This window comes from Desmodus rotundus, chromosome 4 (genome assembly GCF_022682495.2).
Source record: "Desmodus rotundus isolate HL8 chromosome 4, HLdesRot8A.1, whole genome shotgun sequence".
Lineage (NCBI taxonomy): Eukaryota > Metazoa > Chordata > Mammalia > Chiroptera > Phyllostomidae > Desmodus > Desmodus rotundus.
The window spans coordinates 48,627,384-48,770,823 of record NC_071390.1 but is presented as its reverse complement, the minus strand read 5'-3'; the positions used below and the strand labels follow the sequence as shown (position 1 = coordinate 48,770,823).

At 49.7% G+C, this 143,440-nt stretch overlaps 2 protein-coding genes across 2 annotated transcripts; one reads left to right on the top strand and one right to left on the bottom strand.

Annotated features, from left to right (window-relative positions):
* The first annotated feature begins 26,440 nt into the window (after window positions 1–26,440).
* On the top strand, window positions 26,441–27,349 carry NEUROG3 (neurogenin 3). Its single transcript, XM_024561137.3, has 2 exons — window positions 26,441–26,540; window positions 26,710–27,349. The coding sequence occupies exon 2, from the start codon at window positions 26,711–26,713 to the stop codon at window positions 27,347–27,349; it is 639 nt and encodes a 212-aa protein (XP_024416905.2). The 5' UTR covers window positions 26,441–26,540; window position 26,710.
* Window positions 27,350–68,204: 40,855 nt separating this feature from the next.
* Window positions 68,205–116,307, bottom strand: TSPAN15 (tetraspanin 15). Its single transcript, XM_024561218.4, has 8 exons — window positions 116,073–116,307; window positions 90,429–90,614; window positions 89,172–89,246; window positions 77,489–77,584; window positions 74,861–74,977; window positions 71,171–71,218; window positions 69,637–69,753; window positions 68,205–69,037 (listed from the first exon to the last, which is right to left on the bottom strand). Exons 1-8 carry the CDS (start codon window positions 116,166–116,168, stop codon window positions 68,882–68,884), a joined length of 891 nt encoding a protein of 296 aa, XP_024416986.1. The 5' UTR covers window positions 116,169–116,307; the 3' UTR covers window positions 68,205–68,881.
* Window positions 116,308–143,440: the final 27,133 nt, after the last annotated feature.

The window sequence follows — 143,440 nt, the reverse complement described above, 5'->3', positions numbered from 1 at the left end:
TCTCCCCGGCAGGAGCAGCGCCGTGTCAGTGCGGAAGGTGTGCGTGGAAGGAGTCTAGTCATCTCACAGTCTGCCGTAAGTGAATCTACCACAATCTACCTGCTATGACCTCAGTAAATTCAAGCAGATGTGGCGGCTTATTTTAATGCAACTTTGTATTTTAAGATAACCGTAGAGCCTCACGCTGCTGTAAGAAACAATGCAAAGGGGTCTCTTAGGCTCGTTATTCAGTTTCCTCCGATGGCGGCACTGGCAGAGCTCTAGTGCAGACTGGTGGATGCCAGGACACCGGCACTGACGCAGTCAAGACGCCGGACCTTTCCATCAGCACCGGGACTTCGCGTGTTGCCCTCTTACTCCTCATCCTTACTCCTTGGCAACCACTAATCTGTTTGCCATTTCCATAATTTTTTCCCATAATTTTGTCATTTCAAGAATGTTACGTATGGAATCACACATTTTGTCATCTTTTGGGACTGGCTTTTTTCACTCCTGATATTTATCTGGAGATTCAGCCAGGTTGCTGTATCTAACAATAGTCCATTCCTCTTCACTGCTGAGTGGTATTTCATGGTGTGGCTATACCACCGTTTGCGTAACCACTCACCATGGAAGGACAGTTGGGTTGTTTCCAGTTTTTGTTTATGAGAAATAAAGCTACTTGCAATATTGTGATTTAAAATAATAAATAGGTATTGGGTCTTTATACCCTTTTCTCACACAGCTCCTAAAACCCTTGGGGTTTCTTAAGTGATAAGAGAGTTAGAGGTGTCTTTTGTTATTTACAACAAGCCCCCTTTAACCAAATCCAAGTTTGTGTTAAGGGGTGACTTTTGGAAAGCCCCTGAGGATGAGGACTAGTTGCCAGGGGAACAAACTATGAGATTATAGGGTGGAACTTTTCACCGTTTTAGCTGAATCCCACGCATTTTGATACATTTTCACTTGCATCCAGTTCTAAATATTTTTATTTCCTTCCTCTTTAACTCAAGCATTGTTTAGAAGGTGTTGCTAGTTGCCAAGTGTTCAGAGATTTTCCGATGGATCTGTGTTGTTCAGACCTTGCTGATGTTCTGTCTAGTATTCTCGCTGCTGCTGAGAGTGGAGCATGAAATCCCATCTCTGAGCATGGGTGTGTCCTTTCTCCGCTCTGCTCTATCCGTTCTTCCTGTTTCCGAGGTTCTGTTGTCTGCTGCGCACACAGTCAGGACCATCACACCTTCCTGGGAGACTGATGCTTTTATCACCAAGTGGTGTGTATCTTTGTTGTAATTGTCATTACTCTAAAGTCTATTTTATTTGATATTAATATATCTAATCATGCTTTTTAAAACTATGTTTGTGTGGTGTATCTCTTTCCATCAGTTTACTTTTAACCTACTTATGTTATTTAATGGTATTTTTTGTAAGCAGCGTGTTGTTGGGTAGTGCATTTATTGTCTGTTCTCCCGTCTGCCTTTAATTAGTATATTTAGATCCTTTACATTTAAGGTAATTGGTGATAGGTTACTCTACCATTTCTTTTTTTTTTTCTGTTTGTTTCTTTGACCTCTTGGTTCTTTCTTTTTAAAATTTTTGTTATATGTATTTGAAAGGTATTTTTGAGCCTCAACTCTGTGCTAAGTAATTCAGGCTAAAAAACCACACGTGTGATGCAATACCAAACAGTTGCTTGGACGAACTGTTTTCCTGTCGATCGGTGCTGTTCAGGCCCTTGCTGACTTTCCGTCCAGCGCTTCTAGCTGCCGCTGAGAGTGAAGCAGTCCTTCTATCAGGCAGGCAGCCAGAACTTCACAAAGGCAGCTCTGTTTCTCTTTTCTTGCCTTCCTTGCAAATTTCTAGGATTCCAACTTTACTTATTTATAGTGTTTTTGTATCATTTTGTATGTTTTTCTTAGTGGTTTCTCTAGAATTACAACATACAGAGTAGGTCAAAAGTAGGCTTACAGATGTTCCTATGAAAAATAATGCAATAATTATTAAACAGCAATACAAGAATAAACTCTGTGTTTTGCACACTTATAACTGTAAATCTACTTTTGCCACACCCTTTACACATGTGACTTACCACAGTCCACTGGTATTAATCAACGTTCTCTCACTGCAAGTGTGCAAACCTTACTTCCAATTAGGTATCTTTGCCTTCCCCACTTAAATATTATTCTCTTAAATATCAGGTGGTGTTATAATTTTTGTTTTATCATTATAATATGAATTCATAAAACTCATGAGAAGGATAATCCATATTTCTGTTGTTTCTCCTTGTTTTCTGTTTCTCCCTTCTTTCCAAATCCCTCAAGAGACTCTTTTATCACTTTTTCCTTTTGAAGAATTTTCTTTATATCCACCCTTTAAGGATAGGCCTGCTAATGACAAATTATTCTGGGGAGTGTTTGGGGTCTCCCCTTCCTTCCTGACGGTAGACGCCGTATTCACGTTCTTCCTTTCAGCGCTGAACGGTGTGTGGCACGCCCTCCGGCCTCCAGCTTTCAGACAGGAGCTCTGCTCTCATGGAACTGATGTCCCTCCACAGGTTAATGTGTTATTTCTCTGGCTACTTTCAAGACTTTTTTCTTTGTCTTTAGTTTTGAGAAGTTGAATTATGATGTGTCTGGGCATAGATTTGTTTAGGTTTATCCTATTCGGAGTTAGCCCAACTGCTTGGGCCTGTGTGTCAATATCTTTAACCAAATTTGAGGGGGTTTTCAGCCATTGTTTCTCGGAACCCTGTTTCAGCCTCACTCTCCTTCCTTCTCTGGGGCTGCAGTCATCCAAGTGCTCGATCTATTGTTATAATCCCACAGGCTCAGGTCGGGTAAGCGCTGCGGAGATGTCCTCAAGTTCACGGGTTCTACCGTCTGTCTTCCTTGTCTACTAATAAACCTACCAGTGGTTTTAAAAATAGTTTTGTTATTGTATTTTCTAAGTTTTATGATTTCTATTTGTTTCGTCTTCTTTGCTGAGATCTTTCTAATTTCTTTCGAGAGAATTTATAATTCCTTGTTGAATCGTTTTTATGATGGTTACTTTAAAATCCTTGTCAGGTGATTCCAACATCTGATTCACCTTCATGTTGTCATCGGTAGGGTTTTTTCTCATTCCGGTTATTATATTTTTCATTTTTGGTATGGTTTGTGATTTTTAATTGTATCCTCGATTTTTAGACTATTATTTTAGGAGACTTTGGGTCCTATTTAAATTCTTATTTTAACTTGCATTCACCCGGGTTAGATTTAGCATTCAGGTCATGGTCTATTTGGGGTGGGGGTGTTTCTACTAAAAATCTGATTTTCAGAAAAACTCAGGTGAAAGGACATTCTACTAAACGTCTGACCAGTACTCTTCAAAATTGTCAAAGTCTTCAAAAAAAGGGAGGTTTGAGAAACTGTCCCAGATCAGAGGAGCACAAGCAGACCTAATGGTTAAATAGAATATGACATTCTGAATGGTATACGGTGACAGAAAACACGCATTAGAAAGAAAGGAGTAAAATCTGAATAAACTGTGGAGTTTAGTTAATAATAATAAACTAATACTAATTGTGACAGATACACCGCGGTAAAACACAGTGTTAACAGTAGGAGAAGCTGGGGACAGGGTACATAGGGGCTCTTTGCACTGTCTTGGTACTTTTCTCTAATTCTAAAACTATTATAAATTTAAGAGTTTATTTTTAAAAATCAAATAGAAATCTTGGGACTAAAAATACAAGAGCTGGAATGAATATTTTATTTGAGGGGCTTAACAGTAGATTGAAGATGGCAGCAGAAAGATTCAGGGAAATTAGTCAATCTGATGATCAGAGGGAGAAAAACATATTGAAGGAAATAAAACAAAACTTGCGAGACAATAACAAGTTGTCCAACATTCATATAATTACAGCCCCAAGGGGAGAAGAGAGTAAAATTGAGGCAGAAAAAATTATCCAAAGAAATAACAACCTAAAATTTGTCTAAATTTGACGTGCATTCGCTCATGGATCCAAGAATCTCAGCCAACTGCAAGTATGATAAATACAAAGCAAAACATGCCTGGGCACATCACACTGTTGACAATCAAAAATAAAGAGAAAATCCTAAAACCAACCAGAGAAGACACATTACATATATAGAAACAGTTATATGAATTCCACATGAATTTTCATCAGAAAACAATGGATACAAACAAAAAACAGAATGACACTATTAAAGTACTTAAAAATAAAAATAAATTGTCGATCCAAAATTCTATACCCACCAAAAACATCCTTCAAGTTGAATGCCAAGTAAAGACCTTATCAGATAAATAAAATTTGAGATAATAATTGTAGACCTGAGCTATACGAAATGCTAAATGAGGTTCTTCAAGCTGATGGAAAATGATAACCAATGAGAACTCAGATCTACAAGAAGAAATAAAAAACAGCAAAGATGGCAAATAACTAGGTAAATATAAAGAGCTGTGTAATTTTGCAATTTCCTCAAGAGAATAGACTGTTTAAAACAAAAATAATAACAAAGAAAGGGGACATGATAATAATGTAAGATGGGTTTATAACCCATGTGGAAGTACGCACAGAAAAAAGAATGGAAGGGACAGGTAAATAGCATTATATTGATGGAAGAAAATAAAAATAATCAAAAGATATAGAATTAAGAATCCAATAGAGAAAATGAGATGAAATACTAAAAAAAATCCATTAACACAAACGAAGGCATAAAAGGATCAATGGAGGAACAAAAGATTGAAAGAACAAATGAAAAACAAGTAGCAAGATGGTAAACTTACATCGAACCCCATCAATAATTGCACCAGCGGTAAATGCGTTACACACTCCAATTAAAAGGCAAAGATTGTCAGAGAGACTGGGTTAAAAAACAAACCCCAACTATATGTTGTCTACAAGAGAGATAGTGAAACTATAAAAACACAAATAAGTGGAAAGTAAATTGGTGGGAAAAGGTACCCAAAGCAAACACCAAACGTAGGACACCTGGTGTGACTACATTAAAGTCAGACGACGTAGATCTCAAGACAGAGCTATTACAGGAGATTGAGTGTTATTTCATAAAGTTAAAAAGGGCAAGTAATAAATAGTATAAGTTCTTAAAATGTATGAACGTAATAACAGAATTTCAGCATTTATGAAGCCAAACTGACAGGACAAAAGAAATAGACAAATCCACAATTACAACTGGAGACTTTAACACTCCTCGCTCAGTAATTTATAAAGTAATTTAAAAAAGGTAAGGATATAGAAGATTAATAACATTATCAACCAATTTGACCTAATTGATATTTGTAGAATGCTACACCCAACAATCACAAATAGAAATTAATTTCAGTGCATATTTTAGACCGTAAGTTTTAATATCTTTTAAAAAGTTGAAAATTTATAGAGTACACAGGAATTAAATTATAAACCAATACACAATAAGATATCTAGGGGAAAAACAAATAATTGGGAATTAAGTAACATACTTCTATATAACCCATGGGTCAAAGAAAAAATCGTAAGAGAAATAAGAAAATATTTTGAACTAAGTGAAAATGAAAACAACACATATCAGAATCTGTGGGATGCAAATAAAGAAATCAGTGTTTAGAAGAAAACAGACCACTTTAAATTCCTTTATCATAAAATAATCAGTTACTTAGGTTTTTACCTTAAGAAACTAGAAGCAGAATAGAAGAAATTCAACCTAAGTAAATAGGAAGATAATAATCAAGAACAAATTCAATGAAACGGAAAGAGAAAAATGAATAAAGACAAACGTTTATTCTTTGCAAAGATTACTGAAATTGATAAGGCCCCACTAGACTTATCGAGAAGAAAGAAAGAGTATACATTACCAGCATCAGGAATGAAACGGGTGAAATCACCAGAGATCTTATAGACTTTAAAAGAGTAATGAAGAAATGCAATGAACAAATTTTAAGGATAAAATTATATCAATTTTAAACACTTTCAGAAAATAGAAGAGGATGGACAATTTGTATATCATTCTGGGTCCAATCAGGAGGCAGAAACTACACAGGATGTTAAACAGTAATTCAAAGTGTAATATAAAGAAGTATTATCAGGAGGTTGGGGAAAAGGGAAAGCGTCTACTTAGCATTAGAATGAGCCCTAAAGGACATAGGAGTAGCAAATGTAAGAAACAGCCACTACCCCTGATGCAGAGAGATCTGATCAGACCCTGAGGAGAAGTAGGGGTGGTTTGCCAGGCAACGGGTAAACAATCTAGGGCAGGATTGGCTGAGAAGCTGGATGCCTCCAGAGCCATGGAATTATGGGCAAGAAGATTTGAAATAAAAGACGGGCTCTCCGACCCGTGGGCTTGGGCTCTCTCTGGGTCTCTGGCTCTTCTTCCTTGAGGATGCCTGGAGGAATGTGCTGCAGCTGCCTGAGTCTCCCAAGGGATGGTGTTTTGGGTGGGGAGGAATTCCGGGGCAGCCTAAGATCTGGCTGGCCTGGCAGAGGGTCGCAGGTTTATTCTTCTTTGTGTGTTCTAGAGGGGCAATGTCTGAGGCAGAGGCCTGCCATTCTTCCAAAACTGTGTAGCTCTTGTATCTTCTGTTGTTTTACTTTGTAAACTAACCCTATAGAAATAAGATAAAACTAACAGGGGGAATGCTAGAACTCAGGTGTTAAAAGAGTTTAGCCTTAATAGATAGACTTAATTGACTAATGCATGTGGAAAGCTGTTATTCCAAACTTGTGAAGCTTTTGAATAAAGACCCCTTTATTACCAAACCCTTGCCTCTGGAGTTTTGCCTACAGGGTGGTGGTGGGCAGCAGGACCCCAAGTGCTGTTCCATAACATCCTCAGGGGCCATCCTGGAGGAAGCACAAAGACCCCTCCCTGGGCTGAGGTCCAGACCTTCCTGAAGAGGACTGGCATGGCTCACTGGATGATTGGACGTCCCGAGGTGCGTGAGGAAACCAGCTGGTATGACCAGAGGGAAGTCACCCACAGTGAGGTGCTGTGCCTCAGAACTTGCTACAAAGTTGCTGCGTGGGTTGCTGTGGTGGCCATTCACGGGAGGGTGCTTCAGCAGCAGCATTCCATGGCAAAGCCACCAAGGAGGCACCCAGGAAAGCTGCTGGCTGCCCTGTCCTGCAGGAAGAGGAGGCCGGAGGAGCCACCATGCCGAACCAGCTCAGCGCTGGAGAAAGCTCACTCTGCAGGAAGAGAAAGTCCAGTATTCCTGGACTTTCTCCAGTGTCCCTGCAGCACCCTCTGCTGACAAAGCTTGACACGGTGCCGGCTGGCAAAGGAGAAATACTTGTATGACCATCTCCTTTATCGCAGAGCAGGCAAAGGAATATGGGTTTGGAGCTGAGAGGCAATAAATCTGGTAACTGGCATAGCCTCCCAATTCATTTTTAGGTGGCCAGAAAAACTCTGATAACAAATCCTGACAAAGATTACACAAGAAAATTACAGACCAATATCCTTTGTGAACTTAGACATAAAAGTCCTTAACAAAATGTTAGCAAATCAATGACAGCAATGTATAAAAAGGATAACGATGCCATATGCCACCTAACGATGGGGATAGGTTCTGAGAAATGCGTCGCTAGGCAATTTTGTCCTTGTGTGCACATCATATACTGCACTGAACCACTGATGGAATGGCCCGTATCGCACCTGTGCTACGTGGGGTGACGTACCGCTCGAGGCTTTGAGCCTGTACTGCATGATACTGTACAAACAATAAAAGATTAAATCAAGCACAAGAGAAAATGAGAAGAGGTAAACACGTGATGTATGAAGCTGTGGCAGGCATAACATGACGTACGGTTTTACAGCAAACTTTTTTATAAATAGAAAGAGTGCATTCTAAAATAGTGATAAAAAGCATAGTACAGTAAATACATGAGCCAGTAATACAGCCGCTTATTGTCATTATAAGTATTACGTATGTGCTCTTTGCGTGTGCTGTGCTTTTATACAACTGGCAGGGCAGCAGGCTGTTTACCCCAGTGTTGCCGCCAACACGAGCGGTGCACTGCTTTATGACTTTATGGTGGCTGGGGAGCCACTAAGCAACAGGGATTCTCATTATAACCCTACGGGACCACCTCGTATGTGGTGTGTCACTGACCAAAATGTCTTACGCAATGTAGGACTGTCCATCATGACCAAGTGGACTTTATCCCAGCAACACGAAGTTGATTTAACATTTTGTTTTATTTCTTTTTAATCCTCACCCAGGGATACATTCATTGATTTTAGCGAGACAGGAAGGGAGGGAGGGGGAGAGAGAGAAGCAGCTATGTGAAAGAGAAACATCCATCACTTACCTCCCGCACATGCCCCCACCGGGGATTGAACCCGCAACCTTTTTTGTGTATGGGACAATCCTCCAGCCAACTGAGCCACCCAGCCAAGGTAGGTTGAATATTTTTAAAAATATATTCACCACATTAAAGAATAAAGGAAGAAAATTATGCAATCATCTCAATAGATGCATGAAAAGTCTTTGACAAAATTCAATACAAACTCATAATTAAAACTCTAAGTGAATTAGAAATAGAAGGGAATTTTTTCAACCTGATAAAGGACACTGATGAAAAAACGACCTGATGACATCATGCATGTGGTGAAAGACTAGATCCATGGAAGGTAAATTAAAAAAAAAATTAACTGGTAAATTTGCTGCTTGAGTTGCCACCTTAGATAGATAGGAAAAGTGAGAAATAGCCTGGTTTCCCCTCTTTCCATCCTTAAATCGCTCATCAGTGTCTCCCATTGGCTAATCCCATGCAGGAGCCAGTTCTCCTGAGAGCCTGGAAAACACAGCCCATGGGAGTCATCTCCCTGAAAGTCAGAGCTCAGCCAGAGAAAGGCAAGGAAGGGACCTGAGGGAAAACAGGGACTACCCCGGGGATGTTGCAGCCTCCTGGGAAATTGCCGTGTCTCTTGGCAGAGGAGACAGGATCTTGGCCCAGCACTGCCAGGGCAAATTCGTGGGAGTCCAGGGGTATCCATCTCAACTCTGGAGGGCCTCACGCTGAGAGTCTGGATTCTCTTGCTCATCCTATAATCCCTCTTCACACAGCCACCTGTTGAGTCCCTAAGTCTGAGGTCTGGGTTCCCAGGCCAGTCTTCCTTCTGCTATACCATAATGGGGTACTACTGCCTTTCCACAAAGTCATTCTGAAGACTGGGATCCTGTCCTGCCCCTCTACCCCAGGTTCCACTCTCAACTCCAGTCTCTGCCAGCACCGCCCCCCACACACTTGATAACCTAGCCCCACCCCAACCTACCCATCCACTTCTTTCCCGACATTAAGATCACCCCACCACTCACTGTACTATGGGAGTTTATCTGAACCCTGGGTCCCACCAGGCCCATCTGGACTTTCTGGCCAAGTCCTGTAAAACTCCATATGTTGCCAGCAGAATTTATGATTCGAGCTGTCTTCCCAGCCTGGAGACAAATATCTCTGCCCACTCCGTTCTCACACATTCTGTTCACACCTCTACTACGGCAGTGCCCACTGCCTCTGGTAAAGCACTTTGGTGGTGGTAACGCTAGCTTGACCTGACTTCGGGGGAACTCCTCCTTCCCTATTCTGAGCCCATGTGGTTCAGGTGAAATAAAGTCCTAATTTCCCCTACCCACCTTCATACACACTGTTCCAAGGATGGAGCATGTGGCCCCGGATAAGCCAGCCAGAGCATCTCATTCCCTTTGCCCTAATGATGCGTTCGGAGATGGCACACACCCCAGTCAGACAAATCAGAGCTAACAAGACTCACTTGTAAAACTAATTTGAGCTGTTAGGGCAGCAAATACATCTGGCAAGACTTATCCTGGGAGAGAAGAAAATGTTTCTTTATTGGGACACAGTCTTGCCCCAACAGCGCCTCAAAGCACATCTTTGACTCAGTTAGACCCATTTATCTAAACATTTTCCCCAGAACTTGCCCCACAACCGGAAGGGCCTGTGGGGCCCACAGAGGGCAAGTCTATGTGGCATAGGTTTATTTCTCTGGCTACCCCACTCCTGCTTCTCCAGCGATGCCAGGCCTGGGGAGAGCTTGAGACCACAGCTAACTGGTGGCTCCCACCCATATCATCCTTGCCTAGGGGGCAGGTCACTGCATTTCCATTTCTCAGCCCCTTCTATACTGTGCTGTGCTGGGACTAACTGTGCAGACCACATATCTGCCTTGCCTGCTGACTTCCTGTTAGGTTTTCATCACAGGAGACACACAGGGAGGCAGGAATAGGCGGGAAGGCACTTGCTCCTCCCTGTTCGCCAACGTTTCCTGTCTGCATCATCCCAGCAATTGCCAAAACAGTAGGAACTGACTCCAGGCAAGAAGTTTCCATCTTCCTTTGGGAATCTCAGCACCAATCCCATCACCCCCAACCCCTTAGTGATATCAGCACCAGCCAACGCCCTTCCGCAGAGCACTGAGCTCTGGTGTCACGGAACCTGTGTTTCAAACTTGTAGGTTTTCATAACCCAACCCTTCCTTTTGTTCCCCAAGTCATAGAGGTAATGGCTGCTTCCTGTAGTTTGTAGTCTGTGTCCCTTGGTATAATCTTTTTGCTTTTCACCTTCAGATATTTTTTTGTTTCCAATACCTGCTTGACTGATTCCCTATATAAATTCCTTCAATTGAAGTAACTACAGTACTTTGTGCTCTGACCGGATCTTGACTGACTCACTTGTTAAAAGAGTGGTCAGTAAACTTTTTGGTAAAGGGCCAATTAGTAAATATTTTAGGCACTGTAGGTCATAAACTCTGTAGCAACTAAATAAATGAGCGTTTTTGAATAAAACTTTTTTTTTTTTTTTACATAAACAGATGGCAGGCTGTCGTTGGCTGGCCTCTGGGTTAAACCAAGACTTCAAAGGAGTCATTGACTCCTTTATTATGATAGGTCCGAGTAGGAAGACAACCTGGCCAAGCAGAAGGCTGGGTGTTATTAGATCCAGCCTCCAACTTTGGGCTTGTCTCAGTCTTGTCTTGAACTTTGGGGGGGTCTTTGTTTATAAGATAAGGTGGCTGAGTTATTACGAGATAATCCTTATGATCCCTTTCAATTCTAAAAGTTCAGTGGATCCATTATTATCTCCAGATCACTAAATCTGCACATCAATGTCTCAAGTCAAGGAAGCAGACTCTGAGGTGAAGATCAGCACATGTGTTCCGTTATAAGGGGCGGAGCCTTAGGTATTCAACGTGAGGGCAGGGCTACTCACGTTCCTGCGTTTTGGTGCTGTATGTGGGGGAGAGGTCCAAGAGGGAACAGTGCTGCTTGCTCTGCTCTCAGCCAGCTTTCAGTCACTTCCCCTACCTCCTACCAGCAAATTGGGCCTTTCTGGTGCTGATTCCTGGGTGGGTGGATTTGTGTACATTCTACAACCATGTGGGTCTCTCCAACAAACTCTCCTGTGAGGCTGGGAGTTTCTCCTGCCACTGCAACCCCCAGATTTTTATAGCCAGAGATTTTGAGGCTTTTCTTTTCCGATGCTGGTACCCTGGGTTGTGCGGTCTGTCTGGCTCCCCAGTTGTTCCTCCCATTTATCAGCTTTCAAATGTAGGACTGCCAGCTGCCACCTCACCTACCCAGTCCTCCTCCAGCCACCTTGTCATACATCTTCTCCACCTCAGCTGCCCATCTCCGCCCCTCCTACCAGTCTAGATAAATGTTTCTTCTTTAACTCCTTGGTTGTCAGACTCCCATACAGTTCAATTTTCTGGCAGTTCTGGTTGTTTTTTGTTTTTAAACTTGTTGTTGTCCTTCTTTTGGTTGTTCAAGGAGGCAAAGTAGATCTACCTGTGCCTCCATCTTGGCTGGAAGTATTTTGTCTTTTCTTATGGCTCACTAGTATTCCATTGTGTATATGTACCACATCTTTTTTTTTATCCAATCCTGTAACACATTTGCTTCTTTGTATAATTTCTGAGAGTAACTTCCCCAGAAGTCTGGGTGGTTTTAATTGTCTGGGTAAGAACTCAGACAATAAAGGCATCAGCTAGAAGAAAACAATACCTGCTGGTGCAACTGATCTTGGGCCATGACTGGTCCTCAGAATCTCCCTCCTTTTACCTAGAGTGCCTTCCCCCAGAGACAGCATCTCGGCTGCTCTCAGTGGTTTACTTGATGGCATGGCCTGACCCTCATCGCTGAGAGGTCTGAGCCCTACGCAGGCTGTGGCTGCTATATTAGTCCCTTTACAACCAAATTTTGTCAAGAGAGATCCAAGTGCACCCAAGTAGATCACCCAGGTAGCAAACCAATTACTCCTGGCTCCACTGTGAAACAACCATTCTATGTCCAGTCTAGGGATTGAGATCAATTCCTCCTGCCAAGATGGTGACTCATCTTCCTGCTTCCAGGAGACTGATATGCAGCCTTAACTTGTCATTCAGTTGCACTCTTGCTCATGTCCTGACAGAGAATTATCCCTTTGGGTTTGTAGGGTCCCTATACCCAAAGTGGTGAGGACAGAACACTAAATTCCTCGAGAGGATCATTGAGAACAATAGAAAGTAGAGCTACTCCTGCTTCCGCTCTCTTGAGTGGAATATGTGTTCCAATGTTGTGAGTACACGACACCACACACAGGGTTGATTTAGAACGCATGCTGTGCACTGTCCCACTCTTGCTAACTCAGCACTGCCTTCTGCAGAACATTCCAAGGCTCTGTTAGGCCAGCAGTTTCTCAAAGACGCTACCTATGAAATGACCAGTGGTTCCTGTAATCCTTAGTCCACTCCCTCACCTCCTTTGCTATGACATGAGCCCCTCAGTCTTATGCAATGCATAGTGGGTATCCTAAGACAGGAAATTCATGTTGGAGCTGGAATGCCAGACAGGCCTCTGGAGAAGTAGAAACAGCTTCTCCCCCGCCCACCCCAAAAACACAGCTTTGGGAAAAACTGCATATTTTAACATTTCAGGATCATCACTTTCTGCTTTCTCCTAGTCTTTCCCCATGATCACTTTATCCTTTTTCTCCAGCCTTTCTTTAATGTCCTCGCAGCATAGACTGGATATAAATATGGACCCACAGAAAGGAACTAAAAAAAAAAAAAAGCTCAGGGCCCTGACCAGGTGGCTTAGCTGGTTGGAGAGTCATCTGTACACACACACACAAAAGTTGCAGGTTGGATTCCCAGTGAGGACACATGCCTGGGTTGCAGGTTCAACCCCCAGTCATGTCCCGTATGAGAGGGAACTGATGGATGTTTGTTTCCCACATCAGTGTTTCTCTCTCTAAAATCAATAAAAAACATATCCTCAGGTGAGGATTAAAACAAACAAACAGGATCAGGGATGAATTCCATAGTATGTCCCTGCCCTGCACCCTTGAGTTCTCACCACCCACCTCAGGTGGGTAGTAATCTAAGTCTCATAGGTTTGCAGAGCCCTCTGCTGTTGGTAGAACACATTCACACACAATGCTTTCCTATACCTGTATTAAACATTCAACTCTCCCCCAACGTGTTTCAAAAATGGTGTCTTACTCCAGGCAGAATTAAGAGATCTTTCCCTTGACCTTATGGATGGCACACCCTCCTGGTAGTCCTCCTCCCTCACTGGCCACTCACTCTCAGTCTCCTTAGTTCCTCCTCCTCTCACCTCCCTTTAAAAGTTAGAGTTCTGCATCATTTCTCATCTTTTTGGCTAAGATCAAGTGTAAAAGTTGGAGTTCCTGAGACTCATTCCTAGGCCCTTCTCATTCCATGCTCTTTCCCTAAATTATATCATCTATACCCAAACACTGGCTACACTCACATGACCCACAAATGTACATCTCCAGCACAGACTTCCACCAAGACCTGTGTGGCTGACAGTCCATTCAACATCTCTGTTTGGACATCTTCAAGGCATCAAACATGGCATGTCTCCCAGTGAGCTCCATCTCACTGAAAGGCAACACCATCATTTCTTCAGAGCTTGTTTGGAGGTTCTATCCGGGGAGCGCAACTATTTGTATACCTTTGACTAAAGACCAGCCTTCTCCTCTAGTTGGGAAGGTCATCCTCTTAGACATAGCACACAGATTCAGCAGAGATGCACATGGACTGGTGAGGGAGGAAGGGGACAACTGCCTAGCCAGCCAGATCAGCCAAATCAACCCTAGTGATCAATGGGGTGACAGATGTTGCAGCCAGATCACCTTCACATCCATCACCATCATTTCTGTTACGCCTTGTCTAACGCCCCATTCTCTATCTATCGCCAGACCCTGCCCGCTCTATCTCTTAGCTAAATCCACCCATTTCTTGCCATGCCCTGTTCCCAGTCAAGCCCAGTCTTCTCTCACCTGAATGGGGCTTCACTAGGCTTGACTTGGTTTCTCCTCTATTTATGCCAATCTGCTTTTCACATACACACTTATCTTTTCATAAATGTATGTTATAAATAGGTGAGTCCCTAGTTCAAAACCACTCAGTGGCTTCCTATTGCTCTCAGGGTAAATACACACAAAGCTCTAAAGGGCCCACTCCTACCAAATGGAGCCTGCCAGCCCTCTAGTTTCATTTCAAACCTCTCTCCCTCATTCTCAAGGCTTCCTCCCCAGGACTCTTTGACTGTATCAAATGTGTCATATTCCTACCCACTTCAGATTTTCTCTCTCTAGAACACCTTCCCTAACCCAATCTTGCATTGCTCCCTAAAGAATGTCACTCATAGCTCTCACCAGGGTTCTTCATCATCTATTCATAGGATTACTTTGTTATTATCTGTCTTCCCAAGTAGACTGGTTGTCAGCCCCTTAAGGAACCATATTGTTTTGCTCCCTATACCTCCCTATCGCTAACCCGGTGGCTAGCACACAGTAACCCTCAACACAGCACTGCCCTTGCTGTGAGCTGGGTGCTATCCCAAATGCTAGAGACCAACTAACTCACTTAATCCAAGAACAACCCTAGAAGTGAGTCCCATCACTGCCTCCATTTTATAGACAAAATAACTAAGGCCAAAAAAATTAAGTACTTTTTCCAACATCACAAAGAAAGTAAGGTCCATGCATAGCCTGGATTCAAACCTACCTGGCTGACTCCAGAGTCTTCCCTTGATCACTCTCTACACTGTCTCTTCATAGATGCACAGACAATAATTCCCACCTAATAGAGGAGCAGCCTCCAGGTCCACTGAGCTGGAGTGAGAAGCCAGAACCCAAGACTCTTTCCACCAGCCTTGGTTCCTCCATCTTTGCCTGCAGCAACCTCGTCAATGTAAGCGTATCATTGGATGGCCTGCCCCCAACTCTGGCTTCATATCAAAGGTGCTGTTGCATTTGCTAAATTTACAGACTCCTGGGCCACCAGAGGGCCTGTTCTGGAACAGAAAGCCCAGAGGATTTTGTGATTCCTGCTTTAGATGCCTGTATCACCACTACGCTCTGTGCTCTTAAGGCAAGGACTGGGTTTATCCCAGTGCCTGGTCCTCTTCAGACCTCATTAAGTGTGTGCTAAATGACGGAGAGGGCTTCGCTTTGTTTTGTCACAATTTCTTTAGAAGAGAAAAAAATTCTCAAAAAATCCCACAAAACCCCAGAGAGACTACATGACTTGCCCAAAATTGTTCAACAATCTTCATAAAGCTAATTCTTAATATTTGGGGAAGGGGGTTATGGACCCCTTAAATGACCTAATAAAACTCAGAATCTCCTCAGAGAGATGCATCTATACTTTCTGGGTTTCACAATCCTGGAGAGTCCTAGGCTGGGGTGAAGGTTGGTGGTGGACCTACAATGAGGATCGCTACTGTAGTCCAAGGAAGAAAAGTTCTTATTTTCCAATGATTGAGTGTGGCAAAGACTGTCGGTAACAGGTTTCCAATTTATAGCTGAGCATATGGTCACCTAAACTTCACACTACATTTCTCAGCCTCCCTTGCAGCTAAACGAAGCCATGTGATTAAGTGCTAGCCAATGGCAACACGAGCAGAAATAATATATACATCTTCCAGGTTGTGCCCTTCAAGGGAAGGATGCGCCTCTCCTTCTCCATTTCTATCATCCCCACAGACTTGGCTCCATCGCCGGCAACAGAGTTTATAGCAGCCGTATGGGTCTGATCAGACTCTCATTTATTCTAAGTCTTTCCAAACTCTTGCTGGCTGCCTAGATGCCTGAGTCTCATATAACCTCCACCTGCATAAGCCCATCGAGCTGATCTTTATTGGAGACCCACCATTTACAATGTCCTTGCTAAATTCTCAACATGACATAGCACCTGTTATCAAGGAGCTCATCCTCTATTGAGGGAAACACAGAACAAAGGACCACCATGTACCAGGCAGAGAATGACAGCTAACAAAAGAAAGCAACCCAGAGCAAGGGCTCGGGGACTCGATCATGGGATAGTGGGAAGTAACTCGCGTTCTGATACTTGCTGTGTGACCTTGGACAAGAAACATTTTCCTTCTGAGCCTCAGTTCCCAAAAATTTGTCAATTAAGTGTTGGGGACCACATGTTAGTGAAGGTCTTCCTCAGCCCAAACCCTCTGGTTATTTGTATTTCTCACACTTAGCACATCATGCATTTGTGCTGTTGGGCCATAATTCCTCAGATGGGAACTAGTGTTAATTCCAATTCACTCAGGTTAAGAATTGTAGTAATAAATTCCACTCAATCTTGAAGGGCTTCTGTCACAAGTGACTTTCCAAGTGTATTCTATACAACAGAATAGTCATCCTAACTATTCATGGCAATGAAGTCATGGGAAGAGAGAGGTCTCCTGGGGTCAACCAGTTCACCCCCTACCTCTAAGCAGGCTGAACGACTATCTATACCAGGCCAGAGAATGGGGAGTCTCTACAGAGAAGACTGTATCTTATCTGAAGAGGCCACTCACCATGTTTATCTGTTAGAAAAGGTGGGGTCACCAATAGACTAAATCCCTGCTTTTCCAATTCAAGCCATGTCCCCTGGGTCTAATCTCTGTGACTGTGGGGAACAGCTGGCCACCACCCTCTCATAATGACCCTTCATAAACATTTATGGAACAGAGGTAAGGTGTGCCCAAATGACCTGGGCCATCTTGGTGTCTGGGCAATTGCATTGACAGGAATTTGATTTGCAGTTTCCTGTGCAGACTTGGCCCTCTGTGTAAAAGTGCTCTCTTCTACACTTGCATCTGTACAATGTACCCCACCCACCAAGTAAGGTAGCATGCCAGGGAGCCTCCAAGCTTGCTATGGTTTCTGGTGGACAGGGGTGAATGAGCCCTAGGCACACACCACCATCTGGCCTCATTGATTAGCCCACACCTCCTTCTTTGTAGTTGTTCAGCAAAAGCCTAACTGGGCTGTTTTTACAACAGCTCACAAGTGGGGCCCAGAGCATAACAGCAAGCCGGGATGAATGAGGCAGAGATGGGGTCAGACCACCTAGATTCTTATTCCCACTCAATGATACAAATTGGGTGCCCCTAGGTGAGTTACATCATCTCTCTAAAGCCTTGGTTTCTTTATACGTAAAACGGGGGTACTGACCTCTGACCATGCTACCTCATCAGTTTAAGGAGAAATAATAATGAGTGAGAAACTGCCCATCAAATATGAGTCCCTGTCATAACTGTTGATGATACTGTTATGGTGGTTGCTTAAAATAGCAGGTTTCAAAGTGGGTTGCCTGGAGGGTGGAGCGCAAGAAGAATCAGATATTGGAACTTCTATTTATTATTATTTCCTGGGTGTAAATTTCTTTGAAGATATGTTTAATAAGGTATATATCAAGTAGTTTTCAAAAAGGATTGAGCACTCACTACATGCAGATCACTTTACAAGAGTTAGATCATTTAAGGCCCGTGAGGTGGGTACTTTATTATTATCCCCATTTTATTGGTAATAAAATGGAAATGCTGCAGAGAAGTTACACAGCTACTAGGTACAGAAGTCCAAATTGGAACTCAGACTGTCTGACTCAAAATCCCATTCTCTTTTCCACTACTTATGCTGCCTGCTACAGAAACACATCTATTTATAATAAATCACATTTTGCATTTGCTTATATTGTACATAATATATGAAGCGTAATGAATAGCTAACACATTTTGAAGGTGTGCTTAAAATAGTTGTTTGATAGTGCCACATAATCTAAACAATTGGGACCACGTGTTTTAAGGTCTAAGAGAAAATACAAAGTTTAGTGCCCTCACAGTGGGGCTGGGGCTGGGGCTGGAGTGAGGCCAGTGTGGAAGCCTTGGGAATGATATTCAAGAAGAAACTCACTTTCAAGGTTGTGTGAGCCTGGACCTAACCCCACATCATTGACAGGGAGCTAGTGGAAGCTCACGGAAGCCATGGGACAAGAAAGACAAGAGAAAGTCTCCATTATTTTTTGCTCCCAAACTTCAACTCCTAGGCCCCCAAAACCCTGGCTGAGACCTGCCTACCTCTAAGGGGTGCCAGAGGGTGACAGGATGAAAATCTGAAGTGTGGGCAGTGGGTATAGGGCAGGAGGGGGACAAAACAGAGATTTCCTGCCAGCTAGCTGGAGCCAAGGGAAGTGGAGTTCCAGTCTTGGTTCTGTGAGCTTGGACATCAGACTGCTCACATGTAAAATGGGAATAAGAAAAAATCCCAAGTTCTCTCCCCAAAGCTTCCATCCCCAGTCTCTCTTCAGGCTTCTCCAGCCCACTCTACCCTCACATTTGCCAGAGTCCTGGTTCCAGCCAAGATGGAAGCGTAGGTAGAAACCCTTCGCTTCCTTGTACAACCAGAAGGAGGATAACAACCAATCTAAAATCAATAAAAAACCAGAAGCACCAGAAAATCAAACTGCATGGAACTCCAACAACCAAGGAATCAAAGAAAAAATCAACCAGAACAACCAGACCAGCAGCGCTGCAGCACAGCAAAGAGGGTTGCCCCACCCCTTACAGCTTACCACATACACCAAGACAAAGAAATGTGGCCCAAATGAAAGAACAGAGCAAAACTTCAGACAGAGAGCTAGGTGATGGGGAGAGAGCCAACCTATATGATGGAGAATTTAAAGCTCTGGTAATCAAAATGCTCACACAACTAATTTAGCTTGTTTGAAAAATAAAAAAAACAAATGAAAAATACCCAAAATGAAATAAAACAAAATATTCAAGGAACCAACGGTGACAGGAAGGACACCAGGACTCAAAGCAATGATTTGGAACAAAAGGAAAAAATAAACATCCAACTGGAACAGAATGAAGAAACAAGAATTCAAAAAAGTGAAGAGAAACTTAGAAACCTCTGGGATAACCTGAAACATTCCATTATCCAAATTATAGGGGTGTAACCCTGGCTGGTGTTGCTCAATGGATTGAGCTCCAGCCTGAGAACCAAATTATAGGAGTGCCAGAAGGAGAAGAGGAAGAGCAAGAAATGGAAAACTTATTTGAACAAATAATGAAGGAAAACTTCCCCAATCTGGCAAAGGAAATAGGCTTCCAGGAAGTCCAGGAAGCCCAGAGAGTCCCAAAGAAGTTGAACCCAAGGAGGAACACACCAAGGCACATCATCATTAAGTTACCCAAGATTAAAGTTAAGGAGAGAATCTTAAAAGCAGCAAGAGAAAAGGAGACAGTTACCTACAAAGGAGTTCATTCCCATAAGACTGTCAGCTGATTTCTCAAAAGAAAACTTGTAGGCAAGAAGGAGCTGGAGAGAAGTATTCAAAGTCATGAAAGGCAAGGACCTACATCCAAGGTTACTCTATCCAGGGAAGCTATCATTTAGAATGGAAGGGCAGATAAAGTGCTTCTCAGATAAGGTCAAGTTAAAGGAGTTCATCATCACCAAGCCCTTATTATGTGAAATGACCTAAAGGGACTTATCTAAGAAAAAGAAGATAAAAAACTATGAACAGTAAAATGACAACAAACTCACAACTACCAACAAATGAACCTAAAAGAAAAGAAAAACAATGAAAATAAAAACTAAGCAAACAACCGGAATAGGAACAGAATCAGAGAAATGGACATCACATGGAGGGATTTCAGTGGGGAGGGGGAAGGGAGGAGTAAGGGAGAAAGGTACAGGGAAGAAGAAGCATAGTTAGTAGGCATAAAACAGACGGAGAGAGATAAAAAATGGTATAGGAAACAGAGGACTCAAAGAACTTATATGTACATCCCATGGACATGAACTAAGTGGCGGGGGGGGGGATGCTGGAGGGTTGGGGGACAGGGCAGAGGTGGGATAAAGGAGGAAAAATTGGGAAAGCTGTAATAGCATACTCAATAAAAAATACTTTTAAAAAATCCCTTACTGGCTCCCCCACAGGTTGTATGAGGGGGTGACCTGCCTCCTTTAAGGTTCTATGTAGATAGCAGTGTTGTTAAACACTGTGGGAAAGTGCATAGCATTCGATTTCACTGCTTCTCCATGGAGTTCATCTAGAATTAATTCTTGACTCTCCCCAACTTCTATCCAGCCCCCTTCCTGACTTCCCAATCTGATAACTGGAGAGGGGGGGATGAACATATCATCAGTGGTGACTTAAAGAAGTGAGGTGCTAGATTCCTCCTGCCCTTACCATCAACTCATAGCAGTTTCTGACATCCTTTGCTTCTTACTGCTGTTACCTAGAGAGAATCCCCAAGGGCCTGGGGGGTGGGTGGGAAGAAGGCATCAGGACTGGAGAACACGGCAACTACCAGGCTCCCCTGCCAGAAAAGCTCTAACTTATCCCAAAGGAGAAAGCCCCTGCCTGCGCCAGTGGATCTCAGAAATATCAGGACCACATTCAGTCAAACGTACATAGAAAATAAGGCCATTTAATTTATGTAAGGTTGAGGGAGGCTATCTTTTGGAATGAACAGAGCTCTTCCAAGCTCACAGTTAGGGTGGGAGGGATATATTTTTCTCCAGAAACAGGCCTGGAGAGAGGAAGGGGCCCCAGAGCTGTGCACCCACCGCCCAGCTTCCCAGCTCCAAGCCAGCGAGGGAAGAAATGAAAATCTGAAAGCCTGGTATCAGTAGGCATGCCTGACCTGTCAGTGAGCATCAGAGTAGCCCAAAGGCTGCCTGTGTGCCAAGAGTTGAAAGATGGAGGCGACAGAGGTGGCTTCTTAAACCCCTCAGTGCCTGTCTTTCCCTCCACTACCCCTGGCCCTGCCCCTCAACTGCTGGCGAAACTCAGATCTGGGAAATAGGTGAGGGAGGGGAGGGGTTGCACTCTGTCTCCTTCACTTACAGCCTAAGGCCCGTTGGTGTCCACGACTTTCAAATTTTGCATAACTTTAAAAGAAAATTACAAAGTATTTCCACCATAGCTTTCTCCTTTAATAGATGGGAAGCAGAGAGAGGTCCGGGTGAAATAATTTGCTCAAGGTGGCACAGTGAGAGTGGCAGAGCCAGGCCCATTATCCCCCATCCAATTGCTCTTCCCATCACATGCTGTTAGCCAAGCCCAGATCCAGGAACTTGCACCCGATCTGCCAAGGAGAGACGTGGGCAGGAGAAGTGTGCTAAACGGACTCCTCCAGGTAAGGGCCTACCCCTAGTGCGCCTCAGGTGGACGCCCACTTCTGGGAATCCCAGGAGGATCCAGGCGCCTTTGTCACTGAGGCGTTCAGAAGCCCAGAGGTCAAGCAAGAGCCAGATGTCAGGCAGTGCCCAATCAGCTGGTCCAGAGCTTGTGTCCCTCTCTGCTGCTCCCAGGGGCCCCTTTCCTATCACCCTCGGATCCGCGCTCTGCGTCCCCAGCCATGCGCTCTCCTGGCTCCCAGAGACGCGATGTGCGCCACACGCCAAAAGGGCAGCCGCGAAATTGGGGGTGTCCGGAGGTAGCCCCCCAGCCCCTGTTTGTTTCCCCAGCCCTGAGTGGGGGCCGAGTGGAGCACATGGACCCGTTGCGCTCTGCATCTGTGTCACCAGTCGCATTTTCTGTGGGCGCCTGCGTGAGTGTATGCGTGTGTTTGAGGCCGGGCGCCGAAAACAAACGTGCATCTGTTAAATTTGACAATAAAGTCCTACAGCAAAGCTGCCAAGACTGGGAGGCGGGTGGGGGCGGGAAAAAAAGAGCGGGTGGGAGAAAGCTGGAGTCTCAAAAGGCGACGCCAAAGTGCCTGGCCCAGGTATTATGTGGGGAGAAGGTGAGGAGAGCAGCTGCTCTTTCTCGCGGGGCGTGTATGGGAGCAAGGGTGCCTGCGCCCCTGTGAAGAGTACACACCGATCTGCTCAACATATGTCACCACAAATCACTGTATCTCTCCCCCCTCCTACCCCACCCCCACTTCCTCCTGACCGAGGGCAGAGCAGAGAGAGGCGCTGAGAAGAGGCGCTGCTTCAACAGGTGTCTTGGTGCGCAATGCACCTTTTCACTCATTCACTGTCTCCGGAGGCAGCAGGGACAATGTGGATACTTTGTTTCCAGGCACTGTGCTCCAGCTTCGGATTCGAGGTGGGGGAGGCGGTCCTGGACAGGGAGGGGGATCTGGAAATAAAGACCTCAGGCTCTCCTAAGGTCCCGGGGACTCTCCTCCCTTTGTTCAAGGACTCCCTGGGCCGTAGCTTCCTTGTGCGCCCTTGGGGGTAGCATATGGCGCCCTCTCACCTACCCAAGAAAAAGAACCAGCCTCCCACTCGAGAGCGCACAAGGTCCCTGAGCCCCGGGAGGGGGAGTCTCTGAGGAAAAGGCGTCTTTCTCAAAGCGAATGAGGATCCTGCCTTATCTCTCCTCACCCCACCTCCGCCTGTCCCCTCAGCTGGCACAGGAGCAGCCGTTAGGTGGGGAGCAGTGCGCCAAGCAGCTCCAACCCGCGGAAGCGCCCCAGCTCCCGGCAGATGAAATATGGAGCTGGTGAGCCCCTGGAGACCATATGTTTTCAATAAAAGAAGACAAATAGGATCGAGATAGGCCTTGCAGCCAACCTGTTATAAATGGGTGGCAATTGGGCCAATGTACACGGCCCCCGGGGGGAGGCCTGCTTGGTGCCAAATCCATGTGTCAGCTTCTGGGACAGGTGTGCCCAAGGGCCAGGGGCCAGGTCTCCCCGCTCTGGGTTTATCACGGCAAAGGTAATATTGTGCTAACTATGAGTAAACAGTCATTGTGAAAACCAGTGAGAGTTTATCAGAGGCGAATTCGTTGGGGGGTGGCTTAACGATGAAGTCGCCCGCCTTGGGAGCAGGTGACGGCTGGCTGCGGGGCTCCCGCGGTAGATGTTTTCCAAAGCACTCCACTTCACAATCTCTTGTAATTATTTATCAAGCGAAATCTATTTATTATTATTTTAGCAAACACTGGAGACAGGTGGGGCTTTCTTTCCGTCGTCTCCTTTTGTTTGAAGGGCTGTTTGAAGTGGCCAGTCTCGGCTAGGGCAGCTCGCTCGCCAGATTTTTGTCCTCCCCTCTTTCAGTGCAGAGTCGCAGGCGAGAGAAAGACGCCCCCTCCTCGGGCAATCCATTAGCTATTCAGCCTCCTGCGGCCCCCTCCCTCCCGCTCCTTTCTCAAGGAGCCCCCAGACACTGCTAAGATTCCCCCCGCAGACAGGAAAGCAGAAGGTCGGACCGCAGCCTTCCTTCTTCTCCAATTCGCCTGCGGTCTCCAGGCGTCAGGCTGTCGCCTGTCGCCTTCTGGGCCCCCTCAGCCTCCAGACAAGCCTGGGCCTCAAAGAGTCTATGGGCACGTTGGTCCTGGAGGCATTAGAGGTGGTGGCTGGAAGGGGTCTTCAGGAATAAACTCTGCTCCCCCCGCTAGAAGAGCTGATGGACAAACACCGCCAGCGCGCACTGAGTTGTCACAGCCCGCGCCTCAGCCAGCAAAAGCACAGGAATTCACTTTGGAGAGGGGTCTGTACGTCCCCAACAGCGGAAAGGGTGGACGTAAATCCTCGTTGCCTAATCCCCTAGGACCCCTCAACCTCCATCCCAGCCCTACTGGCCAGAAGAAGGAACGCGGAGAGTTTTTGCGTGCGCAAGGTGACCGTTGCCCTCCGGCGCTGCGCGCTCCTCGCCCTGTTTTTTGCGCAAAGCCGGAGTAGCGGTTGGCGGCTTGCAAACCTTGGAGAGCCCTGAGTCGAAGGGCGTCTGGGGAAGCTAAATAGGAATTCCAAGCCACTCCTAGAATTCTCTCCCAATCAAGAAGATTCCCAAGAATCCCCCAAATCTTCCCTGGTGCAGGAAGCTCGCCCCACGGCTCTCTCCAGTACCTACTAGCCACTTGAGGCAAGCTGGAGCCAAGGCGAGTCCCACATTCGCTTTTCATCTGAGAGCTTCTGCTAAGTGAGAGTCCTGATTTCGGGCCTCCAGGGGCTCACAGGGGTGCTTTGATCCCTCATGGCCAGGGCTCCCTCCACAGAGCCAGGCTGGGCCCGGGAGAGTTCCGGGAGCAATGCTTTGCGTTTCCTCTGTCTGTAATTTGTAGGACAGAAATCAAGCAAGCCTGGGCTATGGGTCAGGAAAGTAAAGAAATGAAACGTAGGGGGGACACTGGCTCCCCTTGGCACTGGGTGATGCGTCCAGTGCCCCCTTTCTACTCTGACGCTGCCATTCGTCACAAACCCCAGACTTCTACTTTCTACGTTTTGGGGTGTCTGGTTTTGCCCTGAAAGGATATTTTCCCCCAGTTAAGGAGCGGCAGCAGGCGTAAAGGAGAATCCAGGGCTAGGAGACTTGGGACCTGAGTTCTAGGTGGTTCCATAGAACTTGCTCTGTGACCTTAGTTGAGTCACTACTTTCTGGGCCTTGATTTTTCCATCTGAAAAAGGGGTCTCAGGTTTCATTCTTATAAACTAGAAGACAATTTGGAACAAGCTCTGACCTAAGGGGAAACAGCAGCAAAATGTGGGGCCCAGGAGTCTCCATGGGGTCCCTTTGTGGTCCTGAGCCCGACCCTTAGCTTCGGTTCCCACACAGCAAGGGAAGGAAAGGGCCTGGGTTCCAGAGAACAGCGCCCCCAGCCCCACACAGCCCTAGAGTCCGCTCGCCCGGGCTCCCAAGGATGCCCACCCTCTCTCCGCCTTGGAGGTAATTCCAAGCGGCCTGGGTGGGTGTCAGAAGCGTTACTCGGGCAGAGACACAAACGACCTCTTTCCCTGCCCCCCTCCCCCGCCCCCGCAGTGTCCTAACCGGGTCCAGCGCCCCTCGCCAGCTTCCGGGCGGCTCAGGGTGTCTGGAGATGCTGGAAAGTAAAGGCTTCGCCGCCCGCAGAGCCGTAGCCCGGGGCCCGGCCTCCCCGGCCTCCGACCCCCGCCCCTGGCCCGGCCCGGCCAGGAGACAGCAGCGGAAGCTGCGACCCGTCACCCTGAGTGACCGGAAGCAGAAGGCCGCGGGGCGTCCGAGGCGGGGACGGGAGGGAGGGGGCGCGGTGCGCTCGGACCCACTTTGGCAAGACTTCCAGGGGGCGACGACGTGGGCCCGGGGGCGTCCGCGCCCGGCCCGCGCCCGGAGCCGCGGCAGGAGGCCGGGGGTCGGACGGGGACGCTGCGGGCAGAAGGACGTGGCCCGCCTCTCTGCAGGCCAGCACACCACCGGCGGCGTGTGCAGGACACAGGGGCTTGCCGCGAACTGCTGGCCCCTCCCAGCCCTTCTCACCTGAACTCCCGCGCTGCAGGCCCTGTCCGCGACTGGCCGTTGTGGGTTGTCCCCCGGGGGTCCCACCGTAGCCACCCTTCGCCTCTGGGACACCACTGCGATGTCTCAGACTTCGGATGGGAGGTGAGCAGAGAGGACCCGAGTGCCTCCGTCCGAGGAGTTCGGGGCGCGGTAAGGGAGCAGCTTCACCCCCAGGCAAAAGTCTCTAAGCGGCAGGGGCATCGCTCTCGGCCGTCGCCCCGTCCCCCCGCCCAGAATGAAGAGGGTCAGGGAAACATTGCCCCGTGTGTGTTTCCCCCAGCCCGACCCACGGAGCGGGAGAGCAGGGTGGCGTCTGGGATTGGTGGCTGCTTTTCCAAGCTGGCGGTCAGGACGCCCGCGCCTCGTTCCACGTCTTGCTGTGTGTGACCAGGGACAAGCCGCCTCCCTCTCGGAACCTACTTGCCCTCTGCGTAACACCCGAGACCGAGCTACCCAAAAGGCTTCCCGGCCCCCTCCAGGGCACCAGGAGAGGCTCTGGACGAGGGCCCAGGAAACGGAGAATACTGGGAAAGCGGTCCGGGACGGCAGACGCGAGCCAGACGAGGCTCTTCTCGCCGGGCGAGGTTCTTTGAGGAGCTGAGAGTTGCTGGGACAGAGCCCGCGGGGAGGAGGCAAAGGGAGCAGCACTCCCCTCCCCCTTGGCCCGGAATCCAGCTGTGCCCCGCGGGGGAGGAGCGGGCTCGCGTGGCGCGGCCCCCCGGGGCGCGACGCTGATAGGCCGGCAGCGCGGGCCGCCGCGGGGCAGGCACGCTCCCGGCCCCCGCGGAGCAGATAAAGCGTGCGGACGCGCACACGACCGGCAGCTCAGGAAATCCGCCCGCTCTGGCAGGCGCGCCAAGAGCCAGCAACAGGGGCCCGGGACCCCTTCGCGCTTCTCTTCTGTGCCACGGTGGGAACTCCCCGGCAGCGGCGCAAGAATCTCAGCTGAACTTGGCGACGCAAAGGCCAGATCTGCTCCCAGCGGCGCTCAAAGCCCACCGCGCTCCACCCTTCTGCGAGCGAGAACAAGGTAACTCCTGGAAGCCGCGGAGCGGCATTCGAGGGGGAAGGGTTAGGGTTCTCTGATCCGGTGGGGGTGGCTGCTTTTTCCTTTTTATTTTTTCTCACCTGGGCCCGGGATGGAGAACTGCGTCCGCGTGAACGACCCACGTTTGCCCGTACCTCTTACCCCGCCGCAGGATGGCGCCTCATCCCTCGGGTACGCCAGCTGTCCAAGTGACCCACGAGACAGAGCAGCCCTTCCCGGTCGCCTCGAACGAGGAAATGACCTGCATCGCGTCCGCTCCTCCGAGCCCCACTCGCGTGCTAGGGGGCTGCGTCGAGGCGGAAGGGAGCGGCTGCCGTGGTGCTGCCAGGAAGCCCCGGGCGCGGCGTGGGGGACGCAGCCGGCCCAAGAGCGAGTTGGCTCTGAGCAAGCAGCGACGGAGCCGACGCAAGAAGGCCAACGACCGCGAGCGCAATCGGATGCACAACCTCAACTCCGCTCTGGACGCGCTGCGGGGCGTCTTGCCCACCTTCCCAGATGATGCGAAGCTCACCAAGATCGAGACGCTGCGCTTCGCCCACAACTACATCTGGGCGCTGACGCAGACGCTGCGCATAGCGGACCACAGCCTCTACGGGCTGGAGCCGCCCTGCGGGGAGATGGGCAGCCCGGACGGCCGCTCCCCGGGAGACTGGGGTTCCCTCTCCTCCCCAGTCTCCCAGGCGGGCAGCCTGAGTCCTGCCGCCTCGCTGGAGGAGCGCCCTGGGCTGCAGGCTCCTGCCTCCCCTGCCTACCTGCGCCCCGGCGCCCTGGCATTTTCAGACTTTCTCTGATGGCCCATCGGCTGCTGGGCGGTGCGTGCTGGAAGAGGGGCAGGTGGCTGTCCAGAATGTGGCGCCGGCGGCCCTCACACAGACTTGCTCCTTCTGTCTCTCGTTCTCTGACCCCTGGTGGGCCCAGGTGCCAGTAGGGGTGGCTGGCCAGTTCAACCCCCCGTCCTCTGGGCCGCGCCAACTGCTACATCCTGCCGTTGACCACGCAAGTTTCAGGCTCCTTCCTGCAGCCACCCCAAAATCTAGTGCAAAAAAGACAAGCGTGGTAGCACTACACAGCGGAAGATGCTCACCGTCTCCTGCCACCCTACCCTCGCTCATTTTGTCTCTCTCTTACCACCCGTCCCACAGCGTGATTTAATCCAACACTTGGTCTCTGAGCGTTTGCCCCCGTCACCAGCGCGTCTCTCCAAAGACGTGGCAGAACTCCTACTCTAGTCCCTATCTGCTCCGGGGTTCGGGACCGCTCCACTCTGCCTTAATCCACGAAGGTGATTTTTGCCTCCTCTTGCACTTTTCTGAGCCACTGCAGGGCCGGGACTGAAACTCTCCCCACCCGGCCCGGGAGTGCCTTCCCGCGCTTCCCCCACCTCCACCTCCCTGCGACCTGGAGAGCCCGTGTCTTTAAAAAAAAAATCGGTTTGTAAATTATGTGATATCTTTTGAAATGAATTTTGCTACGGTAAATTATATGGCCCCTCCCCCTGTTTTACACTTTGTATTTATTGATGAGACTTCGACGAAGGAATAGTCTACATTTTGTACATAAGATTATTTAGGGACTGGTGAATGAGATTTTAAGCCAATAAAAAAAAAAGGAACCTCCAGATGTCAGAGCGAGGTGTCTGGATTGCGCAGAGGGGAGGGCAGCAGCCTCTGCAGCCGCAGTGGGGGAAGCGCCTCTGTCCAAAGAGAGGAACGAGAGTTTCTGGGTCTGGGGCCCGTCCTCTGGCCTGGGCTAAGAGACTGTGATGCTGGGTTGGAAGCGGGCAGACTGAGTTTGGGAAGGCAAGTCAGCTGTACACACTCGGAAAACAAGAACGGGGAGGCTTTGGTCCAGACCCCTTGTTTCATTTATGGGGTAGCAACTTCTTATTCCAAACAGTGGTCTAGAAAAATGACAAGCCTCCAGTTAGGGCTCCTCACTGCCTTTGATGGCCCTCTTCCCAACGCCACTGGCTTGAATTTAAGTGCCTATGGGGAAAAGAGAGAGAGTAATAAATAACACCACCGCAGAATCAGAGCCCTCAGAAACGCCACTGGCGGGCTGGGCATCCCACTAATTTCCCCACACTGCTTCAAGTCCCAGCGCATCTTCTGGGTGCATTTTGCACACCCAGCCTGGGGGGCGGTGCAGTGACTCTTGGACCTGAGCAGCAGGGAGTAGAGAAGGTGGAGGGTCCCACAGGAGTGTCTGGCACCCCCACACGTCCAGCAGCCTTGGTTGAAAACTTATCGAGAAATTGTTCAAGGCTTCCAGCTGCTCTCTCTTGATTACTCCAAGGGTAGGATAGGATTGGTGCGGGGTAGTGACTGAAATCTGTCCCCAGGCCGCTGCTGGAACATCGCTGCTTGGCTCTCAGCATCCCCAGAACCTCCGGAAGTAGATATGAGCTCTAAGAATCCGCCGAGTCCGTCTGGCAAATGGCAACAGGAAAATGGAGGGCTCTACCGTATGAGTTGAACCCGAGACCTCCTTGGATTGGCCCTGAGCGCCCGGGGAACAAACGGCCCGCGTTGACAGGGCGCAGCGCGGTCAGAGGCCTGGGGACGGTAGGTCGCTTTCCAGCGCGGTAGAGCGCGCAAAGGTGGCGACTTTGCAAGGGTTATTGGCTCTTGCGTTCTGTGTCTTTTATGCCTTCTCCGTTTAAAACTGAACTTTTCCTCTCTCCTCTACTCCTAGGTCCCTAGCTCGCAGAAGATATGTCCTGGTTATCAGGGATTGGATTTTGGGGCGCGAGAGGGGACAGCAAACAAACTAATGAAAAGTGTTTCACTTAGTGGCTTTATCTGGGAGGCGAAGATTAATGGGTTATTGGTGACCTCTGCAGCAGCCAACTTTCCACCTGGGGCACCCCCGAGGTGGTGGTGGAGGGCAACAGGTGTCTGCAGCTCCAGTTGTACAGACCAAGCCAGTGCCTGCTACTTGCTGGGGTTGGAGGGGAGGATTGCAGATGGATGGAAAAAGCAGGAAGGTCCATCTCTGTCCTCCAGGGACAGTAGCAAGTATATTGACAAAATAATTCGAGGCCAGAAAATATTGGTGCTGGGTGGAGGTGCAAGCCACAGCTGTGGTGGGACTGTTACCGGGGCTGGATTGGGAGGTGGGCCAGGGAAAGTGGCATTTGGGCCAGGACTACGGGTGTGGAGAGGAAGTCCTCAAGCAGGAAGATCACTTTTCCTGTGAAAGGTTGTGGGAAGTAGTGTTCAAATAGGCGCACGTACCCCCGGTACAGATTAACCCCTGAAGCTGGAAGAGTGTTGGCCCTGTGTTCCAGCTGGAGGCACCCACGCCCCCATTCCCCTCCTATTTTTGAGGGTGCTCATTAAGGACCTATTAGTCACCCAGTGCACATGGATTGGTCCTCCCACCAAAGAATTTAAAAGAAAATTCCTATTTAACCAAGTCCACTGCTGGCCTGATACCTTGGGTTGGGGGCGGATTTGACCCCGGAGATGTCAGCTCTACTCTCCAAGTCGGGCCGAAGGAAGGTTTAGGGTTTGGTTGAATCGCTGCAAAGTTTAGGACTCCTATGCCCAGGAAGATCTCCATCAGTCGCGTCGATGTGGGAAACTTCCTCCATAGGCTTCCTAAGAGCACTTCTGTGAGTGGCTCACAGAAATGGCCTAGCATCACTACCACCCGACCCCACGCCCTGCCTCACGGCATTTGTCATTTAGCCGCTTTTAAAACGCCAGGCTGTTCGTGTCTCCGCCACGCCAGCATTTGTATGGCTGCGGAGCCTCCTGTGGTCCGAGGTGGTGGCCCCACCTCCCTGAAACCTGGACTGGGTCCCTAGCAGGGACAGAAAGACGCTCGGGTGGAATGATTGTTCCCCCTCTTCTGCCTTTGTCTGAGCCCAAGCCTGGCTTCCCGAAAAACAGCACATGAATCTTGCGCCAACCCCCTCACCCCATCCCACCCACAACAGCGCCCACCATGCGCTCACACAAGCAGGTAGATTTATGGTGCCCTTCCCCCATCCCATCCCACCCCCAAGCCAGCCTTCGTCGGAGCACAAAGCGTCCTGGAGCCATTGGAATGCTAATGTCTGGGAGCCTGGCCGCTGGGCTGGAACAAAGGCAGGCGCGTCCCTGGCGCACGCGACCCCACAGGCTCACTCTGCCCCGCCTCTCTTCTACAGGCCTTTCTGCCAGGCTTTGTGACCTTGGACAAGTCTCTGAACCTCAGCTAATTCAGTTGAGAACTTCCCTAATGCCCTTTCACTGGATTTCTGGGCACCTAAGCAAACGTTGTGCTTGCAGGGTTCAGAGTTACAGACCCCGCCCCCTTCCCCCACCCCGCCTTTGACCCGAAGAGATGGAAGAGACTCTTTTGGATTTGGCACTGGAGACAGTTAGGGGGAGGATGAGCAACTCGGCTGAGAATGTGGCACAGAATAAGCACTAGGTATATTATAATTACATTTTTACACACATGTAATTAATATCCTGCACTCTGTTCCTCTCCCCACCCATTTAAAAAGACACAATGCTCAAGAAAAGTAGTGGGGGGAGGGGAACACTGGCTAACCTTACGCATCAGCTGCGCTTTCAAAGGGGCAAGAGCAGACTGTGGGAGACCTGAGGCTGGACACTGCTTATCTCAGGTACCCTCTTCCAGCAAGGAAGGGTGGTCACACCCATAGAAACAGAGGCTGCAAGTCTTAGAAGTAGGCGACTTCCAAGGCCCTCAGTCACTCAGTGAGTTATTGAAACAAGCTAGGACTGTGACCCTGTCTCTAAACTAACACCTTAGAGTTCTCTGTGCTGAGTGGGTCTGTAGTTTGTGCTGTGGCGCAAGGCATGTCCTTGAGTTCTTGTAAAGCCAAGTACTTGTTCTTTGGCCGAGCTCCCCGCCCCCCATCCCCGACCCTTGGCGAGGTTCCAGGTTCCCATCTGTCCCCGCTGCTTCTGTGATGCAAGGGCCAAGGCAGGCGGAGAGGGTGCCCGCTTGGATAACCCGTCTGGCACCAAGGCCCTGAAAGACTGCGGCGCGCCCCTGACCATGGTGCTGAAATAACCGCGTTGGTTCGGAGCAAGCGACGAGCCTGAGAAGGAAATGTTCCCAGTATCGAAAAACACCTGTCAAGCCCCTCTAATCACGTTCTTAGGCCAGAGTCCCTGGAGAGCTCCCTGTGGACATGTAGACCAAGAATACTGTCAGGTGTCCTTGGTGTGGTGGAGAAAGCATGCGCTCTTGGTACTACCGTGTGACCCCAGCACGGCCTTTTCTCTCTGGTTTGTAATTAAACTCTGCCTAATGCCATTTCCCTTACCTGTGAAGTTGAGACAATAACTAATAAGCACTTAATTAGGCTGATTAAGTGTGCTTGATTTTAGTGCAGGTTAAGCTGCCATAAATGGTCATTATTATTATCAGCATCTTCATTTGTCTCAAAGTCTTCTCACTCTCCAAGATTTCCTTTTGGGGAGGGGGAAGGGGTACTTCTTTAGGAATTTGAATTTCTTATGCACCCTGTGCAGTTCAAGCTATCACAAAGGCCAAGGACCACCAACTACTTCCTGGAAACCCTCCCTAATTTAGACCTACCCTTCCTGAGTTCCAGATGTCCTTTGGGCACCCCAAATGAGACATGTCCAAAGTGGAATTCCTCTCCCCTAACCCCAAACTAATGACTCCTGTTCCTGACCTCATTAATCAGCATCACCTAGTCATCCTTATTAGAAACTTGGGGTTCTTCTTGACTTTCCTCTCTCACTAATCAAGTCAAATTAGCCCCTAAGTCCTGCCGATGTGTCCTCCTTATTTCTTAAAGCTCACCTCTCCTTTACCTTCTTATCACCACTGTCCTAGTTCAGGCTCTTATTCCTCTCATGGAGAGATCACCTGGCTGATCTCCTCTAATCTTGACACTGTTTACTGTACCCTCCATGGTGAAGGCAGAGTACCCATCTCATATGCAAACATGTCATTGTCCCTCTACTGTTTAAAATCTTCAAGTGGTTTCCAATCATTGCTAAGACAAAATCCATGTTCCAGTAGGGAAGGATGGTTAATGTGAGCTCTGAAGTGATATGAATCTGGGTTTAATTCCCAGCTGGTTCACCATCAGTACAATCATGAACAAGTTTCATAACCTTTATGTCAATTTATTCATCTGTAAAGTGGAGATAGTATTGCCATTTCAGGCTTAGGTTGGAGTAAAGCCAGGCTGCTGTAACAGCCTCACCAATAATTCAATTTATGGTGAACATTCCAGATGAGTGGGTAGCTCTGCTCCATGACATCACTCAGGGTCATCATCATCCACATGGTTGAGGCAGCATTGCCATGGGCCCCAGCCAGGGGGAATGGGAAATGGAGGAGCCTCACCCACAGTCTTAAAGCTTAGACTCAGAAGTAGCCTATTTCACTTCTGCTCCCATTGCACAGGAACAACATGATCACATGGTCTCACCTAACAGGGAAAGGGGCTGTGTGCCTAAAAAGAAGTGAAGAATGGATTCTGCTGGGCAATGAGATGTCTCCACCAAAGGATTGCTGTCAGCATTAAATTGGATTACACATGAATCACTTAATGAATCACTTATGTTTACGACCAGCATCCTGCTGTACAATGCCTTGCTTACCTTGACATTTACCCCCCCCAAAATACTGACCTGTTTGAAGTTTTCCTCTTACACACAGCCAGGTACCCCTTCCATGCTTTTTTTCCAAACTGTTCTCTCTATCCAAATCCTCTTTCCCTTTTCCCCTCACTTAATCTCCAATACAACCCTGGCCAGTTTTTTCAGTTGGTTGGAGCATCATCAATTTCTGGTCAGGAAATATACCTGGGTTGCAGGTTCAATCCCCAGTCAGTACGCACTGTGTGTGTGGAGGGGGGCAGCCAATCATGAAGGACATTGCAATTATTTGTTTAGAAAATCCTATTCATCCCCAGGTTGGCTACCAGATAAATGCTAATGAATATTTGTTGAGTGAATGAATGAATGATAGGGAAAGAAACTCATTAATCTGCTTCATATCCTCCTCAGCACAAAAATAACCTGTTCTTGGCCCCCTATGGGTCTATTTTAGAAAATGCCCCATCTGACTAGGTGAGACTGGATTATAACAACAGTGTCACTATTTCTGAGATGACTAGTAACAATACCAGTAGTCAGGTATGAGTGATCCCTCCTGAGATAGTATATTACACTGGCATCTACCTCAACTCCAGCACTTCCTAATTCTATCATTTTGAAGAAATTACCCTCTCCAAGCCTGTTTCTCCATCAATAGAAATGGTGAAAACCATACCTACCTTCTAGGGTTTTATGAGGATTCAGATGAGGTGACAGATATGTTCATATACTTCATGCACCTGGCAGTGAATTGAAGCAGAATTCATTATAGTACCTACTCCATTTCCATTTTATTCCTACAGATGATGAGCAAAGAAAGTCTGGGCCAGGGCTCACCTTCCCACATTAACCAGGGAAGCATGACAGGGCTTGCCCAAGGCCCAAGCTTACAGATTGTGGAGACAAACTGAGGCTCCTGCTACCCTAAGATCATCGCCAGCTACTAACACCTCTGTTACACTAGTTATAAATTGATGCATAACAAACTACAAAAACTCAACTGCTGGCCAAGATGGAGATGTAGGTAGATACACGTTGCCTCCTCACACAACCAAAAGAAGGACAACAACAAATATAAAAACAAAAAATAACCAGAACTGTAGAAAATTGAACTGTATGGAAGTCTGACAACCAAGGAATTAAAGAAGAAACATTCATTCAGACTGGCAGGAGGAGTAGAGACGGGCAGCCAGGGCAGAGAGGACGCATGGCAAGGCAGAGGCTGGAGGACCGGGTGGGCCAGGTGGCAGCTGGTAGATCTGAATGGGTAAGTTGGCAGCTGGCAGCAACCCAGGGTTCCAGCATGGGGAAATAAAGCCTCAGGACCACTGGCTGTAAAAACCAGTGAGGGTTACGGTGATGGGAGAAATTCCCAGCCTCATGGGAGAGTTCATTGGAGAGACCCACAGGGTCCTAGAATGGACACAAACCCACCCACCTGAGAATCAGCACCAGAAGGTCCCAATTTGATTGTGGATAGCAAGGAAAGTGACTGAAAGCTGGCTGAGAGCTGAGCAAGTGTCATTGTTCCCTCTCTGACCCCTCCCCCACATGCAGCACCACAAGGCAGTGACTGAGTTGCTCCACCCAGGTAAATATCTAAGGCTCTGCCCCTTACAATTTAACAGTGTGTGTGTACATACACACACACACACACACATACATACATATGTATACACAGACATATATGTACATATACATATATATATATATATATCTCCCAAATGAAAGAACAGATCAAAGCTCCCAAAATAGAACTAAGCAATGAAGAGAGAGCCAACCTATCAGATGCAGAGTTCAAAGCACTGGTAATCAGGATGCTCACAGAAATGGTTCAGTATGGTCACAAAACAGAAGAAAAAGTGACGACTATGCAAAGTGAAATAAAGAAAAATGCACAGGAAACCAACAATGAAGGGGAGGAAACCAGGACTCAAATCAACGATTTGGAGCAGAAGGAAGAAATAAACATTCAACTGGAACAGAATGAAGAAACAAGAATTCAAAAAAATGAGGAGAGGCTTAGAAACCTCCGGAACAACTTTAAATGTTCCAACATCTGAATCATAGGGGTACCAGGAGGAGAATAGGAAGAGCAAGAAATTGAAAACTTATTTGAACAAATAATGAAAACTTCCCTAATCTGGAAAAGGATATAGACTTCCAGGAAGTCCAGGAAGCTCAGAGAGTCCCAAAGAAGTTGGACACAAGGAGGAACACATTAAGGCACATCATAATTACATTACCCAAGATTAAAGAGAAGGAGAGAATCTTAAAAGCAGTAAGAGAAAAGAAGAGAGTTACCTACAAAGGAGTGCCCATAAGACTGTCAGCTGATTTCTCAAAAGAAACCTTGTGGGCAAGAAGGGGCTGGAAGGAAGTATTCCAAGTCATGAAAGGCAAGGACCTACATCCAAGATGACTCTATCCAGCAAAGCTATCATTTAGAATGGAAGGGCAGATAAAGTGCTTCCCAGATAAGGTCAAGATAAAGCAGTTCATCATCACCAAGCCCTTATTATATGACATGTTAAAGGGCCTTATTTAAGAAAAAGAAGATGATCAAAACTATGAACAGTAAAATGACAACAAACTCCCTAGTATCAACAACTGAACCTAAAAACAAACAAACAAACAAACAAAAACTAAGCAAAGAATTAGAATAGGAGCAGAATCACAGAAATGGAGATCACATGGAGGGTTATAAGTAGGGAGGGGAAGTATGGGGAGAAAGGTTCAGGGAATAAGAAACATAAATGGTAGATAAAAAATAGACAGGGGGAGGTTAAGAATAGTATGGGGAATGGAGAAGCCAAAGAACTATCTATACGATGCATGGACATGAACTAAGGTGGGAGAATGCTGTTGGGAGGGGGGAATGTAGGGTGGAGGGGAGTAAAACGGGGGGAAATGGGACAACTGTAATAGCATAATCAATAAAATATATTTTTTAAAATTTAAAAAACAAAAAGAGAGCACTGAAAAAAGACTACAAAACAACTTAACTAAACAAGAAGCATTCATTATGTGAGTGTTCTGTGGGTCTGGAATCCAGGTGTGGCTTAGCAGGGTGCCTCTGGCTCTCAGTGTCTCAGGGCTACAGTCAGGAGTCATCCAGGATTGTGGTCTCACCCGACAGCTTGACTGGGCTGGACCCACTGCCAACCTCACTCAGGTGCCTACTTGCAGGACTCGATTCCTCAAAGGCCATTGGACTGAGGGCATCAGTTCCTCAGTGATTGGGGGCCAGAAGACTTCCTCAGCTCCCAGCCTTGTGGGCCTCTACATAGAGCAGCTCACAACAGAGCAACTGGCTTCCTTCAGTGCAAACAAACAAAAGGTGGGAAGACACCCAAGACAGGAGACTCTAATTAGTTTGTAATCTAATTTCAAAAGTGACATCCTATCACCTCTGCCACATTGTATTTACTAGAAAAAAAATGACTAAATCCAGCCCACAGCCAAGGGAGGGGACTACACAAGGGCATGAATCCCAGGAGGCAGCAGAGATCACTGAAGGCCGTCTGAGGAGCTGCCCATCAGATCAGCCGCAGCAGAACCGTTGCTGCCTGCTGTCCACACCCCAGAGACGAACAGGCACACATGTGCACACACGCACACACACACACCTCCCCAGGGTCAACTTTACCAGGGTTCAAAAGAAGAAAGCCCAGGTGCTTGGACCCCTGGGGCTAAAGCAGATGTTTCTCTGCCCCCGTTGTTGGGTTGACTTCCAAGGAGGGGCCCGCTCAGTGAGCTCTGAGCCACCCCAGCTGATCGCTGACATCCATTTACTGCTTTCACAGGCCTCCCTGCCCCCACCCCCGAGGCAGAGATTTAGGATGTCTGGGGTCTGTTCACCAGCACCCACTGAAGGAAAATTTACTGCCTCTAGAGAACCAGGCCTGACTTGGGGTCTTGAATGCATCTTTTTCCCCTTTGCCTCTGCTTTATTAGGTTAATCATTGCTTGAATCGGTTGCCATGGTTTGGGCAAACCCATGGCGACTCTATAATGAAGCCTGAAAGACTAGGACCCCATTTATCATCCCCAGTGTTTGGGAGGCCCAGAGCCTCATTTGCCTCCCCCTGAGTCTGGGCACCACCCTTCTGCCTGGGGCCCCCTGGCTCCTTTTGAACAAGGAATTAACAGGTGGCGACTTGGAAGAGGAGACCCACACAGGTGGAGTGAGCCGTGCACTGCGCTCCCCCATACTTGTATTTCGTGTTCCAGGAGCCCAGACAAATACCAAACACACAGGCATCTCTGCCAGACTTTCTCTTTGGGGGGAGTGGAGGTAAGACACAATCTTCTGTCAGAAAGGGTCTGTGACTGTCTTAGAAACAGGGACACTTGGGTCTCAGCAGGTCCAGGTACCACCACCACACCCTTTATTCCCTGGGCCTATATTGGGCAGTATTGTAATCCTACAATGAGTTGGAAATAGATGAGGAAAGGCTCAGTAGGAAAACTGAGACATACAAAGGTTTAGCAACATGTTCAAGGTCACCCAGTGATGGCATAGACAGGGTAAAACCCAGAATCAGTAAAGTTTTTATGGAAATTTTCAAAAATAGAGTAGCATAATGAATTCTCATGTACCCACCACCCAGATTCAACAATTACCAACTCAGAGCTGACTCTATTCCCCTACGTACACACACGGCCCCCTGCACCACCTCCATGGATTATTCTGAAGCAAGTCCTAGACACCGCACCATTTCAACTATAAACCCTTCTTCAGCATCCTTTCGCTCAGCATAGATTGCAAACAGGATGTCGAAGCTGAAAGCATTGACTCTGAAGGTGCACACTCTGGGTTCAAATCCAAGTTCTGCCCCTTCCCCGCTGTGTGACCTAATATCAATGAACCTCAGTTTCCTCAATGTTACAGTTGACAGATATAGAGATGCAATGACATCTCTCTCATGGGGTAATCGATAGGACTAAACGAGCACAAGGCAGAGGATCAACACCTGTGCCAGGCACAGAATAAATGGAAGCTTTTTATTGTTTCCATTGTTGTTACCACTGAACCACCAGCAGCGACTACAGTCTGGCACGAGGTGAGCTCTTGGCTTCCAGCATCCGGATCTCTTGGTGCAGTCTCCTGGCATGGAGGCAAGTGCCTTGTCACTACTCTGTACCTGGCACTGGACCGCGAGAGCACAGATCTCAACAGTGAGCCAGGCTCCGGGTGCTGCCTGCCCTCAGCGTCGGCTGGCTGCTCACAGCCCTGCTCAGCTCTGCACCACGAACTCCCTGACCAGCGAGATCACACCTTCCTTCTCTTCTTACATCTTTAGGCCTTCTGACCTCTCTGTCCTGTGTCCCATTTGTGAGCAGGTGTCAATATGCCGCCCGGCATTTGTATGTGTTGCATGCGTGCGCACATGCTTCTGTGTGTGTGCGAGTGTGTGTGCTGTCCCTGCGTGTGAACTAGCATAGCCTCGTGCCTGTGTTCTCAGCCTGTGAGGGAGACCCCAGAAGGTGATTAAGACCTGCTCTCTTGCGGTTCATGGTTGACTGACAGAGACCAGAGGAAAACTGGTCAAACAGCGGCTTGGAGGCACGAGCAGAGCACTGAGACCTCCTGGAGGAGGTGGGGAGGAAACTGAGCTCTGCCAAACACTTGCGGGTGAGAACAGAAGAGAGAGGCAGGCAGGGCGCTCCTCGGGGGTTGAGGGCATGGAAAGGGAAGCAGCCCATCTGGGTTCATTGTACAGGGGAGAACTGGGTCTCGACAGCTGAACAACCCAGGGAGGGTTTATTTCAGGAAATCACCCCCATCCTGTCTCAGAGTTCTGAGAGGTTCTCCTGGGCTAAAAGGGCATATTCTCCCCCCAAACTTCCCCTTTTCTAACAAGTAATTTTTACTGAGAATTCATTGTGTCTAAGAACAGTCCTAGCATTTTCTGTTACTTAGTCTATGAGGGCCGAATTATCATTCCCATTTGCGAATGATCAAAATGAGGGTGAGAGCAACTCACCTTGCATGCTGCAAGTTACCCAGTTACGGGTGAAGTGGGACCAGACCCGGGCATCTTAACCTGGCGCCCGTCCTCTTAGAAACTGCTGCATTGCATGACGCACATGCTTTCTTCCCCCTTGTCTTAAGCTTTGGTTTTGGACGTTTTCAGATACGGACAAAGTAGAGAGAATAGAATACTGTGTCCTCCTGCACCATCGCTCAGCTTCCACAACCTTCAATGCACAGCCAACCTTGTTTCGCCTGTTCCCCCCAACCCCATCCACCTCGGTCCTGCACACACACTTTCGTCTTTTCCTGTGGAATATTTTAAAAGACGTCCAGCTATCTATCATTGCAGTGTCCATTCCTCAGTGACAGGACATTTTTAAAAACACAACCACCAAGCCATTTTTATACCTAATGAAATGAACAGTTGTGTAGCATGATCTAGGATCTATTCACGTTCGAATGCTTCCAGTCATCTTTCACAAAATGCACAAACGAACAAGCAAAGGACCTCCCCTCGGAGATTCTCTTCTTTCCCAGCCTGAGCAGGTGAACCAGGCAGCCGGCTGGAGGCCAGGACCAAGGCCAAGACCAAGATTAGGCTAGCCCTGCCTCCGTGGCTGGGTGGGACTGGCCATAGGCAAGTCAATCTCCTCCCCTCCCTTCCCCACCAGTCGCATCCTAAAGTCTGGTGACCAACCACTCTGGTTTGTCCAGACCTTTCCCAGTTTTAGCTCTGCAAGTCCCCAGATGGTTAGTCACTCTATAAGGAGCCAGAAACTTGGTAGTGCCCACCCCATCCCTCCCTCAGTCTCCTAGCTCCAGCATGGCATCATCCCCTGAGAGCAGGGGGAGACCACGGATGAATTTCAAAGGCACTCAAAATAACAAATAATTTACTGAAACTTTTGAGGGGCCCCCAGCATGCCTGGCTCCAGCAAGGAGAGGGTTTGAAGCCCCCCAGCCTCCCGCAGAGAATCAGGATCTTTTCACACCCAGGCGGGCGGACGAATTCAGCAGTCTCCTCCCTCCCTCTTTTTCCCCTCTCCAGATCTAACGACAATCCAAAGAGCTCCTGATAGGGTTTTAAAAGATGCTCTTCATTCACCGTCCACGAAGCATGAAAATCCAGCTCGTTTGTCTCCATTCTTTGCCGTAAAGGCCTGGCCTGCCTCAAGCCTGAAGCCTCAAACTTGTCACTCACTTTTCACTTCCTTTTGTTGGATTTGCCTTTATTTCATTCTTCTGTCTCCTCCGGGCACCCTCCTCTCCCCCTTCTCACTGCATCCCTGTCCTTCCCCTGCGCCCGCCCCCAGCAGTCCCCAGTTCCTCTGTCCGCACACAAAAAGCAACAGACCAGTCTGGGAATTTCTTTACAGTCCCTGTGCACCCCGCCCCGCCCCACCCCTTCTTCTCACTCATTGCTTTTAAAAAGTGGGAGTAAAAAGCCAATAGCAGCTAAAAAAGGACTTGGGGTCTAGGAACAGAATTGCTCGTGCCCTGGCTGGAAATGGCTTCAGGGAGCCCTGAGTCCTGACCTTGGGCTTTACAGCTATGGAAACTGAAGCCCAGAGAGGGGAAGAGACTGGTTCAAGGTCACACAGAGTTAGTGGCAGAGCAGGGTCCAGAGGCGAGTGTCCCAGCTCCTCAGGCCAGACTTCCCCACACAGAACTGATGGCTGCTCCTCCACCCCCACGGCACTGAATCTGTTCTCCTTTTACGACCATTAGAGGTCTGGGCCTGGAGTCAGAGCTCGGAGACGGGAGACATGTCCAGTTCGTTGCTCTGTCTCTTGACACATGGTAAGCGTGTGGTGGTGGTGGTGGTGTTTTCAATGAAATTTAAACGCAGGAACACAGGGACAAGACTGCCCCCTACCCTTTGGGCCTCTTATCAGCTGCCTTCTGGGCTGTGGCTTTGTTGCCAAGCCCAGGGTGTTCCCCAGGTCCAGGGGAGAGGGAAGGGAGGGTAAGAAAGGGGTGTGTGTTTAGCAATCAGACCCTTACCAGCCATTTCTCCTTCTTAGAGCAATTGACATAGGGGTGGGGAGGAAAGGTGTTTTTACCCTTCCTGAGGGGCAGGGCAAATAGATCGAAATCCTCAAGGGGTCAGGGGGCATCTCCTCTGGGGCAACATGAAACAAGAGGGAGTAGAGAAGCAGGAGGGTTTATGAGGGTCCTGGTTCCCCAGTACTCAGTGACACTGCGTGCCAAGCCCTCTGTGAGTGATGGGAAAAGAGAGGCAGGTGCTGGTTGTGGAGCCGCATGGGTCTCAGAAGGAGGGGAGGTCAGGTTAAAAAGCGCATCTCCAATGGAGCATGGCCTCTCTGCTGTGACCTGCCCAAGCCTCCTCCTTAAGGCTCTGCTTCTGCAAATGGCACCACTAGCCACCCAACTGCCCAAGCTGAAACCCTGGGTGCCATCCTCACCTCGGCCTGTGGATTCTTCCTCTGCAATGTTGGTGGAACCCACCTTGGCTTCTCCCACCCGCCCCCATCAGTCTTGGACTGCACGGTTGCCCCAGACACACAGAGGTCCTTTGGTGGGGTGGTAAGAATGGCTTCTCTGACAGGGAACATTTGCACTGAAGGCTTGGCAAGGCAAGCGCGGATCTGAAGGGTGTGATACAAGTGAGGCTAAGATGTTAGTGAGCAAGGAGCAGAGTGGGATTTGAGCTCCAACCTCTCAACTCAAAGGCCAATGATCCTTCCTCTTTCTTCTCCATTTTCCCACTGGTCCATGGTGCGGAAGGTAAGGAAATTGAATCAGCTCATCACACTGTGCCCTGAACTGCGTTGGGCACTCTGGGAATTCAGAGTAGACCCAGGGCTCAAGCACCTAGTCTGTGCAGGAAATTAGCTTTTACATTAGCTGTATAAAAAAATTAGCTGTATAAAAACATTGATCAGCAACTGCAGTTTATTTTGTTAAACATTAAGGTGGTACTTCTAAATTTATCATTGTTTTAGATGAGAATCTCTATAGTGGCTTGAATAGTGTCCCTACCCTCCAACAAAGATATAGCCATCAGGAACCTATATAGTGACCTTATTTGGAAGAAGGATCTTCACAGATGTAAGTTAAAGAACTGAAGATGAGATCATTCTGGGTTAGGTGGACACCAAATCCAATGAGAAGTCCTGAGAAGAGAAGAGAAGAGAAGAGAAGAGAAGAGAAGAGAAGAGAAGAGAAGAGAGGGGAAGGGAGGGGAAGGGAGGGGAGGGATGGGGAGGGATGGGGAGGGATGGGGAAGGGAGAGAGGAGAAGAAACACATACTGAGACACAGAGAAGGCAGACATCGGAGCTATGCAACCCCAAGCCAGGGAACGCCAGGAGCCACCAGCAGCTGGAGGAGGCAAGGGAGGGTTCTCCCCTAAAGTCTTCAGAGGGAGTGCAGCCCTACTGACACCTTGATTTCAGATCTCTGGCCTCCAGAATGATGAGGGAATAAATTTCTGTTTTAAATCACCCAGTTTGTGATGATTTGTTACAGCAGCCCCAGCCACTAATACACGTTCTTAAAAATATTGCATCTTTCTGTACCTCCTTACACAGAGTGCATGCAAACATCAAGCATGTGGCGAATAGGGAAATCGCAGCAAATGTTGGGGCCCACGGCCGCCTGTCTTGACAACTGGGGAGCCACCACAAGGGTCAGCGGGGGTCCAGCTCTGTGCGGTGCTGGAGCTGCTGAGATGTGCTCACCGCCCCTTCACATGGCCCCCACAGCATGCGGTGGGGGCTGAGCTCTTTTCTCTGCTATCCTGGCCTCTAGGCTGCCTGGCTCTGGCAGCTGGCCACCCGCTGTCCAGTTCACTGCCCCTGTCACCTATGGCCTGGGAGCCAGTTATCCAAGCTCAGTGGGATTACATGCAAAAGAACAATAGGTGGCATCTAAGTGAGCACCCGTGAGCCTTTCCTCTGAACAGCCTGTGTGAGCTTTGGGTCTCGAGCTTGATGCCGTCAGGATGATGCCAGAGGACGTGAAGAAGGGAGGCTCACTCAGTGGGGCGTGGGGAGAGACCCCAGGGTCCCAGTTGGGGGCTCTCAGAAGGACAGATAGCAGGGTGAATGCAAACCTGCCGCATTGGGCACAGCATCCAGCCTCAGGGCTTGTCAGAGGAACGGGTTCCTAGAATGCCTGAGGCGGCCCAAGCCAGGTTAGGGGAGGAGTCCCAGGAGGCTGCGGGAGGAAGTGAAGGTCTGTAGGAGGCAAGAACCTCCATACCTCAAGGGCAATGACAGACAACGAAATGAGTGTGGGGGTCGAGCCCGAAGACTTGGTTTGAATATCAGGTCCATCACTGTTAACAACTGGTAAATATCCATGTATATAAATATATATTTTTTAATATCAGCTCAGTCACTGTTAACAATTGGTAAATATCATTTTATATATAGATAGGATAAGCATATCCTTATATATATATATATATATATATATATATAACATGAAACTTAAACTCTACTTTTGTCATACTATGCTTATTTCACCTAATGTATTGCAATTATCTTTCAGTCTCAATGAAATGTACGTCTACTTTGTTATTTGTACTGCTATGCTAATTGCTTCCATTTTTCTCATTTATAAAAATGCTAGATCTGCCCTGGCCAAGGTGGCTTGGTTAGTTGGAGCAACATCCATCCCATTAACTAAAAGTTCGCAGGTTTGATTCCCTAGGTTTCCAGTTTGGTCCCCAGTCAGGGCTTGTACGAGGGGCAACGGTCAATGTTTTTCTCTCACACTGATGTTTCTCTCCCTTTCTCCCTGCCCCTCTGCTCTAAAAGCAATGAAAAAAAAATGTCCTTGGGTGAGGACAAAAAAAAATAAAAAAGCTAACTCTGATATGCTATGCTCTTGGGCTTATGGGAGTTTAACTAAGAAAGCTTGTGGTACCTCAGATGTGAGTTGGGGGAGATGCCGGTGTGTGGTTCATGGACATGTATGGATTGGGTGTTATTAGCTGTCTCACCTAGGGGACTAATGCATCCAGGAACAGCGCGGGCCAGGGGGGTGGAGACATGGTGGCAGAACAGAGCAGCCTTCCTGCAGCTCCTCATCCATCAGTGCCAACAAACCAGGCCCCCTGCGAGGGCTCCAGCCCCAGCTGCTGAGCAACGGCAGGTATGGAGCAGGAGCCCCTCCCTGGGTCCTTGGCACCCTCCTCTTGGGTCAACAACAGACAGAGTGGGCTCTGTCAGCCAGGTCGGGACAGTGAAGATTAATGGAGCAGGTGCAGGCTGGGTGGGACAATCACCTGGCCTGACAAGGTCTCTCCTGGAGATTGAATGCCCAGCTCAAGCCAAGAACCAAACCTAGTGCCATTCGCCCTGACTGGGACTCCACTGGGGGCGAGCTGGAGCTGGCTCCACTGCCCACACCGTCCCTAGTCTCAGCGGGCCTCACCTGGCCTCATTGGATCTCCGATGGAAGGTGGGGGGGGGGGGTACCTGGAGCCCAATCTGTGGCACTCAACTTTAAAATAAATGTTTTCCTTGTTCCTTCAGTATCCTAAGTAACTCACTGCAGAAAAGTGTAGATTAGCAAAAATCATAAATCATCCATTGATCTCACTCCCTGAGATAACACGGTTAACATTTGGTAGATATTGTATCTCTGCGTGTCTCTGCATCTATCATACACGCAAACACACACACACACATGAAGAGAGAAAGAAATCACTCTCTAAAATTTGCTTCATAATTCTATTTTTACACTTAAGATATTATGAACATCTTTTGGTGCCAACAAAATACGGTAGATCTACTTCATCATTTTAATTTCTATATACATTGTGTGTATTCTGGTACAGTATCATAATATACTTAACCAAACATTCTCTGTTGGATATTTGAGTTATGTCCAGTTTTTGCCCTTATAAGTAACACTAAGATGAACATTTTAATACATATTTTTATTACATCTTTAGGGAAATGTCCTTGAAGTATTTTTTTTACTCCTCACCTGGGGATATGTTTTCATTGATTTTAGGAAAGGGAAAGAAAGAGAGAGAGAAACATCAATGTGAAAGAGGATATCAATCGGTTGCCTCTCGCACTCACCCCAACCAAGGATTGAACCCACAAATCAGGTATGTGCCCTGACCGGAAATCAAACCTGAAACCTTATGGCGAATGGGACAATGCTCCAGCCAGCTGAACTACCCTAGAAGTGTTAGGTAAGAGGGTATGTGCTTTTTTAAAAAAAATTTTTTTTAGAGAGAAGGGAAAGGAGGGAGAAAGAGAGAGAGAAACATCAATGTGTGAGATACACCAATTGGTTGCCTCTTGCACGCCCCCAACTGGGGACCTGGCCTGCAACCCAAGCATGTGCCCTGACTGGGAATCAAACTGGCGACCATTTGGTTCGGGCTCATAGGCCAGCACGAAATCCACTGAGCCACACCAGCCAGGGCAAGGTATGTGCTTTTTAAGGCTTTGGTACATATTGCTAAAGAGTTATATTTGTGTTTTCTGGAGGCTGTGGACTGTCCATCCTGCACTCGCCAGGGGGAGGGAGAAAGGAAGGAGGGCAGCGTGTGGACAGAGGTTGGAGGATTGAGGCCAATCTAGCAAGGATCCCACCCACCAAGGGTTTGTCATCCAGCCTTCCACTCAGAGAGAAAAGATGCTGAACAGACAGGGAAGGAACCCCATGGGCCTGGGAGGTGAGTACCTGGGAGCAGCATGGAAATCAGGGTGGGGGAGGAAAAAATCACCGGGGCGAAGTCAATGAAGACTTCCCAGAGCGGCTGATATCCCATTGGCCGAAAAGGTGGGAAGGATGGACCTGTTCAGCATGAGTATTCCAGGTGGGGCCAGTGATCAGGAAAGAATTGCCCTACCTTTTGGGGGGGGTGGGGCGTGGAGGGTGAGGGGGGCGGGGAGATGGAGGCAGCCAGAGCCTCCCCTACCAAGCTAGCTGAGTTTTCAGGAAGACCAACCCTTGCCCACCACCACACCTAAACTGACTACAGAGACTGCCTCTTCCTGGAGCATCACGACCCTGAGCACCTCGCTGACCCGCTCAGCCTGTCAGCTCTCCCACCTCCAGATGGGGGTGGTAATCACACCACAACGGCTGTGGGGACCGGGCGAAGCTCGGAGTGGGCTTTGGTGATTGTGAGTAGTCTAAGGCATTAATCATTACAAAGTAGAAGTTACTTTATGGTTTCCTGTCCGAAAAGCTAAAATATATTGTTTCCATGCTCTCACTTCTAGGATATAGGACACTGAGGCCCAGAAGCTTAGTGGAGAACTCCCAGGACCAGCTCCCTGGGGCCCAGGGGGAGGGAAAGAAAATGGACAGTTACTGAGTCGACCAAGTGCTGCCACTCCACACCCCTCCCGTCACTGCGCCCTCACCCTGAGAGGTAGGAGTTGTTGTTTGCTCCACTGGAGATGAATAAAATGAGGCCCAGAGTGTTCAGTAATTTACCTTAGTGGACGCAGCCGGTGGGTGGGCAGCCAGGATTCAACCCCAGCGCTGTCTGACCCCATAGTCCTTGAGCCTTCCCTGGGCCAAGTTGCCACCAAGATGACTCCTCATCATCACTTGGGATAGAAGAAGCCCTCTGGGGTACAACTGGGGTCCCCAGGGCTGACAGTGTGGGGTGGAGGGCTGTGGAGATAGAAGGAAGGGACAGATTCTCATAGGCTCCTACCCCCTAACACCACCACTGGCCTCCTCTGCATGGGGCAGCCATCTGGTGACCCAACCCTGTGCTTCTGACAATGATTTAACCACATTAGTGAGGAGTTTGGTGGGTGGGGGCCCAAGGGGAGGAGATATCCGTAAAGCTGCCAGTGGGGGAGGGGCTTTAACTCCAGCCTCTTGGATTAGCCACTAGTTGGGGACCGGAGGAAGAAAACCCAGGGAGAGACCAGGGGACCTTCTGCTTCTGCTTCCTTCTCCCACATGGGGTCCACTGTGTAACAGCAGGGACACCCTGAGCCCATGAACTTCTGCGTGTCTGCACCCACTCTAAGCCCAGTTTCCTCTGGTGTAACCCCGGGCAGCTCTGAAACACTGTTACCCCTCTCTCCTGTCCCACCTGGGCAGAGCCCGACTGGTCACAAAATGTAGGAAAAATCACACCGGCTGGGAATCCAGGGACCTGGGTTTCTACCACAGCTCCCCACTCTCTATGCTGAGGCCCCAGAGCAAGGGCTGCAGGGGTAAGCAGGCAACCTGCGTGAACAATGGTGGCCAGGTGGGGACTGCGGTCCCCTGGAGAGGCCACATCCCCCTAAAGGGGCCAGCTGCTGCCTAACTCCAGCTTACTATTTCTATGTGGCCACGAAGACTTGGAAATTCTTCCCAGGTAGGTTGGAAGTTCAGAGTTATATGTGAAAACTTCCCATAGTTAGCAACTAACCAAAAAAAAAAAAAAAAAAAAAAATTCACACTCAGTGTAAGCCAGATAAAATAAGTCTAAATGTAGCCTGAGCCTGGAGTCTCTGGTCTACACACAGAAACCATAGAAAGGCCAGAGGAGCCACTGTTAGACATTGTCTGGTATAACCCTTTCGTTTCGATGGCGAAACCGAGGCCAGATTGGGGGAGCGAGGCATGACTTGGTTAAGGTCACATAGTGAGTTAGTGGCCCAGCTGGCCAAGGAATCCCACCCTGCCCCCACCCTGTGCCTTTGCCACAACTTGCCTGGTTGAGGGGTTCATGGGTGACATCGGAGATTGTGAGTGGGGCATGAGCAGAGGGAAGCTAAGGGCCTCCCTCCTCACCAGGCCCAGCGGAGGCCTCCTCAGTCCTCTGTGGGCCCAGGGTCCCAGCACCCAGTACCCTCTTCACCGTTTCCACCACTGCTCCCTCCCTGTTCCGAGACTCCAGGCTCAGGCCCCGTGGTCAACTGTGCATGACAGGTGGGGGCGCAGTCGAGTACCCTCGCTCTTTCAGCCACTAACTATGGTGTATGACGAGGGGGAGTATCTCAATAAATGCTGGTGTCTAAACCAATTAAGAAATTAGATAAAGCAGCAAGTTAGAGACCAAGTAACCCATTTATTATGGATGAAGGGCTTTTGAAGAACGTGGCTCCTGGCTGTGGGTAAGTGGGCTTCCTAATGTGGAAACCTAATTAAACTTAGTGACAGAATTACAGGCAACCCTGCACCATCACCAGCCTCCCCTCCTCACAAGGGCACAGCAGCAATGCGTGCTCCCTGCAGGTAGCTCGCACCCGGAGAAAAGGGTTGGGCCGCCTGAGCCTGCCTCACCAATCAGGGAAGCTAGGCAGTATTTCCTGGAGCAGACTGTAGGGGAGACAGCAGAGAGGCCAGGTGCGTTCTGCTAATGTGGCTCCGTACCCACAGAAGGAAACATCCAGATTCCATTTTATCTGGGCTGTTGGCCTAGTAGCTGTACTTGCTATGCCCTTAGTGATTGCCCTGGAATTTACAACATGCTTGCTCCATGTCATGTGTAACAGAGCGTGCCATGGAGTAATACTGTACCATTCCATGTGTAATGTGAGAACCTCACAACACGTACACTTCGTTCTCCCCTCTGTCCTCTGTGAGACTGTTCTCGCTCATTTCCTACGTGTGTTATAAACCTCCAAATGTATCATTATTTTCTTGCTTTATACAATTATATATTTTAAAAATATTTTCTACTTATATATGTATTTATCGTTTCTTGCTCTCTTCATTCTTTTGTGTAAACCCATCGGTAGTGGGAAGAAAACGTAAGCTCTCCTGTGTACAGACAGGCGTTTCCAGAGGGAAAGTGCGGGTGTGCACGGCAGAAGGGCGTGTGCAACAGCAGGAGGACGAGCCCCTGTCTGTGAAGGCAGGGCCAGGGTCTGTCTCATTTTCAGCTCCCCCAGCACTGGGCCCAGGGCCTGACTCCACACTGACATCAAATAAATATTTTCCAGCCTTCCTGCCCAGACAGCATGGTTCTGGGTTCCCACTGTGACTCGGAGAGAAACTTTCCCACAGCCTGAAGCCCTTGATGTCCTCCCAATGAAACAGGAGGGTCTTCTCAATTTTTTTTGCTGCAGAAACCCTCTTGGGCGGCACCAATCTTCACTTCCAAATGGAACAGTGCATCTACGAAAGGAACAGTGACCCACATCGTAAAGCCGAAAAGAACCCGGGAGAAGCTGCTGCTGGCAGTTCATGCCATTGTTGCCGTGGAAATCCCATGTGATGTCAGCATCTATCCTGTAGGAACAGCGAGAGCGGGCTGTGCTGAATTGTGCGGCTGCCTCTGGAGACAGTCCTGTCCCTGGGCCCTTCACTCCTGGAACCTTCACTAACCAGATCCAGGCAACCTTCTGGGAGCCGTGACTTTGGGTGGTTACTAATCCCAGGGCTGACCCCGGCCTCTCCCGGAGGCATGCTCTGTTACCTTGCCTACAATTGCTCGGTGAGCACAGACCCTCCTCTGTGCCACCTGGACACTGACAACCTATGCGACAACAAGGGGGCTCCCTGAGCAGGTCTGACATGCTGGGTGAGGGCCGGGAAGTTCTACGCGTGCATGGTGCCATTTCCCACAACAGGTTGCCCCTAATCTCTATTTCCACAGAAATCCTGAAGACATTGGGAAGAAAGAAGAGGCCACTACCAAAAAGGCAGTGACCGAGGAGGAACTCCAGGCTGAGTACCCTGCCTCAGTGCCTGAATTTACTGCTACTCAGCTTGAGGTGGCAGACGGGTCTGAGTCTACACCATCCCCGACTGAAGACCAGAGCTCTCCGCCCGCCACCAAAGGCCGGTCTGCGGCTCCCAGGGCTCAGGCCACTGAATGGGTAGAAACAAACACTAAGTGGTCTTAAGCTGTTCTTCCAACAGCCTCTTAAACAGAAAGTAGAAATAAACAGTTCCTAAAGTAAGTAAATCCTTGTTGGATAAGTGGATAAATATTTGTTGGATAAAGAGACGAGGAGTGTTTAGATCGTGCTAATAGTGGCATGTAGCGCACATAGGCAGGAGGACAGGAAGGTGAAGAGCAAGTGACGTGAGCGTCGGTGACAGGGACACAGAAGTCTTTAGGCAGGGAGAGTTCTGTGCTGAGACCTGGGCTCAGAGACTGCGGGAGAAAGACTGAGCAGTGACGCTTGTTCAGAGCTGACTTCAATGGCCAGTATGAGAGTGAAGACCTAGAGAGTGAGGGAGAGTGCTGATGCAAGGGAGATTTAAGAGGCGGAACCACCTTGGTGAGTAGATGTTGGGAAGCACACCAATGAGGTACGGGGGAGGCTTTGGTCACAAAGGGAACGAGGATCGGGACAGAGGGAAATCAGTGAGGACACAGGAGTCTCCACTCTGGGAGCCCGGGACAGAAATTGCATGGTGAGAAGAAACTTTGGAACAAACACAGTCCAGTTGATGGTCTTTTATGTGTTTGAGTTGAGACACCTAGTGGGTGTGTCTAACAGGCCATGGGATTTCTCAGAGGTGAAGTAAATTTGGGAGCCATCAGGGAAGAGAAGGCTAAAGCATAAACTCTAGGAACACGTAATGGACAGGACCACACTGCCAAACCACACTCCTCCAGAAGGCACCTGCAGTCTAGAGGCTGTATGTGTATATCAAACACACACGCATGCCCCGAGAGCAGAGGCCTGGTTGGGACCCCTAGGATGACACTCACAGAATGCTCAGGGAAGTAGGAAGAGGCCAGGGAGGGAGTGGTATCCTGGAATCCAAGAAAGTCTATGTATAAAAACAATAAAGCTTTCAACAGGGTCAAATGCCACGTGTAGGTGAAGAATGGGTAGATGGCAAGGAAATACGGGGTGAGCTCTGCCACTGACTAGCTGGGGTCCGTATGCCAGTCAGCCAGCCTCAACGTGCTCCTAGGTTAATGGACAAGGTTGAAGGAGTGGGTCCTTCTGAAGTGCCTGTCACTCTGCAGAGTAATGCTTAAGGAATGCTGGGTCCTGTTTGAATGGGCGATGATTATTCCCTTTTTACGTTCTCTAAGCTTTCTTGACTGTGTCAGCCTGTGCAGACTACCCTCATCCTGGACCTTCCCTTCTGCTTCACTGACTAAGCATCTGACTAGAGAACCCCCTGAAGGCTCGGGGGTGCCCCCAGGTCTCTAGATCAGACTTGCATCTCCCTGGTCTCCTCTCCCCCACCATTCTGAGAGCAGGGATGACCTGGGGAAGCAGAGGGGAGGGAGCAGGAAATCCTCAAAGCCCAGAGCGATTCCTGATTGCCCAGTGGTGAGTGGGAGGAGCTTAAATGAGCCACGCCACCCAAGCAAGCACCGCCCCTCCCTCAACTTTCCCGTTTACCTAAATTTTCCAGGGGTGTGGGTGCAGGCCAGTATTGTCTCATCTCTGGGCCTCAGTACTTTTGGTGTCAAAGTTCCTCCAAAAGCTTCCATGTGTTAAGAGGCTCGATGAATGACCCCTGTTTGGAGAGGGCATTGGCAGGATATCTCTACAATTCTGAATCCTCCAATGCCCCCCAGGCCCCTGTGCCTCAGGAGATTCCCATTCTTGTGTTCTGGGCCGGAGAGCTCAATTAGCTGGGGATGAAGAGAGAGGGGATGGGGAGGGAGGCACAAAGGGGCACCTGTGTGGCCTTGAGGCAAGCAGCTTTTGAAGGCTGATTTGTTCTGGCTGGGCCGCAGGAAGGAAATGCTAATTTCCTACAGAAGGAGGTCTGCTTGTCCTTCCTCCCTAGTCACAAGGGGAGTAAGAGTAGAAGAGCAAGTTTTCTTGTTGCCCTGAGACCATCATTGTCCTCTACCTTCCCTAGGCTCCTCACAGTTACTGGGACCCTGTGACCACCACAAAAATCACAGGAAGCAAGCTCTGCCAATAATGCAATAGATTACTTCTAATTGCCTCTAATTCTCCCACTAAGTACTTGGGCATCCAAGACGAAGGGCGGCCAGGCCGAAGCCACTACACTCACCACCCCAGAGCCAGCGCTGGGAAGGTGTAGAGGTACAGATAAGAACAGCTGTTTGAGCCACTCGAGGAGAGAGGGGTTCCTTTTTAATCCTCTTAATCCTCCTGAATTAGGCCCAGGAGAAGTCTGGGTTTGCTGCAAACACTTGCTAACAATCCCCTCCCCCATCTTACCACTCCCAACCCACTCACCTCCAGAGAGCCTCAAAGCCCCAAAACCCTTGACTGACCCAACATCTAGCTAAGGTTTAACAACACTGGGTTATTTGTATTAAATTTTGTTTTAGAATTAGCTTCTACTTTTTCTATTTATAGTTAGGATATAAACTTTTCACTTTAAGTACTGTTTAAATAATATACTTTAAATTTAAAGAAGGAGAATGAATCGTTTTGATGGGTATGGCAGAGCAAAAAGTGTGCACTGGGCACCTAATGATTCGATATAGGAAACCCTGGCCTGATGACCAAGAGTGGGGTTCAGAGAGGCTGAAACTTGCCGAAGGGGAGCTGGGGCCTCTCCGGCACCACCCACAGGCCTGGGACAGGGACCTGGAGCTTCCCAGGTGAACTCTCTGGCAAAGAAGAATGAGTGGAAAGCCTCCAGTTCCACCTCTCCTGCCTCTGGGCCGATCTATCCTCCATGCATCCTAGGGCTGGAGGCTCTGTACAGACTCAGGCACACTCACCCTCTCCCCGCCCTTTCTCCGTCTTCTCCTCCCTTTCTCTCCCTAGACTGTGAGGCCCCTTTGGCAGCCCCTTTGTAAGGTAATTGGATTTCTCCCCTTGTTAGTTTGCAATGAAAATGTCATCTACTCCGGGCCACCGCCAGGGAGGGGTCAAGCGCCCATTCAGAAAGCCGGCCCAGAGCTGTGAAGCTATTCAGGCCTCGCAGCCTCCAGCCAGGCAGCTGCGAAGGCTTCCTTGACAATGCTCCCCTTTGCCTCCGCCCCTACTAGGGTGCCCAGCCCATGAGTGGCCGTGACTGGGCTGGGCCTGGGGGGCTGGGTTCTGAGGCTCCAAGGTCACCACCACCCAGCTCCAGCATGTACACACTAGTGGAATTTGATTTTAAGAGCATCCCCCACCCTCAAGTGTGGGCATGTGGGAGGGTCTAGGCTTCCCCCAAGTGAGGAAGTTCCATAAATTCTAAGACTTTAGGGCACTTGTAAAGCAGACTGAGAGATCTTGCAAAGGGCAGATGCTGGGACAGAAGGATGGATACCGTGACCTCCCTTGGGAGATTACTGGATGTTGTGAAGCCCACCCAACCAGAAGCCACTCCACCTCAGTGTGAACGACGGACAAGTACATGTTCCACGCCCCCAGGGTTCCTAGTGGGAAAGATAGGGGACAAAATGGCTCACAAATGTTTGGACATTTGCCAGAATCCTTCCCCTAGGACTTTGTGGGCACAGTGAAAAATGGGGGAAATGAGATGGAAAGGCAGTCGTATGAATCTGTAACCTCGAAAGGCTCCCCCCACATGCAAAGAGAGAAATCTCCCATCCTTACCCTCACTATTCAAAAGTGGAAACTGAAATCCAGACTGTGTGAGTTCTTGCTCAAAATTGTACAGCTGACAAGTGGCCAAGAAGGGTTTCAAACCCTGGTCTTTCTCGTCCCGAAGCCTGTGTTTCCTAATTACTATGCTTACTGCTTAAAAAGCAAAGGCAGTTCAGGACGGCATTGACATTCAAACCAGGGTCAGGACAGTTCCACACCTGGTGCTCTGCTCACAGCCGAGCTGAAGGACAAGGGCACAAATCCATGTGCCTGCAGAACTGAGGGCCCTGGAGAACTCCCTCTCCATCTGGGGACAGTGAGGGGCCACACCGGGCAGCTGGAGTCCATTCCCCCAGGGCCTCAAGGGATAGAACAGGAAGTTACCAGGAGATGGCTGAGGACTCAGCACAAGGAAAAATTTTCTGAAGAAAGATGGAGTGGGTTGTTTTAGTGGGGAGCAGGGGCTGTGGGTGGAGGCTGGGCTACTACCCGCTGCATTCAAAGCCACTCTACTCCAAGGTGCCATTTGGGATTCTGGAGCCACTAACCCCACCTCCTGGTCCTCTCATCACCAGCGGGCAACTGCAAGCTTCTCCATCCACTTGGCCTCTCCCTTGATCTCCCCCCACAATTTACCCTCCTACCCCCAAAGCCTTCCTGACCATCCTCTTCATCATGCATTATCCCCAATGAGGAGTCTGCTGGGGACAAGAGGGAGCATTGGCTCCTCTGACACTTCAGGTGCTTCCCAACCACCCTCACTCTTCCACCTTTGTCGTGAAATCTTATCTTTCTTTGAGACATGTAGTCACCAGCCGTGGTCATCATGGAACATTCTGGTGACCCCATATTTACAAGGACATTGACACCTGGATCACACTGCCTCTTCACCATCAAGGTCTGCCATTATTCAAGGGAATTTCAGCACTCCTTGGGACACTCACCTGACACCCCTGTTCCTCAGCCCCAGGATGGTCACCTTCGATTCCCCTTGGCCATCTGCGCCCTGGAGTTGCAAACTCCAGAGTCCTCCTCACTGGTATAGGCTCCTGGCTTTCCAAGGCTCCCCCTGAAATCAAGACACATCCCAGGTGACCTGCTCTTACCTTCTCCAAGTAGCCACTGCCTCCCGGTCACACTGCTTTCCCACTAAGCCCAGAACCCAAGGCCCATCCCCCGAACACCTCTACCTACATGCTTAGATTCCTAGGCCCCTGCCCCCAGCCCACCTTGGAGAGCCTCTACCTTGAGCCAGCCATGCCCTCTGGTATGTTATGTGATGGGTTGAATTGTGACCCTCCACCCAACTTCATATGTTGAAGCCCTAACCCCTCAGTACATCACTGGCAACGGAATTAGTTGAGATGAGGTCATACTGGAGCAGGGCGGTTCCCTAATCTGGGGCGAGAGGTGTCCTTATAAAAAGGGCAAGCACCCAGGGAGGACACCATGAGAAGATTAGCGTCATGCTGGCACATGCCAGAAACTTCTAAGAAAGAGGACTGGAACATATATATCCTTCCCTAACCCTTCAGAGGGAGCATGGCCTGGACCTCAGACTTCTGGCCTCCAGAACTGTGAAATAATAAACTTCTGTTGTTCCAAGCCACCCAGGTGTGTTACTTTGTTGCAGCAGCCCTGGCAAACAAATACACTTCCTTACCGGTTCCACTGCCTCCTATCCCATCACCCGCAAGCCCACCTTCTGAAGCACATTGTAGCCCTGCTTACTGCACCAGCCCTGCCCACTGTTGGCCCCTTCCCTACATCCTGGATCTCAGCCCCCAGCAAAGCTCTGCGCCTGTTATGGTGTTTCATGTCTGCAGTGCCGACCCCTGTCATCACCCCGTTTGTTCTCCCGAAAAAATGCCTGCTCTTTGGTCGCGTGTCCCTCCTTAGTGAAACTTCCCCAGACTTTCCTCTCTGGACCGCCCTACAGTACATCTGAGCCTTTACTCAACTGATTTGGCATTTCTCTGTCTCAGTTTCCTTATCTGCAAAGTGGGGCTAATAATAGGAATTACCTCCAAGGGATTGTTGGAGGATCCAATGGGTCAGTGGCAGCTGGCCTCCAAAGACAGCCGACAGCAACCTGCAATTCTGGACCGTCCCCTCCAGCATTTAACCTGGGCTGGCCTGGGACTAATAGAACGAGGAAGGAGTGTTCCTGTGCCAGTGCTGGGCCTGGTCTTTAAGAGGGTTAGCAGCTTCTGCTTTGCCCTCTTGGAAGGCATGTCTCTGAGCTTCCACAGAAGAAGCCTAGCTGTCCTGCTGGATGAGAGCACCTGACTATGTCACTTGAGGAGAGGCCCTGAGACTACATGGGGAAGGAGCAGGGACCAGCCATCCCAACAGCTGAGTATCCCGTGGCGCTCAGCCTCCAAATGACCCCAGGTGTTATTTGCCTGCAACTGCATGACACACTCCAAGGAAGAGCAGCAGGAGAACTGCCCAGCTGAACCCAGTCGCCCCACAGAACAGTGACGGGTGGTTAAGCCACTAAACTTTGAGATGGTTTGTTACACAGCAAAGAACAATGAAAGCAGAGATAAGCAAGTAATGTGATTACTATTTCTGGCTCACAGCAAATAGTGAATGTGTTGGTTTGTTGTCTCTTGTCCTAGCATCCTGCTGGCTGTCGTGTACACCCAGCTCTATGGGGTCGGTGCAGACGGCCAGAAGAGGAGAAATGTGGGATTATTGTGATCAGGTCTTTTTGCTGATCAGAATTAGAACATGGAAATAAAATATAAATACTTCAAGATGAAATACTGAACAGTTCATGTTGGGTCTTCCAATTCAAATCCAATGTTACAGAGTTTTTATTTAATCTACTATATTACACCCGTGTCTCCTTTCTTTTGTATTAAGATTCCTGGTTACCAACACACAGGCACTGAAAGGATTAGAATGTCCCATAAACACGCGTTTGCTTTGCCTCACTCTGCACATAAACAGAACAGAATAGTGACACTGACACTCCCACCTCAATGTGATTATCGAAAGTGGTTTACCTTATCTTTCATGTGTTCTCCCATTCTCCGCCTGCCCCTGTCATTTGTGCGCTACAAGCACAGCCAGATGATACAGCCACTGCATCCTGTAAGTAACTGTACATTTAATAGTCACCCTCAGTCTTCATGCTGATGTCTCTCCGGTCATTCTCCTTGTCTGAAGCTCATCCTCTAGTCGATTCCCTAGGAAGGGCTCACGGGAACAATATTCTCCGAGTTCTTGCATGTCGGTAAGAGTTCAGCTCTGCTTTTGTACTTTAAAGTCCGTTCTTCTGGATATAAAGTCCTTGGTTCACATTTTCTTTCCTTGAGTATCTTAAATATGTTACTCCATTTTCACCTGCCATAAAATGTTACTGTCTAAAAAGCCCGATGATAATCTAATTTTCCTTTCTCCTAAATCACATGATTGTTTTTCTTGCCCAGGACCAGAGAATCTCCTGGAGTATGTTACTGTTTGCCTGTTCTAGGTTGACATTTTCAGAACATGGGGTGCTCTTTCCGAAACATAGCTTCTAATCTTTTTTTTTAATTTCAAGAAATAAAATATTTTCTTGAATAATAGTTGTAAGTATTTGTTTTGTACCTGTATTTTGTTTTTTTTTCTTCAGGGATATGTTGGGTCTTCTTTGCCCATCTTCAAGGCTTCTCACCTTCTTTTTCTCTTATCGCATGACCCATTGTGTCTGTTCGCTGTGCTGTTCCTGCTGTCTTAGTCTTAATCATCAGTGATGTTCTCCCTTTTACTTCTAATTCTTTTCCGGAATGCTGTCACCACATTTCAGATTTTCCTAATTCTAATGTAAATTACTCCTCCATGTGTTTTATTGATGCATTTCTTGATGCATTTTTTACCACTTTGAGATAATAAGTTATACTTTTACACTTGTTGGTATAGGTTAGTCTTTCTGATACGCTTTTATTGTCTGTAGCGATATTATTTGTTCCTCATTCTTTTTTCTTATAATAAATTCAAGCAAATTTGGCCTCAATATTCTTCTTTTTTAACCTTTTAAAAAATTATTTCTTGATTTGAGAGAGAGAGAGAGAGAGACCTACCTTCCAGTCCACCTGTCCATGCATTCATCGCTCAACTTTTGTATACGCCCTGACCAGAGATCGAACCTGCAACCTCGGTGCACCAGCTGGGATGGTGTGCCAGCCAACTTAGCTACCCGGCCGGGGCTCAATATTTCTTGATTGTTTATTTTTATGTGAAGTCAGTTTTCCTGAACTTTGAGAAGGCGGCATGGTTCAAGATATTTTTTATTATATAACTCTCGCCTAAAAATCCAGTCACTTGCTCACTCAGATTTCTTAGTTGTTTCCCTTGCGTCATTTTTATCTGGGTCAGCTCTTTACTTCATCTCTGTCCTGAACAATTTTTATTCCACTCCAAGCCTTTGTTATATCTAGTAATAGTCTTTGTATTTCTTTTTTTTAATTAACATATTTATTTTTAGGCAGAGGGGAAGGGAGGGAGAAAGAGAGGGAGAGAAACATCAATGTGTGGTTGCCTCTCACATGCCCCACACCAGGGAACATGGCCCTCAACCCAGGCATGTGCCCCGGCTGGAAATTGAAACGGCGGCCCTTTGGTTCGCAGCCTGCGCTCAATCCACTGAGCCACACCAGCCAGGGCAGTCTTTGCATTTCTTGTGTTAGAGTTGTTGTTAGGGGTCACTGTGGAATTTATCTGTAGTATTTTTAGCAATTAGCAATAGAATTATGTGATATTTTTCCTCTAAATCACTCTTAACTTATACTGATAGATTTCATAATTTTTAACTTTCTATCCTCAGAATTTTGTGTCTATACTCTCTCTCTCTCTTGTTTTTTTTTTGGCGGGGGTTGCATCTATATTCTTAAGTGAAATTGGTCTGTAGTTTTTGGGACCACGTTCATTTTTTGTTATTAAGTCATGCTTGCTTACGAAGTGGATTAGATGGGGTTTTCAATCTTTTGCAATAATCTGGAATAGTTTGAATAACAGGAAGGTTCAGTTCTCCAAAATTTGGTTTGAACTCAACATTTCTCCTCTTCCTGGGCCCGCACTAGATAGCATTTCTCAACCCCACTTGCTGCCTGAGTTCTGGCTAATGGAACAGGGCAAAACCATTCCCTCCTAGTCCTGGGCCATAAAAACCTCCACTTTTCCATCCTCCTTGCTCTTTCTTCTTTTGCAATGACCTCAGGAGCTAGCTGTTGAAGATGGGGACACGGGACAGGAGCATGGATTCTTGCATTACCATTGAGAGACAGCCACCCACCAATGAAGGACGCATGTTTTGGTCTCTATGTATATAAAAGGTAAGTTTCTATTGTGTTAAGCCCCTGAAATTTCAGGAGGGAAGTTAGAGCAGCTGGTACTCCCTTATTAATACTATAATCAACTGAAATTATCTAGACATGTTGCATTTATAAGTCATAAATTTTTAACAGCTTTATTGAGACATAATTCACATGTTACATAAGTCACTCATTTAAAGTACACAATTTAATGGTTTTTATGCTATTCACAGATAGGTACAACCATCATCACAATCAATTAAAAATAGTTGTATCACCTCAAAAGCAAATCCTATACTGTTTAGCCATCACGTGCTAATTCCTGTGCCCCTACCCCCAATCCCAAGCAGCCCCTGGTCCACTGGAGGCTTCGGTGGCCCTTGTCGTGTGTGTTCTCAGTGTCGCCCCATCCTGACCCGCTCGCTTCCTTTGCATCCTTGGAACGTTCCTGCATCTGGTCCTCTGTTTCATCCACTTGAGTTTTACACGTTTAGGTCTACTATTCATTGCATCCAGTGCAAATTGTAATTCAGCTACCGCATTTTTTTATTTACCACTGTCTCTTGCCCTTATCGAATAATAGTATACTTTTGTTTCTTAGAGCTTGAAGTATAAAATTCTAATTTCATCAGTACAATCTATTGCTGAGGAAGGTTAAACTCTGAGTTATAAACTCATTTAATAACTCTTTACTGAGCACCTACTTACTATGTGTCATGTGAGGAGCTGCAGCTACAGTGACATAAGGCGCAGCTGTTGTCCTCTTTCTCTTTGTCATTTTCCCCTCCTGCTGCCCCTCCTTTAATGAAGAGTTCCTTCCATGGGCCTTTGTGTGCATTGCCCTGGCTCATAGGACCCTGAAGCTCTGGGGCAATCTTCCTCAGAGATCTGAGGTGGGAGATATGGGGGTATGCAGCCTTGGCCAGTATTCTTCACATGCTGAGTCCCCTTCCCAGTGGGAGACCCCACTCTAGTCCAGGTGACGCTGGCCAGGAGCCTTGGAGTGGCCCTTCTCACTGGAGTTGGTTCTGAGACCCGCTTCTGCGGCTGGCAGGGTCCAAATGATCCTGAGGGTTACTCCACTGCCCGGATCCAGAAGCTCCGGCCTCACCCACGTCGGCATCAGGAGGACAGCTAAGGCCAGTCATGAATCCCCACCAGGAGGCCAAGCCCCCACCTGCCGCTTGCAAATGGTGTGTTAGTCTGGTTCCTTCCTAGCAGCTGCTACGAGATCTACCTCCAACACAGGCTTTGTTTCTTAAGTTGGTGCAGATATTTCTCTATTTGCAGTGGTTTCCCTGGGTTTTTCGTTGGATGTTGGAAGGTGGACGAGCAGCCACACCATGTTTCCATCGGCACACGGAGGAAAGGATACAAGAGCAGAAAGAGGGAAGGGGAGGCACAGCCCTAGGCAGGGCGACAGGCAGCAGCAAAGGCCATCCTTACATCTGGCATGGACGCCCCTTGAGCCATCACGGCTCAAGAGAGAGAGGTCTAGGAAGGGACAAAGATCTGACTGGCTGACTGCCTGTCGGGCAGTGCAACATGCCAACCCTAGCCCTCCGGGGACCACATGTGAGATAACAGGAGCCCACCGAGTCCCAGGGGCCCGTCACAGGCGCCACACGCTCCAGGCCCCGTCATTCCCTCAGTCATGCCACGTCAGTCAGTGCCTGCTTGTGGAGCACCCATCGTGCCCCTGCCACAGTGATCTGAGCACTGGGGGCGGCTACAGTGCACCAAGCCAAGCAAACCCCTGCTCGTTAGTGGGGGGACTGACAGCATACAAAACAGATCAGTGAGAGAGAGAGTGCCCTTGATGGCCACTATGTTCCTACTGTTACTCATTGCGTGGGCCAGGGCTTGGATGTTGCATCCTCACAGGGCAGCAACTTGACATCTGTGGCTTCCTGTCACCCACACGACCCACCCAGCCAGGTAAGGGCCGTTATCCTCCTTTCACAAAGGAAGAGACTGCCCTCTAGAGCCCAGGCGCCTACACTGCTTGTTCTGGCATTTAAGTACCTGCCACCCTCCCCAGCCTCATTCTAGCTCCTTCCGTGGCTGTCTAAAGTCCTAGGCCTCCTTCTGGTGGTCACATAATGCCCAGGGCTGAGTCTGCGCAGGCTGAGCAGGGTTGGGGGGCTTCACCTGGGGTTCTGTTTGGGGTGGGCCACGGAGAAGGCACTAAACCAACAGGTGATGCTGATCAGACACAGGCAGAGGGCTTCAAATCTGCACCTCCCCTTTATCCCACTCACTGGCCTCTCTGAACCTAAGTGTTCTCACCTGCAAAACAGGAATGTTGAAGCACGTGCCTCATCGCTGTGACTAAACAGGATGAAGAATCACACGGGCGGAGCTCAGCAGCCCCCAGCACATAGTGACCTACCCATAGGTGATAATAGTAACCTATTAGTATTGTATCTGGTCTCAGTTTCCCAGGCTGTAAAATAGGGATGGAAAAGTCTCATTTATGCCCACTTCTTCGAATACTCATTCATTTTACGATTATTTATTGAGCACCTACTATATGCAAGTACTATAGTATCTTAGACTCCCTTACCTTACGGCTCACTATTTCGGAGTAGGGCTGTGGGGACCGGCGAGGGTGGGGAAGGCACACTCAAGCTGCCACCTCAGCAAGGGCCCAGGTTCTGGGGTGTGCAGTGTGGAGTTTGATTGCTGGGCTCCAAGCAGCAGGGCAGCAGTGCCACCTAGTGGCGAGTGCAGCCAAGCCAGAAGACCTGGGTGTTCCTGGGCTTTCAGGACTGAAAATCAGGCTCCCTTCCAGCCTCACGGACTGTGGGGACCCAGGACCCTGTGCCAGACAGAGAAGCCCTGTCATATTTCTGGGCACTTCCCAGGCCCCAGGAGGGTGGTGTTCAGGGCAGGGGCTTGGAAGGAGCCAGGCTCTGGAGTTGCTGGCAGAGCCTCTTGGCATACAACCTATTAAACTAGTCTGGCCTCAATTTTCCTCATCTCCAAAATGGGTGATCATAAAATAAGCCCCTCCAAACACAGGCTGACATGAGACTCAGAGGAAATGGAGGAGGGGGAGGTGAAAGAGTAGAGAGATGGGCCTTTCTGGTGTGCTGATGGGTGGGACCACGTGAGTGAAGAATTAACTGGGTGAGTCCAGGGACGCACTGACCGCTGCAAGGGTCCAGGGCTGAGGCTGGACTGGCAGATAGGACCTCAGGCGCCAGGCAAGCACAAAATAGGGCAGCGAGGGCCTTGGAGTCAGACATGTGTTCAAATCCCAACTGTATCGCTTCCTGATGGGCCCCTAAGCACATTCCTTAACCCTGCTAATCCCAGTTTTCTTGTCTGTAGCCCAGGTCTTCCAGCCCATTGTGGGTGAAAATAGGTGAGCACAGGGCCAGTGCTCGCCAGGCGTGACATAGGGGGCAGTTGTTACTTGGTCGACACTGTGGGGTAGTGGATAGAAGTCACCAAAAAAAGGAGTTGTCCTCTCAGAGATCAGGAGGCCAGAGTTCACATCCCTCCCAGGGTCCCAGCATGGCTCCGAGCATCCAAACTGTAAGTATTGGCTCCATCCCATCCCTGGTGTTGTCTGGGACAAGGGCTAGGGCCTGGCTGTCAGCGTTGCTTGGGCTTTATTTCCCCATGGATGGTGTCTCCCTTGCTTGTTCCCATTCATTCTTTTCCCTTGTTCAACAGCTCTGATCTGTTACTATGTGTCAAGCACTGAGCTAGATGCTGGGGATATTATCCGGATGAGACACCTCTACGCTCCACTCCAAACCTTCTTGGCCTCATACTTTATTCCACTCAGAGCTAGGGGATCCAGTTCTTCGAGCAGGCGCAACAGGGCAGTGCCTTCCTCCCAGCCTGCCCTGGGGCTCCTGCGAGGCCAGGGTTTGAAAAGCCTGCTTGGTACTCATTCATGTGCAAGCTGAAGTGAAAAGGGGCTCATACCTGCCGGGCCGCTGCTGACTAATGGGAGCTGATGGAAAATGTTTCCCCTCTTTCACCCCCTGAGTGGAAAGTTCAGCCACAAGCCTCTTCATGGGGTCCCGGGGTAGTTAGCAACCCCATTGTGATGGCCAATGCAACAATGCATCCGTACAGGTGCTTTCTCTCCTTTCTCATTTCTTCTCCCCTCGTTCCTCCTGCCTGCTCTCTGAGATCGTTTCCCAGGTAAATCACCTGTGCGAAGCACCTGTCTCTCGGTCACCTTTCAGGAGAACCCAAGCTAAGACAAGTGATGAACAAAATACACAAAAATTCCCATCCTCATGGAGCATTCACTCTAATAGAAAAGACAGAAAATAAACAGCCTGAATAAGGAAAGTACACAGTAGTTACAAAGTGATAAGTGCTAGGAGAAAAGCAACTCTGGGAAGGGGGACACAGAACTCATGAAGGAGGAAGACCGCAGGTTTATCCAGGGTGGATCGCCAAGGACGATCTCACCAAGGACGGGACATTTGACCAGAAGAAAGTGAGAGCCAGCCGCGCTGACAGCTGAGAGCAGGGCACCTCAGGCAGAGGAAATGAGTGCAAAGGCCTGGGGTGTTCAAGGACAGTCAAGTTTGACTCCAAGGTCTTCGGCCTCAGCGGCTGGACGGCTGGCGTGGTCATTCTCTGAGACGTGGAAGACAGCCGCCCGGGCAGGCTGGGGGGGAATATCGGGAGTCGGTGCTGGAAACTTTAGGTGTGGGGTGTCGATTGCTGTTAGATGTCCAAGTGGAGGTGTTGAGTAATCAGAGCATGTATGAGTCCAAGGGAGAAAGGTCACTTGGGGGGAGGTGTAAAACCATGGGGCTGGAGGAGCTCACCAAGGGAGTGAGTGCAGACAGAAAAGACAAACGAGACCCTCAGATGCTAAGAGGCTGGGGAAGAGGAACCAATGGCCGAGACCGAGAAGGGGTGGATGCAGAAGTTGGAGGAAAACCAGGCAAGGTTGCTGTCTTCAAAGACAAACGAGAGCATTTCAAGGAGAGGGTGATCGGCTGGCCAAGGGCTACGTACGGATAAGCCAAGGATATAAGGAGAGAACATTGGATTTAGGCACGAGGAGGTCTTGACAAGACCTTGGGTGATCTTGACAAGAGCAATTTGGGTGGCAGGGTGGGGGGACCAGGGTCCTATTAGGGAGGTTTGAGAGTGAGAGAGAGGGGAGAAATCAGAGACAGTACCGACACTCTTCCCACATATCGTCGTGAAGGGAAGGAAGGAGGGAACTAAGGCGGTGGCTACAGGGGTAGGAAGATCTAGAAAGGTTGGCTGGCTTGTTGGTTGGTTGGTTTGGTTTCAGACAGGAGGAGGAATGGCATGTTTAGTGCTCGTGAGCATGACCTGGCTGGTTCCTGGAGAAGGTCAGTACAATTGATAAACTCTGGCTGAACTAATTGGGGAAAACAAAGAAGGTCTAATGATCTGTGTCAGGAATAAAAAGACGTAATCACTACAGGCTCCACAGATGCGAAAAGGATAATCAGGTTGAATGTTTATTTCTTCCTTTTGTTCCAAATCGTTGATTTGAGTCCGGTTTCCCTCACTTCGCTGGTGGTTCCGTGTGTATTCTTCTTTGTTTCATTTTGGATAGCCTTCACTTCTCCGTATCCATGAGTCTGTTTCCATTTTGTTTGTTAGTTTATTTTGTTCTTTAGCTTCCACATAGGAGTGAAATCATATGGTCAGAGAATCCAAAAATAAACCCACACATATATGGACAATTGATTTTCGGCAAATCAGTACCGTTCAACAACAAACGGTACCGGGGCAGCTGGATATTCATATACCAAATAAGTGAATCTCGGTTCATACCTTGCACCACATGCAAAAATTAACTCAAAATGGACCATTGTAATGTATAGTTAAGTAACAGCTTTACTTAACTGTAAAACTTCGGAAAGAAAATACAGGAGAAACCCTGTGGGACCTTGAGTCAGGCAAAGATTTCTTAGATGTGACACCAGAGGCACAGCGCACAGGAGCAAACACTGGGTTTCGAAAAGCTGGGACTTCTGCTTTGCAAAAACGTCGTGAAGAGGATGAAAAGACCAGCCACAGGCTGGGAGAGAACACTGGCAAACTGTACATTTGGTAAAAGACATGTATACAGATTTTATGAAGAATTCTCAAAACTCAATAATAAGAAAACAAACAATACAATTTTTTAAAAAGATTTGGACAGATGCTTCACCAGAGAAATTATGTGGATGGCGGATCAACCCAAGGAAACACGCTTAACAGGACTGACTGCAGCCAGACCTCGGCTCTGGGAAGGCTGCCATCCCCAACGATTCGGTCCTTGACACTGTTGTTCACGGGGGGGGGGGGGGGGGGGGGGGGGAGGGAGTGTCTCCCCTGTTGAACAAAACTCCGGTTCCCAGCCAGCCCTGTGGTGCTGACACCTGTGTGACTGGTCATGTGTCTCTCAGGCGACAGACAAAGGGGAGAAGGCGTGAGTGAGCATGAATTTTCAAACAAATCGCTTCTTCAACAGCCTTCCAGAATGAATTAAGTTGGAGAACCCAGGTTCCTCTGTAGTAAGGAAATGCAGAGTAAAACCACAATGAAATATCACCGTGCAAAATTAAAAAGACCAACCGTACCAAACATTGGCGAGAATGTAGAGGAGAGAAAGTCATACACCCAGCGTTGGAATATGCTCTGCAGTTTCATGAGAAGAGATTCACTTACCATATGACCCAGCTTTCCACTCTGAGATCTTTACCCAAGGGAAGCAAAAGCACAGCTGGCCCTGAGTAACACGGGTTTGAACTGTCTGGGTGCACTTATACACGGATTTTTTTCAATAAATACAGCCGAGCCTATGTATCCATGGGTTTGGCATCTGCAGATTCAACCAACTGTGGGTTTAAAACAGTATTTTTGCATTCCCAACCGCTGATTCCCAACCACAGATTCCCAAGCGCAGAACAAAAATACTGCTTTGGATCCTCAGTTGGACCAACTATAGTTAAGTTTGGGGGGAGGGGCATCAAAGTTATTCCCAGATATTTGGCTGCCCGGGAGGGGGGTGATTGGTACCCCTAATCCATATGTTGTTCAAGGGTCAACAGTACATTTCTATACAAAGACATGTACATGAATGTTCACAGCAGCTCTATTTGTGATGACAATAACAAATAAAAACAATACGAATGCCCCTCAATCGGTGAATGGGTAAATAAGCTATGGCACATCCACACAATGAATATCACTCAGAAATAAAAAGGAACAGACTACTGGTAAATGCTACAAAATAAATGAATCCCAAACACATGTCAAGCGAAAGAACCCAGACAAATGAAGAGTACATACTGTATAGGTCCGCTTACATGAAATTTTAGAAACTAGAAGGTAATTTAAAGAGACAGAAAGCAGATTCGTAGCGTTTTGAGAACAGTGGGGGATTGGGAGGGAGGGCTGTAAAGGAGGAGTGACTAAAGGACAAGAGGACATTGTTTAGGGTGACGGGCATGCTCATTATCTTGATTGTGGTGATGGCTTCATTAATGACATAGTATCTGTCACTTTAAATATATGCAATTTATGTTAAGTATACCGCAATAAACTGTTAAAAAATAAGTTTGGAGAGTATTGTACTTGGAATTTTTATACAAAGCCAGTCTTCCTTAATGCATTTGATTGTTCTGTTTCTCTTGAAATGATATAACGAACACGTCCCAAATCAGAGCCCACAAACCACCTCTAGTTTCACAAGTAGGGTGGGTGGCTCTGATACGGTGGGAAAGGGCCCAGTTTTGAGGGTCATTCTTCCATCCCTGTGCGACAGCAGGTCGAGACGAGGTCGCTGGCTTTTAAGCACACAAGGGCACAGCAGGAGAGGCGTCCCCCCCACAGGACTGAAACGTCCTCTCCCCATGCTCTGCTCGCTTTCTGGAGAAGCGAGTGGCCGCGGTTTGAACGAAAATGAAAACGTCCGCGGGAGCTCAGCCATCTGAGGGCGCCGACCTGTGACCCCGGGTCCGCACAGCAGCAGTGTGAGGGTCGGGGTGCTGTGCGGGGCAGGAGGGAGGGAGGACAAGGCGGCCGAGGTTTCCAGGTTCCGGGGTGAAGCGGCTTTGGGTACGGAGCCTCAGAGCAGCCCCAACCCGCTCAGAGCCTCTGCATCTCGCTGCCCCAAAGGCAGCTGCCTAGCCCTCTGCGCGCAGAGCCAGAGCCCGGGGCCAGGACTTGGAGGTTGACCAGGCCTGGTGTCCAGAGGTCAAAATGGGTGGCCAGGCATGGCCCCGGCAGTGGCTGCGTTTGTCCCTGGTTTTGCACGCAGCGTGCCACGTGTCCACATGAGGCAACGGAGCTAGCAGGGCGGGAGGCGGACTGCCCCTGACGTTCCTCGGTTCCAGCCCTGGCGCTATCGGTCACCAGCCGTGCGCCTCGGGCAAGTTACTTAACTGCTCTGCGCCTCGGTTTCTCCACCAGGAAAATGAAATTATCACAAACACTTGTAAGAATTAAAGGAATTAATAGCTGTAAGATTTTTAGACAAGCACGAGTGTAGTCACAAAGTAGGCTGGCTGCGGTGTTTGCTGTCGTTGCATTCTGCGTGTTTGGAAATCCCTCCACCGCCTTCCCTACGCATCACACAACTCCGGCTTCAAGCTGCGAAGACCGAGCACCCGACCACCTGACTCCAGGGTGCCATGGGCAGTTCCCCTAACACCCTTAGATTAAGTTCATCAGGTTTGGGACTCCTGCTGTTTTATTTCTATTGCCCTGGCTGCTAACAACCTCTTAGAACATCTAGAATTCAAGTCTTGGGGGGAAGGTGGGGCCGGACTGATCCATGTAGGTTCTGCTATCTCCAGCAGGGGGCGATCGGCACCGAGCTTTCCTTGGCATTCTGTACCTTACACCCCACCCCAATCCCTGGGAACAATAAACTTTATTGAAGGCGGGAAGGTCACTGGATCTAAAGCCCCCCATGCATCTGTGGGCAGGGCTCCTCCCCGGACTCTGACTTTCCTAGTTCCCATCTGCCCCACTTTCCAGAGGAGGAGCCTCCTGCCACAGGTGACCAGGCCTTCCTTTCCCTGTCTGTAAAGTAGGAAGTCACCTCTGCTTCCTCCCCTGAGGTTTCCCACAAGTAAATTCCTAGCAGAAAGGACAAGCTCCAGGCCCAGCCCACAAGCAGGGAAAAGCCATTTCCTTAAGTGGCAACGGAGAGGCCACTCCAGATCAGGAGCAAGCAGCGCCCGCCAGCTGCGGGTTCTCCCAGGCCTCGGTATCCCAGTGTCCCAGATCATCCCAAATCTCGGCCCCAGGGTGGACCCCTTTAATTCTGCACCACCAAGGAGCTGCCAAGTCCACATTCAGGCCTTCCTCACCCCCTCCCCACCCAAACAGCACAAATGAAGGACAAAAAAAAAAAAATCAAGTCTTTATTGTTTGATTAATAAACTGGCTTGGAGGGGCAAGAGCAGAGTGCATGGGAAAACCCAGCCTTGATTAGTCAGAAACCCCTGTTAACTGTGTACAAAATGAATGTTACAAAATCATGTAAAAAAACTGGGTCAGCAAAGCAGCAGCCCTTATGGAGGGCTCAAGGCACTTGGAGGCTGAGAAATGGGCCTACCCCAGCCCCTGCAGCACGGCCGAGGGACTGGGGACCCGAGGTCTGCACCCTCCCCTCCTTCACCACAGGGCACCCTGCTCTCCTCTCACCCCACTTACAAATCACTAAAAAACCGCCCCCCAGAGGGGCATAAACATCAGAGGCCAAGAAGGCCCTGCCAGAAACGAAGCAGCCCTGAGCTGAGCGCTGAGCTCCCTGTTCCCCAGCGGCCCAGGCCTGGGGAAGGGCTACCCTTGTTCTCCATGCCCAGCAGTGTGAGCAGACACAGAACCTGGATCTGGGGAGGGCCCCAGGCACTGTCCCCCAGGGAGGCAGTGGCCATAGGCGGCCTGAGCTGGCCATCAGAGGAAGCACAGCCTGGGCTTTGGTCAGTGCCAACTGTGGGGAGAAGGACCACTGTCCCATCCAGCCCCCACGATGTGGTGCTATCCTGGCATGGTCCTGCAGAAGCCGCTGCCCGGGACAGCCCCTAAACGGGGTAGCACATGCAGCATCCTGTGCCTGTCGTGTCCATGCTGGGCTTGGCACCAGGCCCCAGGAGCCCGTCGGTGACAGTGGCAGAGTGCTCCGCAATGCTGTCTTCCACCCGGGTGATGTACAGGACCGTCAGCAGCACCCCCAGGAACTGAGAAGAAGGGGCAGGGTGGATGAGAGTCTGCTTGGGACCTGGGCAGCCCTCTTTGGCAGTCCCCAGCTCCCAGAAACCCTGGCAGCCAGTCACGAGCACTCAAGGCACCAGTGACCTGGGAAACCCCCAGAGCACAGCCTTCTCCCTGGCACCCCCACCGCTCAAGTGGCCCCACCCTGGGCCCTCCGCTGCCCTCCCAGGTCATCCTGAGACCTCCCCTGCTCCTCCTCAGCAGGGGTTTCTCCTTTTTGGGATTCCTATCTCCACCCACACTACAACACTCGCCATCTGGAGGACCTTGGGCAGGTCGCTTAACCTCTCCAAGCCTCAGGTGCCTTCTCTGTAAGATGGGTATGATAATAGTACCTACCTCACAGAACCGAAGGAGGCAGTGCCTGGGAAGCACTCAGAAGAGCTTTATAAGCAATGCTATTGCCATTCTCCCTCTCCTCTCAGCCCTCCCAGGATGAGCCGGGATTGCTGGTATAGCCTCACCCGCCCCTTTGTACCTCCTCTGCACTCTGTGATCACCAGCCACCCTTCATCTGAACCCACAGCCCACCCACCAGCCCTGAGTGCAGTGGGGACCAGCCCACCTGGGGAAACAGGATGCCCAGCAGCAGGCCCGCCATGACGGTGTAGTTGTCCATGAACCAGATGAGCACGGCGTTGGTGCAGCCCCGCACGTGGATGACGTTCTGCACGATGAGGCGCTGCACGGGAAGGACCTGCTGAGCGCCGCGCCCGCGGAGCCCAGTCCCAACTCTGCCGCTCATCGAGGTTGGGGCAGCTCCCCCGACCTCCCTGAACCTCAGTTTCTCAGGTGCAATATGAGAAGGTGGTTCCTGACCACTGGGTCTCAACCAGCAGCAGTGTTCCCTGTAACACTGGGAACATTGTGGTGGGACTTCCGGTTGTCACGCAGAATGGGGCTGGGGCCTGAGGGACTCCAGAGCGAAGGGCAGCCCTACTTCACTGACAACCTCTATGCCTCCCAGACGCTCCCCGGGCTTTCACGTGGGTGAAAACCCATTCGTGACGGCCTGTGCCGAGAGCCTAACTCCAGACACATATAAAAACCGGTGTTTTCCACGTGGTTTTACAACACACTGAATTTTGCACAAATACTACTATGTAGAAATTAAGGAACAATTATACTTTTTTTGTCCAAAACTTTATAGAGAATTGTTCACCCTTTAAAAAAACACATCAACTGCAAAAATAAGGCACATGGTGTGCAAGCTGCCGACTAACGCCCCCGCCCTCCAGTAGCAGCTGCCCTGCGCGCAAGCGCCCGGCTGCACGGGGTCTTCCGCTGCACCGGTCTCGTGCCTGAGCCCCTACATGGTGAAATATGGCCATAAATTGTTTTATTTTACTTCTCCTTCCATCTCAGCTAGATTGTTACTTGTTTTGAAATTAGGTGTGTGGATAGGCTATGTTATCTCTGAATTTCATTTCAGGATAATCACAAAGGCATAACTGAGAGTTTATTACAAAAATTGGCCATTGGGTCTGAAGGCTTGAGAGCCACTGTGGGCCTACAGCTCTCCACCCAAAACGTGCATCACCATCCCCTCTGGGCCCCAAGGAGGACCATCTCTAACAGGCTCCCAGGGGGTGCGGCTGCTGCTGGGTCTGGGACCTCACTTTGAGAACCACTACTCAGAGGCATCTCAAGTCACCATTTTTAGCTCCCTTCTCAGCACTAAGCCGGCTTCTCTCCTAGTCCAGGGACTTAGCTCAGGAAGCTGACCCAGGAGGGGTCCCACAGAGGGCTCTCTGTCCCCCTGGAACTCCTGGGTCCCAGGCAGAGAGCACCCATGTGAGCCATCTGCAAACTGGTGGCTCCAAGGACAGAGGGGGGCTGGTGCCGAGCACACTGGGCACACGAGCGTGCCTCACAGACGTGCCCACAGCAGGCTGCCTCTCCCAGCCTAGGGGGCGCTCTGCTCCCTGAGCCCCTCTGTGTCTGGGTAGCAGTGGAAATCCCCGCAGTCTCTGGCTACTGTTCAAAGCCAGAAACGTTGGAAAATCTCAGCAGCCAGGAGGCTCACCCCTAGAAACCCTCCAGCCACTTGGGATAGGAAGGAGGAGCAACCTTTCTGGAGGAGATTTCAAAGACATTACCTCCTTGTCAATAGTTCTGTAGCCACACATGGTGTTGACAACGCTGGTCTGAAACAGAAAGGTGTGTTAGCGGTCACTCACACGGTGCTTACTGTCAAAGACACTAGTAATAATATTCTCCCTGTTTTATGGACGAAGGAACTGAGGCGCAGAGTTGCACGGTCCAGTGTGGTTGGAGCTGAGATTCCCACCCAGGCAGCCTGCCTCGAGTCTGCATCGTAACATCCCACCTCCAAGAAACGCGCTGGGAGGAAAGGTGGGAGGGCTAGTTCTGTGGCACCTGGGTGGGAACCACTCCTCGACCAGCGACCAGTGGAAGACTAGGAGCACAGAGGAAAGGGTGCAGCCCCAGGCTCCCCTGCCCTGCCCTGCCAGAGGCACAGCTCTGCTGGCGGTGACGGTGACGCGCTGTCTCAGAGGCCAGGCTGGGCTTCTCCTGCTCTGCCGGCTCTCCTGAAGAAAAACCTCAGACCACAGCGGGGACCTGGCCAGGGGTGCTTTATCGGAGAGCAAGGCCGGGACCTCTGACCACACTTCCCTGCCCCAGCTGATGGCCACCCCGCCAGTGAAAGGAAGTGCCGCTCCAGTTCCTTTCTGGGAAGACAGTTGTTCCCAAAAACTTCTAGGTGCTGATCAATCTAAGTTGGTCCTAGACCCCACCCCACCCCTTCCCAGCATGTGTAAGTCACAGGGATGGCAGGGGCGCTTCCTGTTGTGCCTGGGGCCCTGTGCGGTCTCCTCCTCCCATCAGGTGAGAGAGACAGCCAGGTGCCGGTCCCGCCCCTCCACATCTAAGTGAAAGCTGCTGTGGGGGCAGGGTGCCGGCAGTGACCCAGGAGGGCAGCGGAGAGGCCGTGTGGCCCTGGGCATCGTGTTGCCTGGTCCAGGTGCCACTCTGTCACTTCGGGGCTCTGTGACCAGCCTTGGGCGTGCTGCTGAGGGGCTGGCTCATGGAGGCACTCAGTAAGTACTTGGTGAAGGAGTGAATGAAGGAATGGGCTCCTTGGTCTCCTCCATAAGCAGTGGTGATCAGTGAACCCACCTCACGGGGCTGTTTGAACACGAGGTGGGACACACACAGAAAATGACTGTCCAAGGGCCACACACGGATGAGCACAGGAATGCTGGCTGGAGTGACTTTGTTACAATCCCGGCTTCTGGAAAGGCCAGGAAGGACACCTACTCTCCTTCCAAAAGAGTGGGTTGGATCTCAGACATCACCCAGATTGGCCTCAGTGTCAGGGCCTGGTGTGTGAGCAAAACACTTCCCTCAATCTCGACCGCCTCCATGTGCCCTCAGACCCAGCATCCAGTTAGCATTTCTGGCCCCTCCAGGCCATGAACATGACCCCAGGGAGAGGGTCAGGCCAGGAGCGGGTCCATGAGGCATCATGGGAGCTTTCTACCGTGTTTGTTCATCCACTCAGGCATTCATTGAACAAATAGTGCCTGAATACCTGTTATGTGCCAATAACCATTCTAGGTATTCAGAATATGGGAGAACAAAACAAAGACCTTGCCTTCACAGAACTTCTATGCTAGAAAGGGAGACCGAACATAACAAACAAGCAAAGCATCTTGCCTGCCTCCATAATTCTGTGAGCCAGTCCCTTATAACAGCCTCTTTACACAAACACACACACACGCAGAGACGCATGCATCCTATTGGTTCCGTTCCCCTGCTGAACGGAGCCAGCGGGTCCCCTCACAGGTGGGACAGTGGACTCATTCAATGCCTGGTCAAGGCGGGGTGCACAGGCTCGGCTTCTCTGTCCCAGTATGGGACAGCTCTGGGGGATCGTCCACGTAGATGGCGCTGAGGTTCCTACTGAGGCTGCATCATTGCTCAACTTCTCCCTCTGCCCAACTCCGCTTCTGTCGCATCCCTTACAGGTGTTGGTCCTGGGAGCACCTCCGACTAAGCCTCCTGCGCACTGACCTGAATCTCGGAGCCTGCTTCCCAGCGCGCCTGGTTTGCAACACGCGCCCTGCTGTGCCAGCCCTTAACCAGACGCCCCGCATCCGCCTCTGCCCGCTCAGCAGCCACGGGAAAGCCCAAGTCAGATCTGCCACTCAGCCAGTGAGGCCCTCTACGCCCTGTCACTCACGGGAACGTCTAAGTTCTGATCGTACCTCCGGGGCACCCATAACTTCGCTGACTCCATTTGCTACTCCCCTAGCTCTGCTACAGCCACGCTGCCTCTGCACTGTTTCTCAAACACACTAGGGCCATTCCCGCTCGGGGCCTTTGCATTTGCTGGTCTCTCTGCCAGGAAGGCCCCTCCCCAGATACACACGTCTTACTCCCTCCCGTCCTTCAGAGTGTTTCGGAGAACCCACCTTCTCAATATGCAAAATCGCAGTCCTCCACGTCCCTGCTTTACTTTTATCCTTAGCATTTATCACCTCCTAACGTCCTCCTTTACTTACTTATTTTGTCAGTTTTCCCCACAAGGACCTCAGCTCCGTGAGGGCAGAGAGGTCTGTGTGTGCTTGCTGCACCCCTAGAACCTAGAATCACATCTGGCAAATAGTAGGTCCTCAATAAACCCTTGTTGAATGAATGAATGAGTGAGTGAGTGAATAAATACAAGTTGAGCTTCCATATCTCAGCTTGGACATTCAGGTGCCACTGCCCTGGGTGACAAAGTCTAGGATCACCTCCCCCAGGCCTCTCTGAAAACCCCGGGCTCCTTCTCCTCACTTCTGCTGCCCAGAGGGCTACCCTAAAATGGCAGCTAAAATTTCCAAACAAGCCTCCCCTCCTGGGCTGGCCTTTTTTAGGGCTCGTGCGCTCGTCACTGGCTCCCTGACTCACAGGCGAGGCCCCGACCCCCACCAGCAGCTGCTCAGTTTACAGAATCCGGCAGTGGGCACAGAAGGCGGGAGACGTCAGGAGAGAAATTTTCCATGACTGTCTGGAGCATGATGAGTAAGCGCAAAGCTCTCTGCCTATTCCAGCCCAGAAACCAGGCAATTTTTGGACACATTCGTCCAAACACAGAGGACTGACGAAGCCTCTCTCATTCAGTGACGACACAGGGCAGCCTCCCAAGTGGCTAAGGGGGTGAGAGAGTTGACAGGACCCTCCTGGCATTTACATCACTGGCAAGAGCTTTGATGTAATGAAGATCCCCTTCCAAGAGCCTTATTACTGATGGTCACCAGGCCCTCAAGCCCAAAGTCCCTGGAGATACGCAGGCCCTGCTCTGGCCCTCTGGCCATGGCTATAGAGCCGGCCGTGCCTGCTATGCTGTCCTGGCCCGGAAGCCCCCCCCCTGCCCCCCACTCCTGGTCTAGCGTGTCCGGTAGTCAGAGCTCTGGCGATGGCTGCCTGCCTCTCATCCCAGCCCCATTGACCCTGGGCAAGGCGCCTAGCCTTTGGGTCCCTCAGTTTCCTCATCTGTACAGCGGGCCAGTAACAGTACCTGCCTCACAGGGTAGCTGAAAGGACTAAATGAGTCAGTACAACTGAAGAGCCTAGAGAGGCCTGCACGCAGTGAGGGCTCAGTAGAGGCGAACTACCACTTCTAATAAAGGGAAGCCCCCGCCCTCTGGTGTACCCCTTTCAGTAGCCCTTAAGGCCCAGGAAGCCTGGACAGCGACCACCACCTGCTGCCCACCCCACCCCAGTCCTGAAAGATGACAAAGGTGCTTGACCAGCTGGTGGGCCCCAGGAGCAGGGAATACCGTGTTTCTGATGCAGCAGGTATAGGGCACCCCGCAGGCCAGGGGTCCGGGGGCGTTGCAGTCGTGATACTGGTTTTTGCTCCAATCTTGGTAGTCTTCCCCGCCACAGCACTTAAACTGAGAGAGAAAGCAAGCAGAGAACGGAGCTGCTGTCACCGCCGAGGCTGTGGCCAGGCAGCAGGAGGGGGTCCTGGCAAGAGATGATGCAATTTATGATGGGGCCCACCCTGGTACTGGGAGCTACAGGGAGAACCCGAGGCTGGAGGTTGTCAGGTCAAGGCACTCCACAGGCAGCATAGCTGCCCAGGAGGTAGTGAGCTCCCAGTCACTGGAAAGGCATGCAAGCCAAGGCTGAGAAGCCCCTTAGTGGGTCATCAGGGTGATGACTAAGCACTGGATGGCAAAGTCCTTCCTCAACAAATGGATTCCATCGTCATGTCCCAATACAGGTCTTAGACCAGAAAAATTGACCTTTAAGGCACCAGAGACTAGGACTCTATGGCAGTCCCAACACCCGGTGGCCCCCTGCACCACACTGATCTGCTCCTCACTGGCCCCAGCGCTGCCTGCCCTGCCCTTAGCAAAGGGGCACGCAGCGCTCCCATCCTGCCCTGGGCTCATGACTGAGCGACAATGTGACTGGTGTCAGCTCCCCATTGGGTTAGCTCCTCCTTGCATCTGCCGTTGTGGTGCCAATACCTGGGGAGAGTCGGTATTCTACTGGGGTGCAGTGTGGCCAGGCCCTGTTCTGGGCACCAGAGAGAGGGTGAGCAAAGCAACACAGCCCCTGCCCACATGGGACACATCCAGTGGGGGGAGACTGAGCGCAAGCAGGACATGAAAAGGCCAGTGAGGTAGTGCCGTGTACCGGGAATGTGAAAACACAGGGAAAGGGGGTTGCAGCTTTAGGTTAGGAGGTCAGGAAAGGCCTCTGAGGAGATGATGACTTGAATCTGACACATGAACAATAGGAAAAAGGCCACAAGTGCAAAGATCCTGCACAGAAACAAGCAAGTTGTATTCCGGCAGCAGGCGCAGAGGTGAGCGTGTGTGGAGCACAGCAAGGGGAGTGGAAGGGGTGAGGCTGAGGGGGCCACACGGGCCAGACAGACAAAGCCTTGTGAGCCAGGGTAGCAGGGAGCTGGGACCGTATTCTGAGTGACAGGAAGTCACTGGAAGTCAATAGGGGAGTGATGTGGTTGGAGGTCCTGGTAAAAACAAACCAGATGCCTTTTACTGTCCTCCCAGGGCCCGTATGGATCTTAGGTGTTAGGAAGTGAAAGTGCCTCTCTGTGGCACAGTGCAAAGGGCATTTGCTTTGTAACCAGTCGGACCAGAGTTCAAATCCTCACACCACCACTCCTAGCTGTGTGACTCCAGGCAAGTTGATCAGACTCTCTGAGCCTTATATCCTCCTTTGTAAAGCAGGACGAGGAATCCCACCTGCGCACAGCTGAGCTGAGGATTACAAAGAGAGGCCATGCATCGTGTGCCCCGCACAGGGCCTGGCACCAAGCAGTGCCCAGAGAGCGAGTCACCCCCTCCAGCCCACTCCAGAAAAAATAAAATCCCCAAGCCAGCTGAGGGCTGCTTCCAATAAAAACATCTTGCTCCACCCAACAGCCAGAGCTGGCAGGCACATCCCTGGCAGCAAAGGGCCTCCCAGAGGCTGCACCTGTTGTGACTGCAGCTGAGCCCTGAGCCAAGGGAGTGGCCACCACGGGTGGCCCTGCGTCAGTGAGATGCTGGTCCCCACTGATGGCTATCACGGGGGATTGGGCCATCATGGGGGATGAGCCCCCAAGGTCATGTCCCGGGAAGTGCTACCAGGGCGGAGGAGGCTCGCAGCCCTCAGGCTCTGCCTGTCCTCCCCTAGGAGAGCATAAGTGTCACAGCTGATACTGACTGACTGACGTCTCACCTCACACCTAGCGCTTCTCTGAGCACTAATTAAGTCCAGGGAATGCCACAATGATGCCAAGAGGAAGGGACCACCAGTATGCCCCTGACACAGGGGAGGAACTGAGGATCAGGACTGAATGGGACTGGTGAGCCCAGCAGGACAGTGGCTGGCCTGCAACTGCTATTATTGTCCGGACAGACTTGGGTGGACCTCAGGGGAAGAAGTCTTGCTCCGTCCCCAGTGGGAGGGAACAGAGTCAGGGAAGAGCTCTGGTCGCACGGGGCTGTCCCTTGACATGGCAGGGAGTAAGCTCCCCCCACAGAAGGGACGTGGCAGAAGGGACTTTTGAACTGGGTGGCTTAGAGGTCACTCCCATCTCAAGGAAGGAGGATCATTGTCCATTGGAGAGGGGCACCCCCGGGCCCTGTGGGGTGGTTTGTAGTTGCACCTGACCTTGCTCTTTCTGTCTTAGGGGGAGGTTCCAAGTAACTGAAAAGGGACAGGTAGGGCAAGGACACTCTGGACCGAGCATGTGGGAGGACTAGTTAAGAAGGTCAAGCGCCATCCTTGGTGGCCATCCATGGCCCACCCTCGCCTCCCAACTTGGCCGTGCTTTGGGAGTGTGTAAGACATGTAACTCCTCACCCTCACCCTCTGGAGCAGGGTCCCACGCAGGGAGCGAAGGGCAGGGGAGGCACATCTCTGACCCACTAATCCCAGCTCACCTCCTTCTGAACGAAGTCCATGATGTTCTTGAAGTCCAGGTCGTCGTAGTAGTTCTCAATCCCTCTTCGAATGTTGTCGTTCAGAAAGTCGATGGTCTGTTTGGACAGGGAAATTACGAAAGAAGAGGACCACACATGCCCCCGAGTCCAAGCCAAGATTTCCCAGAAGTTCCAATTGGAACAGAGTGCCCGAGTACCCAGAGAACCACATCCGACCCCCCACCCGCCTGCACAGAGCACCCCCTCCATTCCCACCCTGAACACTCACAACCTCCCTGCCCACACCCCCCTCATGCCCCTAATGCCCATCTGATGCCTGAGTCCCTCTGCCATGTCTGAGCAGGAGTGATTCACTCCTTCTCCCTTACAGATTAAACAACCCAGGCCCTGAGAGGGCGGGGCCCTGTGCAGCCCCAAGCAGCCATGCAGCTGGCCCTCGGCTGCCCCAGCTCCCAGCGTGGTGTTCCTTCACCTGCCCAAAGACAGGCCTGAACTGAATCTTCTCTTTGCCCTCTAAACTTCCTCTTGGCTCTTTTCTATTGTCCCACCTCTTGTGCTGCAGATAAGGGAACTGAGGCCAGAGAGGGGACCTGACTCGCCCAACCTCACAGAGTAGGCGGGTTAGGGGCCCAGCCAGGACTGGAAACGAGGTCCTCCCCCAAGGGCCTCTTCTCTCCGCTGCTGCACGCTGGCCCCAAGGCAAGTGCCCACCTCCTAGCTCCCGGACGACCCCCGCCGGGAAGAGCGCTGGCACACTGCCCTCTCCCAGTCGCGCCAGGCCTGCTAGTCATCAGGCCCTTGTGCTGAGACCCCAGGGCACAAAAGGCTTCACAAAAGTCCCCGGAGCGGGAAGGGGTGGGGACAGGAATTCGGGCAGCCCAGCTCCCCGGTCACAGTGACAATCAGGCTTTCAGAGCAGGGAGGCCCTTGTGTCAGCAGAGGCTGTGCCAGCACAAAGGGGCATTCTCGGCTCTGGAGCCGGACAGCCGCAGGGGAGGTGACCGCGGGGACATTAGGACAACAGGGCCCTGGGTTCCGGGACCAGTCCTACCACTGTAGGCCCTGTCCCGGCTCTTCCCCTCTCTGGGCCTCAGTTTCCCCACCTGTGAACTGACCCTGCAGGCCTATATTTAAGACACAGTCCAGCTCTAAGAACCGAAGACTGGGCTGAGAGGGGCTGTGAAGCTTTCTGATCAAGAACAGTCCATGCAGCCACCCAGGCCTCAGGCACTTCATTTAACACTGGAGCCTCCATTTCCTTCCGTGAGAAACGGGGAAGCAATCCTCGGCCTCCCAGCGCTTTGAGAGGTACATGAACTAAAGCTACAGAAGTCCTTCGCAACGCGCCAGGCACACAGGAGGTGCTGGGCCTGTTACACACCGTGTTTGCTGTGTGTAATGCGCACCCACGTTTTTGGCCCGAACTTTCAGGAAAAACATCTTTTTTTTTAATTTTTTAATTCAATTATTTACTTATTTATATTTAGATACTTGTATTTGAAATTATAAAGGAGTTTTAGCATTTATTTTTGAACATATTATGGTACAAGAAATTTTATGTAACAAATAATTACAAAACACAAAAACAGATACAAGCTATTTCAGGTACTTCCCATGTATAATGTGCATCCTTAATTTTCCCTCAAAAATTTGGGCAAATGTGTGCATTATACGTGGGAAAATACGGTAGATCTTTGTTCTTCCGGGAGACGCATACTCTATTGCACCCTTCACACCCATCATGTCATCCACGGGAAACGGTTAATTCCGAAGGGGAACCAAGGCCCCAGGTCCTGTCTAAAAGACTAGTGCAACAGAGCCAGCCCCTGGCCCGGGACCCCTCACAAACACCCTGCAGCCCAGAGAAGCGGCGTGACTTGTCCAATCAGCTACTGGTCGCTGGCAGATTGCCGCTGGAACCAAGGTGTCAAACTCCCAGCCTGAGAGACTAAAAAGCCAAGGTAAGAACCCGACGAGGTTCAGTTCGGGGCCATCTCTCCAGCCCATCTCCAGTATCAGAAAGGGAAGCACAAAGCACACTCCAGCCAGTCCTTCCCACACACTGCTCAGGGCCAAGGTAACAAAGGAGACTGGCTGGGGAAGCCTCTCCGTGGCCAGAAGGAAAACCCTCTGCTCACAATACACAGCCGCTCCGGAGCAGACGCGTGAGCTGGGGAAGACTGGACGGCCGCCTCGGGAGGCCGGGGCCAGCCCTCTCCCACGTGAAAGCCTCTGCGCTCAAAAGCCCGCAGCCCCTTGTGTCCGTCGGTGTGCAGGGTCTGGCTGGAACAGTGGCTTGCTGTCCACACGGCCTGGGCCTTTCCAACAGTGGGTGCCTGGTCCTCTGGGTGATGAAGGGACAGGCCAGCCAGCTGGGACATGGTTGGGGTGTCTAAGAAACAGGACACCAGGGTGGGGCCAGTCTGCCACCCATGGTAGGGCAGGGGATGAGCTCACGGCATTGAACAGCATGCTGAAGAGCTTGGCTGAGCTGAAGTACAAGAGGGCAGTGTCAGAGTCAGGGACACGTCTAAGGCTACGAGCCTCAGGCTGTGTCAGCTGGTTTCCTTCTACTCTCAAGGCCCTGCAGACACAGCCCTGGTCCACCATGTCCTTCTGCACCTGCCCTAGCCCACTGGCCACCTCCCTGGCTCTCCACTGGACCATGTGCTGGAGACTGAGGTAGGGGTATGGGGGCAGGAGGCCCGGGGCGGGGTCAGCGGAGGGGATGCCCACAGGCCCGACGGGGAAAGGCTCTCCCGCCCTCTTTGGTGAGTGGCCCTGCCCTCTCTCCTCAAACCAGCTCAGCCTCTGAGCACTCTCCAAAGCTGCTGACTCCAAAAGAGGCCTCTTTGTGAACATCGGGCCTTCCATCTGGTATACTGCGCTGGGGCCCTGTTCACTGGAGGCCTCCCGAAATGGGCAGGAAACACACATGGTCCCAGGCCTCCTGGGCGGCAGCTGCCCCCAGTTCCTATCAGCAACCTCCCTGTGTCACGCTGGTTCTTCGTGTGTGAACTGCCTTGGGCACCCTGTGTGTGTGTGTGTGTGTGTGTGTGTGTAGGACATTTAGGTGGTACCTGTGCTGTGACGGGGTCGGGGATGGGAGAGAAATTACAGTGAGGCAGGTGAGTCGCACAGTTCATTAGTAACTGGAAAGTGCTCTGCTGTGTCCAGCTGTGCTCCGAGAGGCTGGGGGTGCTGCTCAGAGGATGTGCCTTGCAGAGCATGGCAGGGAAGAGAGAACTCTGGAGTCCTCCACTGCACCCAGAGGACACACACACCCAGTGCCACCCCGGCCCTGCTCTAAACCAGGTCACACCGGCAGGGGCAGCTCCGACAAGGACTAGAAAACCCCCTTTCACCAACAGCTGGCCTGGCCTCCGGGCCACATGGCCAGGTTTAAATTAAGCAAAGAGTAAGCAAACATCAAAGGGCATGGGGGTTTCAGAACACGTTGTTTAAGCCACCAGATTCAAGCTGTCTAGTTCTTTCTTTTAAATCTGCTTCTAAAGATATCCAAAGCCTGGGTTTCACCCCTCTCGGCAGAGATGCTCAGAGTGTTTTTACACAAATGAGGAATTGAAAGGGGTGGGGGGACAAGTGGCAGCTGCTCCCCCAGGGTAGGAGGCTGGAGGAGCAGGAAGAGGAGGGAGGAAGGGAAGGGTCAGCAGCTGGAGCCTTCCCCCGGGCCTCTGGGGATGGAGGTGTCCTAGTTTCCTGGCTTCCTGGAGGTGGCACATCAGCTTCTAAGACCCAAGGCTGGGGAGGCCGGGCTTCTGGAAGCCTAGCTGGAACCAGTGCCAACCTGGTTCTCACGACATGAAGCCAGCATCTCATAACTCAGCCAGCACCTCTGGGCTTCCCTCGGTTTCCCTAGAAGGTGGGGACTCGTCCTCTTGCCCCCAGACCCCAGCCTCTGCTCCAGCCCTGAGACAGGCCCCCTCTAACCACCAATGGCCAAAGAGAACCCAAGAAGCAAGAAGAAAAAGGAGAGGAAAGCTGCAAGGTTCTTTGGAATATTTGCCATTTCCATCCTCAGATCTGGCCGAGGTCAGAGATTTAATTCCCATGGTGGGGGAGGTTATGCCTCAGTTTCCCATGTATTTGGGGCTCTAGTTCTCACCCCCAAACAGCTGTCCACTGTGGGGCACACCAGCTGTGGGAGTCTGATAGGGTAAGTGCAGAACTTTCTCTACTTGGCTCTGAGTAAAAAGATATACATGTTCCGGTGTTCAGCTAAGTGGGCCATAGTGCTCTCTCCTTCCTCCCTGCCCTTGACCTCAAGGTCAGGCCCAGAGCCAGCCAGTGCCAGTGCCATTAAAAAAAAAAAAAACCCCACAGGCTGTGTGCTGCCCACTATTTCCTTGGCCTCGTGTTGGGTGTGGCAACAATACCCTTGGATCAAGGCCAGGAAAGAGGCCTCCCCTCCCCCTACCCTGGTGGTAGGGGGGTGGAGACCTGGGATTGGGGCACAGATATACCAGGTATAGCCCAGCACCCTCTGGGTGCCCCTGCTCAGCTCTGCCCGACAGGGAGCACACAGGTAGGAGCCGCCCCCCTCTAGTGCCCCTGACATCCTCAAGAGAGGCCCGAGAACAAGCTGGGGTGATGGCAGGCCAAGAGGGCAAGACACAGGCCAGTCGTGTAGGTCATCTGTCTCTCCTCCCACTGGCCAAGGTCAAGATGTCACACTTCTGCTTCTAAAGCCCAGGCCCTCAGGGCCACTCACTCCCCGTGCATGGCCGTGGGCCCTGTGCAAGCAGAGAGGCCACTTCAGTTTGACCGTCAAGTCATAATTGACAGCGGAAACCTCGTCCGGGTCAAGGGTGGATGGAGAGTTTCTGCCTCACCCCTGGAAGCCTGTTTATCTTTTGTAGCCGGGCTGGGGCCATGGGCTGGGGCCATGGTTTATGCGTCTTCCTGAGAACTTAATGCAAAGTCATTAGCTTAATGATTTGTCCTCATTTGTCACCACAAGCGGATTCTGAGTTAATAGGTAACCTGCAGGCCTGGGTTTGTTATAGTGGCTCAGAGAAATGTCTCCTTCTCTTGGTAAGAAAAAAATGGAACTGGGAACTCACCTCGTCCCGGCAGCTGACCTTGATTGCTCCTCACCTTCATCTCTACCTTACTCTGCCCCTTCCTGCCACCGTCAACAAACTGGGCCTACCCTCCCTGTCCTCACCAGTGGCTCATCTCTTGTCTTGTTTTATAAAAATCACATTGCATTACAGTTGGAAAGAACACTTTACATGGTATTTTCCCCTTCATTATGACAAAAGAAAAAGAAACTTTGGAAGCTAGGGAAAAAAATATGAATCAGAAAATAAAAATACCCTAGCCCCATCCCTTAGAGGAAATGAGTTTGTATGCTCACATTTCTGTGTCCTGCCAGAGTTTTCAGGACTATTTTTTTACTGTGGAAATTTTACTGTGCTTACTGTTTTGTGTCTCACTTTTCAATTATTTGAAGTACATATTACAAGGATATGATAGCGCAGCCCACCAGGAGCCCTGAACAGCTGAGACCCATGATGGTGAGGGTCCCCCCGGGTGACACGCTGAGACCCGCCCCCTGGCAGGGCCTGGTGAGGGGACACCCCATCCATGGGGAAGGAACAGGGTCGGGGGATGACTGGTAACTTACACCCCTGAGCCCAGTCCCACAGCACCCGTCTCTGTGAGGACGACACTGCCCCTGGAGGGTCCATCTTGGCTCAGCTCCCTTACTGAAGAGGAGTGGTGTCACAGCCCCTGTGACCTATAAGGCACCAGAAAATGACAAATAAAACTGCCTTTGTGAAAGCACGCTGGAAACCAGACTACTGTTCACTTAGGGGATTATTTATTAAAACCACTGATGCCACGGACCATGGCCTGGACCTGGGCGGCAGCCAGGAGAGCACTGACCCACCATCTCTGGAAAGCCGTGGGCCGGCTGGGGGCCCTGCTGGCTGCACAGAAAAGCATCCCAGTGGGCAGATGGAATGAACAACTCTCCCCTCAATACTGCCAAAAACATACCAACGCCCTGGCTCTGCCAGCTCAGAGCAGATGGTCCGAGAAGTAGAAAAGAGGACAAGGGAGGAGCACGTAGCAAGACTAGACTGAGAAGACAACCCATGGGGCAAACCAGAAGTCAAAAGGGACCACGGTGCCGAATCTCCTAGCATGTTAACACATTTATTATCTTCGCTTCAAGTACCGATGACTTCTATCCTACCTCTCCCAGGGATTCAGATCGAGATGACGGTCAAGATTTTGTTGAAGAGAATTTAACATGGGTTTGGGAGACTGACTTTTGGAGAGATACTTTCAGAAGTTAGGAGAGACAAACTGGTTTTAAAATAATTTTTAAAATTATTTTAAAAATTAAAAAATGTTCTTGCCCCCCCCTGAAAAAAATCAAAAGGGAAATCAAGATATATCTTGAGACAAAAGCAAATGGAAACACAACATGCCAAAACGTAAACAGTTCTAAGAAGGACGTGTAGAGTAATAATATTTATAGTGATTCCTTCTACATTAAGAAAAAGAAGATCTCAAATAAGCAATCTAACTTTATACCTTGATAAACTAGAAAAATAAACTAAAAGGGAGAAAAAGTCAGTAAAAGGAAGAAAATAACAAAGGTCAGAGTGGAAATAGATGAAATGGAGACTAGAAAGACAATAAAAAAGATCAATAAAACTAAAAGTTAGGTTTTTGAAAGAGATAAACAAAATTGACAAACCTTTAGCTAAACTCTGAAAAAAGAGATTCAAATAAATAAAATCAGAAATGAAAGAGATGTTACAAAAAAAGAGGAGACGTTACAGCTGATATCACAGAAATAAAAAGGATCATAAGAGACTATTACAAACACTACATACCAACAAACTGGGTAACCTAGAAGAAATGGAGAAATTGCTAGAAACATACAGCCAACCAAGACTGAATCATGAAGAAATAGAAAATCCAAACAGACCAATAATGAGTGAAGAACTTGAACTGGGAATTAAAAGTCTCCCAATAAAGAAAAGTCCAGGACAAAACAGCTTCACTAGCAAACTCTATCAGGCATTTGAAGAAGAATGAATACCAATCCTTCCCAAATTCTTCCCAAATATTGAGAAGGGAACAGAGAAGAAGAGAAGGGAACACTTCCAAACTCATTTATGAGGTCAACTGTAATCACTGATACTAAAATCAATAAGGACACCACAAGAAAAAAAATCACAGGCTAATATCCCTGATGAACATAGATGCGAAAATCCTCCACAATATATTAGCAGGCCAAAATCAGCAACATGAAAAAATCATACACCACGATTAAGTGGGATTTATCCCTGGGACGCAAGGGTGCTCCAGCATCTGCAAATCCTTCAACGTAGTAGGACACCACATCAACAGAATGAAAGATACAAATCTTATGATCATCTCAATAGATGCAGAAAAAGCATTTGACAAAATTCAACATCCTTTACAGATAAAAACTCTCAACAAATTAGATATGGAGAGAATGTACCTCAACATAATAAAGGCCATACATGACAAGTCCACATTTAACATCGTACACAAAAGGGAAAAGCTAAAGTCTTCTCCTCCAAGATCAGGAAGAGATACAGTGCCCACTCTCACCACTTCTATTCAACACAGTACTGGAAGTCGTTGCCAAAGCAAAAAAATACAGGCAATAAGAGAAACAAAAGCATCCAAGTTAGAAAGAAAGAAGTAAAATTGTCTGTTTCAGATGACATGATGTCATATATAGAAAACCTTCAAGACTCCAGCAAAAAAAAGAAAACTGTTAGAACTGATAGACAAATTCAGTAAAGGTATAGAATACAAAAATACAACATAAAAAAATCAAATGCATTTCTATAAACTAACAATGAACTATCCAAAAACAGAAATTAAGAAAACAAGAACAGGCCTGGCTGGTGTGGCTCAGTGGATTAAATGTCCGCCTGCAAATCAAAGGGTTGCCGGTTCAATTCCCAGTCAGGACACAGGCCTGGGTTGCACTCCTGGGGTGCGTGAGAGGCAACCACACATTGATGTTTCTCTCCCTCTTTCTCCTTCCCTTCCCCTCTCTCTAAAAATAAATAAAATCTTTTTAAAGTAAGAAAACAATAACATTTACAATAGCATCAAAAACATTAAAATACTAAGGGATAAATTTAAACAAGGATGTGAAAGACTTGTAGACTGAAACCTATAAAACACTGGAAGAAATCGAAAACAACACAGATAATTGGAAAGATATCCCTTGTTCATGGATTGAAAGAAACAATATTTTTTAAATGTCCACACTACCCAAAGTGATCTACAGATTCAATGCAATCCCTATAAATTCCAATGGCATTTTCCACAGAAATAGAAAAAAATCCTAAAATTTGTATAGAACCACAACATACCCCAAATAGCTGTAGCAATGTTGAATAAGAACAGTGAAGCTGGAGGCATCACACTTCCTGGTTTCCAACTATATTACAAAGCTATAGTTATCAAAACAGTATGTATCGATATAAAACCAGACACATAAGTCAATGCAACAGGATAGAGAGCCTAGAAACAAACCTACACATATATAGTCAACTAATTTTCAACAAAGACACCAAGGATACACAATGGGGAAAAAATAGTCTTTTCAATAAATAGTGTTGAGAAAAGTATATCCATATGCAAAAGAATGAAACTAGACCCTTATCTTACACCACACACAAAAATCAACTCAAAATGGATAACAGACTTAAACCTAAGGCCTGGAATCATAAAACCTCCACAAGAAACATAGCGAGTAAGCCTCTTGACATTGGTCTTGGTGATGATGTTTTCGATCTAACGCCAAAAGCGTAGGCAACAAAAGTAAAAATAAACAAGTGAGACCACATCAAACTAAAAAGTTTTTACACAGCAAAGGAAATGATCAAAAAAAAAATGAAAAGGCAACCTACAGAATAGGAGAAAATATTTGCAAATCATATATCTGATAAGGGGTTAATATCCAATATATATTTTTTAAAAACCTTAGAACTCAACAGAAAGAAAAAAAAACCCAATTAAACAATTGGCAGGAGACTTGAATAGATATTTTTCCAAAGAAGACACACAAATGGCCAACGGGTGCATGAAAAGATGTTCAACATCACTAACCATCAGGGAAACGCAAATCAAAGCCACAGCAAGCTGCCCTCTCACGTGAACGTCTATTAAGAAAAAGACAAGAGATAACAAATGTTGGTGAGGAGAAAAGGGAACCATTGGACACTGTTGGTGGGAATGTAAATTGGTGTGAGCATTATGGAAACCAGTGTGAAGTTTCCTCAAAAACTACCCACTTCTGGGTATGGAGCCAAAGGCAATGAACTAACTCACTGTCCGAAAGAGCTCTCTGCCACGTGAGAGCTCCCGCGTTCACTGCAGCACCGTCCCAGAGGCCCAGGTATGGAAACAGCCTCGGTGCCCGTCACCAGATGAATGTGATGAAGAAAAACCCCGTGTTTACCTTGTACTATGTATGATGTATATATATATAGTATACTCATCCAGAAAGATGAAGGAAATCCTGCCGTACGTGACAACATGGATGAATCTGGAGGACACTGCTGATTGAAGTAAGCCAAGCAAAGACAGATAGTATGGTATCACTGGTATGTGAGAAGAAGAAGAAGAAAGAAGGGGAGAAGAGATGGGGCAGGGGAAGCAGGAAGAGGAGGGGGAGGGAGGGGAAGAAGATGAAGGAGAAGAAAGTGAAGGAGAAGGAGACAGAAGTGGAACCGGTCGAACCAGAGAGGAGAGAAGTGGTTGCCAGGGCGGGGGCTGGTGGAAATGGGGAGCTATTGGTCAAAGCCCCCCACTCAGGTAGGAACATTCGGTTACAAGATGAGTGAGTTCTGGGGCTCTGACGTACGGCACGGTGACTGGGGTTAATAATACCGTATCAGAGATGTAGGGTTTGCTGACAGAGGCGATCTTCAGCATCCTCACACACAAAAGCGTTAGCCGTGTGAGGCGATGGATGTGTTAACTGGTAATCATTTCACGATGTGTACATATATAAAATCATCAAATGTAGAGTTTGCGTATGTTATCATTTTATTTGTCAATTATACTCCAATAATGCTGGGGGGTGGGAGAAATAGGGGAAAAAGGATTAAAAAAGAGACTGAGCTGCCACTGGCTTGCCGTGTGCTCTTGGGAGGGCTTCCTAACCTCTGTGCCTTACTGACTTCATGGATATAGTGGGAATCTGCTCTCCCCTCTCCTGGGGCTCATACAACAGGAAGACCCCCGCACTCCACGAGTGCAGACAGACCCATGGGTAAGGCCCACACAGAGGAGACCCAGGCAGAACAGGTTCTTCCCTATTCCCATCTGGGCCAGAATACCAGCTGCACCCATGGAGAGTTTGGCACGAGTTGCTCACTGGCTCGTTTGAAGGATCTGCACAACCTGGTGCCGGGGAAGCTGGGGTCTGGGGACGCGACTGCTGCCTTGGGCTCAGCTTCTGACAACAGTTTGGCCGCAGTCCTGATGCGCCCACCCAACAGCAATGCCCAGGGGTGCCAGGAACCAAGCAGTCTGGGCAGTGAGGGGTAGAGGCAGGGGAGTGGACAGAGCAAGCCGAGCTTCCACAAACAGGCCCTGCTCCTCCAACCCGGCCTCCATTGTCAAAGCCAGAGGAAGAAAAAGGAATTTATAGGAGAAATGACGGATCTCTGAGCTGGCAGTCAGCCCTGCTCAGCCACTAGCTTCCTGTAGGGCTTTGGGCAAGTCCCTTCTCTTCTTCAGGCTTTGGGACAAAAGCGTTACAGGTAATGAGGGTCTGGCAGATACCAGGGCCATGCCAGGTCTTCACATGCATTCCCTCATCAAATCCTCACCCCAAACGCCATACGCTAGGAACCTGGGGGCTTGTAAGAGGTTAAGTGTTTGCCCGAGGTCACACAGCTCGTATGAGGCTACCTGGCCTGCAATGGAAGGACTGGGAGACCGGGAGGCCTGGGAACCCTTCCAGCTCACAGGGGCCCTGATTCTGCAAACCCTCCCAGCGAGTTTGACACCACATGGGCCTCCGGCCTTTCTCTTGCCCTCACCCTTGTGTCCCAGCACAGGAAAGTCCTATTGACACTGCCTCCAAAACATACTCCAAATCCCTGGTCTCCCCACCTGCCACCTCACAGTGAGTAAAATGTAAACAGATCACATCACTTCCCCCACACAATTCTGCAAAGGCTTCCCACTGCCATCCGAGAAAATCCCCAGGTCCTAGACCATGGGCCCCGAGAACCCACGTGATCTGCACTTGCCGGCACTCCAACTCCACCTTCCACCCCTCCCCATCACTCACGTCCTTCAGCCAAGGGGCATCCACACTGGTCCCACAGCTGCCAACCTCCTTTCTGCCTCAGTAGTTCCCTCTGCCTGGACCTCTGCTCCCTCTGAGCCTCACCTGGTAGGCTCCTTCCCATTATCTCATTATCGTCCTCCCCATCTGAACCCAGGGCACTCTCCCACCACCCTGTCCTGTTTTCTTGTTCTCTGGTTTCCTTTTCCAGTGCCCACCTCCCCAGAAAAACAATTGCTCCAGGAGGAATTGTATACCCTGCTCTCTGCACACACCCAGTTTTATAGCCCAGGGCACACACGGTGGCCGCTCAGCGTACTCGGGCTGATAAAAGCACCACAGGCCCACCTGGTTCCGGAAGATCAAGGCCACCACGCCACCAGTGAGCTCGATTATGAGGCAAATCCCAAGGATGTACATAAACTGAAAAACAAAATCCAGTCACTTAGAGGGGCAGAGAGGTCAAGTACAATCAGGGGAATCATCTGTGGGAGCTCTTACTGCTCCTGGGCCTGGCGCCCCTTCCTGCTGTGAAGACACAGGATGTGAACAGACATTCTGAGGCAAAGCCCATCTTTGGAGCCGATGGTCAGGAAGAGTGACTCAGCTGTCCAAGCCGGACTGTTATTGAGGTTTGTCCCAAGGCTCCTCAGCAGGATATAGGTGGAAAAACACACCCCACTCTCCCAGCCCCCAAAAGGAGAGCTGGTCCTCGCTCTGGCTGCCCCAAAGGGGACAGGCCTGGCTTAAGGGGCAGGGTAGGGCACAGTTTCCAGCTGTGCGGGCAGAGCCCCTGAGAAGCGGCTTCCCAGACCCCCAGAGTGGGTGAGGGGATGATGTCTGAGGCGTATAGGATGTGAACCCCACCCCTGCCCCAGGCGTTGTCCAAACTGATGCCACGAGGTTCAGCCTCAGGCAGCCCTGCGGCCCTGCTTCTAGGGGATTTTAGGGACTTCCCTCGGGAGGAAGACAATGAGGTCAACCACATACATGGGTACAGAGCAAATGCATCTGCCTACTGGTACCCGCAGCTTTCGGGAGCCATCCTTCACCCCACAGTAAGGGAGGCAGGTGGGGCTGACCCCAGCCCCTGAACCCAGGACAGGCCCTTCAGAGTCCTGGGACTTTGGCCAGAGTCACCAAGACAGGTTCCCTGGGATCAAGAGCCGCAAGGACTCCTTTGGCCTGAGGCTGCTGGTGACCGCTGCAGAGAGAAAGTGAGGGCGATGCCAGGCACCCAGCTGGGAGCAGGAGAGAGAGCCCAAGGGCTCGGGCTACAGCCCTGGACCCAGTGCAGGTTTGCTGGTCTTACGAGCTGAGAACTCACCACCAACTTTTTTGGTTTTGCTTGCTCTTATTTGAGTGTGGTTACGCCCACTTCCAACTGAGAGTCCAGGCCAACACAGGGTGTAAATAAGTATGTAAGAAGAGTGTTCAAATCAGCCTTTCTATGTGGAAGTGGAGGTGGCCCGGGCTCTCGGGCCCGCGTGGACAGATAGGCTCGTCCAGGACTCCCTCTAGGCAAGCTGCCTGAAGACCGTGGGACAGTCTCAGTCTCCCCACCTCTTTCGGGGACCAGCTGAGGGGTGCACGGGGCCGACTCACCACTTGAAGAAGGCACAGGTTGTCACGAAGGGAGGCCACCACGCCGATGAAGGAGACGAGGAACATGACGATGCCGAGGAGGATGAGGATAATGGCCGGGGCCAGAAAGGCACTTTCGAGGGTTTTGTATTTCTGCCGCTCGACCTCTGCATAGATCCCCACGGACAGGACCAGGGTTCCAATCAGCTGCAGCAAGAAAGCAGGGAGTGAGAGATGAGAAGGACTGGAGGTCACTTGATTTTCCTCCGAAGAGTTTATTTGAGGGCTATTGTGCCTGCCATGGCGGGGGCTGCCCCAGGTGACCATACATGGAGGGAACCTGTTAGGGGCTGAATTACATTCCCCTAAAATTCCTGTACTGAAGTCCTAACCCCGGTGCCCCAGCACGTGTCTGTATTAGGGGACAGAGCCTTTAAACAGGTGTTTGGGTTACACTGTAGTCATGTGGGTGGGCCTTAGCCCATTAGGACTGTTGTCCTTAAAAGAGGAGGAGATTAGGCCACAGACACACTCAATGGGAAGACCACAGGAAGACCCAGGGAGGAGGCTGCCACCTACACACCAAAGACAGCGGCCTCAGAATAAACCAGCTCTGCCAACATCTTCATCTTAGCCTTCCAGCCTTCAGTGCTGTGACAAAAAATTCCTGTTGTGTGAGCTCCCCAGTCTGTGGAACTTTGTTGCAGCGGCCCTAGCAAACTAACAGAGACTCTATTTGGAAATTCAGAGGAAAGTACTGGTGAGTCAGGGGAAATGCCCTGGAGAGGGTCGGAGAACCCGGCCTCTGCACGGGCCTGGGATGCTCTCCCTCCTGAAACCCACACGGCTCACTCCCTCACCTCCTGCCCGGCCCTGCGCGCTTACTACTGTGCGCAGTGAGGCCTCTGAGGGCCATCCTATTTACAAAGACCCCTGCCTTCCGAAACTCCTGATGCCTTTCCCTGCTTTGTTTCTCTCCCTTAGCACTTACCAGCATCTCACACATGACTGTTTTCCTTTCATTTTTTAACTGTTTGTCTTCCCCACAAGAATATGAGCTCCGCACCAGGGGGATGTTTCCAGCTGTCTCGGGAATGCCCAGCACTCAGTGCGGCCCTGACATTTAGGAAGTGCAGTCAGCGTTTACAATCCATGTCGGTGGAATGGACGCGAGCCGGGCTTCCCGACAGGATCCCCCTTGGGTTTCAGGTCCCTGCTGCCTGCCCCGTCTTCTGCCTGGCCAAGGATTCTGACTTCCTGCGCCACCCATTCCTGAGGGCAGGGACAAATCCTCAGAGACACTGGACTTCTCCACTGAGCCGAAGGCAATGTGGGAGCAAAAGTCATGGTGCTGTCCGCTACGGTCCCAGTAAGGATGCGAGGGAGGTACAGACAAGGTGTTCGCAAGGCAGGCCACGAGCACGGATGCTCTGGAGCCAACACCCGGAACGTGAGGAGCTGTCCCTCCGGTTACCGGCTGCCCTGGCCCTGCACTGGCTGGCGCGTGCCCTCCAGGTAGATCCCCTCGACTTCCTTCTAAAAAGTGCCAGGACTGTCCTGGGTAAAGGGAAGCGCCTGCTTCCCTTAAGGCTTAAGTTTTGACAAATGGCAAGGATGTGAAAAGTCAAACAGACCAAGCGTCCTTAGAAACCCCAGAGAACAGGATTCTCAGGAAGCCACGGCCCTCACCCCCAGGCCCAGCAGTTTGCTGTAATTCACAGCTAAACACCTGTCCTTGGTTGGAACAAATAATCTGGGATGACAGGGATCCACTCCCCCAGGCTAAAAGGAAAGTCTTTCCAACACCCACAGGCCAGGAGGTGCTGAAGGCGTTGACACACCGGGAGGGAAGCCACTATTAACAAGTTGTCCATATCAGGAAAACTGTGAGTAAAATGACGTCATCAAATTTACGCATGTGGGTGTGTTTTACAATTTATAAGGCAGGACACACACGAACACACATACACAGAGTCCTACACAGGAAAATGGTGAGTGAGCACAGGACATAAAAGCTACTTTTGATAGAGAAAGAATAACCAGAGGCTCTCCGGTCAGTTCACGCTCCACAACCCAGAACAAGGTGAAATCGTTGTTCAAGGCCCACGTAGGCGCATGGGTCCTCTGAGAACAAGGCAAGCAGCACTAAAAAGACAAATCCGCCTCTTCCGAACTACTGCACTTACAGGGAATCACTCACTCAACCCTAACCTTGAACCAGACACAGAGCCGAGACATCCCTCCACCTCAAAGCTGAGGATTATGGTTGAAGGAGAGCCCCACAGAAAACTGAAGTCTTCACGGCCCGGGCAGGGAGTGAATGACATATGCAAGGACAAGGTGAACTTGACGTGAACGGAAATGGGGTTTCATTTTCCATCTTGATGAAACGTAATTCTGATGCTGTCACTGAACCAACAGCAGAACATCTTAATATTTTCAGAATTGATTCATACACTTTTGAGAGTTCTATGTTTCCTGTTGTGTAAAAAAAGAAAAGTTCTTGGCAGGTGACCATGGCTCTAGCCTGTCTCCCTCCCTCACCCCCCGCCCCCCATTCTTTTGAGGTAAGGTGTCCTGCTTTGGAAACCATCTCCAAAACATAATAGCTGTCATTGGCCCCAGTTCTGGGCAGAACTGACCCCAGCCCTCTCTATAAATGCAGTCAGTGGCTTCTTCTGTTTTTACAAGCTCCCCAGAGCCCTGGGGCCCACTCCAGAACAGCCTCACTGGCAGGAAACACAACTTCCTCGGATCCCCCTCCTGTTGCAAAGAACCGCATTTCCCTCACTAGTCAGCCCTGCCACATTTCCAGCCGTGGGAAAGCGATCACAGCAAATGCAAACCCAAGCCTCCTGACTTCCCCGCCACTGTGTACACAGCCATCACAGGCCGTTTCTCCCGGTCCACCCAGAGGGGCCGCCGCCCCAGCCCTCCCAGAGGCCTGACAGACAACCCCCAAAGTGGCTCCCCACACAGCTCAGGCTGATTTGGGCTCTTTGTTCATATGGTTGAAGGGCAGTGGGCATGGGGAGAGGCCAGCATAACCCTTCCCAGAAACTTCAAGATTTCCAAATGATATTTACATCTCTGATGACATCAGTTTATGTTTCCATCTGAATATAAAGTGAACTGCCAATGCCAGTGTGCAATCACACCCATTCTTCTCCGCTAATTATAGCCTTTCGCCAGGCGGCCAGCCACTCCAGCTCCTGCGCAGGAAGCAAATACACTACTTGTCAAGCAGGACAGCTTCAGCTAAACAGGGCTGGGGTAAGGGGGCACGCAGCCATGCCCATTTGGGGACAAAGTGGTAAAGAACATGCTGCTGGCAACCTACAGGCCAGGCCCAAAGCCCCAGGCTTTGCAAGGCACATGGTGTCTTAAACAGGCTGCATAGAAGCCCTGCAGCCCAGCGTGAAAGGGGCCTGAAAGTCCCCCCTGAGCCCTGCACCCTGGGACACACCTTCCTCCTCTGCAGGGAGACGCCCAGCTCCATGCAGCTGCTGGGAGGCAGGAGGCCCCATGAGGCATTCCAGCACCTGTGCCTCCTCCTTCAGGAAGCATCTGGTACTGGTCCCCTCCACAGACCAGCTCACCCCCAGCTGGGGCAAATCTGCACTTAGAGGGCACCTGAACGGCCCCTTTTCACTACAAAGGGCACAAACCAGGCACCTGCTCTGTTCCAGGTCCTGACATGGGGTCGCAGGACTAGACCTGGGGTAAGACTGGGGGAGGAGAGATTGAGAGAGGCTAGAGATGACCTCTGTGGTCCTATGGATGGAATTCAGGGGGTCTTTCAACTGGGTATGGAAAAAAGGTCACACCTTTACTTCTGCTAACCTCTAAGTGAAACGTTCCTGGCACAAAGACGGTGAAGAAACCCCTGGTCTACAGGAAGCAAGCTGCAATCCCGACTCTGGAGAGGTACGGAGGACTCGGAGAAATTGAACCAAAGTGAGGGGAAGAAAGGAATCGTCAGAAATCAGGATGGGCTTCCTGGGGAGCCAGTGTTTCCTGGAAGGCCCCAAGAACTGCTTCATTGGTTCCAAAACTATCTCATGGGGCACTTGAGGCTCCAGGGCTTTGTTGGGCCCCAACAAAGCTCCTTTCTGAGTTTCCAGCTTAAAGAGATATGGGGAGTAGCTAAATTCCAAGGCCCGAGGGAGATTTTAAATAAGATGGGGCTAGCCGCATTCCTGCACCCAGCCGGAAAACCCTGGGCTTCACATCCATCAGCCCTTCTGCCCCAGGCCAGTCCCGCCTGGCTCTGGGCTGAGCCGCCCTGCAGACTGCCTCCTACTCAGTCCACTCCATACCAGCTTCTCCTCTGTCCAGGTCGGGGCTGGAAGGAGCAGTAGAGGCAAGATAAGAGTCGGGAGTTGGCATTCTGAGCCTCCGTTTATTAGCTCAGTGACCTTGGCTGTGTCACTTCCCTGCTTTGAGCCTCATTTTTCACCTGTAGTACAGTAAAGCCTGATGCCATCAGTGGAATGATTATGCTGTACCAGCATCCCACAGAGTGTTCGACTTGCACCATGCCCCCTAACCTTCACACTCCCTCACACATCCCCGAAATGACGAGTCTCGCCTTGCAGACCAGGCTCGATGGGACACGGATCGTAGGAGAGGGAGAGTCATCAGGATTCACAGCAAAAACCTGTCTGTCTGTCCTGCCGCTAAGGCTTCCAGACCAGCCTTTTGCAAGGACCTGGGAGAGAACTACCCTGAAATGTCTTTGCAAAATATAATGGTGCCAACAGAATACTCTATGATGTTGCTCACGTTCAGCATGGTAGCCACTAGCCACATGTGACTAACAAGCTATTGAAATGTGGCTTGTGCGTCTAAGGAACTAAATTTTTAATTTTATTTCATTTTAATTAATTTAAATTCGACCACACATAGCTAGCAGCCATGACGCTGGACAGCACAGATCTCAGGAGTCTCGCGTTGGGTGCTGTCCTTGCCACTCTCGCATTGTTACTTTCTGAAAGTGGAGACCACGCTTAGTCAAAAATCCTGTGCCCTAATCATCCTGCCACTAGCTAGGGATGGTTCAGTTCATGTCCACTGACTTCATTCAGGAAAAAACAATCTCTTCTCCCGCTTTTCCCTGGAGAGCTCAGTCCCCATTTTCCCACCGCCCCCCGACCCCGCGCCTAAAGCAGGACCGACCAGATCCAGAAGGCACTGACAGTGCCCCCACCTCCAGGACTACAGGACAGCACTCTAAGCTTTGGGGGCCCTGAAGCCCAGCACCATCAGCTTGGCCCCTGTCCTACCTCCAGGCAGCCTGAGCTTGAGGCATGGGGCTTCTTTCAACCCCAAATAAAGCCAGCCATTGAGAAAGCTGCAGAGGCTGCCTCCTACTGCCAACAAAAAAGCCACTCACCAAATGGTCTTTGTCATTGGTGCTTGGCTGTCAACTCTTGCTTGACCCTGGACTTCTTTTTAAAAACTGGAGATCAAGTGCAGAGAACTCGGTTAATTGTGGTCCTTGACCCATGGCGTTCTCTGAGACGGCCTGCTCTGGTTCGCAGAGCAACAGGCACCATTTATAACCAGTCCTCCTGTCCCATTGGTGACCCCACTGCCATGACCCCACTGTCACACACTACGGTTCCATATGTGCCCGGGGCAGTGTCTGACTCCCTACCTCTTCTGTGGGTCAAGCTACCCCTAGACAAGCTTCCGTGGCATAGTGACTAGAGCTTTAAAACACATCTTGGCATCCAGTAGGCCAAGTCGCTCTTTCCTGTCTTCTTCGGAAGTGTCCCGGGTAGTCGTGGGCTTTGACTCTGCCTCATACATTTTAGAATCATCGTGTCAAGTTCCACAAAAAAACCTGCTGGGGTTTGACTATGGCCACATGGAATCTACAGATCCCTCAGGACAGAACTGAGTCAGGTCTTCTGCCCATGAGAACGGCTTATTCCTTCTTTGCTTGTGTCTTCTTCATTATGATTTCTCTAATAGAAGTGCTCTCTCTACTTCCCGAAGCTTTTCCATGGCTGTCCAGGCAGAGCTAGGGAGAGACTTCGGGAAGCATTCCCCAGGCCCACCTGAGCAGGCCCTCCAGCCAGGCCCGGGGGTGGAAGACACAGCCTTTAGAAAACAAATGTAAGAAGCAAAGTGGACACACCAGTCTGTTTTGCTCCCCTCCCGCACCAATGGTGACAGGAACTTGATTTAAAAGACTCCCACATACTGTCTGTTCTCAATATGGTGAAGCTTCTGAGAGGTCCATCTTGTCACTTTCTCTCTCACCCTAGATGATCTTCCACATTCCTATGGCAAAACAAAAAATAAAGACTCCCACATACACACACATAGCACATTCCAGGCTGTGAAAGACCTAAGCTGGGAGCTTTGCACGCCCCAGCTATTCAACCCAGCCAGGGGGAAGTGGCCTGTCTAATTGAGAACGCCAAACATATGAAGCCCTAGAGGGGAGAGCTGCCCAAGCCTGGACTCCCGTTGGGAAGTTTGGGGGCGGGCAGGTGGGACGTGGTGTAACAAATAACTGATAAGGGTATTCGGAAACAAGAGGCAGAGCAGTTGCATCCTGCTGGGAAACCAGAGAAGGCCCTTTGGAGTGGAGCCTTGAAAGGCGCACGGAGTTAGACTTCGCACCACCAGCCTCTCCATCAGCACAGGGACAGGCCCAATACATCTGTGTGGCAGAAATACATCTGAGGCATGACACTGCTTCACGGGCATGTCAGCCCCAGAAGGGACTCTGGTGGCCCCATTCCACAGCAGGGCCTTGCAAGGTTTAAGGATGAGAGTGATTCACAGTTACTCTGAAAACCAAGGAAACAGCCAAGAGAAGATGAGGAGTTGAGAGCAAATCACCTCTACCCAACACACTCCTCTCCCTGGCTTTCTTTCCTCTCCCTCTCTGGGCCTTTCTTTTTCTGAACCAAGAGTCAGAACGTGCCTCCCAGGGCTGTGTTCTCATGGCATCAGGGTGATTATCTCCCCAGATCTCAGCCCTAGGTGGGCCCAGGCCCACCCTCAAGCCAGGCTGACGCATTAGCCAGAGGCCAATCAGAACAGAAGCCAGTACTCCCCATGTGGACGTGAGGCTCTGGCGGTGCGGACCTCCTGCTCAGGCCACCACAGATAGCACCCCAGGCCGAGGGTTGTCACTGTAGCTGAGAGGCTAGGAATGGTGAATGCAGACTTAGATCCTGGGATGCGGGCTTGCGGACTCCGAGATGACAAGCTATGCAAGACCGGGGTGGAGCTGCTCCCCGCTGAGTACACTCAGGAGAACACTCAGGAGTACACCCTGAGCCAAAACTCCATCTAGAAAGAGCTCCACTGCTCACAGCTGCAGGATGTTGGCAAGAGTGGGTAAGATGGCCCAGGTATCCCATTTTTCCAGACCCTTTAAAAAGAGACACAGGCCCACAAAGGTGACAAGGAGCTTTGTCCTAGACAATGGCTTCCAGTTCTGGCCCCAGCAGCCTTTCAAAGCCCATGCCTATCCACCAGGAACTAAGCCAGGCATTTCCCAGTCTTCTCCTGGCCTGGGGTCTTTCCCAGAGACAGTGTGGGAGTTTCCCCATGGGGCCGAAAGTGAGGACAAGAGGAATTTCAGGGAAGGGAGAAGGAAGAGGAGTCCCCCATGATCTTACCTCTCCCTGACCTTCTGGGCTGCTGAGAGAAGAAGCCACAATAAAGGAGGGAGCCACCAAAGGGAGCAGGCAGTGAAGGACAGGGCACCAGGGAAGGGAAGGAAGAGGGGAAGGAAGTGGTGAAGGAACTTCCAGCCAGAGCTGCACAGGGCAGTGAGACTGCGCAGCCAAGGTTGCCGTTTCCCAGGGGACACTTGCTGAGTTGGACACATATAAATTAAGGGCAGTCTCTATACAATTTTGGCAATAATAGGGCTTGTTCTCTCATGCCACTTGTTTTTCAATGTTAGATCTAGTTTTATATCCAAGAAAAAAAGAATCAAATTTCTATGTATATCTCCATCCTTCAGTTTATTCCTCCCCCTTTGCACAAAATCCCACATTTGAACTAAGCCCTTTCTTTGCCCCTAAACTAGGGCTGGAAGGCAGATGAGGCAATCAGATCGCACGTGTCAGTGCCTCGCATGAATAGGCCTTAAAGAATGTACACTGACCCAGTCCAAGGGCTCATAACTCCACAGAGGTCAAAGGGCAAAGGAGAAAGGAGGCAGCATCATACCTTGGAAGGAGCACTGAGCGACGGTGGCAGGGGTGGGGGCGGGTGGATGGCAGCCCTGGACTTTAATCCCAGCTGTCACTAGCTCCCATTCTCCTTGGGCAAGTCACTTTCCATCTCTGGGCCTCAATTTCTCTGCTCCAAAAAGGAGGGGGGTGGCCAGGACAATGCTTACAGTCCCTTCACTGCCCCAGGAGTCCAGAAAACTCATGCCTGCCCAGCTCCTCCTACATCCCCAGCCATTGGCAGAGCGTGGGTGGCCCAGCGTTTTCTCCTCCCCTGAGTTCTCCATGCTTTCCTACCTAGTCCAGGGACGCCACACTTCTGCATGTGAAAGGCCCTGCAGGGCACAGAGGCCCTCCCAGCCCAGCCTCACTGGAGGCACACACCTTCAGCATTTACTCCCACGGCAGCCAGGGAAAGGAGACCAACAGTTTTTTGGGAAATAATAAAGCCAAAGGGGGCTAATAACCATTCTCCAAAGCTCAGCTCAAAGTCCTCCTCCCCTAGGAGGTCTTCTTGGGTCACTCCAGCTACGGGGATCTCTCTGCACTTCTGATCACCTCAAGATGACATCAACAATGCGAAGCCCTCACTGGTACTGGTATTTACACTATTAATTATGCCCACAGAACAGATAATTCCAGGTATTTGTTACCTACTGCATGCAGGGCATGGTTGGCAGAACCAGCAACACACACACCATCTTTGACCGACACAATGTCACAGGATGTACACACTATGCAAATGCGTCAGTCCCGGAATTACCCAGGAAGTTTGGTGGCTCAGCTCCCCGACCACGCTCTCCCGACAGAGGCCATATGGAAAGTGGTCGGGGTGCGTGCCAGCCCACAGTGGCCTCCCGAACCATGACGCCCTTGAGACAAGATGCTGAGCAAAAGTTCCTGGCACCGAGCTGGTGCTCAATTAATGTTACGTCTCCTTTCCCAGTAAGGATGTAGGACTGATGTAACCCTGACATTTCACGACTCAAATCAGATGCCACAAACCATTTCCCCTTTAGAGGCGCTTTGGTCCAAGGATAATTCAGGGAAAGGGGAGTCCCTGTTCTGAATCCCAAGGCAGCACTCACTGATTCAACATACATGTATTATGTGCCTGTCATGTGCCAGGCCCTGGGAGTGAAATGATAAGACCTAGTTCCAGCCCTCAGGAGCTCCGTCTACCGAGAACACCTACACACCAGCAAACGCAGCAGGAATGGGAAACGTTGGGGTAACCGAGTGTGCAGAGGAGCTGCTAACCCGTGGCAGGACCAGTGAGATGGAGGAGGTGATACTTAAACTGAGTGCATTTGATGCATGTAATGAACGAGCGACATTTCCGAAGTGGACGAGGGTTTTAGGTGCCCGTGAAGGTGCTTCAGGGACAGCAGGCCAGCATAGCTGGAGCCAAGGACAAGTAGATGGGGTCGGGGAGGGGGCCGGGGAAGCTCACAGAAGCCAGAGCACCGGGGCCTGGTCTCTCAGGTTAAGTCAAAAAGTTTACTCAGTCATTTAACATCCCTTTACTGAGAGATTAAGTCAGTCATACTCAAAGTTTTTGCTCTTAGGACTCCTTTGGATTCTTTTTTTTTTCCTAAGGTTTTATTTATTTATTTTTAGAGACAGGAGAAGGGAGGGAGAAACAGAGGAAGAGAAACACTGATGTGTGAGAGCAACATTGATTGGTTACCCCAACTGAGAACGGGTACCTGGCCCACAGCCCATGCACATGCCCCGACCCCTGACCAGGAATGGAACCAGCGACCTTTGGTTTGCGGGACGACGCCCAACCCACTGAGCCGCAAGAGGCAGGGCTCCTTTGGACTCTCAAACAATTTTGAGGACCCTAGAACTTTTGTTTTTATGTATTATATCTATCAATTACTGTATTTATTATATAAGAAATTAAAAGACATTTTAAATATTTAATTCATTTAGAAATAATAGATTAACATGTTAACATAAATAGCATATTTTTTCTTTAAAAATGCCAAAAAACACTAAGAAGATTAGCATGGGCTTTACATTTTTGCAAATGTCAATGTCTGGCCAATGAGCAGGCGGCAGGATGCTCACAGCCACTCCTCAGCCAGTCTGCACCCCTTCGCCGTCACAGGCCGCTGAAATACTCCACCGCACACTCCTGAGAGAAGCAGTGGGAAAGGCAGCTAGCGTCTCAGTGTCACTATGAAGATGGTTTTGGTTTCCCGGACCCCCACCCACCCACCCAAGGATTCCTGGAGCGCTCTTGGAGAGCAGCTGTTTTAGGAGCGGGCTGGGGAGAGCTATAGCTCGAACCAAACACAAGAGTCCCGGCTTTGGGGGAACTCATTCTAGCAGGGGAGAGACTAACAAGAAAAGCACACAGTGTGTCATGGTCGTAAGTGCTATAAAGAAAACAAAACAGGGAAGTAAGCCAGGGAGGCCGGGGAACGAGGCTGGCATTTCAAATCACAAAGACCTTGGAACACACCCATGTGTTCAAGGCACAGCTGCTACAGTGTGACAGTGGGGGTGGGGTATAGATGAGGTGAGAGGGCAGGGGTGGGCAGGGCAGATCAGTGGGGCCTTTGAAGCCTTTGGGACAACTCTGACTTTTGCTCTGAGTGGGTGGAAGACACCGCAAGTTTGCAGAGCAGGGGTCTGATCTGACTTTGATTTTTCAATGAGCTCCTCTGGCTGCTACACTGAGAACGGCCTGGGGAGTGTAGGCCAGGAGAGCAATCAGGGATCTGCTGCAGCGACCCAGATCGGAGGTGACAGTGGCCTGGACGATGGCAGGCACGTGGAGGTGGCGAGAAGTGGGCAGACTCAATATATTTTGAACTCGGAATAGGAAACTCACTGAAACAGTGTAAGCAGGGCAGCCACATGCTCAGATTTGCTTTCAAATGTTCTTTCACCCACCAGCGTATTCACCCGGCTGCAATGTCACCCCACGGCTTACTCATTTGTCTTCATGGGAAACGCACGTTTACAACACAGAGGGCTGGCGGTCAAGTTTGGCATGGCCAGCAGTGAGGTGGCCGGATATCGGGCGTCTCCTCACATGGTATTCTCCACCTCCTGCCGCATCCCAAGGAAACTGGGAAGCAAATCCACAACGCCAATCATGTTCTGCAGATCAACAGACCTGGAGGTGGCCAGGGAATCAAAAGCCACAAAGGTGGTCTAGACTGGGGGAGATTGAAGAGACTCGTCACAGCCCAAACAATGCGTGAGCCTTCAGTAGATCCTGAATTGGGTAAAACATCCCATAAAAGGCAACTGGAAAACAACTGAGGGAATCTGGATAGGAGCTGCACAGATGATGCTTTATTTAACGGTGATTATCTTTCAGGACAATGGTGTGTGGGAGAACGCCCTTTCTGAAAGGCTGGATGCTAGGGCATCTAAGGGTGAGGTCATAGTGGCTGCAGCTTGCTTTCAGCTGCGCTGGCAAAAAAAAAATGTATTTATTGAGAGAGAGAGAGGGATGAAGACAAGATGTTAACAGTTGGTAACTCAAAGGCACACAGGTGTTCTTTGAACTCTTCTTTCAGCTTTTCTGTGGGTTTACATTTTTTTTAAGGAAGCGTCATTTCCACCACCCCCACATGATGGGGAACCACTAGTTTTAATGCCTTCCATCTTTCAGAAGAGAAGGGGCCACCCTCGGCTCCATCCCAACCATCCCCTGAGCATGAGAACCACGGGACAAAGAGGCTCTGCCCCACACATCCCTGGGCACACTGACTTCCCAAAAGCCTCCTACACACTGGTTTGTAGCAAACACAACATCTATGATCGGGCAGCTCCGGAGCATGTTGGGTCTCGTAAGCAGCCTGTGGGTAGCCGGCAGCCGGCCCTGGGTCTCCCAGCTCTGTAGAGCATCTCTCCCAGCGCCTGGCCCGGGGCCCGGGCTGTGCAGCTGGTGATTTAGGGTGGGCATTCAGGGAGTCCCGCATCCAGCCACCAAGGGAAGACTCGTGCAGGGGCCCCCACAGCTCCACACTGCTTCCCAGGCCCAGCAAGCCTTTCCCTTCTCACTTTCTGCATTTCCCTAAGCAAGGAGACGTCTTGGTGGGTCAGACAAATGCAGACAAGGAACACACAGCCCTCTTCCCCAGGATTCCAGAACATTCAGGTCCTCAGAAGTCACCTCTCACATTTTTTGTTAAAATGAGATCCAATGCAATACATGAGCTGTGTTGCTGGATCCTGATATTTTTTTTAATGCATGATGGGAAACCTTAGGGACAATTGAAGAAGTTTTAATGCAGTCTTGGTATTTTCTTCGGTGCGATCACGGAATCGTGGTGATATCCAAGAACTCTTTGTGGAGATGCATTCTGGGATATCTGGGATGCCCTGTCATCATGTCTGCGACTTGGGCTGACCCTTAGTTGGCCAAGTGTCAGAGTTAACGATCCTGCTTGCTGGGCACCTGGGTGTTCACTGGATCATTCTTTCACCGTTTCTCTACGTTTAACATATTTTTACAATGAAAAAGTTGAGAAAACAAGCAGGATTCAAGTTCCATCTCTTCCTCAAGGAGGTCTGTTTACAGGTCTGAGTCTCCTTTTGGCCCGGGACGTCTCAGTGGCCACAGCCAGGGCTAGGCTCCCCAGGGCCCTGGGGCAGGAAGCCTCCCCTGGCCAGGCAGTAATGGCCTCGCCAGATGGTTCACTGCTAACGGGGGCTAAATACAGCCTGAGACAGGAACCTGCCTATTACACATCCATGAGAGCCTCCTGGAAAACAGGACCTGGGCATGCTCCTCCCTGTTGCAGGGAAGCCTGGAGGAAGGGAGAGAGAGGGTCGCTTGCCACCGCAATCCCCTCCTCCACTTTAAGACAGTTAGGACGAGAGAAGAGAACACAACCAATCAATTTCATGAGGAAACCCTGGCGCTGAAAGTGAGAGGAGGTCAGGGCTGCAACCGGCGCCCTCCCTGGGGCTGGGCTGGGGTGACCAGCAAAGAGCACGGCCAGCTGAGGCACTCCCCACTCAGGAGCTGCGTGACCTTGGACGGCCTCCTTCCCTCCTGAGTGTCTGCTGCCTCTGCTGTTAAACAGGAGTGACCGTGCCTGCCCCGTGGTCATTCAGAGGACCCCGAGAGATGGGGAAACTCCTTGTAAACTGAAAAGTGCTGTAACACAGGAGAATCCCCATTCCTTCTTTAAAATCAGCAGATACCAAGACTCTTAAGTGCCTACACCTGACCGGGAGGTGCTGCTATTCTTATTTAAATAATTGACTGCCTTTTTACTAAAATAAATATGACCTTGACCTAACCTAGTGAACACCTATGAAATCATTGATTTAAGGTGCTATTTTAATATACATTATATTTAATGCATACGTGTTAAATTTTTAAGTTCTCTCCCAGGGACGACCTAAAATCATCTTGTGGGTGTTGTTCTGGCCCCACCCCGTTATTTCACAGACGGGAATCTCAGGCCAAGAGATGGGCTGTCATTCCTGTTAGGGGGGTCAGTGACGCAGGCTGTGAAGGAATTCACAGAGAAGAAAGTGCAGAGAGTTCATTGTTATTTACTCTCCAAGAAAGGAGAGAGCATGGTGTGGAGAGAGACGCCAGCAGAGAAATACAAAGAGATTGTACCCTGTGCCCGAGGGCGACCTTACCAATGACGAGAGCACCAGTCAGATGCCCTGGCAACAAATTTAACCCACTCAGTCAGAGGACTCGGTAGAAAGCCCATCTGAGAGCCCGCATGGGCAGAGAAAGAGCATGTCTGAGAGAGAAAGCCCGGGGGACCCCAGGATGTGTTTACCCCGTGCCCCGAGGGCGGCCTCACCAAAGCCCAGGGCATCAAACAAAGGGGAAGGGATGGGCCCCTTTGAACGTCAGGGGTGGTCGGTTCCTGACTCACTGGACCCCGTGTCCCAGGTGTCACCCGGGGACGGTCACGTAGGATGACTCCATGTCCAGAGGGCAGCCTTCCCTTCTCTCTCAGCATTGACAAGACGCACTTTGATGAAGGATTTCTTCCACAGCTGACAGGCGGTTTTCCCCACCCCAGCGAGAGCAAGAGAAAGTGTAATGGAAACAACTCCAGTGCCACCAGAGCCATCAGAGAATGTCATCAGGGAGCAATTAGGTGGGGGGAGGGGCGCTGGGGCCTGAAGTTTCTCTCTCTACAAATTTAGAACTTCCACAACCTTCACAAACTGTTCTGCGACTTTCACAAACTTCCTTATCCCTTTAGAAGTAACCATTTTTAGAATAAATCACTTTCAATCCCTATCCTTCAAAATTCCATCTCCATGCCTTAAGCTTTCTATCATTAAAACCAGAAAATTTCTTTCCAACTTAACTTTTAGAAACCTCAGTTTCTAACAATGACCAAAAAAGTAAGCAGCCGGCATCCCCCAGATTCAGTCCCAAGCGTGTCTCGGGCCAGTAGAAACATCGGCTGCTCCACTGCAGACACCCTCTCGCTTTCAAGCAACAGGCCTGCGATACGGCCCGAGACAGTCATCCACGGTGCAAACCCGCTCCACAGCCTCTCGGTAATAAGAAGCCAAAAACAAGTCCAGCAACCTAGGTGTCGGTATTTCATGTTATTTCAGAATAACTAGACATTCAATAATTTTTATGAGGATTTACTAATTGAGAAAGGAATAGCTGAGATAAATTAAATTGGTTGGGCCAGATAGAGCTAAGGTTTTCCTCCTTTTGATAAGGATTATCTCCCTAAAATTTTTATTTTAAAAGGTGGCCTAGACAAGAGTTCTTGAATAAGACCAGGTATTTACATCTCAAAAATGTAGGGAAAGAAAAGGAAGTTTCTCCTAGAAGGGCTTTGGTTTTATCAGGTGAAGGGGCGGAAAAGCAGCTTGAGTTTAAAATGCCACTTTTTTCTCTGCATCGAGGGTCGGCCCAGTTTTTCCCAGGGTCTGGCATCTTTCAGGTCTCCGGGCGAGAACATAGCATGTTTTGCAGTCTGGGAAGGAGGTGAGATTTTCTGTTATAAGGACATTGTCATTGGATTTAAGGTACACTCAGGCAGTCTAGGATGATTTCATCTCAAGATCCTGAACCTAATTGTATCTGCAAAGATCCTTTCTCCAAATAAGGTCACATTCACAGGTTCTGGGGCATAAACGTACCCACTGTGGGGGGGGGGGGGTACTTTTCAACCCACGGCAGAGCTCACTGGTCAGAGTTAGATGTTAACTCCCCATTCTTCCACTGACTGGTCACCAGCTCGTCACCATGACCCAAGGCAAGCGTATCCCACCTGTCTGAAACTCTGTTCCCCCCTCACCTGCCGCACCTCTCCTACGGGGGACAGAACTGCAGGCCCCCGATACTCAAGAGATCACAACCAGCTTCCCCACACGATGTGTGTGCATCAGCTGTTCTCCAACTGGAGACACAGTTAAAGGGAGGAAACTTAGCACAGCTCACCTCCCAAGTGTGCGAATTCCTGACTCAAGAAACCCAAATCAGCTTCTATAGACTCCTTCAAGTTCCAAAGGTAACTCCAGACCAGCTAAAAGAATGTTGTAAAGGTAAACCAAAAAGAAAACAAAATTCTAGAATCATGGGACCGCCCCCCCCTCCCCCGCGCCACACCTGATACATCCTGGTCCCCTGAAGAAGCCCAGCCTCCCACATTCCAAGTGTGGGGGTGTCCCACACACCCCGCCAGCCCTTCCTCGCCCAGGCTGAGCCCCGCTAACTCCCTACCCCTGCACCCCCTCTTCCTCACCCAGCTAACATGCTCTCTCCCTTCTGGGCCCACTCCCTCGGTGGTGAACCTCACCCAAACGGGTACACTGACTTCCCAGCCCACAGAGACTGCCCAGACTGATGGAAAGGCTGGGAACAGGATTCAGCTGAGGAGAAAGTTGTCTTGGAAACCAGGCCAGTCCCATCAGAATTGCCTCACAGGCACCTCCATGCGCTGCGGTTTCCACTCCAGCTGCACACTAGGTTCACCAGGGGAAGTTTAAAAATTATAGGGGCCTAGGCCCCAGCCCAGATGCATGGAGTCTGAGGATGGGGTCTGGACGTATGCACTCGTCAAGCCCCCCGGGGTGGGAGGCCCCGAGTCACAGTCAGTGCCCACCGGGCTAGAAAGGACTGTCTTTTGACATCAGGAGGTGACCCAGTCTCAGAATTGATGCCAGCCTTGGAAGCCCCACCCCACCCCACTCCAGGCAGGAGACTTCACCCTGTGACAGAGTGGGCGAGGGGCTGGCCTCCACCCACTGCCAAGCCACCTCAGGGCCCGCAGCAGCCAGCACACAGGGTGCACAGGCACTGAGAGCTGGACCCCCAGCACCTGTGCAGTCCCTACACCGGACCCAGCCCAACCCGCCCCAGGACCGGGAGCAACTCAGGGAGGCTGTGTGACTGGTCCAAGGCCACGCGCTGCATCCTGGGAGGGGCTCTCCTGCAGGAGGGGGGAGGACTCTGAGCCCTGACCAGGCCAAGACTGTCTTCCCCCTACCCTCTGCGCAAATATTTACTTTTCTGCACGCCAAGATGCAAACCCTTCACTGGTGGGAAAGTACCATGTGGAAAAATTAAATGAAACACAGCAGGCACCATTTCCACAGTAAACTCGTCTCAGGGATGGATGCAAATGGTTGGTTGTACCAGTCACTCTTCCCCTCGAGTGCCCCTGGATTTGCAGCTCACAGTTGTTCTGTACCAATGAGGTAGAGCAAAGTACGGCCAGGCAAGTGCAAGATGGCGACTCCTCCTGCAGCTGCCCCCCCCTCCCCCCCAGCACCCTCACCACAGCCAGCAAGCTCTGGGCTCCTCCCTACTGTTGCAGCTTCTCCCAGCGTCTGCAGGAGACACTCTGAAGACACCTCCCCATCCAAGCTCGGCCCTGGTGGGAGGGGCACCGGTTACCCCCTTTCCAGGAACAAGGAAACTAAGGCACGGGGAGTTGTCCTCGACCTGTCCCCGGTCATGCAGCCAGTCAGACCTGCTGCTCACCCTACCACTCCCTCTGTCTGAGATGCTCTCTACTGGCCTCTTTTATGGCTGGCTCCTTCTCACCCTCGGAGCCTCAGCTGGAATGTCAGCTCCTCTGAAAGGCCTTCTTGACCACCCTTCTAAAGCAGGCGCTCCCACCTCATCCCGCCTGCTCCCTAACTGCCTCCTGAGCTCCTGTGACAAGCTATGCTCATTCCTTGGGTTGCCGGTCTTCAAGGCCCGAACCGGGCCTTTCTGGCTTGTAGTTGTTTCCCAGTCACTATCCCAGCTCCGGGCACACACAGCAGGCATCACTAACCAACAAGCAAACATACTGTCCCCACCCTGGAAAGAAAGGCAGGTCAGGACTGGACTCTCCTGTCTGACCGGTGTGGCTCACTCAGCTGGGCACGGCCCACAAACCGAAAGGTCACAGGGTAGATTCCCGGTCAGGGCACGTGCTGGGTTGCAGGCTTGGTCCACAGTTGGGGGTCAGGGCACATACCAGAGGCAATGAATTGATATTTCTCTCTCACATTGATGTTTCTCTCCCTCTCTTTCTCCCTCCTTCCCCTCTCTCTAAAAAAAAATAAATAAAATCTTTAAAAACAAAAGACTGGACTCTCCTGCCTTCCACTTAGATGTCAATTCAAACCCACTCAGATCCAAAGGTTCTTCCCGGGAAAGGTGTCTCTTTCCAATCCCCTGTGTCCTGAGCTTACCCAGGAGGCATCATTCCCTGCATGCGGAACTGGCTGGTACAGAAATTTCATTATCAGTCCCTTATCTGGTTTACTGAGCCCCACCCCAGGTCGGCACCCAGAGAGAGGAGGCACCGGGCGGGCAGTGGGAAGGAGGAGGCAGCATTACTCCGGCTTCTGGGGAACAAAGGACAAAGGCAGCAAGGTCCCGATCCAGCCTTACAGCGTAAAACAATCCCCTCCTTCTGGGAGGGATCACGTACAGAAGCCAGGACGAAGAGCAAAGACTCTTTCTCGGGTCCAAGTTCGCTCAGGTGCAGGATGAATGCACTGGGACATTCTCCAAACCTCCTCCGGGGCTGCCTTGCTGACTCCCTGGCCTTTCCAGACCTCCCAGCTGGGCTGAGGGAGGTCTTCTGCCCCAGGCCCGAGCCCAGGCCCTTTCTCCCAGATTGCCTCTGACAGCTCACTAGGCACGGTGACTACTTCTCCAGAACAAAGTCTGCCCCACTTCCTGCTTGTTTCACTGTCTTCTCTTTGAAAGGCTCACCTAGAACAAGAGGAAAATAGACCTGCCTAATGAATCAAGCACACTATTTTAAATTTAAGGAAATAAAACATGCACATTTACGCACAAGGAGATGCCCTGATGGGCGTTTGCCACCACATGACAGTGGCACTCTCAGTGGTAGAACTGGAGGTGACAGCACCTGTCTTCAGTGCACTCACCTGAATTACCTGCAATTTCTTAAAACTATGTGCACACATTATCTTCACAAAAACACGGAAGCTCTTTTCAAAAGTTAGAAATTCCTGCCGGAAACCGAATCTGCTCCCTTTCTCGTCCGGCCTCATCTAGGGCTTACGTGGAAGGCCAGGCACCTAGGTCCTTCCAAAAATGCTGTCCTCTCCCTGCCCCATGAGCCTTGACCCCAGAGAGGCGCCACCTCTTTCAGGAGAAGGGGCTTGTCTGCTAAAGGTCAGGGTGACCCAAAGAAGAAACTGGAGTCAGGCGACCTGGGTCCTGGTCTCCATCTGTCACTAACTTGCTGTGGGGCCTCAAGCGACTCACTTCCTCTCTCCAGACTTCTGTTTAACCCTCAGTAAAATGGAAAGGTGACACTTAGAGGTGCCTTCAAGGGCCCTTCTCATTCTCAGTCTGTGGCTCTTGAGCACCTAGAATAGAGAGGAAGGTAGGAAAAAAAGGGCTAACCCTTAACTATCTAACGCAGTACTTCTTATGTACCAGGCGTTGCTCTCGGCATTTCCTGTATGCTAATTCCGGCAATTATCTCAGCAACTCTCGGGTAGATTTTAATATGGCTCCTTTAACAAATAAGGAAATTGAGGCACATGGAAGCTAATGTTTAAGTCACTCAAGCTCTCAGTGCCAGAACTAGGATTGGAACCCAGGCAGCCTGGCCCAGAGTCCACAGTCTCAACCATTAATAAGGACGTCTGAAGAATCACAGGCCAGGCTATGATCAGAGTCCACGTTTGGGTGCTTGGACAAGGCAAAGCAAAGTTAGTATCGCCTCTGACACTTATTACCTTCACTACTTACCCACATCCACTTCCTTCCCACTCACTCCTCTAAGTTTTTTTCTTCCTAATATTACTACTAATATTCCCCAAACAGAGTAATGAATGATTAGTGAGCATCTCACATGCCAGAGCAACAGACTTGGTGCTTTCTAGAGAGCCAGTGTCTCCGTGATCTACCCACTGAGCAAATTCAAGGCCTAACTCGGCAAAATCTAACACTGCTGATCACACACCCACCGCGCTCAGCCTCTAATCCAGGCTCCGCCATCTCAAATCCTGGCTAACAAGAGCGGATTGGGACTCCGCCACCCCAATGCAACAGGGCTTCCCTGAGCACCTACTGTGTGCCCAGCCCCAAGACCAGCATTGGGAAGAAGATATGAATGAGCTACACCGCTGACCTCCAGGAGCCCACAGTCCAGCAAAGAAAAACAGTCGTGTAAACGGATCTCTAGAATATCCTGTGGTCAGTGCTAAAAATAGAGGTGTGTCCCCAGTGAGCCGAGGGTACATGTGCCAGCATGATTCACCCTGCATGGTGGGAAGAGTTGGTTTCAAGTGCCTCTCTGGGGAGTCCCTTGCTTATGGAGACATCCTCCACAACCCGGCAGAAAGAGCAACGAACTGGGGACGAGGACGCCTGTGGGGTCATGCCGACTTTGCTGAGTGACCATGAAAACATCCTCTCTCGACCCTGAGGTCCCCTCTTATAGCAAGAGGGCCCCCAAGTGTGGGGAAGGAGATCGCTGTAAGTGGTTCAAGGTCATGCTCACATAGACTCACGGGCTGAGAAACGTTTGCACGGCTCAGCTCCCTTCTGATCCTCTCCATCATAACAAGGGGAAAATCTCAGTTTTGGTGCCAGTTTGTCTCTCAGGCTCTCAAATGCTTGCCAACCTACCTGCTTTTTGAACAAAGAGGACAGGCCTCAGGCTCACAGCCTACAGCACCCACACTATCTAGCTAGGATTTAATGATGCTGTTTTGTTTTCCTCCCACTGTATTTATTGTAACCGCACCTGCTATTTTTAATGAGGGAATAGTATTTGCCCATTAGTAGCAGTGATATAAACCCTTCTTTTAAAAACAAATTTAAGTTTAAAAAGTGAATCAGTTTAAAGAAATACAGCAAATAATGTTACAATTGGTAAAACCTGTAAGTGGAGGCAGTTTACCAACGTTTTTCAATATTGTAAGCGCACGTACAAAGACAGACAAAGCTGTCCTGTGCCACCAGACATTTCAGTAGCGGTTACCAGTGGAAGGAAGGGGGAGGGACTAGAAGGAGGAGCAAGGGAGGCTCTGGCCTCTGCTGTCCATTCTGTTGGTTGTCCCGGGGGCTCATCAGGCAGGTGTGTTCACTTTGTAAAAATTTATCAAGTTGCATACACTTATGATCAGTGCACTTCTGCGTGTATACTACACATTCACATACCTTTAAACAGAAATTCCACTGCCGGGAATTACCCTGCAGACACGCACACATATGTGCAAAGCAACACATTCAAAGATGCTCACTGAAGCACTGTTTACAGTAACCAGAAATTGGAAACAACCTCAGTTCCCCAGCTGGAGACTGATTAAATAAGTTTTGGCACAGCCTACAGTGATTTCTGTGCAGCCATCAGACAGAATGAGGCAACCCCTAGCAGGGCTCCAGAATTCACAGGGATTGAAACCTAAATGAAAAGCTGAGGGTCGAACTGTGGAAAAAAAGAAGAATATAATATATGCATGTATTGAGGGGGGATCCCCCCCAAAAGGAATTTATTTATTAAAAATTGTGTATGTATTCTTACACATTTAAACTTCAATCATTTTCAAAGTCCTCTCCATTTGGTGCAATACACTTATCAAGACATTTTTTCCACTGCTCAAAACCACTTTTGAACTTGTCGATTTGATGTCTTTTAGAGCCTCTGCTGGTTTTTGTTTCACCTCTTCCACATTGGCAAAATGTTTCCCTTTGAGGACTTTTTTTCCATCAGGAAAACACAAAAAGGTCACTCGGGGAGAAATTAGATGAATAGAGAGGGCGGGGCATGGGCATCGCACCGTTTTGGGCCAAAAACTGCTGAACACTCAGCGTGGTGTGGGCAAGTGTGCCAGTAAACCACCCTTCATGAAATGAGCAAACAGTTGAAAGAGTCTTCAAAAAAAACTTCACTGATCGGCTGCAGAGCTCAAAACACTTGTAATCAGGATGCTCACAGAAATGACTGATATGGCCACAAAATAGAGGAAGAAGTGAAAGCTATACAAAGTGAAATAAAGAAAAATGTACAGGGAACCAACAGCCAAGAGAAGGAAACCGGGACTCAAATCAATGATTTGTAATACAAGGAAGAAATAAACATTCAATTGGAACAGAATGAAGAAAGAAGGATTCAAAAAAATGAGGAGAGGCTTAGGAACCTCTGGGACAACTTTAAACATTCCAACATCTGAATCATAGGGGTTCCATAAGGAGAAGAGGAAGAGCAAGAAATTGAAAACTTATTTGAAAAAATGAAAGAAAACTTCCACAATCTGGCAAAGGAAATAGACATACAAGTCCAGGAAGCTCAGGGAATCCCAAACAAGTTGGACCTAAGGAGGAACACACCAAGACATATCATGATTAAAATGCCAAAGGTTAAAGATAAGGAGAGAATCTTAAAAGCAGCAAGGGAAAAGGAGACAGTTACCTACAGAGGAGTTCCCATAAGACTGTCAGCTGATTCCTCAAAAGAAACCTTGCAGGCAAGAAGGGGCTGGAAAGAAGTATTCCAAGTCATGAAAGGCAAGGACCTACATCCAAGATTACTGTATCCAGCAAAGCTATCATTTAGAATGGAAGGGCACATAAAGTGCTTCTCAGATAAGGTCAAGTTAAAGGAGTTCATCATCACCAAGCCCTTATTATATGAAATGTTAAAGGGATTGATCTAAGAAAAAGAAGATAAAAAATGTGAACAGTAAACTCACAGCAAACCCACAGTTATTAACAACCACACCTAAAACAAAAACAAAAGCAAACAACTAGAACAGGAACAGAACCACAGAAATGGAGATCACATGGAGGGTTATCAACAGGGGAGTGGGAGGGGGAGAGAGGGGGGAAAGGTACAGAGAATAAGTAGCATGAATGGTAGGTAGAAAATAGACAGGGGGAGGGTAAGAATAGTGTAGGAAATGTAGAAGCCAAAGAACTTATATGTATGACCCATGGACATGAACTATAGGGGGGGGAATGTAGGAGGGAGGGGGTGGGCAGGATGGAGTGGAGTGAAGGGGGGGAAATGGGACAACTGTAATAGCATAATCAAAACATATATTTAAAAAACTGTGAACAATAAAATGGCAAAAAATACAAATCTATCAACAATTGAATCTAAAAAACAAACTAAGCAAACAAAAACAGAGACAGAATAATGGATACAGAGAGCATTTTTATGGATGCCAGATGGAAGGGGCGTGTGGGAGAATGGGTGAAGAGGTGAGGGGATTAAGAAGTACAAATAGGTAGTTACAGAATAGCCATAGGGATGTAAAGTACAGTATAAGAGATGGAGTAGCCAAATAACTTATACACATGACCCATGGATGTGAACAACGGTGTGGGGATTGCCTGATGGAGTTGGGGATGCTGGGTGGATGGGGACAAAGGGAGAAAAATTGGGACAACTGTAATAGCCTAATCAATAAAATATAATAAAAATTAAATGAAAAATATTTTGAACAATACCTTTATTGGGTGATAAGTGTTAAAGAAAAATTCATACAGAAGGTGCATGGTTATGGTAAAAATTTATGGCCCCTTCCAGACTCACAGACTGAAATGAAAGTGTTAGCACTTTGGGTTTATAAAATGAGTAACCCTCGGCACCACTCCTCCTCCCGGGGGATAGCACCAGAGTTAATGGGCTTTCCTGTAATGATTTCCAATTAACAGCAAACCCAGTCTCAGACAAATTACTTACACTGGACCTCCGCCTGCGGTTAAACTCTGGCACCTGGAGCTGCCCTGGCAGAGTTGGCAGGTGACTGAGTACTTGGCATGGGTGGGGAGATTTTCAAGCAGAAATACTTCCAGTGATGGGAAGTCAAGGACTTGGTAAGGCAAGCCCAGTTGGCTGGAGAGGAAGGATTCCAAGTTCTGAGGCACCCCCTTGCCCCAGGAGAAAAAGCAAAGCAAGGGCCTTAAGTTCCTCTGGGTTGCAGTGGACAATGACAGAACAAGGCCTTGAATGTTCAATTTAAATTTAACGGTACAATTTTCTTTTGTATAGCACTTGGTTAGCCAACATGTCACTCTCTCCCCACATCATTTATCCAAAAAACAGTCCGATAAGGTATGGAGCACAGTATCCCTTATCCATTCCACAGATGGGAAAATAGAGGCACAAGAAGGTTAAAAGACTGGTCAGCGATTACGGATGGAGAGAAGGGGTGAGGCCAAAAACATACCCCCCACCTCTGACTCCTGATCCTCCCTTATTTTCCCACCTCCCCACCCGTCAGTTTTAGCCTTCCCTCTTTCAGCTCTGACCTACTGACAGCAGAGTTCCTGAGGCCAGACAAGCAAGGAGCAGGCAAAGAATCCCAGAATCAGAATTGGGGGGAGCCTATGAGACCATCTAGCCCAACAGTTTTCTACCCTGACTACACACTAGAATTACCTGGAGAGCTTAAGTAAGTTAAATAAATACTTATGCACAGGCATGTCTAGTGTTTTTAAAACCCTCTAGTTGACTCTGATGCAACCTTGGGAGACAACCACTGAATGAGAGCTCAAATCACCCCCACCCCAATCCCACGTTCTCCCTGCTGCCTCCCTGGATTTTCCACCAACAGGTCTATGCTCCATCCTTTGGCCCCCAAACATACTGCTCATCTCTTTTCCACATTATGTAGTGTCAGAGAGCTGGATTGGGAGCTGAGCTCACCTAGATTTCTAGATGGGTAAGTCATTTAACAGCTCTGAGGCCCCCAATAGGCAAGTGACTTGCCTAAGATCTCCCAGAACAAGACTGGAATCTGGACCTCTTGACCACTAGGCAAGGTCACATCTGCAGAGGGGTCACGTGGAAAGCCAGGCCCCATGGCAGATCTAGCATTTGCTACTAAGAGAATAGACCCGACAAGGGGCTGAGGCAGAGACCAGGAGTATGTGCATGTTTAGGGGGAATGGGTGTCGGTCACTCCTTCTCCCCTTTCTGGGGAAGTCTGCCCTGTGGCTTACTGTGGCTGGGGGCGGGGCGGGGCCTATTCTACAGTGGCTGAAATGGGACTGTAGAAAGATGTCCCTTTTTCTAGGTGGGGGTCAGCCTAGTCTGAAGTATCCATGAAGAAACCCAGTCTCTTGGGACAGTTTACCAAGAAGACCCAGTTTCCCTGCCCACAATAATAAGAAAGGCTCACACTCCCTGAGCTCGTCACTGGTCCCTGTGCTAGGCACTGCGCTTGGGCTACCTCATTTAATCTCCACAACCACCCTAAAAGTTCAATATAATTACTGTCTCCGTTTGCAGATGAGTAACTATGGCCTAGAGAACTGAAGTAACTTCCCCAAGATCACTCAGCTAGAAAGTGGTATTGGCAGAATTTGAAGGCTGATTCATGTCCAACTACCACCATCCTGCCCAGCAACAAGACAGAAGAGGAGGAAAAGCCCAGTGGGCATGGAAATAGTTACTAAGCACCCAGGGGCGGCCGGAGACCTCCCCAGAGGCCGTCGGGTGGAATCCTCCCAACCACTCCGCGGACAAGTGCGGACAAGGCGCGCACATCCTCCTGATACATCCTTCTTCCCTCAAGAGGAAACCAAGATCACTGGAGAAACATCTTGCTCAGGGGCATCAGCAAGTAAATAGTGAGGACGTCACTGGGAGTCCAGGGCCACAGAGCCGGACCACGTGTCTCCTCCACAGGCTGCTAGGGAGGTAAACTCTAATACCCAGCAGTCCGAGTGGGCGCGGCCAACGCGGGAATCAAGGCCTATCGTACCAGCCCAGCCGTTAAGCAGCGGATTGGTGGTCAAGTGCACACAAGTGAGCTAGGTGGTGCTCCTTCGTCGTAGCCAACTAATTCTAACGCTCCTCACCAGGTTGCAGAAATTCAAGCTGAGCTACCTCCTCCCCGTTCCCAGGGAGAGTGAGATGAGGACCCAGGAGTGCACGCCCGTGCCCTCCCAGGAGCAGCCACGTCTGGACCTAACCCCGGACTTGGCGTGGGGCGGTCAGGGAGTGTGCCCCCATCTCCATCCCCAGGCCCTACTGTGGTCACTCACCCAGAACACTGTAGAGTAAATGACGAGCGAGAACTTGAGCCAGAGGTAGGAGAGGCGCGCGCAGTAGCGCACCTGCTCCGAGTCCCCGCGCGGCATCGTGGGCACACAGGGCGCGGGGCTCCGGGGCTCCCTGGCCGCGAGCAGCCCCACCTGCGGCTGCCTACCCCGTTGCCCGCCCCGCCGCTGCCGCTCGCTCGGGGACCGACACCCGCCAGCCGCAATAACAGCCGGGCCGGGGCCGGGACCAGCTAGTCCCAGCGGCCAATGGGCGCGAGGCACCCGCCCAGCCCCTGGGAGGGGGCGGGCTGGGGCGGGGCTACAGCCAACGACCCAGAGAAAGAGTAGGGAGCGAGGGGAAAGGAGATGGCGAGTTTTTTGCGGAGGAGGTCGCTTACAACCCTGGAAACGCCTGTATTAATGGGGCGTGACAGACTGTGTACAGAGGAACTGCAGGAAAAGATTGAGCGTGCCTAACCCGGGGTAGATAGAAATGCACACTTTCCACTGTTGTCAAGAGAAAAAAGATTATGGGAAAGGGGCAGAACCTAACCCCTAAGGTGCTAAAATGTGCAGGATGTGAACTGGAAGAAGGAAGTGGAGTTGCTCAGCCTGAGGAGGACGGAGCGCCCCATCTAGGAAGGTTCTGTGCAGCAGACCAGGGTGGGGCTAAGGGGCCCCACAGAGGTGGGGTCCCGAGTTTCCTTTTGTAACAGACCCTGTTTACCCAACCGGTCTCCGGGTATCCCTTTCTCAGTGGCCAGGTGAAATCCCGACCCTGCTCTCAGGGGCCTTCTTCTCTGGGAAACCCTCCTCCACACTCATCCTCAGGCCAGGTTAGGGTCCCCTTCCTTGCACACACTCAGGTCTGACCCAGCCTCGTCCCACCAGGCCCCTCCTCTCCCTGGTGCCAGACCTGGCTGTCAGTGGTCTCCCACAGCTAGATGGCCCCAGCTTGACAGCTTTCCTTGCTTCCCAGGCCTAGCTCAGCCTGGGGCTTGGGAGTCAATCTTTCACTGTGGTTTTGATAATTAAATGTGTTGCCCAGAGGTCAAGAGCTCAAGGCAGTGCTGGGTGGGGTCCCTGGTGGTGACTGCAGGAATGGCACTCTTGTCCAGGTCCCTTGTCCCGGACTCCCAAGCCTCCTGTACACGCAGACTCCCAGAGAGAGACAGACTCGAGCCACCCAGCCCCCACGGCTCTCCCCTAGAAGGGAGAAAGTAAGATTGGGTGTGGGGAGGTAGCAATGCTCTGCCCTGAAGGGTTAAAGAGAAGTCAACTTTCTTGGTACAAAAGGACATGCCCTGCAAGGGTTTTTACTTTGGGTGGAGACACAGAACTTTCAGATGAATAACCGAGGTCCAAGAAAACATTTTACCACGGTGTTAATAGTTGTCCTTTCTGTCCTTTGAGGAGGAAACTAATTCCTTATTCCTCTCTGGGGGACGAGCTTCCCTCACCGAGCTCTGCAGGGCTAGTCTTATGCCCAATCTTTGAGGCACTGGTCTCCCCTGCCCTGCCCTCTCCTTCCTCCTCCCTACCTCCCCCACCCCCAGCTAGTTCGGCACCTTGTCCTCTGAGGGACTCCCTGTCTCCCTCTCCCTGGAGGTTAGCCTCCTAGCCTACACACATCTGAGCCCCTGTAAGATGTCCTGGGAAATGAAGCTGAGACACCCCTGCAGAGGGAGCCTGGAGCTCTTTGGGGCTGGCACAGCCTTCCCTGGGCTCCTGAGCTCCTTCATGGTCCCTCCCCACCCCCAACCTGAACCCCAAGTGCTGAGGGTTTCCCCTCAGCCATATTTGCAAACACTTGAGACGTCAGAGGTAGAAACCTATTTTCAACTTTTCCCTCCCTTTGCCAGGAGCTCTGGGTTAGGGATCAGCAGTTCTGGTGCCAATCCTAGTTTTGCCATTAACTTTTTTTTTAAGATTTTATTTATTTTTAGAGAGAGGGAAAGGGAGGGAGAAAGAGAGGGAGAGAAACATCAATGTGTGGTTGCCTCTCACGCGCCCCCTACTGGAATCCTGGCTGGCAACCCAGGCATGTGCCCTGACTGGGAATCAAACCAGCAACCCATTGGTTTGCAGGCCAGCACTCAATCCACTGAGCCACACCAGCCAGGGCTGCCATTAACTTTTTTTGATACTGTTAAAATATGTGGCATAGATAGTGTGACATATAGGTGTAAGTGTGACCCTGGCTGCTGATTAGAACCACCTGATGAGATTTAAATGTGTCCTGGTTAGGGCCCCCTAACCAATCAAGTCAGAATCTGCATGTATAGGGACCTGGGAATCAGCAGTCCTGTAAAGGCTGGGTACTTTCTGAAGTGCAGCCAGGACAGCTCATCACTGGGGTAGGGTAGTCATGAAGGTGAGCTGGTCAGCCAGCATTTTATCAGAAAGACCATACTCCAGAGATCCCTCAGCCTATCTGGTAGTACGCTGATAAATGTTTAATAACTGTCTTTCCGTGGGGGAGGACCCTGTCACCAATTTCCATAGTGTAAATACTTCCACCATATCTAATTCCAAATTACCAACTGGAAGTCAATGACCCTGGGAGTTAGAGAAACATCCACAATCACACACAATCAGCGCAGCAGCCTCGGAAGCTCTCCTTGTCTCAGTCCACCCCCCACCCCCACCCCCAAGCTTTACTGATTAGCATAGAGAATGCCATAATGAATGTATCAGTGAAATTCATGGCTTATTAATTAGCATGGTTGGAATTAGAAATGAGCTCTTCTCTGGTGAAGTTAGTACTATTCAAGATATGTAGATTGGCTAAAATGGTTTAGGTTACCACCCATTCCTTGTTCAGAGTAAGAGAATCTCCCTTAGGGATGGATGATGCACCGGGCTGACTCTTTGAGGGGTCCCATGTCTGAGGTATTCTGGTTGCCCGATGTGACCATTAATCTAGCTGAATCCTGCCTCGAGTGTTGTATCTTCTTGAGTGTACCTTTCATGCAAGGTGTCCAAGCACCCGAAAGGACAGAGAGCTGGCCTTCACTGACTTTACAGAACAGATTGTATGAACCAGTTTTGTGGCTACTTTCTAAGTAAATGTTTGTTGTATAAATATTTGTATGGGTGACAGAATTTGTTCCGAGATCTGTTTCCAGGATAGCTGGGCAGGGAGCTCGTAGGTGGAAATAAGTAACCCTCACTGTTAGTGGCCACTGCTGCTTGTGGAGAAGAAACTCAGGATTGTGCGTGACCCACTCGGCTTGCGTGAGTCTGCACTGGTGCCGCTGCACAAGTGACGGTGTCTGCGCCTCTGTTTCCCCATGTGTGGAGCCATGAGGGTGGGTTGTTTCTCTTCTGGACTCTAACAGTCTTAGCTGTAGTCCTCACAGTCAAGTCAGTCAACAAGTGATCCTGAGCTCCACTGTGCCAGGCCCTGCCCCAGGCTCTGGGCACACAGCTGTAAAGAGCAGAGACAAGAGCTTCTATTCTCTTCTGTTCAGGAGTGTGGGGCTGTGGGGACATGCAACACGTATAAAACAAATACATGGAGAGGGGAATCTCAGGTACTGACATGTGCTAAAGAACTTGGAGAAGAGCTTCCGGGTGGAAGAAGCAGAGGTAGTGGAAAGGGCAAGAGAAAGGAAAAACTTGGAGAGGTCCCTGGGGCTCATGCAAGGCATACAGGGAGAGTAGAGGGGGCCAAGTTCAGAGGCACAGGCAGAAGCCTCGTAACTTCAATAAACAGCGTAGATTTACTTATTTGCAGTTCCAGTGAAAGAGTGAAAGAGTCAGTGAAAGAGTCAGTGGTAGGTTTTAAGCAGGGACCTGATACAGAATCTGATTTATGCTTCAGAAGGCTGCTGCCTGGAGGGTGGACAAGAGGGGGCTGGGGCTGGGACGGGAGGAAAGCTGACTAGGAAGACATTGCAGCAGTCCCAGAGTAAGAAGGCTGTGGCTTGGACAGCACTGGAACTGGTGACAAGAGGTTGCATTGGGGATATATCTTGGAGGTGGAGCCAACAGGGCTTACTGAGAGATTGGATATAAAATGTGAGGGAAAGAGAAATCAAGGACGATCCCACGTGTTTTTACCTTGAGCAACCAGGTAGATGCGACTGCCATTTACAAAGCCAAAGAAGATCCGGAAGAGAAGGGGTTAGAGGAGGTTGGGTAAAAAATTACTTTGGACATTTACTTTTTTGAGATATCTTTTCAAAATCCAAGTGGATTTGACCAGGAAACTCAGAGGTGAGGTATAGTTTGGATGATATAAATTTGAGAGTCGTCAGATCAATTTAAACCATGGTTCTACATGAGATCATCTAGGGAACAAGGTAGCAAGAGAAGAGAAGACAAGGACAAACCCTGGGTCCTCCAACATTGAGAGAATGAGGGACTGGCAAAGAAAACAGACAAGGTACAGCTGGTGAGGTAGAAGGATGATGAGGCCATTGAAGTGACAGGAATGTCTGGAGAAGAAAGAGCTTCACGAAGTTAAAAGAGACCATGACTGGTGTGGCTTAGTGGGTTGGGTATCTCCCCCAAAACTGAAAAGTCACCAGTTCGATTCCCAGTCAGAGCACATGCCTGGGTTGCAGGCCAGGTTCCAGGTTGGGGGCATTTGAGAGGCAACTAATTGATGTTTCTCTCTCTCTTTTTCTCCCTCCCTTCCCCCCTCTCTCTAAACACAAATAAATAGAACATCTTTTTAAAAGTTAAAAGAGATGTACAATAGGCTTAGTGTCCTCAGAACTCCTCTCAATACACCGAGGTTTTAATTATGTCCTATGAGGTCAAGTAGGAGTAGAATAGAAAACTGACTATCAGCTGTAAAGATGTGGGTCATTGATGACTTTGATAAGAGTCTTTTAATGATGCAATGGAGATAAAAGCCAATTGAAGTGGATGGAGGAGAGAAAGGAAAGGGAAGAAATCGAAGAGGAAAGTACAGATAACACAGGAAATGCACACTCCCAGGCAGGTATAGGAAACCATTCACCTGGGAGAGACCACATAGATGAAATTCTTCCTAGCCCATCAAATATCCTCTAAGGCCAAATATTCAAGAGTTAGCCTCTTGGCTGGAGAATTTAAATAGCCAGGAATACTATGCAGCTTCTCCATTGTTAAAGAACAAAGTTCGAACTTCCAGCCAAGATGGAGGCATAGGTAGATAAATGCTTTGCTTCCTCGCACAACCAAAAGAAGGACAACAACAAATTTAAAAACAAAAATCAACCACAGCTGCCAGAAAATCAAACTGTATGGGAGTCACGATCAAGGAGTTAAAGAAGAAACATTCATGAGACTGGTAGGAGGGGCAGAGACAGGCAGCCCAGACAGAGAGGATGCATACCAAGGCAGCGGCTGGTGGCTCAGGCAGCTGAGGCAGCAGCTGGCAGACTTGGCAGTTCCACATTTACGTGCACATAAACTGGGAGGAACAAATGGGGAGCAAGACAGACGATGCAACCCAGGGTTCTAGCATGGGAAAATAAAGCCTCAAAACCTCTGGCTGTAAAAAAAAGGTGGGGGTTGCAGTGTCCAGAGAAACTCCCAGTCTCACAGGAGAGTCCACTAGAGGGACCCACGGGGTTCTAGAATGTACACAAACCTACCCACCCAGGAATCAGCACCAGAAGGACCCAATTATCTTGTGGGTAGTTGGGGAAGTGACTAAAAGTGGGGCAGGAGCCAAACAAGTGGCATTGTTCCCTCTCTGACCCCTCCCCCACATACAGCATCACAACACAGCAAAGCGGTTGCCCCGCCCTGGTGAATACCTAAGGCTCCACTCCTTATTACATAACAGGTTCACTGAGACAAAGAAATATGGCCCAAATGAAAGAATAGATCAAAACTCCAGAAAAAGAACGAAGCAATGAGGGGATAGCTAACCTATCTGATGCAGAGTTCAAAACACTGGTAATCAGGATGCTCACAGAAATGATTGAGTACAGCCAGAACATAAAGGAAGAGTGAAGGGTATACAAAGTGAAATAAAGAAAAATATACAGGGAACCAACAGTGAAGGGAAGGAAACCCGGACTCAGACCAATGATTTGTAATATAAGGAAGATATAAATATTCAATTGGAACAGAATGAAGAAAGAAGAATTCAAAAAAATGAGGAGAGGCTTAGGAACCTCTGGGACAACTTTAAACATTCCAACATCCGAATCATAGAGGTGTCATAAGGAGAAAAGGAAGAGCAAGAAATTGAAAACTTATTTGAAAAAATAATAAAAGAAAACTTCCACAATCTGGTGAAGGAAATAGACATACAAGCCCAGGAAGCTCAGAGAATCCCAAACAAGTTGGACCTGAGGAGGTACATACCAAGACATATCATAATTAAATTGCCCAAGATTAAAGATAAGGAGAGAATCTTAAAAGCAGCAAGAGGAAAGGAGACAGTTACCTACAAAGGAGTTCCCATAAGACTGTCAGCTGATTCCTCAAAAGAAACCTTACACGTAAGATGGGGCTGGAAAGAAGTATTCCAAGTCATGAAAGGCAAAGACCAACATCCAAGATGACTCTATCCAGGAAAGCTATCATTTAGAATGGAAGGGCAGATAAAGTGCTTCCCAGATAAGGTCAAGTTAAAGGAGTTCATCATCAACAAGCCTCTATTATATGAAATGTTAAAGGGACTTATCTCAGAAAAAGAAGATCAAAACTATGAACAGTAAAATGACAACAAATTCACAACTATCAACAACTGAACCTAAAAAAAAAACCCAAAAATAAACTAAGCAAACAACTAGAACAGGAATAGAATCACAGAAATGGAGATCACATGGAGGGTTATCAGTGGGGAAGGGAAGGGTGAGAATGGGGAAAAAGGCACAGGGAATAAGAAGCATAACTGGTAGGTATAAAATAGACAGGGGAGGTTAATAATAGTATAGAAAATGGAGAAGCCAAAGAACTTACAAGTATGACCCGTGAACATGAACTAAGGCATGGGGCGGGGATCCTGGGGGGGTGGGGTGCAGGGCAGAGGGGGATAAAGGAAGAAAAAATGGTAGAACTGTAATAGCATAATCAATAAAATATACATTAAAAAAAAACAAAATTCAACCAAGTAAATTGGAAGATATAATCGGCTTTAATAAGTGATTCGTGAACTAGGAGAGTGTTCGGAGGAGTTGTACAAAATGGAAGTTGTGCAAAAGAAGTCGGGACTAAGAAGTTAAAAGAGCGCATGACTTCGGGCAAGGACAACTCCTAGGGAAGGCAGAAGGTCTTATCAATCGGATTACCTCACCAGCGTGGATCAAGAAATTCCAGTGGTTGAATTAGAATCCCAGTCCTGGAAGAGGCTGAAACTCCAGTTACGTTAGTTACTAAATTTTAGCTTGGCGATGTGGCTTAGCAAATGTGACTCCACTTTGGCCTGTTGTTTCTTTTTTTAATAACAAGAGGTGGAATCGATTTCTATACCTCTTGAACCTAGGCTGGCCCTTTGACTTGCTTTCACCAATAGAATGTGCCCAAAGTGAGTTTGTTTGATTTCTAAGCCCAGGAATAAAGAGGGCTTACAGCTCCTGCTTTGTGCCTTCTCAAAATGCTACCACCTTAGAACAAATCAGAGCTAGTCTGCTGGAGAGACCACCGTGATGGAGCGAGGGTCCTGGCTGACAGCCACCGGCTACCGGACATTAGGGTGAAACCCTCTTAGACCATCCAGCCCATCACCCCCACAGCTGATTGTATCTACGTGAATGAGTCCACACACAAGTAGCTGAAGGCGCCCACCTAGAGAATCGTGAACAGATGTCAGTGTTGTTTAAAGACAAAAAATTCTGGAGAGGTTTGTTGTACAGTAAAAGCTAACCAGTACAGTCTTAGAGCAGGAAAACAGGTAAAACCCATGAACTCAAAGACTTATTCCCATCTTCGCTCATCTTCCTCCCGTTCTCCCCACAAAGCACTGCACTTTTAAGTCTATACATTCATTCTTAAGAAGAGTTTTCAGCTGTCGGTCAGGTTTTCCTTGACTGTTCAGTGCTACCCCCTGGCTGATTTTAGGCTGCCTCTCCTTCCCACCTCATTTTAACTCCCAATGATCTCCGTTTATTCTCTACCAGTTACTCATTTAACATCAGGCACTGAGCTGTGAGCCTTCACAGGAAAATTAATTCTTAATACCTCGCAATCCATGGAATTTGATGTGTGAATCCCACTGTACATGTGAGGAAACTGAAGTTCAGAGAAGTAACTGACTGTTCTCCATCAGGAAGTGGAAGTGCTTTGTGTGCCTTCTACTCTCATGCAGTCGTAGCTGCAGCTACACCAGAAAGAAACAACTTAACTATGGACTTTAGAAAGCAACTCGAACAGTACAGGCAGCTCAGATACTGAGTTTAATACTGGTTAGAGTTGAAACTACATGGAGCACATCACTGCAAGATGGTAGTTCCATGAGATTTTAAGTGTTTTGTAAAAAAAAAAAAAAAAAGAAGAAGAAGAAGAAGGATCTATCAAATCTGGAAATGCTGCTGGACTTCTTTATAGCCTTTAGTGTGAGAATGGAAATTGTGTATCTCTAGGAGGGAAGGATGTTCAGCCTTTCTCAGCTATATTTAACCATATAGCTCTCTTTTCCCCGACACCAGCTACTCACATCTCAAAGAATTAGTAGCCTTCAGAATGTCCTTTGGGAAATGCTGCCTCCTGGGACCGGTTCCTAATTCCTTTGGAGTTGAAAGTGACCTTGGCAGAGTTATATGCTGTGTACTTAAGAGGAAAATAAAAAGCAACAGAGATTATTTCTGTTTGACTTTGCAAAATTACAGAACTTTCTCCCCTGTGATTGTCAGAGAACTAGATCTGCCTGTGACCATACCTTGTAGGGCTCTGCAGCAGATGAGGAACGTACACTGGTGACTTTGGGGCCCGAGAGGATTCTGGACGAGAACCCTCAGGGAAAGCCAAACGCTCATTTCTCAGAGTAGTCTGGGTCACTCCAGTGGTCTTTCATCCCTAAAGATGAAAGGAGCTGCCTCTAAAAGGCTTGCTCCTTCTGGCCCCTCTCCCTACTCCCCTTCACCGCCCCGGGGAAGGCTAACTGCCCCAGGCCCCTCTCTTTGCACCCCATAGTCTTTCCCCTGGCTGCTGGACACCCCTCCTTCTAGCTCCCACCCCCAGGACTGTTTCTAGGGCTTTCAAAACCTCGGGGGCACTTCCTGCCTCCTTCCAGGCAAACAGGACTGAATCACCCGTCTTAGAGGCCTACTCTGGTCCTAGGAGGCACACTGTGCTCTGCCCCTCCCCAGCCTCTTCTTCTGGAGACATGATCCTGGACCAGCTGTGTCAGTGTGTCCTCCCACAGAGGTCAGCCCAGGCCCCCCTTCCCACGTCCCGTGCTGCAAGGCCGTGCCTGCCCAGCTGTCTGGAGCAGATGCTCTTAGGAGCAGCTGTGGGTGTGCGGGGTAGGGGGCTGGGGAAGAGATATGTTAACAACCTAACAGTCACAAGAACCATCACTGAATAATGGCGCAGCCACTGAGAGTGATGTGGAAAGGCACTGAGTATCGTGGGAACTGACCTCATACACTGAGGCTGTGTCTATTTGGGGAGGGGGTGGGGCCTAGGTCAGGTTCCTCTAGTGGTGAGACCTCAGCAAGGCTTTCTGGGCCTCCATTTCTGGTGACAGGTTGGGGGTCAGAGGATCGGTGTCACAGGAGAGTGAAACCTATGGAGAAACTGTTCTTGTCCTTCAGAGGGAGACATCTGCCGAGTCCTGGGGAAGTCCTGGGGACAGGTCAGAGTCAGTCCTGGCTGGGGTCCCGGGGCTGGGAGTGAGGTCAGGAGCTAACGGAGCCCAGTATGGTGCTGTTTACTATTCCCCATGAGCCCTTTTAAAGGGGACAGGCTCTGAATGCACACTGTCTTCGGGTGACAGATGAATGCATGCGTTAGGGGCAGCCCAGGGTGCTTCAGTATTGGGGTGCTGGGCTCCAGGAGAGGAGGAAACAGAGGGCCTATTTCATGATATGACCGGGCAGGGGAGGAGGAATGGAGCAGGATACCCAACGGTAAGTTGGACATGATCACAGATTTTTTCCAAAACGCACTGCCCCTCCACGGGTAGGGTGTGAGGTCTCACCTATATGAAAGGAGGGCTCTGTTTTGAGAAGAAGGTGGGATGAAATGAGGAACCAGCCGATGTCCAGCCCTTTCCTACACAACTTGGTTTCCCAGCCTTGGTGTCTCCACAGTCTTTGGGACCTTTTCGTTCCTCACCAACTGACAGGGTCCTACGGCTATAAGTTCCTAAAGGTTGCGTGAGGCATGGCCCACTCAGCACAGCACCTGCGGCTCCCCCAGAAGCCCTGACTGGCTGCAAATGTGAGTCTCAGCTCCAGACACGCAGACACACGCTGTGCCCTTGCCTCACGCTTGGCTCCCAGGTAACTGGAGCGAACCTTCCTCACCGTGGTCCTGCCCTGGGACCCTGATGGCGCATGGGCCTCTTCCTTCCTGACCCTGCACCCTCGGCATTCCTCAGGAGGAGAAAGAGGTGCCCTGGCAAGATGCCTCCTTCCTCTTAGCCCGTCTTTCTAGGATGATCAACCACCCTGCTTTCCCCACAGCTGAAGGTGGTTTGTGGCGCATGGTCTGTCCAACTTTTTTTAATCCTCGCTTAAGGATATGTTTACTGATGTTTAGAGAGAGGAAGGGGGAGAGAGAGAGAGAGAGAGAGAGAGAGAGAGAGAGAGAGGGAGAGAGAAAGGGAGAGAAACATCAACTGGTTGCTTGCTTCCTGTATGCACCTGGCCAGGGATTGAACCTGCAACCTAGGAATGTGCCCTGACCCCACGGCACGTGGGAATCAACCCCATGAACTTTTGGTTTAGAGAATGATGCTCCAATCAACTGAACCACACCAGCCAGGGAGGTATATCCCGTTTTAAAACTGGAACAGTTCCCAGAAATCATAACAGTTTGCCTGGAACTGAGGGGTTTCCTGGGATGCAGAACATTTGGTGCTGAAACCAGAAAGCGCTATACAAAACCAGCACAAGCTGGTCACCCTGCTTCTTTCCAGCCTTCCGACCCTCTCACAGATGCCCGCAGGGGAGCAGCCGGTGGTGAGAGAGCCTCGGGCCGGTGCCCTCGGAGGAAAAGTGAGAGGGGTGGGAGGGGAAACTCAGGGGGTAGGACCAGTGTCCTCAACTCCCGGAAGGTTGCTATGGGGGAGAAGGGGAAACTCATTCCAAGGGGATCCCTTGGGACAGAAGTGGGACCAACGGGACCTGCTGAAGGGCAGCTGAGCTCCCTGAAGCAGCACTGGGTTGTGAAAAACTTTTGATTCAGTCAGGGTTGGGTGGGCAGGGGTCCCATGCCAGCTCCACCACATGGAAGCCAACTCTGAACGAGGACACTGGGGACACTAGTTACCCTCTCAGGACACCTGTGCCACCTGTGAAATGAGACCCTTCAAGGTAAGCAAATGAAAGTATAAACAAAGCCGGCGCTAAATAACCGTGAGGCAGATCTGCCAACGGCTGACACGCTCCTGTCCAGTCCAACAGGGGATGAACCAGAACCGTGGCCATGGAGTGGGGCGACACCTCGGAGACCCCAGAGCCGCCCCTCCCTCACAGCCCAGGCGCTGGCTCTGTGCCTGCCATCCACTCCCCCAAGACACGTGTCCTCCGGCTGGCCTTCTCCATGAAACTTTTTACAGCCACCTGTCCATGCTGGTTAAGGGGTGTTTGCACGCCCCACTAGGAATGAGAAAAGAGAGAGGTGGGATGTTTTCCCCAGGCCACTGCGGGCACTGGCAGTAAACCAAGACCGGCAGAGGTGGTTCAAGGAGGCCAGGGCTGGCACGTCCGAGCCCCGTGAGTGGACACGTTGCTCACGGTGTGTGTTACCTTTCATGCCCTTTTCTACATGTGCAGTATATAGCACACAGACTTTCCATCAAAACAAAAAGTTTGATAAAAGAAAAGTGCTCTCTTAGTTTAATTTGCATTTCCCTGATGATTAGTGAGGTCAAGTGTATTTTACATATGGATTAGCCACGTGTAGTTCTACCAATTTCCTGTTTTCATCCTCTGCACATTTTCCAGTAAGTCAGAGATTAAGTGGGCGATGCCAAGGCTGACAGGCCGAGAAAATGCCATTCCCACCTCTTCTCCCCACAGGGCGGGCCCTCCCAGCTGAGGAGATTGCAGGCGGGTCTCACAGAGCGCTGACAGAGGAAGGGTCGTGGAGCCAGCTGCTAGCAGGGGTTGGCTTTGTTGGGGCTCAGCCGGGCATTCTGGAAAAGCAGCCTGGGAACTCTGGCTGACGGGCATTGGGCCAGGCCTGTGTGACTGATTGTCAGTGGCAGGGTACCCAGGCATCACCTGAAGCTGTAGCTTCACCTGTCACTCAGGAGGAAAGGGCAGCTGCTTCCAGAAGGCGGGGTGCTGCTGGCGGAGGAGGGAAGCCTCAGGCTCCCTCGGCAATCCGAGGGCACCAAGAATGGGGGCCGGGAACACGGAAGTCAGGCCTGGACTTGATCCTATAGCTGTTGAAGAAAGCATGGAAGGCTTTCAACACTGGGATACACCCACGGATCTGCTGGTCTGTGCCAGGAAAAGTTTGCCAGCCACAGAGCCCTGCCACGTGCTGGTTGCTGTGGGACCCCAGCAGCCCTTAAGGGTGGGCTTCACAGGCCCACTGAACACTTTCACCCACATATCAAGGCACCTAGCACTCCCAGGTTTACTTGGATGGACCCCCTTCTCCACTAGATTTGCAGCACCACGAGGCAAAGACCATCATACCACCATGGTATCTGGGTGCCTGGTGGGGTGCTAGGCACAGGTAGCTGCTCCTTAAACATGGAAGCCCCTTGGCCATGAGGGCTGACTCCGCCTGCAGCCCATTTCAAGCTGCTGACTCTTGTCCTTGTCCAGGCTTCTACCAGAAGTCCAGTGACCCGGACATTTGAAGAAAGACTTGTCAGGTCACCAGGAGGATCAGTTCTCTCCCCTCTAACTTTCTGACGCCTTTCTACTTCCTGTATTTTCCCTCAGGCACGTCAGCTTCCTCTTTCCTGTTGGCTGAGCAACCCAGCTCAGCTTCAGCACCTCCTTTCTGTCTCGCAGACCCCAACCCCTCGCTGCCCTGCTCAAAAACAAAAGGCCTTCCATTGGCAAAATAGCAGTTTCTGTTACTAACATGTGTTGACTGAACTGTTTTTTCTCTCCCATGGGCCATCTGAACAGCTTTGTGTGGGAATCAAGACAGAGAGACCTCTTGTTTACTCATGAGGTGACTGAGTCTCAGAGTACATGCCCAGAGTCACGCCGCCCTTCAGGCCCTTCAGGACCTGTGCGGGGACCAGACCCCGGGTCTAGTCTCCACCTCCCACTCTGCCTCCTCAAGCTTCCCTCTGCACACACCGCAGCAGTGTTTTCTCATCGTCCCAGGAGACAGCCCTGAGAGTTTCATGATGGTTGCAGAGTAACCAGCCTAGCCTGGACTTCTGGGGCCCAGGAGGGGGCTGGGGAACGGCCACTGCGAGTTGAGGCTACTCTCTGGTACCTGGTAATTAAAGTCAGCTGGAGATGAAGGGCATCATGGTAAGTATATATTAGTGAAAAAAGACAAAATCAAAAGCTCTAATCCTCTAATCTTACTCTCTTTGGAAGCCAAATCAGCTGCCCCCGAACGCCCTCTAATTCAGCATTGCTCACACATTTTATAACATTACCCAGAAATGTATTTCACATTATAGCCCAATATACACCCAAAGCACTCAGCTGAGCAAAGACTGCGTGAAATAAAGGCACCCTTACCACGTGATGCATGCTTATACTTTCCATGCCTTCCCTTTGTTTTAACACCAGTCACAACCCACTGTTTGACATCACTAACATCATTCAAATCACTGACAGAATGCCTCCAGGGAAGCCTTGCTACTCCTATTTTAGCAAACAAGAAAGTCACCCCTGGATTTGCAACATTTGCTTGTACAATACCCAAGATATTAAACTAAAGCAGAACTTTCATAAACTTGATTCAAGTGAATCTGTAACAGGGAATAAAATCTTTCTACTATTCTAATATACCAAGCAATGGAATTAGAATAAAATGTACTAACACACTCACAGAAGATTCATGTATCAAAAGTGTCCTTAGAAGTATTGTGCAGACGTCAGCAGTTGCAGCTCCTGCTTAACCAAGGAACGGCCCTGACCATAACAAACTGGGCAAGTGTCAGCGACTCAGGTCAGAACCAGCAGAAACGCTGTCCGCACGTCCTGTTCCTAGATGTCGGCGGTACAGCTGCAGATGGAGCCATGGAACTACATGGTGACACGTGCAGGAGACGACACCGAAACACCCAAGAGCACAGCTGAGAAACTGCACATCGCAGGAAATTCCTTAGTTCCCCCTTCCCTCGGTTCCCCTGTGTAAACTGGCCAGGAGGCCTGAGATGCTAAGATGGGCTTTGAGATGAGAGTCCCCATCTTCCAGGTTACCTGCACCTGAATAAAGCCACTTTCCTTTACATCAACACCTGCCTCTCAAGTATTGGCTTTTGAAGTGGTGGGCAGCCAAACCTGCATTCAGTTGCAAATCCTAAAATTTCCTTGACTGAGCATTGCTCTCTCCTACCCCTCCCCCTCCTGCTCACTCACTCGCTGTGTAACATAACCAGGAAGCCTGGAGAGAGCAACAGAGGCCACAGAAAGCCCCTGTGTCTCCAGAGCAAGGGCAGGCTTGGGGTCCGCTCCCGGGCTAGAGTGGAAGGACCAGTGATAGGAGAGAAGGCACATCTTTCCTTTGGGATCAGGTAGAAGGAAATTGCTTGTTCCCAGAAGTGACTCCACCAATGGAACCCTAACTCTTCTTAAGGATGGGGTGCCTGCAGACTCTGTGGTCCTTGAAGAGCCTACCTCACCTAGCTGACCACCATGGGCCTGCACTGGTGGACTGATGGGTCCCAGCTGGCCAGTGAGCATCTGGGGACACCTAGGATGGAGAGAGGTTAAAGAGTGTCTGTTTACCAGAGGCTTCCTTGGCCAGAGGATCACGAGAGCAGAAACTGCTGTGCCTTCCACCACTTACAGGGTTGGCCTTGCAGAAACATCAACAGCCTGAGGACAAAGGGGAAAAGCATATGAGCGAGTAAAGAATAATCACACCTGTCTGAAAGCATCATCATCACTCCACATCATAAGAGAGGAAGCCCTAGCCCAACACTCAAAGTAGAATCAGCAGGAAAGACAGAAGGAGATTGTAAATAAAGAGAAAAATGTTATGAAAACTGTAAAGAAGATGTAATTGGAGAAATGCAAAGATTCTTGCAAACTAAAAAGTATGTCTTTTAAATATAACAATTCACTACAAATCAGTGCCGAGAATTGAATCTGTGGTCTAGAAGATAAAGTGAGAGAAATATCTCATAATACAGAGCAAAAACACTAAGAGGTGGTAACCAGAAGAGAAAGGTAAGAGACGTGGAGGCCAGATCCAAGATGAAGAAATGTGGCAAATGCCATTGGCTGACCAACAACCCCACTTCCGACCTCCTCGTTCCTTCCCAGACTCCACAATGGAGGCTGGACATGTGAAATACACTTATTCCCAGTTTCCTTTGCTAGGTGACATGGTGCTGGCCCATGACATCAGTGTCCAGGAAGATTGTTTTTTTCTAACGTGGAATGCACGTGCGATAGTCCAGTGCTTTCCCTGCACCCTCCCTACCCTGAATGCAGACATGGTTTCTGGAGCCTGTGACCACAGGGAGAGGCCTGAGGAAACTGGAGCTGTCAACACTGACCCAGCGTTGCTGGGCAGCTGACCCAAAGCCAGCAGCTCTGCCTACCCATGGCCTTCATGGGAAATAAGAAAAATAAGCAGCTTCTTACTCAAGTCACTTTATCGATGTTTTTGCTACTTACACCTGAAAACATTCCTAAGTAATATGAGAAGAAATAATTGATGAAATTATGAAAGAAAAGTTTCCCATGAAGGAAAAACTTGTTTCCATACTGAAAGGACTCACCAAGTACCACGTGTATACCGTATACATTCGGTGTAAATTAGTAAATTACTGAACTTCACTGAGAAAAGCGAAAAAGCTACAATCTTCTGGTAGAAAGAGCATGTTCCTTAAAAGAGTATCAGACGAACATTAGATTTTTCATTTTTAGCTCCTGAATGTGGAGACAGGGAAACAACATCAATAGATTATTAAGAAGAAATAACCATAATCTAAGAATCCATACCCTGCTAAGATTATCATTCACTTGAAGGACAAAAGAAGAATATTTCTGGACATGCAAATTCTCAGAGAAAATACATGTACCTAGCCATGTACCCATCCTACATAAGTAGACTCCCCCAGGAAGTGCACTAACCAAATGGAAATTTAAATCGGAACAGAGATCTGGTGATGGAGGGAAGGGAGACACACAGTGGTAAGCGACAGACACAGCTAAATCTAAATGGATCACGGTAGCATGGTGGGGTATGATTTCTTAAATAAAACTTTAAGTGAGAACTTTTGGAATAGAAGATCTACACTTAAAAATAGCTCAAGGCTAAAAAAGCTAAACGCTCTCAGCAAAACCCAGGAATCTGGGTGGAGAGAAGAACAGAATGGGAAGACAAAGCTTTCTAGTTTTATTTATCCTGTAAAAGAGAGGGTAGGTAAAATGTCTTATTAGAGAGGTGTAGTTATTTAATCTTTATGTATTAATAGAGAACTAAAGATTCAATTACGGCTATTAGAAATGCCATGGCAGGTATTCTAGAATTTGACCAATAAGCAAAAAGAAAAAAAAAAAAAGAGCGAAAAGAACCACACTGCACAAAAAAAAAGTGTGAGCGTAACATCTAATGGAAGGGATAAAGTAGCTCACTTACCACAGCAAATGTGAACGGGGTCACTCTCCCATCAAAGAATAGATCATCTGCTACATTTAAAAAACCTAGCTCTATGTTGTTAATATGAAACATACCAACAGAAGTGAAAAAAAAAGTTTTAAATAAAGGAATGAGCTAGGAGATACCAGGCACAGGCAAGCAAACAGAAATCCAGAGTCACGGCATCGAAGCCAATACGGCACACAAGACCGGAGCCTGACGGAGGGTGAGGTCATGTATTATGGGACTTTAAATCCTGTGGGGAAGCTACGAATCTGTATGCACCAATCAGCACAACAGCAAAAGCACGTAAGGTAAAAAGTCTTAGATCTACAGACAAATTTAATTAAAAAGATACAGTTGGACATTTCAATATGCTGTTTCCAAAACTGGATAGGTCGAGTAAGCAAATAATCTGATAAAAAAGGATTGAGTAATATAATCAAATTTAAGTTAATAGACATATTTAGCATTTTAAATATCAAAAATAAAGAATATACATCCTTTTTATATGTCCCTGGAAAGTTTACCAAAATTAGTCATGTACATGGCCACAGTACATGGAAACTTTAATAAAAAGCAGTGATTTCACAAGCAACATGTGCTGATGCAGGCAAAGAAAACTAGAAACCAACAAGAAAAAAACTTGACCCTCCAATTTTTTCCACTTCTTGAAAATTATGAAACACTCTTCTAAGATAACTCTTAGGTCAATGAGAACATTGCAATTAAACTAAAAATTTTCTAGAAAATAATGAAATAAAACATACATCTAAACTTATGAATTATGATAAAGTGAAAACATTGTGGCTCTGAAGTTTTTTAATTTAAAAATGGGAGAATGAAAAAGTTTGACTTCCTTCAGTTTAAGAAATTAGAAACAAAACTGGCCAAAAATATCACTTCATTCAAAAAAAGTAAGAGGCAATAACAAATTTACAAATCAAGAAATAGCAATGTTGTCATGTTAGTAAGACATATGGACATAAAGCCCAGAAAAACAACTAAAAGAATTGAAATCAGTTGCATCTGGGGGACTAGCATTGGGTTAAGGAAGTATTAGAGGGGACCACTTTTTATAGTTACATGTCTCATGGTATTAGTTGGCATCTTACACTATATAAGTGTATCACTTTGATAAAATTAAATTGAAAAACCTGTAAAGAGTGAAAGGCAGGTGAGTTTGGGCTGTCTGACCAGTCCTGACACAGTAGAAAGAGCTGCGTTTGAATTCTGCCTCTCCTGCTTATTCGTAAGAACTTTGGTGGTGAATTCGGCTTTTAGGCTGAGTTTCTTCCTTTGTAAAATGGGGCACTGACTTGTACAACCACCGTAAGAGGAACAAGGACAACCCGGCTCCCTGCACAGACCAGGTGTTCCCTCCCACTGCCGTCCCCGCAGAGCCAGGACCCTGGCCACAGACGCCCGAACATTAACTCGGCCCATCTGCTCCTCCGTTTCACTTCCTGTGTACAGTTTTTGGGCTTCGTTTTTCCATAAACCATGAGAATTTTGTGTATTTTTCCACAGTCTCAAGGCCCTTGGACAGATATTAGCCACAGTTTGGGAATTTCAAGCAGAAAACAGGTTTAAAAAATGGTTTTGAAAGTATAAAGAACAGACATCTCTACATTTACATCCACCTTTAAAGAGGAAATGTTTTTCTTTATGCTTTGATCACGATAAATAGAAAAACTGTAAAAATAGAAACCTGTGGCAAAATTCACAATCACAGGAATGAGCAGCCCAGTTGGTTAGAGCACCATCCCCATACGCCAAGGTTGCGGGTTCCATCCCCAGTCAGGGCACATCCAGGTCGATGTACCTCTCTCTCACTCTCTCCCCTTTCCTCTTTCTCTCTAAAATCAATTAAAAATATAATAATTAAAACAATGTTAAAAAAGAACAATAAAATGTACCTCTTGTGTTGTAAAAATTAGTTGCATTCATGTTTCCACACAACATGGAGGAAGGGGGTCTTTTCTCTCAGTGGGAAAGGGGTGGGGTAAGCGGGGAAGGCAGACATTTGAAAAAGCAAGAACGATGCAGTGTGGTGGGTGTGCAGATGGGGAGGAGCACTTGCTTGGATCCGGGTATGTTCCAGGAAGGCTTCCAGGATGCAGGCAGCGGAGTTAGAGAGAGACCTGTCAGATGAACTGGAAGTTGCCGGGGTGAGAGGGTGTGGAAGAGGGTCTCAGGACAAGGGAAGAGTAGCTCCCATACTTGGTAGCAAGCTGGAACAGCCTGGGGTCTTTAGAAAGCACTGAGGCCAGCCTCCCACCCCCATACATCCTCACTTAATTGGTCTGGGGTGTGATGCGGCATCAGGCATTTTCAAAGCTCCCCAGCTGATTCTAAAGGGCAGCAAAGTTTGGGAACCGCTGGCCTACACCAGGGCTTCTGGCAAGAATTGGAGGGAGTGAAGAGAAATGGAAAGATTAAGATTCAAGATGTAGAATGGACAGGAGTAGGTGACAGTGGGGAGGGAGTGAGGAAGAAAGAAGCTGGTGGTGATTTGATGCCCAGGTTCCAGGCTTGGGTGGTTGAGCGGAAGTGGTCCATTTCTTGAGATGCAGAACACAGCAGGAGAAAGGGGTGTGCGTGGGAAGGGGTGTGCTGATTAGAGATAATGCATGCTTATTACAGGAGGTTTAGTTCAATAAATACCATAGACCTGGCTGTGGTCATGGTCATCGTGGTCACTGTGGTTGACGTCATCATCACCATCAGACTGAGTGGCTTCTTAAAGCCCTTGCGGTCAGAAGGATTAAAGTAGTGAGGTCGCCCTCTAGTGTTGCCATCTGTATAGTACAGGCACCCAGGCAGCAGTAAGCGCATGCGCTGCGTAGTCTGTGCTCGTGCAGCAGGTGAACGGAGACCACGTAGGACCAGGGGCGGAAGTGGGAGATTAGAGATGAATAAGACATGGTCTCCCTCTTTTTTTTTGAGCGGCGTGGAGACTCAAGAGGAGGGGGCAAGAGGGGAGTGGGGGGCGCCGTGAACGGGGCGGGGAAGGTTGAGGGGCGTGAGGGGCGTATGGTAGGTCTCCTCGTTAATGCTCAGGCCAGGATCTCCCAGGTGGGCCCCCGATGAGCCCAACTGTAAGGGTCTCCTCTGGACAAGCTGCTGTCTCTACAAAGTGCTCACCCCCGGGAGGAAGCCTGCTCAGAGAAAGGGCCATGCATGGGGACTCTGAAGGCCTGAGCTCTGGGAACAGCTCTGCAGGTACTGGCTGGGTGGCCTCTGGTGAGTGCCTTGTCTGGGCATCAGTGTCCTTACCAGAACTGGGCATGTGTCACCCACAGCTCAGACTGTGTCTGTGTTAATGACCACAACAGTGAGCAAGGCTGACATTCTCCGCCCTCCAGAGAAGAGGCAAGGGGCAGTGCTTGTGTTCTCTGGAAGGGCCTGCCAAGTGCCAGTGAAGAACAGACGGCAATGCCCTGGGAGGCTTCCAGGAGGAGGTGGCATTCCACCCAGGCTCTATAGGGACGAATACATTGTGTCTGTGGCAAAACACCTCACCCTTGGGACATTCTAGAAAAGCTTGTCATCAGAGCAGCCATGCCCTGTGGTACGGTGAAAAAGGGTATGTGTGCTGAGGAGTCAGACCAGGCTTAGGCTACTGGCTCCTCCAACTGTGTGGCCTTGGACAAGTTACCTAATCTTTATGAGCTTATATTCCCACCTGAGAAATTGGGATATAATAAATTAACAACAGCAAACACGTATTCAGCCCTATGTGCCAGGTACTATTCTAAGCAGTTTGCCTGTATAACTACTGTAATCCTCATGACAAGCCTGTGAGGTAGCACAACTAGCCCCATACTACAGACGAGGAAAATGAGACACAAAGAGGTTGTGTAACTTGTTCAGTCACCAGGCACATGGCTGGCTCAGTAGCCACGGCTGTGGCCACAGTACTGACGGGCCCCGACTGCACTGCAACAGGTGAGCCCCTGGCAGTGCGCAGTCTCCTGGGTGGGCCACAGTCACGGAGAGAACTTCGAGAGAGAGAGTGACGTTCTCCAGCAAGCATCGAGCACAACATATGATCGTTTGAGATCACATCACGATTCCCTGTGGTCCCTGGGACTTCCTATAAAGGGGCTTTGTGGGCAAGAAAGGGCAAGGGCTCTTAGAACTGGCTTCTTGCCACCAGCCCCAGTGAGTACCACAGTGCCCAAACACAGCTGGGTTTTAAAGAAAAAAGAAGTTTCCTCTCCCAGTTTCCCATGCAGCTGAGAGCAATCATGTGACCTCGTCTGGCCAAGCAGATGTAAGGGACATATGCTGGAAGTGTCCTGGGAGAGACTGTCCTCCCAGACAAAAGAGAGAGGCCTGGATGGAGAGTTCTTTTCCTCCTGCCTGCTCCCTTCCCGGGATGGGAATGCTGCCGTGTAGGAACATGATATTTGGAGCTGTTACAGCCATGAGGTGAAAGGCCATGAGACAAATCAAAATTCTCATAGAAATTTTGATACCGTTGAACTGTTCAGCATGGAATCACCTATCTCCGGTCTTCCTGTTATATGAGAAAAATAAGCACCTATTTGTTTAAGTTATTCTTTCTTACAGCAAAAAAGCATCCCTCGTATTACATCCAAATTGTTTCAGTGTGTTCATTCACTTATCCAATCATTCATTTATTTCACCAGCAAATATCACCAAGCATATACTGTGAGCCAGCACTGGTGCAGGGAAGGCAGGCTGTGGCCATAATCAAGACATGCATGATTCCCAGCTCGGGGTCTCTGAGCTTGGAAGGGCAAACGCACTGAGCAGGTGTGACAGATCAGTGTGTCAAGGAGCACGAAAGTGCAGGGATGCTACTGGAGTATAGAGCAAAGGTAGTTAACCTGGGCAAGCATCAAGAAAGTTCCTGAAGGCTAGTGTATTATTATTTAGCATTAAGTGCTATCATAGAGAGACCTCAAAATGCAGTGCCTCAAATTAGAGGGAAGGTTTGCTCTGTCTTGTTTTGTTTTTCCTTTTCATGTAACAGCCCTGGGCTCTGCCATCTGTAATATGTGGCTTCCCTCTCTGGATGAAAGACAGCAGCTCCCCCCAGTGGGGAGGGGGGAGTGAATGTGAAGGGCAATCAGCTCCCTCATTAAGCATGAGAACTTGAAAATATACAAATTTCTGCCCACATCCCATTGGCCATATCTTAATTGTGTGACCACATCTAACTTGGAAAGGTGGGGGGCACGGTGGGGGAGGCTTGGAAATGCAGTCTTTAGCGAGGCAGCCAGGTGGCAGCTAACACTCAGGGAGGTTCTATTGCCAAAAGAAAGAAGGGGAAAATGGTCCCAAGGGACAGTTAGCAGTCACGCCTTGGAAAGGACTGGCCTACTTGCCTCGTAACCCTGAGACCAATGGGGAGTCATCGAAGGGTTTTAAGCAGGAAGTGCATGGTCACATTTGTGTTTTTAAAAGATCCCTGTGCAAGCCCTGGCCCAGTAGCTCAGTTGGTTAGAGTGTTGTCCCAATACACCAAGGCTGCGGGTTCCATGTCCAGTCAGGGATGTACAAGAATCCACCAATGAATGCAAAAGTAAGTGGGACAACAAATAGATGTTCTCTCTCTCTCTCTCTCTCTCTCTCTCTGTCTCTATTTCTCTCTTTCTCTCTCCCCCCTCTCCCTCCCTCTCTTCCTCTCCCTCTCAAATCAATACTTAAAAAAAATTAAAAAAGAAACATTGCAGGGGCATAGCCGGAGGGCGGGTGGAGGCGCCCATGCAACGCAGGGGAGGTGCCGGGACTGTTGCAGGAAGTCTGACCATAACGGTGACCTGGACTCAGTGCAAATGGACAAAAGGGATTATGGATCCAGGCACTTTCTGGCTGAGTGGAAATTTTTTTATAACAGGGTATAATAAGGACTAGATGGGATTCCAATGTGTGTTGAAAGCACATAACACCTTTATTGAACCCCATTTTCCATTGATCAGGGGGTCTTCAGAATCCCCCAGCTTCTATGTCATTTTAGTGGAACTAAACCTGAGTGACCCAAGATGACATTGTGAGGGCCAGTGAGCTCTACTTTCCAGTAGAGCTGAGGTCAGGCTCTGCTTCCCTGCTATGAAGTGGGTGGGAAAAGATTTTGCAAATTTTGGGTGGGCCTCCCCAGGGTCAAGATCAATGGTCAAAAGGCCATGTGGCCCAAAGAGCACATGCTGGTGTACCCTCAAGGAGGTGGTAAGGAAGGGGTCCTTGAAGGACAGGTATGGTGACAAAGTCCCAGAAAGGACATTCAAAGCTCTCCCATCACCCCACACTCTCCTGTTTCAGCCTCATCTCTGGAGCAAAAGATGGATATTCTGATCATTTTAACATGGAAACTTAGCTTTAGTTTTCCTACCTTTCTTTGCCACCCTTGAAGGATAAAATGACTACAGGTTTTGTTTTGGTTTTTTTGTTTTTTTTTTTTTTTACTTCCTAGCAAGGTCTAGTGATTAAAGGTGTCTGAGCCCGTGAGGAAAGCAGAATGGTTTTTTGTAGCTGGCATTCTGACCTTATCAAAAACACCGTGGAAAGCAGGAAGGATGGTGGGGTTTGGAGGAACAGGCTGTGCTTTTCTGGAAGCAGGACTTCCCTGGGGGGGGGGGGGGGGGAGGACTGACTGTGCAGCCGGAGAAGAGAGTATTCAGTCCCTCTCCCTGGCAGGGCCTGGGAGGAATGACCGTGATGGGGAGGGGTGCTCTGTAAAGATGAATCTCTGGGACCCAATACCCAGCTAAGCCCCCAGTTTCCAGGTCCAGGCATGTCTCAGAAACAACAGTCCCCTGACCTCAAGGACCCTGCAAAAGCAGGAAGGAGAAGCACCAGCATGGGCCCCACCCCAGACACCTTGCCACTGGGCAGCCCCGGTTGGATTTCCCTGCAGCTCAACAAGCTGGGGACCAGAAGTCGAGACTAAGTCGACTTCTGGAGAATAGGGAATGGGACCTTTCTTGCAACCCTGGGTTTGTGAACTGAGATTTATACTTGCTACACCTGCTGTCCCGTTCCTGCAGGCACCCTGGGTGCCCGCCAACCTAGACCAACCTTTCTGTCGGGAGCAGGCTCATTCCCACAGCCCCTCCTCCATTACTTCCAGGAGCCATTCAAGGGGCAGTGCCACTCACTCCCCCAAACCCCAAAGGCCTCTCCCTCCCTCCTCTGAAACTTGCAGTTCACGGTGAATTCTCTCTGCTACGCTGGGACTTGACCCCCAACTTGGCCAGGAGCTTCAGGAAGGTAGAGATGTGACCCTTCCTCCTAACTCTGCCTGACCATTGGAGCACCTGCCCAGTCAACAGACAACAGACCTGCTGCAGGGCCCAGGGCTTGGCTGACCCCTTGCCAACCCCCTTTTCTCCCTCATCCATGCCACAGAGCTTGTTGCCACATCTGCCGACACCCTGGGCAGACACCAAGTTCCCTCTGTCTGCACCCAGGCTGCCGCTGGGATGACCCCCAGTTATCCAATCAGCAAGGAGGTGTTGGCGTGCCTCCTCCTAGGACAAGCCTCACTTACTTCCTCCTCTGCCTGCCATAAATGGGCAGATTTTGCTGGAGCCTGATGTTGAGAAATGAACTCACTTTGTGTTGAGAGCTCCTAAGCTCTGTGTACACCAGGACCACAGCAGATGTAAACACTGGCGGCCTCTCCTTTCCAGCTAGATAAACTTCAGGCTTTCAGGGTGAGACACTGCCCCAGCACACTCACAGTGTTTAAAGAAGGTGTCAGCTGCAGCCCTTGCTCTGGGCAGAGGCCAGTTCTCCCCTCCGCTGAAGTCCCAGATTCTGGGCCACTGATGCTCAGGCCAGGGGGCAATCAACCCTCTAGCTTACGGACAAAGGGGGGCTATCCATGAGGAATAAATCTTGGAATGCTACGGAGACCCCAGTGTCTTCCCAAAGCCCCACCCGTCCCACACAGACAAATGCCTTCAGTTTAAGCGTTAGATCCTGTGAAAATAAGAATGCTACCCCCTTCACCCTGACAGGATGATATTTTAAATTTTACTCATCATTTGTTACTCATTTATACACCTGATGTTTATTGAGTATCTACCATGTGCCAATATGCCAGGCGTTATACTGCTCTGCCCACTCAGAGTTGCCTAAAATCCCATCCTTAGAGCTAGTCCCATTCATTTAAGGCTTTTATATCTATGTGTTACATGTAAGTAGATACATTGATATATATTTATAAGATTTCCTATCCCTCATCTCTGAGTCATCATTTAAATTTTACTCATTGTCAATCAACCAACGTTTATTGGGCACCTGTGATGCACTGGGAACTCTCCTAGACACGGGACATAAACAGGACACAGTCCAGGCCCTGAGGGGCAGCTCCCCATCCATGCTGCAGGGAGGCGGCTTTGACGGGTCTCAGGAGAGAGGAGGCAGACAGACCACTAAAGGCTGCAGAGGACAGAGGGGAGCAATCAGAAATGTGGCCCCACCTCACTGACAATGGGACCTGGGCAAGCCCTCTGCTCGTGGGGGCTCCCTCTCCTCTTCTCCAAATGAGGAACTAAACTGGGGCTCCTGGATCCTCAAATTTCATGGACCAATAAAATATCAAAAACCTAACACTGGGAACCATAAGGGTCACCAACTTTTTATTCCATTGAGTTAGCAATTTTAGAGAAAAAAGAAAACCAGTCTAACTACCTTCTGCCATCACCATTATTTCGTGAAAGAAAGGGCATTTTAACCCAAAAAGCAGAAAGGGCATAGTCTCAGAATGAAGACTGATCCTTCCAAATGGATTCATTTAGCTGAATAAAAAGGTCACTGCATTGTCCTTGTCCTCACTTTGCCCAGTCCAAGTGAACTATGTGGCGACTAGATGACCCACAGAGCTCCCGGCACTCAGGCCCGTGATGCTACGTGGGACTCACTGAGGCCATGGCCAAGTGGCCCAAGCTCAGCAGCGCCCTCTCAGACACTGTTGAAGAAGCACCCAGTCCTCAATGCTTCCTGGAGTCCCCTGTTCTCTCCATCTACCCCCCTCTTCCCTGAAGCTACTCCCACCTTCTCCTCAAAACTCCCTGAAAAAACAATTCCTCTCTCAACTCCAGCCTCAGGCCTCCAGCCTGGGAGCCATGAAAGCACAAACCAATGAGGAGCTCACACCCTGGTGAGCTCACACCCGTGCACTGGGAGGCTGCTGGGAGGATGCCAGGAGGCCGTGGCTGACACTCACTGGGGCTTCCCAGGCTCTACAGCATGCTGGGAGTGCTCTAAGCGGGCCGTGTTCAGCTCCTGCCTCCTTCCACTATTGTCTCAGCTGCAAAGGGCTGCCTTATGCAAGACCACACCGCTTCTTAGGGCAGCCTACACCCAGTGATCGATGTGAAGTGTAAAGACTGGCCACCTTTGCCCGACGCAGGGCAACCCTAAAAGGCCATTCTAGTCCGAGCGAGCAGTCCATGGGGTTGTTCAAGGCTGCTGTCTGCCACATGGCAGCTCAGCTCCCTCCTCCACCCACCGCTGCTTCCTCCTCCCTTCCCCCTGTGTGGGTCCCTAATAACACCCTGCACTCTAAACTCTGAATCAAAGTCACTTCCTAGAGTTTCCCAACCTGTGTGCCAGTCCCAGCGAGAACCAATGGCCAGTCTTTCCCCTTCCACTAGCCAGTGGAGGGGGCATCCCATACACAAACCTCCATGAGCGAACCAGAGTCTTCATGTGCCCATAGGAGCTAAGGGAATGCAAATATTTTTTTCTCTTTCCACAAAGACTAGCCTTCAAGGCCATTGTAAAGCGATGGACTCAGCAGGTCAACCCTGAGCAGTAAGGCTGATCAGTAACCCCTTTGTCCGGGGCGACCCCCACCCTCTCCTGCCACGAAGCTGCAAGCACCTAGTTGGAAAGCTGCAAGAACACACGGTTTAAGGAGGGAATCAAAACTCAGGTTTAATAGCTCCAAAACAGGACCCCCGTTACACATGCACTGGCCGTGGCAGGGTGATGGGGGGCTGGGGAATTGCTCTATTATAGACTTCTGTGACTGGTGATGCTCTCTACTGTCCCAACCCTGCGCTGTGCTTGCACCTGAAGCTCAACAAATTCCGGCTGCCTGGGAACAGGAAGCACAACAGCAAAGAGAGAATGTTGTCTTGTGCTTACATCCTATTTCTACACATTCTGCCTCTGAACTCCAGCCAGCAGAGCAGGAGACAGAAACAAGCCCCAAAGTTGAGTGGATGCTGCTGCTGCCACCAAAAGAGATCAAAGGCAGAGGCCCTTCAGCAAAGAACAGACATCCAAACAGAGGCTGGTGGCTCGCTCCATAGAGGCAACAGGCCTCTACCCCATGGCCTGGCCAGGCCTGGAGTCAGCTGTGTCCGGAGTGGACTCTAGGCAGGCAGGTGTCCCAAGAGCCCCACAGTACACACACCCAGGGGAGGAGTAAGGGCCCAGGAAGCAGACCCACCCCAAGGCACAGGGCTGGATTCCCAGGAGACCAACCACATGCTTAGCACAGCGAGGCCACCAATGCTGGTGAA

Excerpts from the sequence above, each read along its gene's own strand:
- NEUROG3 (XM_024561137.3), top strand. The coding sequence starts at position 26,711 with ATGGCGCCTCATCCCTCGGGTACGCCAGCTGTCCAAGTGACCCACGAG.
- TSPAN15 (XM_024561218.4), bottom strand. The coding sequence starts at position 116,168 with ATGCCGCGCGGGGACTCGGAGCAGGTGCGCTACTGCGCGCGCCTCTCC. Across the intron at positions 77,585-89,171 it reads CCTTGATCTTCCGGAACCAG|ACCATCGACTTTCTGAACGA; the intron begins GTGGGCCTGTGG and ends CTGTCCAAACAG. Across the intron at positions 74,978-77,488 it reads TGGACTTCGTTCAGAAGGAG|TTTAAGTGCTGTGGCGGGGA; the intron begins GTGAGCTGGGAT and ends TTTCTCTCTCAG.